This window comes from Pelodiscus sinensis, chromosome 1, assembly GCF_049634645.1.
Source record: "Pelodiscus sinensis isolate JC-2024 chromosome 1, ASM4963464v1, whole genome shotgun sequence".
In the NCBI taxonomy this organism is placed as follows: domain Eukaryota; kingdom Metazoa; phylum Chordata; order Testudines; family Trionychidae; genus Pelodiscus; species Pelodiscus sinensis.
Window position 1 is genome coordinate 141,141,762 of NC_134711.1, and position 143,249 is coordinate 141,285,010.

Genomic DNA, 143,249 nt, shown 5'->3' on the forward strand with positions numbered 1-143,249 from the left:
TGCGGGGGTGGGAGAGCCTGCATGTTGCTCAGCTCGGCTACAGGGAATGAGGGGACTTGGGAGCTGGGTGCAGCTCAGCTGAACTGCAGGGGGAGTCAGGAAGTCCATGGGGGGGGGGGCAGGACAGAGGGGGTAGCTGCTGGAGGACCAGAAATTACCTCCCTTGGCCCAGAAAAATCTCTCGTCTGGGACCAGTCAGGTTCTGAGGGTGCTGGATGAGGGAGGTCCAATCTGTATAACAAGGCTTTAGTGTGACTGAGAAAAAAGTCCAATTGAATGCCAAAGCAGCTAAACTAATTTTGGTCTGTAACATAAAAAAAAATCACTCTTAGATTGTACTCAAATATGGAAAAATTCAGTCTAAAAAGAGAGATTTTTTAGACTTTTATTTTTCCCCAGCCTTTATTAACTTTACACTCACTTATGTATTACTATCGTAAAATAGATCCTAGGGGAGAATCAATTCTATTTCCCAGCAGGATCTCTAGCTGGGTTATTCTGTCTCAAGTGTAAAATCCAATTTTCTGCAAGAAAGATGGATATCACACAGTGAGAAAAGTGAAAAAAGGCTTCTTTGGGCTCCTAAAGCCAATGGCTCTCAAACCAAGTCTGGGTATGAGTACTGAACCTTCAAGTTTTCCAGACTATTTCTCTAGGCTCCCAGTCTTTACTAGAAAGTTAGTTTATGAAATCTGCACACTGAGCTGTATTTACTTATATGAGTGTTCCCACTATAGTCATAAAACGACTCATAGAAGTAAAGGATAGCAAAATCTAACCCTTAGTTATAGGTAAGGCTACGATTTTATCACAGAGGTTCCAGAGACTTCTGTCATTTCAGTCTGCGGTGGCCAGGAGCTGCAAGGTACACCTGCTGCCAGAGCTTCTACAGGTGGTGGAGGCCATGGAGTTCTGAGCCACCACAGGCAGTGGGGGAACGCTGCAGCTCCTGGTCACTGCAGGCAGCAGGGATCCTGGCAGCTCAGAGCTCCAGCAAGCGGTGGGAACTCCTTGCAGCTCCTGGCTCTCAGACCCGCCCTGTGAGCTCTGAATCATGTCAGGCAGCAGGAGTCATGAGGGCCACAATTGCTTCTAGCCACTGGCTGCCATGGGCAGTGGGGATACTGGGAGTTCCCACGAATCACAATGGGACCCTGCAGCTCCAAGCCATGGCTGTGTCTACACTACACTGTTCTTCCGGAAAAAGCTACGCAAACTGCAAACTACAATTTGCATAGCTTTTTCTGCTTCTTTTTTGGGAAGAGGCTTTTCTGACATTTGGCCCATCTACACTGGGCCAAATGTCGTAAAAACTCCCTTTTTCAGAACATCCCTTCTTCCTTGTAAAACGAGGTTTACAGGAATGCCAAAAAAGCAAGTCTGATCTTCCAAAAAAAATGTTGGAAGAGCAGACATGTTCCCTGGATGTGACAGAGTTTTTCCGGGATACCTCCAGTATCCCAGAAAAACTCTGTAGTATAGACATAGCCCCTGTATAGTGGGGAACCCTGGAGCTCTGAACCCCCACAGATGGTGGGGACTCTGAGTGGGCCCCTGCAGCTGCCCAGACACTGTGGATGGTGAGGAGATTCCATAGCTGAGCTCCCCATTTTGTCATGCATATTTTTAGCATGGTAGGTCTTAGGCTTCCATGAATTTTTTCTTTATTGACTGTGACCTGTCCATGAATTTTACTAAAAATATGCATAACAAAATCTTAACCTTAATTATGAGCCATTGGGCTCTGCCCATCTGTGGCACCGATGCTCCTCTTCCCATTCAGTCGTGCACAATAATATACAATGGAACTTGCACTGCTCCAAATCTCACACACTGTATCAGGAGAGATTAATTGACAAGCTCAGCATTGACTAGAAAACATGACCTTTAATCTTATCTAGAGAGGTTCCTAGCTTTCTATAGATGACTCATTTTCCTGATGTTGAGTAGTAATGATGCCAGCATACAGCACTTAAAAATCAAAAATCCTGAAAAATTATGCAACTGGTTTAGAAATGTGAATATTTTAAAAAGTAATAAATACTGAGTTCTTTTTGCTTGTCTTTTGGTTTTTGAGCCTTTAGCTTGTGCTAAGGTCTTGCTTTCAAGATTTTCTCCACCACCCAAAGAGCTACAAAAATACTTTATTGTTAACATTAAAGAAAGCAAAGATTTCTCACATAATCACTTGATTTAAAGAACTGGTGCTTTAAGAAAAACACCACACTTTGTGACATTCGTGATAAAATTGTTGACGCTGGCAAAGTGAAGCTAGAGTACTTCACCTTCTGCCCCCATTGATTTTTTGTTCTAGGTAGAGGTATAGAAACTTTACTGTTTTCTGGTTGTATCCTAAGCAAAAGTATCCTTGGGCAGAAGAGAAAAATACTATCTGTGGAAAATCCCTGTTAGACTCTACACATGTCCTCCACCCCAGATATGGACTGAAGAGAGAAAGAAAGAAATGCCAAGGTCATTTGATAAACCAAAACACCAGACTCCTGTTACTATATCCTGATGAATAGGAATAACAAGGAAGGCAGCTTGAGAGAAGGGCTGTTACACTCTGCTAAATAATACAGCACCCTGCATCCTATAAGAGCACAATGAGTTCTATAAGTGCAGTGGGGGGAGGAATTAACCTTGACAAGGAAGACATGGTAAAACAACAAAGCACTAAAAATAAGAGCTAAGGGAAAGTGAAGAAGTAGTGAAGAGATTTCTCATTTAAAATGGAAATAGACAGGTTTTAGTATAATGAAAAAAGATAATTTGAAATGCATTCACAATCTAACCAGTATTGTTACACAAGTGCTATCAAAGGCAGTGGCAAGGGGAAAATATTTTCTAAAATTGATGGAAAAGTGACTGTCATATGCCTCCTTTCACAAATACATGTTTTTTTCAGAGCCACAGTCCTGCACACAACACAGTTTCTAGGCAAGGCCATGTTGTTCCTTGCTTTTTTGATTGAGTCTTCTGAATTAAGCCTTTTAAAGACATTCAGGCTGGCTGTGTCTACACTGGGCCACTTATTCCGGAAAATCAGCCACTTTTCCGGAATAAGCTGCGAGCTGTCTACACTGGCCCTTGAATTTCTGGAAAAGCAACGATGCTCTACTGTACAAAATCAGCTGCTATTCCGGAAAAACTATTCTGCTCCCGCTCGGGCATAAGTCCTTATTCTGGAACACTGTTCTGGAAAAGGGCCAGTGTAGACAGCCCAGTAGTCTTTTCCGGAAAAAAGCCCTGATTGCGAAAATGGTGATCGGGGCTCTTTTCCGGAAAAGCGCATCTACATTGGCCACAGACGCTTTTCCGGAAAAGGGCTTTTCTGGAAAAGCAGCCTGCCAATGTAGACGCTCGTTTTCCGGAAAAACTGAAAACGGAATAGTATTCCATTTTAAGCAGTTCCGGAAATTCATGCCAGTGTAGACGTAGCCGCTATGTCTACACTGGCAGCTTATTGCGCAGGAATATCTTGTGCAAGTATACTTGCGCAAGATCTCTTGCACAAGAAAATGTCCACACTGGCCAGAACCACATCGTAAGAACGCTGAGCTCTTGCGCAAGAAAGCATCCACGCTGGCGGGAAGCCCTTGCGCAAGAACGTGTCTCCGGGAGAAATTCAGCCATGTCAAGAGGTCACCAGCAGCGTCTGTGGGCATGCGCCTGGCCCCCACTGGGAAATGTACTTAAAGGGACTCCTGGACGGCCATTTCCCTGTGGCTGCTGCTCACGCACCCTTTTGAGGGAGCGAGAGCCACAACAGCACCTGTCACCTCTGTTCCTGGCAAGTGACCCTAGGCACCCTCACCGCCACTGTCACAGCCATGGAGCCGGAGGAGGACCCCAGCCAGCAACGTCCCCTCCTCAAGGCCATGATAGAGGCGGTGGAGCTCCTCCACCAGGGAGCCACATTGCTTCAGCTGGAGACTGGGCAGCAGGTGCAGGTCCTTGCCACGGCTGCAGCTGGGCTCGCGCACCTGCACCCCACCACTGACAGGCGCCTCTGGAGCTACGACACCAGTGGGGACTGGTGGGAGCGCCTGGTGCTGGGACAATGGGGTGACCAGTAATGGGTGCAGAACTTCCGGATGCACAGGGGGACATTCCATGAGCTCTGCACCTGGCTCATCCCTGCACTCCAGAAGCAGGACACCTGCCTGCACCCTGCCATCCCCGTGGAGAAGAGGGTTGCGATTGCCCTCTGGAAACTGGCCACCCCAGACAGCTATTGCTCCGTGGCGAACCAGTTCTGGGTGGGCAGGTCCACTGTCGGCGCGGTCATCCGGCAGGTAAGGCCCTCCGTGGACCACGGGCTCATCCTGGGGGAGGGAAGGGGTCAGACCAGGTGGGGGGAGGCTGTAGGGGCAGGGGGAAGCCCCACACCCAGGGGGTCATGCTGTCCCTCCTGCACACAGCCCCTCTGGTGGGGGGGAAGGGGGAAATCCAGGGGGGCAGAGGGCCCTGGCCTGCGTAGGGAAAGGGACCATCAAAGGGAGGGTGAGTACACCCAGGGCCCATGTACTCACTGTGTCTCATTCCATGCATTCCCTGTGCTCCCATGTGCCCCTCTGCAGGTCGTCAACACCATCAATGACGTGCTGCTCTAGAGGGTGATCCGCCCCCGTGACGTGGACACCACCATTGCCAGCTTCGCCAGCCTTGGGTTCCCAAACTGTGGGGGAGCTGTGGACGGGACCCACATCCCCATTTGGGTGCCAGAGCACCGAGCGGCCTGGTTCATAAACCGGAAGGGCTATTGCTCAGTGGTGCTCCAGGTGCTAGTGGACCACCAGGGCCGGTTCCGGGACATTTATGTGGGGTGGTCCAGCTGGGCCCACGATGCTCGCATCTTCACGCACTCAGGCCTGTACCACAGGCTGGAGACGGGCACCTACTTCCCCCAGCAGGAATTCACCATTGGGGATGTCAGGATGCCAGTCTGCATCTTGGGGGATGCAGCCTACCCCCGATGGCCTGGCTGATGCAGCCATACACCGGCCACCTGGACCACAGCCAGGCCACCTTCAACAGCCACCAGGACCGGGCCCATAATCCCATCGAGTGTGCCTTTGGGCGTCTGAAGGCACGGTTTAGGTGTCTCCTGACCTGCGGAGATGGGGGTGCAGCACATTCCGGAGGTCATCTCGGCATGCTGCATGCTCCATAATATTATTGAGGGGAGGGGAGAGGCCTTTCTCCCAGGGTGGATAGCAGGTGAGGGCCAGGCCTACCAGCAGCCCCAAATGGCCGCCACCCAGCAGACCAACCTCCATGGGGTTTGGGTCTGGGAAGCCCTCTGGTTGATGCTGGACTAGGCCCCACAATAGGCCGCCCCTACACCTCTGACCCCAGGGATGCCCCCGTGCCTCTACTTCCCGCTCCCATCACCACCCCTTCCCGCCACCCTTCCCTCACCTCCCAATAAATAAAATGCACTTGCTGTAGATAAGGCACTTTTTTTATTTACATAGGGAAGGGAGTGCACTGTGGGGAGGGGGGAGGAGGGGGCCCTGAACTGGGAGGGCCTCATGGTTCTGAATGGAGGCCTCTCCCACCCCCATGGGTGCAGAGGCGCCTCTGCCCCTTGTGCCGGGTTGGGGCAGGCTGCACCAGGAGGTGCCGAGGGTGGGGGACCTCGGGAGGGGGCATGGGCAAGGCAGGGGGAGAAGTGGGCGGAGAGCTGGGGGTAACAGAGGTGGGCCTGGCAGCACTGGGATGCTGCACAGGGCCTATCCAGTCGGCTATGGCGCCCAGGAGAGTGCACACAGTCTCAGCACTCCAGGTACTGGCCCCACACCCGCTCCCGCCACTCCACATCTGCACAGATCTTCTGGGTAAGAGCACACTCCATGCGCTCAATCGCGCAGACATGGCGGCGGAGCAGGTGGCGGCGGTCCCGGGAGCGCCGCGACGGGCTCTGGATCCTTGGCGCCGGCGGGATGGGGCTGGAAGGTCCCTCACTGCCAGGGGGTCCCACTGCAGGAGAAGCAGAGGAGAGCAACATGGTCAGTGAGCCCTGCCCCAAATGGTGTTCCAGAGCCCCGTGCCCTCCTCCCAGCACGTCATGATGCCCGGGGACAGCTGTGGCTGGTGAGGGGGAATTCCCCTGAGGCAGCAGGAGGGGGGGGGTCCAAAGGTAGCCCAGGAGCATGTGCTTGTGGGGGCCTGTTGTGTCTTCTCCTGGGGAAGTTACAGTGTCCCAGAGGTGCCATGGATGTGTGCTGTGTGCAGCACCCTTTAGGCTGTGTGTGGTTAGGCCTGCAACCTTGGGGCTGGCCTACTCCTGGCCAAACCTTCCCCCCAACCCTCCCGGTCTGGTCGAGCAGAATCCCTGGGGTCCCAGGCATGTGCTGGGGCTAGCTGCTGCTTCTCTGTGCCACTTGGTCTGGCTGCATGTAGGGGTTGCCGGATGGTTTCAACAAAAATACCGGACACACTTGACATTACATGACAGTCTACATTACATCTTAGTTGAAAAATCCCAGACATGTATATTTTCTCATTTATATCCTCTCAATTTGTTTCCCGAACAGAAAGCTCAAAGACTGGACTGTCCGGTTCAAAACTAGACACCTGGCAAGCCTAGCTGCACGAGGTTGCACATGTGCCTCTCCCCCACCCTGTGGCCCTCCCGCCCGCCCCTTCTCCAGCACACTTGCGAATGGTAGCCACTGCACTCACCAGACAGTCCCTTACCAGCTTCTGACTGGTGCTGGGCCGGGATGGTGAGATCTGGCTGCTGTCCTCTGCCACCTTCTCCTCCTCCTCATCCGAGGACCAGTATCCCTCCTCTTCCTCCTGCAGTGGCCTGGGTCGGACCACTGGGGTGGCCACTGCTGTGTCCACCTGGGCCAGCAGGGGACTGGCCCCTTTGTCCCCCAAGATCTGGTGCAGGCAGTGGCTCTGCCGCCCCCACGCTCGCTAGCCCGCACGTAGGTGAGGCGCAGGTCCTTCACCTTGGCCCGGACCTGTTCCAGGAACCGGGCTGGGTGTCCCTGCACGGCCAGTGCCTGGGCCAACTGGGCGAAGATGTGCGCATTCCTCCTCTGGAACTTGGGGTCCAAGAGGGCCTCCTTTCCCCAGAGGTCCAGGAGGGCAGTCACCTCAGCGGTGCTCCAGCATGGAGCCCGCTGCTTGGTGCCCCCTCGGGCCTGATGGGTGCTCTGGGGTGGCTCCTCTGTGGGATTTGAGGGACCTGGCTGAAGCTGGACAGCTGCCATTCCTTCCTCTGGCTGCTACCCGGGCTGCACGTGGCAAATGGCTGTGCTCCATGCCTGTGCCTTTAAGGGGGGGCCAATTAGGGGGAACCAATGAGTGGTGATTGCCTGTACAGAGTGTCGGAGAGGCCACCTGTGTTTTTCACTGGAGGCCAATTCTTGTGCAAGTACGTTTTTGCCGAATGTCCACACTGCCCTCTTGCGCAAGAGCTCCTGCTCAAGACGGCTTACACCTGTTAAAAAAGAGCGTAGCTCTTGTGCAAGGAGCCCTCTCTTACCACGCCGTACTGTACATTTCCTTGCGCAAGAGCAGGCAGGCAGTGTGGATGCTCTGCGGATTCTTGCGCAAGAACGGCTGTACTTGCGCAAGAAGCCGCGAGTGTAGACATAGCCACACTGTCCTTCCTATGGCCCAAGATTTTATTCTTTTCAATATCTAGCTCTACCCCCATCATACTGTGTGCATTGTTTCATCTTGGAGAAGGGACTCATAATTAATGGAGGGAGGCTGATGAGCACTGTCCATACAATGGAAATTATACTAGGAAGACCTGTGGCTGCAGCTTTGGGTCCATTCACGCTGAAAATAGTCATTTATGTAACAATTGAGAAGCACTGGCTACAAGTAGCACAGTTCCAATTCTGTCTGCACAGCAACTTATAAGTCATCACAACTGGATATGGGGGTCCATGCTCACCATGTTGCCATCAGAGATGGTGTGATGCCATTCTAGGGCCACCAGGGCAGCTCCCCTATAGTGCCTTAGTTACTGTCGCTAATTACTCAGGGATTTGGATGTTCTTCAAGACATTTTCCCCAACCCACCCAAGATTTTGTGATTTCTTATGGAAATCCCATAATCCGTTGCCCACTCATAGAAATGTGGCTGATAATCTATCTTGCTGTGCTCTCTGGCTTTAGGGATTTCTGCTTTGACAGCCTGGATGGGAGAAGGGAATAAATGTTCAGAAAATCCAAGGCCATGTCCAGACTCAGGGGTTTTTTCGGGAAAAGTAGCCTTTTCCCGAAAAAACTTCCCCTGCGTCCAGACTCAAGCCGCGTTCTTTCGAAATTATTTCGAAAGAACGCGGCTTTTCTTTCGATGGCGGTAAACCTCGTTTCACGAGGAAGAACGCCTTCCTTCGAAAGTTCCTCTTTCGAAAGAAGGCGTTCTTCAATGTAAAGAGGCCGTCTTCGAAAGAGAGCATCCAGACTCGCTGGGTGCTCTCTTTCGAAAAAGCGGATTTCTCTTTCGAAAGATCCGCCTGCAGTCTAGACGCGATCTTTTGAAAGAGGCTCTTTCGAAAGATGCTTTCGAAAGAAGCCTGCAGTCTAGACATAGCCCAAGAGCCCTCTAAGGTGAATACTGAAAGGAAAGCTGCAGCATATTAAGGCATTGATCTTTATAACTAACTAAAGTGACCTGCAACAAGGCAGGCAAACTCTGAGCCAGGGCCAACTCACTAGTGAGCTATGACAGTGAATATGTTAGAGCGACAAGGTGGGTGAGGTAACATCTTTTATTGGAGACAGAGACAGAAGTTGGTCCAATAAAAGATATTACCTGACCCAGTTTGTTTCTCTAATGTCCTCGAATTGACACGGCTACAACAACACTGAATACAACAGTGACTGAGGCTATGTCTACACTACAATGATCTATCGGAAAAAGGTATGCAAACTGTGAAGCGCAATTTGTGTACCTTTTTCCAATAGTTTTTTCAGCCAAATTTTGGAAAAGCCTCTTCTTTCAGAAGAGCCCTTCTTCCTTGTGGGAGGAGGAAGACAGGGCTTCCAAAAGAGAGCATCTGCTCTTCCGCAAAAAAAAGTGGAAGAGCAGATGCGTTCCCTGGACATGGAAGAGTTTTTCCAGGTATCCCAGAAAACCTCCGTAGTGCAGACATAACCTAAGATGTCTGTTTCATGTAAAGACTAGAGAGCTTTGTTGGGAACTGCCAACAACTTTACTTGTTAACTTATTTTAAAGGTGAGGCACAATGTATTTGTCAGCATCTGTTCTGGGCTCCCAGAAAAGTTTTTTGCTGCAGATGCCTTTCTAAGAATAAGGGATAATGTGAAAGACATTTCAAAGGAACCCTGAAGTGGTATTTTTAAAATAGGAGTCTTTTCTTGATTTATTTGATTTGTCGCTATGCAGATCTATTTTAACTTGATTCAGTTCCAACCAACCCAATTCTTAGATCCTATGCAGCAAGTGGCTGAATTTCCTTTTCAGAATAAGACAAGCTCAAGCCTGCCCCCTGCTGACACTTTTTGCTATTTGCATACTATTCCCGGGAAAGGAAATACCAAGTATTCTTAATTTTTGAGACCTTCAGAACATAGGCTATGTTTACACTACAGAGACATCGAAGCTGCCACTGTTAATCTTCCAGGGTTCAAATTAGTGGGTCTAGCTAAAACAGCTAATTTGAACTGAGAGAGGCACTCTGGTTGATGCCAATAGACCTGCTTCCACAAGGAGTAAGGGAAGTTGAAGGGAGAACATTCTCCCTACGACTTCCTGCAGTGTGGACAGCACCAAAAGTCGAGTTAAGGTACTTCAACTTCAGCTATGCAATTAATGTACTTGAAGTTGTGTATCTTAATTTGACCTTAATGTCACCTAGTGTAGACATACCCCTAGTTACTGACTTCTGAGCACAGTGGAAGAAGAAACAAAAAAAGGATCTGTTGTTCCTAAAGCCAGTCTCAGGTGATAGAATACCCCATTTCCAGGCTACAGGTGAGGCTGATATAAGAATCCATGTACTGTTGCTTTGAAACAGTAGGAAGCCAGGCAGGAAGGAAATGGGGAAGGTAGGCAGATGCTCTGCATTGAAGAGTAGACAATGAAATATTAGGGACAAAACTGTTTTCCTTATGCAACCCAAAGGTACTGAATGACTCTGGGTTACTCTTACTATAAAACCAAATTCCCTTTTTAGTGCTGCAAGAAAACAACTTTCAGGAATTTGTTGCTATTGACACAAGAGAGCTTCTATCCTGCCCTTGGGACTCACATAGAATATGTAGCTACTGGCAGCTCCAAGAGTGGAAAGAGCCATAATCCTTCAGCTATGTAGAGGGTAGTCATGGCCACCACATGATCCCTCATACAGATCAGGCTGACTCAGTTCTGGATTCTTGAGTCTTTTTCCTGTAGTCTCAGACCTCACAAAGTCCTCCTTTCAAAGCTCTGTCCCTGCTCACCCAGCTCAATCCTACCCCATGCAACTTTATAGCATCACTGTATGTGATACAGTGAAATGTTTCTATGTGGGACACTGATGTAGCTCAGTTGTGGGGTGTGATTTTACTACAAATTTGTGTCTATCATATTGTGTATGTATATTGGGGTGGGAAAAATTCAACTTATGGGCTGAGTTCGGCTTGCCAAATTGCTGGATCAGCTCGCCACCATCCCATAGCTCAGCAGGAGCCTCAGGCAGCTTCCCTGCCTGCCAGACCCCCACACTCCACTCAAAGCGGCCAGCTGAAGGGGGCCATGTGCACCTCTGCATGTCACGCACTCAGGGGGAGAGCTTTGCATGCTTCCCTTGCCCCCAGCACAATCTCTCCTCTCCCACTGACTGGAAAACAACCAATGGGAGCTGCCTGGGCATGGGTAACGGGTATAATAGCTGGGGCAGGCAATGCCTTCCCAAATGGCCAGGCATGGCCCTGCCCACACTGCACCCCCAGAACACCTACTGTTTCTTGTACTGAAGCAGTAGGAATTCTGGGGGAGGAATGTTGATGCCCCCAAGCTTCAGCCTGTGCTCCGAAGCGGGGATTGCTTAAGCCACGCACCACCTGCCCTCCCTGTGATGCTTTGGGGCCAGAGAGGCTTGGGCCCTCCCTCCCTGTGGTGCTCCAACGCCAGGGCAGCTCAGGCTGCACCACCACCTGCTTTCTCCATGCTCCAGGACTAGGGAGGGTCAGGCTGTGCACCGCTTGTCTTCCCCATGGTGCTCGGAAGCTGGGGAGGCTCTCGTGGGACATGGGGGCTGAAGGTTTGCCCCTGTGGTGGGGGGAGCTTGGCTCCCATGTGGGGCCTCACGTGGAGAGGGTGAGGTTGGGAGCTTACCTCCCTCAGCCCTACATTCACCTTCTGCCCATAGCCTGGCCTGTGCTTGCAGTACATAGGGTTACAAGATGGCTTCAAAAAATACCGGACACACTTGTTCTCAGATGCGGGGGACCAGCCGGGAGGGGAGGGGGGCTGGCTGGGGGAAATGGGCGGGGGAGAGAACTGGCCAGCGAGAAGCAGGGATGGCCGGGAGAAGGTCGGGGGGAGCGGGGCTGGCCGGGGAAGATGGGGGGGGGGGGGAGAACCAACCAGATGGAAGCAGGGCTGGCCGGGAGGAGGCCGGGGGGAGTGGGGCTGGCCGGGAAGGAACCGGCCACCGGGAAGCAGGGCTGGCCGGGAGGGGATCGGGGGGAGCAGGGCTGGCCAGTGGGGAGCGGGGCAGGCCTCAGCCCAGCCCGGGCACATGCAGATCCCAGGGTGCTGCACATCCCATCCCGCGCATGGTCCCATAGGAGCATGAGCAAGTCTGGCCCTGGGGATTCCATCCCGCCCCGCCTCTACCCGCCTCCTCTCTACTGTGTAGTTGCGTACTGCCTGGCTGGTGTACACACTCACGCAGTGTGACTCATGCAGTCTACCAGCCAGGTAGTATGCAACTACGTACTGATGCTCATAATAATAAAACTAACCTAATTAGAAAATACCAGACATTTCTGTGTCCGGTATTTTCTCAATTTATTTCCTGGTCAGAAACCTCAAATACCGGACTGTCTGGTTCAAAACCGGACACCTGGCAAACCTAACAGTACAGGTAGTGCATGGAAGGCCATCCCATCAAGGGAGGCATGATGAGTGGCCTGAGCTGCGACAATTGCTGAGTTGCTGGCTGGGAGCCAGCTAAGATAAGCACCTCCTGGTCAGAGCCTGCACCTGGCACTCCACCCCTTCCCACACCCCAACTTTCTGCCCCAGGTGACAACCCCCTCTTACACCCTTGCCCCAGATCACAACTCCTCCCAGGCCCTGCACCCCCTTCTAAATCCCTCTTCCGGGTGAGAATCCTCTCCTGCGCCCATATCCTTTCTCAGACCTTGCACCCACTCCTGGACCCTGCCTCCCCTCCCAGACCCAAATCCCCATACCCGGATCACAATCCACTCCTTCACCCAAGCTCCCTCCTGGACTCATCACCGTGTGCTGCATCCCAATCCCTTCTGCACCCAACCACCACCCCAGACCTCTCATCTCTTCCATTAATGTAATAGAAAAGTGTGGACCTTGATTAATTACCAAATTATTGGAGTGCACCCCCCCAAAAAAATTATTGCCCCCTGTTGATATATATGCAGGTCTCAGTAGTGTATGTGAAAGGTGACCAGGTGTCCCAGTTTTATAGGGAAAGTCCCAATATTGAGGGCTTTACCTTATACAGGTGCCTATTACCATCCATCCCATTCCAATTTTTCACACTTGTTTGGTGGTCACCATATTTACTTGTGTGTTCAGATATGGTGTGTCACAGCTGGGGTGTTTGCGCTTGTGAATATGGTGCGTACATGCACAATTTGGCTGACGGGAGTGTGTTTAAGTGTTTGTGGATGGGGTGGGGGTCAATCACATATGTACAAGTGTGTGTGCGAGCAACACCCAGAGAAGGGAAAAGTGGAAACTGCCTGGGGGAAGAGGTAAGGACATCTCGCCATCAGCAAGGAGCGCCAGCCTGGAAGGTGCATTTTCATCTGTAAAAGTGTGTTGGTCATGCCAGGGGTGTGCAGTGTCAGCCTGAGACACTCTCCCGCCAAAAGCTACTGCCGCTCATGGGGGCGGCTGCTTGTGCCTGCAGGGGAGCAGGTGCAGCGCAGGCCCAGCCAGAGGGGCGAGGGGCGGAGAGGTGACACGTGGCGGAAGGAAGCAGTGGGGGCTGGTGCCAGTGAGCTGAGGGGAACTAGAGCGGAAGCCGCCATCTTGGTGGTGACAATGGGTGGAGCAGGCTGGACGCCGCCATATTGGTAGTGGCGGTAAGGGGGGGGCACAGGCCGGAAGCCGCCATGTTGGCGGGGGGGGGGGGGGAAGGAGGGGGAAGAGAGACAAAGGCCGGAGGCCGCCATGCTGGTGGTGGCGGGGAGGGGACACAGGCCGGAAGCCGCCATGTTGGTGGTGGCGGGGAGGGGACACAGGCCGGAAGCCGCCATGTTGGTGGTGGCAGGAAGAGGACACAGGCAGGAAGCCGCCATGTTGGTGGTGGCAGGAAGAGGACACAGGCAGGAAGCCGCCATGTTGGTGGTGGCAGGAAGAGGACACAGGCCGGAAGCTGCCATGTTGGTGGTGGCGGGGAGGGGACACAGGCCGGAAGCCGCCATGCTGGTGGTGGCGGTGGGGGGGCGGCCGCGCTAGGAGCGTGGCAGCGGGCGCGAGGCCGGATGGTGCCGGTGCTGCCCGGCCTGTTCGTGGGCGGCGCGGCGGCCGGGGTGGGGGCGCTGCGGGCGGCGGGGGTGGGGGCGCTGCTCTCGGTGGACGCGGAGGCGCCGCCCCCGCTGGCGGGGATCCGGGCGCTGCACATCCCCGCGCGGGACGAGCCCGGCGCCGACCTGCTGAGCCACCTGGACTCCTGCGCCGCCTTCCTCAGCGCGGCCCGGGCCGGGGGCGGCGCCGCCTTGGTGCGCTGGTGAGCGCGGGGCGGGGGTGCTGCATTGCGGGGCCTTTCGCTCCTCCATCGGCCGATACGCGCCGCCGCCTCCTCTCCCGCGTAGCGACCGCCCCGCTGCTTCTGCGAGGCGAAGGCGAAGGCGATGCTGGGAGCCGGGGATCAGATGGGGGGGTCCCCTGCTGGTCCCGGCCTCCCCAGACACTGCCGCTTTGAAACGCTGCGGGAGCCTGGAGACACCCCAGCTGGCCCCGGGCTGCATGGAGCCGGGGTCTGGCCCCGGGCTCTGCCGTTTTGAAGTACCTTCTTCTCTCCCTCTCTCCCTCCCCCCCTTCTGGTAGAGCAGTGTTTCCCAATTTTATTTGGCCATAGATCCCTTTTAAACTCGAAAGAATTTTGCGGAACCCCCACTGACTGACTGCGCGAAATCCCTGACTAACTGCGCACACAGCGCTGAGGAGAGACATCATGGTCCCCTATTTCCAGCTAAGCTGGCATTACACAGGGACACTTACCGTGGTGCAAACAAATGAAAATTGTTCTCAATAAAATTAATAAATGCTTAAATATTAAATTTTTTTTTTGGTAAATCATAAAATGTTATTGTAATGGAATTTTCTCGCGAAACCCTTATTTTCACTTTGCGGAGCTCTAGGGTTCCAGGGAACACCATTTGGGAAACCCTGTGTTAGAGGCAGCAATGGGGGGGAGTGACTAGTCAACTAGCCTGTTGACTATCCAATAAGCAAATGTTTATCCGCTAGTTTGACTAGTCCTTCACATCTCAGGCAGCTGAGCCTTGGCATCAGCCTCAAGCACTCCTCTTTTCACCTGCTGGCTTGGCCCACTCCCCTGCCAGTTGGTGCTCATGGCCCAGCTCAGCCATCAGCAGAGCCAGAGCATTAATTTCCCCCCAAGGCAGATGGGTTACAACTTAAGCGAGGCTTGACATGAATTAACTGCCCTGGTGTATTTGCCCTCGTATTGTTCACCAAGTTCTTTGTCTTTCAGCCATGCTGGAGTCAGTCGGAGCATTGCTTTAGTGACGGCCTATTTAATGAAAACCAACAATCTCACCTTCGAAGAGGCTTATGCCAAGATCAAGGCTATCAAACCTGATGCCAAGTGAGTTATTTGTCCTGCTAAGATTCCTGTCTTTTCTCGTGCGGACTAATGTGTACGATCTCCACAGCCTGAGGAACAGGCCTCTGACTTTCCCTGTGGTTCCAGAATGAACGAAGGCTTTGAGTGGCAGCTGAAACTCTATGAAGGAATGGGCTGTAAAGTTGATGTGTCCAGTGCCATTTACAAACAGTATCGCTTACAAAAGGTTACAGAGAAATATTCTGGTGAGTGAAGGTAATGTCTGACAGTGTGTTCAGGGGAGCTAAAGACCTATAGCTAAGAGTGACTGAAGACTAGACTGGCATGATTTTCCGCAAATGCTTTTAACGGAAAAGTTTTCCATTAAAAGCATTTGCGGAAAAGAGTGTCTAGATTGTCACGGACGCTTTTCCACAAAAGCACTTTTTGCAGAAAAGCGTCCGTGCCAAACTAGACATGCTTTTGCGCAAAAAAAGCCCTGATCGCCATTTTCGCGATTGGGGTTTTTTTACACAAAACAAATCTGAGCTGTCTACACTGGCCCTTTTGTGCAAAAGCTTTGTGCAAAAGGACTTTTGCCCGAATGGGAGCAGCATAGTATTTCCACAAGAAGCACTGATTTCAGACAGTAGGAAGTCAGTGTTCTTGCGGAAATTCAAGCGGCCAGTGTAGACAGCTGGCAAGTTTTTCCGCAAAGCAACTGCTTTTGCGGAAAAACTTGCCAGTCTAGACACAGCCAAGGTGTACAAGGATGGTGTATTACCTATCTCCTAGTGCAGGTACCTGATCCATGACTGAATATATTAGCGCTGTCTGAACCAGTCCTTTCGTTACACACTGCTGGTTTTAATCTAGATGAGTTTAGCAATTCTGTTGATTAACATCAGTGTATCTCAGAGCAGCTGCTCAAATACCATGGTGATTTGACCATGTAAAAATCTTGATAGTCAGAGAACTTTGCATGTTTGTATAAAATTTTGTGCACTGGAAGGCATCTGTACACCTGGACAAGATCCAGATGTGCTATTTCTAGATACAAAGTTTCTTGTAATTAGCACAGTGGAATTCCCCTTCTTTGGCATGAAAGGGTGAAGCTCAGCTCTTAGGGCTGGGATGGGCAATTACTGGCCCCTGGGCCAGATCCAGTGTACCAGGATTAGTCTCTGGCATCTCCCCCCCGCCCCATATTTACCTGCCTCTCCGCAGTTTATGCGGGATCATAGTTCCTGTTGGTAGCAGATTGTTGTTCCCAGCCAATAGGAGCTGTAATCACCTGAACCTGTGGAGGTGCAGGTAAATATAGTGGCAGCAACCCACCAGGGGCTAACCCTGGTGAACCACCGCCACTCACCCTGGGGGTCAATTAAGTGTTCAGCATTTCTCCTATCGACCCCATGCAGTAGAGATCTCCCCGCAACTCAACCTATTATTTCAACTGCCGCCACGGTATTCATGTAGCTGGAGTTGTGTAGGTTGATATCACTCCATAGTGTAGAACCACTCTCAGGAACCTCCTAAGAAGGGAGAAGGTGTGGGTAGGAAGTGTGATGGCAAAGCCATAGTGCTTTAATTACAAATCTCTGAATGACTGATTTATATCGCTCCCTCTCTGTAGAGCTGCAAAACTTACCTCAAGAAGTCTTTGCAGTTGACCCAACCAGCGTTTGTCAAACTCTAAACAGTGAGATTCTCTACAGGTGCAGAAAATGCAGGTATGGGGTGTTTCATTTCTCACAAAGTGTTACTTTGAAATGAACTCTTGTAGGGAAAATAGTCTTTTTAGCTTACAAGTTATTGGATTTGTGTCTCAGAACAGAAATACACCCTTAAGACATTTTCAATCAAAAGGATACATGGTACTTTCCTTTGCCTAATCTTTGTTTCATGATCATAAAGTCTTTCAAGCTCTGAAATCCCATAGAACCCATAGGGCTAAGTATATGCTGGCCATGTCCACATTACTGTCTATAAGTAGGCACAACTCCACTTACGTTGTTCCAGTTTACACAAAAATTAAAACTGAATTTACTAAATTGAAACTGCTCAAAATCTCAGCGGGGGATCCATTTAAATCTACATCCACAAAAACAATGAGGAGGCTTGTAGCACGTTTAAAGATCAACAGTTACTTGGGCATAAGCTTTCATGGGCAAAACCCCACTTTGTCAGATGCACCTGACTCTGAGTTTTACCCATGAAAGCTTATGACCAAATAAATCTGTTTATCTTTAAGGTCCTACGGGGTTCCTTGTTGTTTTTGCTCAAAATCTGACACTCCCACCCTCTAAGATTCTTTTAACTCCATAGGTCCATAGCTAATCTTGTTAAATTTGGCCTCTTGATCATAGGAATTTATCCTATTTCCAATTTTCTAGCTGTATATTTCCCAGACATATGTACCTAGATGATCTCGTGTTTCATTAGCTAGGAGTTTGCTAAAAGTAGCTACATAAGCAACAAAATGTAACTATGGGAAAAAGACCCAGGGCTGCATATTAGATATGCTGCGGTTGGGAGGACCCCTTCAAATGAAAAAAGAAAATATAGATTGTATGACTCCAGTCGTTTGCTGGTGCTACTACTGCCTCGTGCTATATTATTGTCCAGGTTCTAGGGATGTAAAATCCTGTTTAATTGATGAACTGCCTGAATGTTATGTTTAACCACCCCACCCATGGGCAGCCCCCCCACCTCAGACAAGGGCTGCTCCAGCCATCTGGACTAGCCTCTGCATCTGGTGGGAAGGCGTTGGGGCTGCCACAGACAGGGGCTGCTCTAGCCAGCTGCCTAGAGCAGTCCCTGCCTGAGGTGGGCCCTGCAGGCCTGGAGCAGCCCCCTGCCTATGGCAGATGATGTAACGGTTCACATCCCTACTGGTTACCTTCAGCTTTTCTCTCTCTTCTCTCATGTTCTGGAGGATAGACGTTCCCTCTTTCGTAACTCGAGCATTTTGGCCCACACTGAAGGAAGTGGACCAGCAGCCTTTGCTCACAAGAGGATTACAGATCCTGCTCAACTTCGTAATGACAGTCAGGTCAAATGTACCTCTTATTTCATTGAGCCGGTACAGTGGATGGAGCCAGTTTTGTTAGGAGTGATGGAAGGACAGGTGAGAGGAACAAGCACTTGACATTGTTACCTATGAAACTCCCTTAAGAGATGTTCTCACTTTTTAAACATTGTTTCTGTGCATCTGACCACACTCCTTAATATTGCCTGGTTTTACTGTTCTTGTGCAAGGTTGCTGTTACAGCTACAGTCCTTTCAGTCTTCACCATCTCTGAAGCTCATTAATAAACTGTAAATGTCATCTTCTCCCACCTAGTACAAGCAGCAGAGCTCCAACTTGGCAACAGTCATCAGGAGCCATTGGCCGATAGAGGGTGATACCCAAAGTAGACTGCTTCAGGTATCCTCCATGACAACAGATGATTAAGTTGTTGGACACCTTTTAATAACTCCACTGAGTAAAATTGTAAAATATGCAGCAGAAGGTGTTTTCAGAGAAACCTTGCAGAATTTCACTCACCATGTGAAAGGTTTCAGATTTTCTTTTGGTAAACTAGGTGGTGGGTTTTTTTTCTTTTTCCCCCCATTATCACCAAAATGAAGGACGGTAAGTAGATTTGATGCCTAGACTGGTGAGCCTTCATGATAGTACTAAGTTAATCCATTTCTTTGCTGCTTTCTCAGCTCTCTTCTGCCCTCTTAAAATCCCAACTTGACATTGAGTGAAATTGTACTGTCCCACATTCTGGACAAAGACGATTACATTATTCTATCTACGAAGTGCTCCTAATCAATTTCACTTAAAACTTTCCCTGTCTTTCAAACTTTCTGTGTACTTTCCCAGGCTGTTTTAATGGATTCGCATTCTTTCCCCATTTGTGTCCTTATGCCAAGTCATTTCAAACAGTTTCACTATTGTAGATGCTAACCCTCCTTTACTGTAGTTTCTGCTGCCTGGAGTAGCTTTCTTTCTCCCCATATCCTTTGACTTTACTTATTTTGTCCCTCTGCTATTTATACAACTGCATTCTACTATGTAGAGTATTTTGGGATAGTCCCACAGCATGAAATGCTATGCACAATAAGGCTTTATTGCAGAAGTTCTCAAAATATGGGTCATAGAGTCTGTGGTCTGGAGGGCCAGATTTTCAAAAAAGCTCTGCTCCCTTTTAGGTAGCTGAAAATCTGGTCACTTCATTGAAGTGCTTGAGACTTGCCATTTATAATTGAAAATAATGGGAAATGCTAAATGTCGAGAACTTCTTGAAATCTGGCTATTGTGTTTAATGCTAATCAGAAGATAAGTTGTCTCCTCCTGGCTACTGAGTGCTCTTGTAAATCTGCCCCAAAATGTCCTGAATACTCAGGAAGACAGGTGGTCTCCTGACGTATTCTGCAAAATGAAATCATTGAAGAATTCTTTCCTTATTGTACTGAAGTGACAAGATTTCAATGATCTTTTTGGACTTGTGATGGATGATCTAGTCCGAGAAGGGACTTGAGTGGATTTATTTACTGTCTATAAGTACCAATAAGGAAACAAATATTTAATAGTGGGTTCTCAGGTCTAGCAGAGAAAGTTTTAACATGATCCGGTGCCTGGAAGTTGGAGCTGGACAAATTCAGACTAGAATTAAGATGTAAATTTTTAACAGTGCGGATAATTATGGGAGCAATTTACCAAGGGTCGTGCTGGATTCTCCATCTCTGATAATTTTTAGTCAAGGTTGAATGTTTTGTTTAACATGCTGTATGAATTATTTGGTGAAGTTTGGCAAGTGTAACACAGGAGATCAAGCTGGATGATAACAATGATCCCTTCTAGCTTTGGAATAGGGCTGTAAAATAATCGCAAGTGGGGGCTACTCCGAAGCACCCGAGTTGTGAAGCTCAGCCATGGACAAAGGCTGCTGCAGCCCTCACTGTTCACATATTTACTTTGGAATCAGTGAAACTCTTGATATGGCTCCAGGCTGCTTCCTAGGAGTTCTAGTGCTGAAGTCTGACAAGTGAAGTGAGTTTGGAGGAGCCTTATATATGGTGCTTTGTGTTCATTGTAGCTTCTGTGCCCCAAATGCACTTCGAAGTTGGGCTCCTTCAGTTGGCGTGGTGAACAGTGTTCGTGTGGCCGCTGGGTGACCCCTGCCTTCCAGATTCACAAGAGTCGGGTGGATGAAATGAAGTCACTGCCAGTTTGTGGACTCCAAGCTGCCAAAACATGAATGCTGGTGCTGGCTTTAATGTCTCCTCTGAGGGTCTTTGAGAATTCTTGCCTGTTACAGTGTATTGCTGTGGTCGCCTCTTTCTGTTAAAATGAAGGTAGCTCAGCTCTGCTAGAACATACTATTGTAGCACAAACTTCTACTGTTTATAAACTGGTGTATTGGTGCAAGAGAGTAGTGCAAGAGGCTAGATGAATCTCCTTGGGGCTTCCAGCACTTCATAAATTTTTAAGAGTCATATGGATTAATGGAAAAAAATCACTAATATCTTTTTGAAAAAACGTTGCTGGTCCATGAGCCTGCAAGTTTGAAGTGCTAATAAACTCCATCTAATCATGACTGTGGTCTTTCAAAATAACTGGTAAGTTGTTAGAACATATTTGACATCTGGAAATACAGAGCAAGAGAGGCAAATTTTGAAACCAGAGTGGTCTTGTGAAGGCTCCTTAGTTTAGGAGGAGGATTCCACGTGGCTTTTGCTCGGGGGCTGTTACTTCATAGTAGCATTTCTGTAAGGCCAATTCCAAAGGTCCTATTTAACAGCGAATGTTTATGAGTATAAGCTTTATACTGCAGAGCCCACAGTGAAGCCTCCCCAGGAGGCTGCTGGGATGGAGCCTTCCTGCTCCTAAACTGCAGAGCCTGCCAGGAGTGTGGGGCGGCAACTCGCCAGGCAGGCAGAGTTTACCTGATAACCTTAACCAGTAGGGATCATCTTATCAGTTAAACTCTATCATCCCTATGTAGGATAAATAGAAAATTAAAGAATTAGGGTTAGCATAAGTGGGGGGAGGGAGAGAGAGCTAGCTAGCTAAACTTCATTGTTTTTAAGGCCAGAAGGAACAAAGGAGGAGGAAATCTGGTTCAAAGAATAATTAATGGAACAATGGAAAGTTTCCTTAAACAAAACCCAGAACTATGATTGACAGGGTGACTGCAGGATAAGCCAAAGAATGTCTTAAAATAAGCCAGCATAGTACTTCCCAAACCACATTAAGTGTTAAAGTCAATGTGAACTCAAGTGCAAAGGAGAAAAAAACCAGTTACTTACCTCATAACTGTTGTTCTTCGAGATGTGTTGCTTATGTCCATTCCAGTAGGTGTGTGTGCGCTGCGTGCATGGCTGTCGGAACTTTTTTACCCTTAGCAGCACCTGTTGGGCAAGCTGGAGAGCCCCCTAGAGTGGTTTCGGCATAGCCACGCATATATACCCCCACTGGCCCCAACCCCGCTCAGTTCCTTCTTGCCAGAAAATCCGACGAAGGGGAGGCGGGCGGGATTGGAATGGACACATCTTGAAGAACAACAGTTATAAGGTAAGTGACCATTTTTTCTTCTTCGAGTGCTTGCTTATGTCCGTTCCAGTAGGTGATTCCCAAGCCGTAACTATGGAGGTGGGGTCGGAAGTCTAGATAGTGATAGATTGTAGCATAGCCATCCTCTCAGCTGCATCCTGCCGAGCCTGCTGTGAGATAGCATAATGCGTGGTGAACGTGGACAACCATGTGGTCGCCCTGCATATATCTAGGATTGGCACCTGGGCCAAGAATACTGTGGACGACGCCCAGGCTCTAGTGGAATGGGCAGTGACTTGGGGCGCTGATTTCCCTTTCTTCTCATAGCATGCTCTGATACAAGCAGTGATCCACAAGCAGAGACATTGTTCTGACACCGGCAAGCCCTTCATTCTCTTTGCCCTGGGGCTGGAGCGTGGACTCCATGAGCAACAATTTCAGTTTCAAGTCCTGTTCCCTCTTAGTTCAGGGCTTGAAAGACTTGCAAATCTTGCAAGAATCAGTAAGATGACCCTCACTTAAGCAGTTTAAACAGTCCTTGTGAGGGTCACTCTGGGGCATCGGTTTAGAGCTAACACTAAGGGCGGTCTCGCAGAGCAAGACCAACGTTCCGGTTCACTGTCACGGGCAGTAAGAAAGAACTGAGCGGGGTTGGGGCCAGTGGGGGTATATATGCGTGGCTATGCTGGTGCCACTCTAGGGGGCTCCCCAGCTGGCCCAACGGGTGCTGCTAAGGGTAAAAAAGTTACGACAGCCGTGCACGTGGCGCGTGCACACCTACTGGAATGGACATAAGCAAGCACTCGAAGAGGAACTGTTGGTCAGCAAAAAAGAGGGAGAATTAGGAGGAAAGGATTTGGAAAGAATTGTGAATTACAAGAAGATTTACCTGAGTTCTTTGGGTCTCTATTTCTATTAATTTTTGTTTTTTAGAAAATAAAATGAAATTGTCCATGCTTCATTTAATTCCTGGCTCTGGGAAGGAGGAGTTCAGTGTGCAGGTTGCCCTGAGGAGAGAGGACTACCCCAGCCCTCTCTCACCACAGCAGCTTGGGGTCAGGAGGGAAGCGCCTCTCCATGGCTGCCGCAGCTCCAGCAGGCACTGCCGAGGGAGGGGTGCAGGTTGTTCTGCCCCCTGCACTCCCCAGCTAGAATGAGGAATGTGGCAAACTGCACTTCCCCTTGCTCCCTGATGAAGGGAAACAGTAATGTTCCCATATGAAGTGGGGGAGAGGGGAGCTTCACACATCCCTGCCCTTCCTATAGGGTGCCTGGGAGGTGGGACACATGGGGTTGGGCAGTCCCAGATGGGGTGGAGATATGGTGCCAACCACCCAGCTCCTTTCACCTGCCTGGTGGATCTGTCTCTTTTCTGTTTGGTTTTATGAGAAGCAATCCCATTCCAGGCACATCCCATTTGCCTGACGCAACCAAAACCTTACCCGGCTTTAAGAAAAAGGAGGAAGCCGTATACCAAATGTGGCAGTCCTAGCTTCTACCCTTTAGGGGAGTTCTTGAACAAATAGATGGACACACAGACAAACTCTCAGATACATAATAGACGACTAAACATTCTTAAATGGGATTTAATTGAAGTCAGTAATTGGCAATGACAATACTTGTTTGATAAATGGTATAAAAAGTAAACTCTGAAGGGTGCATTGTTAATACCTGCCGGAGTAGCTGGAAGCTTCCCCATATGGGCCTAAGCCAGTGAGGGGTAGCCTAGACTAGTGAGTGGGACACAGGCTGGCCCTTAATTAGACAGTCTCCTGGGATAGGGAAGTTTTGCTAACTGCACTTGCATAGCTAGAATTTGCAGGGTGTGTCAACTGAACCGGAACAGCGCTTTGGATGCAGAGAGCACATGACTCTGAGTGTTGCCATCAGCATGCACCTCACTTCGTGGGCCCTTGCTTTACATGCATATCACTTTAATAATCCTGGCAGGAAAACTGTGGACAAAAACCAGCAGAATCTTGCAACCCTGTTCCTGGGCAGTGGCAACAAAATGTCTCATAGGCCACACAGGAAACCCCCAATGGGCTGCATGACCCTTGGACCGCAGGTTGCCCAGCACTGGTCTAAGCACTCTTGGGTTTAGCCTGTTTGTATCTTAATCAAATGCTTATAAATGTTTTGCTAGTGTTTGGATGCATTAAATCATAGAATCCTGGAAGGGACCTTGAGAGTCCAGTCCCCTGCCGTCATGGCAGGAATCGCCCAAATAGTGGCATTTTATACAATTGCTCTGAACATACCATTTGGACTTTGGACTAAAAGGAATTGCTGATTAAATTAGGGTCATGGTTGTACCCTGCATAAATAATTCAACACTCCCTTAACTTTTTGCCCAGTGGTTAATGCACTTAGCTGGGAGACCCAGGTTCACTTCCTTCTTCAACTTCCCCTGGGGGAACTACTGGCTGATGGGCTATTCTGTTGTGGGGCTCCCTCTGTTTCTCCTCTTGAAGCTCTTCCACTGTAGAACAGTTGGCCAAAAGAGTGTGAATGATTCTGGGGCAGTGGCCCTCAACCTTCTTCAGTCACCCCCCTCTCCCTTACCCAGTCTACAGCCTCCCTAGGAGCTGGGGTGAGTGGAACAGGAGAGGGGTGGGGAAGCTGTGCTCTGGGGGTGGAGGGTGAGTGAGACAGGAGGGAGCTGCAGCTACCCCTTATGGGAGGCATCCCTGAGTGTTCAGCCAGCTCCAGCAGTAGCTGTTGCTCTCCCTGCCCTCCAGTGGCATAAGCCTGTTACTGTAGGTAACCAGACAGTATCTGGGCAGCCAGGACTGGAAAAGAACTGGGACCAGAGGAGACAGGAAGGTGCTCTCTTCCTGCCCCCTGGAGGGGTTGTCCCAGGCCTACTGTAGCCCTGACATTCCTCTGTGATCCCCAATTTGGGGACTGCTGCTCCACAGCTTACTGGTTAGGACACCCACATGGGAGACCAGGCTCCCCTCTCTCTGCTTCAATGACTAAAGGTTTAAGATTCTCATTCAGTAACTATTGATACAAGATTGTCAGATATAAATCACCTTCTTTCAATATCCACCATCACCCTGTTTGAGGGGCTTTTCTTCAGGTCTGTGGGAGGGATCCCACCTATCCCTTCATTTTAAGATCATCTCAAAATGGCCATCTAAAGATGGGCTTTGGCAAAGAGGACTACTGCCTCTGCTTGTAATGTGCTGCTAAGCTGCCCTTGGAGAAGATGGTCCCTGTGTTAGGCTGGGGAGAGGAACAGGTGGATCGCAATAGGGCCATCTTTGTGAAGGGTAGCTAGCAGAAATACAAGCTCTTGGAGACAGTGCCTGGCATAATGAAGTCTTGGTTTCAGGCCCTGCACCCATATAAACAAGCTATAGCAGCTATTTTTGAAAGAACAGTTGGGTGGGAGAATGTCATTCTTCAGTGTCTGAAGGATACAGCCCTTTTAATCATTGCTCCAACTGTCCAAGATTCAGCTACCCATTTGTAAGGATGCCACAGCTGAGATTTGTGGGATAAGTCAAATAGTGTTAATTTCTTGAAGGACACTAATTAATGTACTCCCATACTAATTGCTTTATATGTAAATTCCCAATCTGTTCATTTGTAGGTAGGGTATTCTTTAGCCATATTGAATAGCCCTGCTTTAAGTGCAAAGAATAATGTAGAGCAGGGGTTGGCAACCTTTCAGAAGTGTCGGGTCAAGATTTAACTGTCCCCTTAGTGCAAGCCCTGCCCCCTCACAGCCTCCTTCACCTCTCCTACCCCCCCCATATCTGTGCCCCCAGGACACACACTGGCAGGGCAGTAGCACTGGGACTCACAGCCCCCCAGGAGCAGCACTGGGACAAGGCAGGGTTAGGGGACAGTCACTTCCCTGCCCAGCCTTTTGCCCCAGGGCTCACCCCTCACCTAAAGGTGGTGGCTCCAGGGCTGGCTCCAGCCCTTGGATGGGGGCAGCAGGTCACTGGGGAAGGGTCTCCCCACCCATAGCTTAGCCCAGGCCCCAGCTACATGGAGGCAGCAGCAAACCAGCTGCACCACCCCAATCTGTGGAGCAGGCCCTGCCCGGAGCAGGAGAAGGGAGCCTGTAGCAGGAAGGCATTAGCCCCCAGGAGCTGCACATCCCAGAGACAGGGAGCCCAGTGCCATGTCACCCACCCCCTACGCCATGCTGCATATGCCACAAAAATCTTGCATACCACTTATGGCACACATGCCCTATGCTGCCAATACCCAATCTAGAGCCTCCTCCCTCCAGCTGCTCATGCAGAAATAGAGCCCAGTTTATTATGCTTGGACTCAACACATTTTACTATTGGAGAAGGAATGAATTAGCCAAATAAGACGGGGGCACATTGATCAACCTGCATAGACTACATTTCATAGCTATAGAAACAAAGGCAGAAAGGTACCCTGTGTACCTCAAACTGAACCAGGCACTCTGGTTTTCATATGCCAAGATGAACTCTGGTGGCTTTAAAGGTGAATCTCATCTTTAGGAAAAATATGACCACCTTTTGCCTGAGGTGACTGAATTTGCATTGAGCCACATTAAGGGAAAGGGCTACAGGCTTGGGAAAAAATTAAACTAGGTCTGCCAAGGTAGTTTTTGGGGACAGGCTCCTCATCTCTTCCTGTGGGAAATGGATGGAACAGTAGGGAACTAGGCAGTCATTTGCACGAGACACTCTGGAGATCTGCACTGAACAGAAGCAAGACTGACTGAAGGAAAAGAGCTTATTTGTAAGTGTTGAACTTAACTTTCAAGCAATGATCTGCTATGGCAAGTCAAAAACAGAATTCCTGCCTAAGCGTAATTTTTTTCTTTTTATTTAAAAGTTATCTAGCACTTTAAAGACTAATAAGATAGTTTATTAGGCGATGAGCTTTTGTGGGGCATTGTAAAATGATTTTCTGTATTGTATATCCTTTAATCATGGGGTTCTAGGAATCTTAAGTCAGTCTTACTCTATCACATAATAGATGCTACTAGATGAAAATCGTCTGTTCCAGGTTTGTTTAGTATTCCTTTCCACAACAGCATGCTTTTCCTTTCTGAAAGAAGTAATGGGTGTGTGTGGGTGTGTGTGTGTAACAGTTTACAGTCTGTTCAGACTTTGTGGTATGCTCTCAGTTCCTAGAGGGAGTTTTGATTTTGCATGGAGGTAACAGACCATGAAAAGGAAGAGCACAATACTTTTAAATTCACTTTATTCTCATTGACTTGAACAGTTTTGCACAACTTCCAGCAATATCCATTATGACATTAGGAAGCGCAGATGGTGGCTTCGTTTTATCTATCCTTCATTCCTCCCACACATGTGGAGGAAAAATTTGTAGCAACAGTGAAACATCAGAATTTCAACACTGAAAACAGACAAGACAAAACAAAAAATATATATATATGCAACTGTTTGAACTGGTCACACGTTAGGGCCAGGTACAGCACAATAAATATTAGAACTGCATTATCTTTGACATGTTGTAAAGTTTATAACATCCTCTATTAAAGAAATAGAACATCTGTCGTCTAGCATGGAATGCTACACACACAGTACACTTGTGATGGGGCTGAACAAGGAGGATTCTGGCAAAGGGCTGTATAGCAACTACTCATTTATACATGACCATTCTCCATAGGCAGCATATACAGAAATTAAGTGAACTGTAAACTGTCAGCCATTCACCACCAGAGCACTAGGTCACATTTCTTTGTTTATTTTGGGTGATCAAAGGAAGTTAATATTTTAAAAGCCTTTTAAAGTTTCAGCTGGGCTCCATGCCAGACAAGGCAGAACACAGTATAATTTGGTCCATTGCTGTTTAAAGCTGGTAACTTGCTGAAGAGACTGACACTTGCTCACCATACAGGTGCCAGTTGCAGTGGATACGGTTACACAGCAAGACTAGCTCAAAGGCATTAGCTGGACTAAGTCTGGGATGAATGCTGTGTGGCAAAACACAGTGTTGGATTCCTCCTAAAAGACATCAAAAAGGCTGCCAACTCCTTTATTCATTTCTCCCTTTGTGCAGCAATATGGTGAGTTCTGGCTCTAGCAGGTCAATGAGAAAAGGCTGCTCTGTACTTAGTCCTCATCACAGATCAGCTCTGCTATTAAACAAGGTCAAGAAGCAGCAGAACTGACTGCTTTGGGGACACAAAACACCTCCCGAGTGAAGTGCAAAAAAGTATCACCAGGTTCTCTTGGCATCACAATGAACCTGCCAACAAGAAAGTTTAACATTGAACAGTCCCTCTACAAAAGGGCCTTCCATACACAACTGGACAAACAAATCCAATTCAAGTATCTGAACGGACAGTTTTGGAAACATATGGTGACCTTGACATTGCACTAGAAGATCAATGTTATGGCAGGCAGTGTGCCACTGCAGGAGGATGGCATTCTTGATTCCCTCAAGTGGAATCACTATAGCCTGTCCTGTAGTACAAAGCAATACCACACTTCACCCACTGAAAACAGCTGTGTGCGCCATGCCATTTTCTGTTGGGAGTGGGAAGCAAGAGAACAAAATTCTTGCTGCTGATAGTTGAGCAGCTATGGCTTTGAATTAACTAAAAGTGTAGTCCAACTGTTCGATTTTAGGTATTAGGTAGAAAAATAAATGCTACTTCTCAAATGCAGACTGACACACGGCTGTTTTCACATGTTCCTCCTCTCCGTTAACACCTTGCAGAGTTCCACAATTGTGTTAATACACTTGGTGTAATACAGGCTCAGTTGGAAGCTTAGAAGGAGAACTGTACCAAAGAATTTACAATATTATTGGTAGTAGCAGCTCATTCTTGGAAAAATGCAATAAATCTGATTTCAAAGCAGGGGAAATGTTCATTCTTTGCATGATAGTCACCGGCCCACATGCCTTTAACATTACCACCTCAGAATGTACCATATCACTGCACTGAGATCCATGCCTCCTCTACCAATATAACTTACTTGGTTTACTTCCCCCAAAAAGCAAGAGCCTGGACGGTAAGAGATCACATCTATTCAGGAGTGGAAGGGGGGGAAAAACAACAATCCCTTCACCCTACAAGTTTACAATTGCAGTTCCTCACTCACTATCAGACACATTCACACCTAACTCCACCCACCATATCAGACACACAGTGAGGCCAAATACAAACTAAGAGGAATGTTTTATCAAGACCTACTGAGTATGAACTACAACACGTAGGACTGTTATAAACTCAGGTACTCTCCTTTCAGTCTTGCACAGTAGGGAAGCAGAGGGGTTGAGATGAGAAATTTAAATTGAAGGGGATAATTGGAATGGGGGCAAAGCCTAGTCTTCCAGACTACGGAATGCATTCTGCATGTCCTCAAAGAGCTGAGCGTAGTCTGCCTTGATATTTGCCTCGCCGTCCTTCACCGGGTCCTGAAAACACAGCACATGAAAAAGTCAGTCTTGGAAATCCTTGGTTTCCTTACACAGCTTGACAGTCTTTTGCCACTAACTTAACTCCTTCCTGACCTCTGTGTTTACATCCTCTTAAAACAACAGACAGGTTTATGTCTCTCCTTCCTTTTCCACATGCCACACAATCAACAGGATAATGGAGAGTATTCCTAGCCATAATCTAGGAAACAGACCCAGAGTTTTTTTAGAAACGTCTCAGAGGAAAGCTAACAAAAGGATTGAGGTAATGCTTGCACTGGCAGTCAGTGACGCTATGGGACACAAGGATTATACACCATCTCCCCTCTAGCTAGAGCCAACTGCAACAGTTCAACAATCAAGCACACTGCAAGGCTCATCCTCATTATGCAGAGGCCTAATTCCAAACCCAACCCTTTCCATTGGAATTGAGCTAGCCCACGTCCGCAAGACCATGTCCTCTCACCCTCACTTTTTACCAGGAAGCTCTAGGGAGGCCCTATCCATCCTCTGTTTGTAGCGAGAAACTGACACTTGCAGCTACACACCCACTGCAGACAGGCTGGGACAAGCTGAGCTGGTGGATTGTCAGCTCTCCACTCTCTTAACACTGCCGGATGATATTCCAGTGAGTTTCGCCACTGATGTGTCTGCACTTTCCAATCCACTCCTCCCCCAACATGCCTCTTTAAGGAGTATGTCAACCTGTGGGATGCATGCCGGGTTAATGCCAATAGAATGGGTTGTGCCTCACCTGAAGCAGATTCCTCTTCAGAAGGTACTTTTCATGGGTGTTTCTTTTCTATTCCAAATTGGGTGTGTGTTGGATGGACATTGCCCATCACTTACTGCATGTTTGTCACTTAACATTCAAGTGCATCTAATTTTTGGACCTAAGCCACCTAACAGTGTCCAAGGCCACTTGGTGAAGTGACCCTGGTCACAGCTGCTTCCTCTGTGCTCATCCACCAACGCAGTTCTCAGTTCAAAGAGCCGGGGCTACGTTATCAGGTGGCCGCGTAGGTATGGGACAAACAGAGATGCCTTTTACATCAACCAAAGCAAATACAGTAAGCGTCTCCGTTTGTCAACCATTTCTCCGAAGAAAAATGTGTGTAGGCAACAGGTTTGTACAGGCACTGCAGGCTTCCTAGGACTTTTTATCCCCTTAGCACAGCAAAGCAGTGTCAGTCTCCCTGTTCCAATGCAGCAGGTGGCCATACGGAGAGGCCAGGGAGCCAATGCCCTGCTCCCTCTGTCACCCCACAGACATACCTTGAATTTCATGCTAACAAGTTTCTGGAGGATCTCAGACATATTTTCTCGAATGATGGACCACGTGATCTTATTGTCACTCTGAGCTGTTGTCTCTACCGCTCGGCGTGCCATGTCGTAGAATGCGATCATGTTGGAGAGCATCCCCACAGTCTTATAAAATGGGCAGAACCTGACAGAAACAAGACAATCTAGTATGAACAACCAACCACTTTCCCGGGCTGCAGAGAGGCTGGAAATAAAGTGCAAGCTCTGCTGCCTTCATGCCTAACAGAACCCTCTCACAGAGGCTGGAGTCCCTTGATGCCGGGGCAGGGATCTAAGCTTGCTGGCCTATATCACCTCAGAAAGCTACATCACAAAACCCTGGATCTGCTCACTGTATTACAGGCCACACAATTTTCAACAGTGTAAGATACTTCATGGTATGACCCAGGGGCAACGGACCTTCAACTTCAGCCATGAGCAGAGTTGAAGTCTAAAAACAGAGGCCTGGCATGACAGCGTGATCCTTGTATTACAATTCCAAGCTGCAGTGACATCACCACAGCCTCAATTCCCCTCAGCTCCAGTCCTGTGCTTGACTCCATATGGATACAGTGCATTTCAGGATGTTTCCCATCCCACTTTCCAGCTGCTTGGAGGAATGATGGCAGCTCCTATGGCACTAGCACTCCACCCAGCACTAGGAGACCAGGCAAAGCAAGTGGTGCTCTTAAGAACCACCACAGAAATGCAATGTTGATGATGCAATGAACACGGCAAATAGAATCCCTGCCCTAAAGCATGGCTGGAGAGCACAAGCAGCTACAACAGAACACCACAAGAGAGTTGCTATGGGGGGATGCATCACAGCACAGGGAGGTGGGGGAAGGCTGAAGAACTCCATGGACAGCTGCGCCAGACACAAGGGATGGTATGAAAACAGGATACAGACAGACACAGAGGAGCCACTGAGAGAAGATGGAGTAGCACACCAGGCTGGGGAGGGGCTGTAAGAGGAGGTCACGAGTCACAGATGGGCTAAACATGTGCAGTGATAGCAGAGGATAAGTAGCCTGAACCAGATTCTCAGACTGTGTATCCCTGGGACTCTACTGAAACACAGAAAGATTCCTATTGAGGGAGGAAGAAAGTGAACTAAACGGCCCTCTTCTCCCTTTCTAGGGGGATTTCGTTTGTTCAGGCAAAGGGCTTGTTCCTAGTCCGGGTTAATTAGCAGTGCTCATTTCAATAGACAGGATGCTGGGATGGGAGATTCTAGGGGAACTTCTCAACATAGCCAACCCCTACCATGGAACCAGAAGGGCTCTGCATATTGTGCCTCTGACAACATGGAGGCAATTTGGAACAGCACAGGCTATATTTTCCTAGGAGCGGCTCCTGGATTTCCATGGAAACAGGTTGTGGGTCCATCAAACAGGATCCTCTTTCTAAATAGGATTTCCATCCAAACCAAGTACACAGAAGATGAATGGGACACGCACAGCCTCCCGGTGCTCACCTGTCATAAGGGCTATAGCCATTCTGCTGCAGGAAGTCATCTTTGATCAGTTTGGCAACCTCCAGGGTAATTTTATCTGTTTCTGCCAAGGAAGCCTAGAAGGCAAAGTCCAAATTTAGTTTGGTGCCAGGTTCTGTGTATGGGAGGGTTGGGTGTTGGCTCCCTAACTCTGCTAAAGCCCATAATGCCAACCAAACTCGTTTACACCATCCTCTTCATCTACAGGGACGTGGCTTACGTCCCCACCGCCCTTTTCAGGTATAAATACAATGGGGCAAAAAGTTACATTTCCAATTCGCCAAAACAAAGCCAGTTATTCAATCAGCCACCAGATGCCGACAAGCACGTGAAGTACAATAGTTAAGATTCCACCGTGCTGAATTCCTGCGGGTGCTAAGTGACATGCTCATGGCCTGCCTGCAGAGCAGCACACAGTACACAGACACAATGCTGTTGCGGCAATGTAAGCCTGCAGATTGGGGAGCCGGCACATCTGCTCTCCAGCAAGGCATCTGAGGGCATTTCAGTAAAACAGGGTATTTAAGAACATCAACAATAAAAAGCAGACGGCTGCAAAGAGTCTGAAGCTAATCCCCGAAGCCAATAGTTGCTTTTCCCCAGTGCACCATTTGCTAATGATGCAAATAAGTAAGTGACAAGAAAATTATTAATTGCATGTGCAGAACCATCTCTCCTCTTCTCCCTCTTCCCGAGCTATTATCTTGCACCATCCATCACTTCATCTTTGCCTCAGTTTTATCCTCTCAAAAGGGGATGACGAGACTCAGGGAATGTTTGAGGGGCTGCTTTCAGGGAGCCCTGCGAGAGGCACCAGAGAAAGCTACAGTATAAAATATTGTTAAGTGTCCATGTAGCTAGGGCTGGCAGTTCTCATCTGAGAGCTTAAAGTGGAAGACAAACAACCTAAACGACCCCTTGTGCATGTGCGCTGCAGCAGTCTCGTACCACCACCATGGGCTGTTCTCACAGGGCCTCAGCCTTATTCAATATGCCGCTTGGATGGTGCTCCGTGGAGGAAGCAGCGTATGACACTTCTTTCCAAAGAAACCTGTTACGACCACAGCAAAGAATAAGGCTGCACCCGTAACACATTCAACTGCTTCCATTGTAACCAATACAAATGTTAAATATTTATAAATAATGGATCTTATCTGGTTGTGAGTCCTGCCTTGCCTCACGCACCACGTGCCATCTGCACTGTGATCCTGTAACCCAGGGCTAGGCAAGATGTGACCCAGGGCCCACTTAACACCTTGATCCGGCCCATGGACTGCATCTGGCTGCTTTCTATTTATATCCTCCTGCCCGTGCCATTGAATTTCCAGGCAGTGGCTCAGGCAGCAGGATCCTACTTAAATGGCTCACAGCCCCTGGTCACAGTGCTACCCTGGCAGGAGCCAGGCCGTGAGCTCTTTAAATTGCCACAGCAACCCTGTGCAACTGCCAGGCAACGCAGTAGCGGCTGGACCGGGAGTTGCGAGTCCTTTGCTCTATGCATGGGTGTTTTTTTTGTTTTGTTTTTACTTCAAAGTCTCCTGCCCCAGACAACACCGAGGAAGGCTAGTGCCCAGCCCCGCCCCTTCTGTGGGGGTGGAGCCACTTGTGACCAGTCCCAAAATTCATTAAGCGGCCCGCCTGTGAAAATTAAGCCCGAGTCCGCACAGTTTTTTGTACCACTTGACCTAGACTAGTTTCCAGACAAAGTAGAACCACCCCCATAGCATGGCTGCGTTTACCCATATCTGAAGGCACTTGTATCTGTGTGACTTGTACACCTTACAGAAATGCTTGAAACATCAATCATGGCCCCTTCTGTGGCTGCTGGATCCATGATTTCTGCCCATTACTTCCCCCCCTTCTCCCCAACTTCTTCCAATGGGAGTTAGTTAATAGGTGTAGGTTAGCGTGGCTTGTGTACGGAGGAAGTTTAAAAGTTATTTATTAAATCTGAACTGATGCTATAAAAATATACCTCGTGCATGGTACATAAGTCAGTTTTCAATGGGGTTCTCCTGAAACCTCTCCTCAAATGCAGTTTCTCTGTCCATGTTTAGCTTTCTAGCCCAACATGCTGAGATGCGTTGAGAAACTGAAAAATGCCTGTAGACTGGAAACTCAGGAAGTCACTGTTAATAAGTCTCCAACTCCAGGCCTGATGGCTGCACAGTCACTTTGCAGAGAACAGACATCGCTCTTATCTCTACTTCATTTCATCGGCTGCACTCTGGAACAACTTGGTTTCACACTTCTAATGCAACACGCGTTTCAGGCCTATACCTGGAGCACAGAATTTGGCAGGTCAGTGCAGTGCTTTGGAAACAGCCCTTGTCAGGGCGCTGTAAGAGAAGGGACCTCAGGATACAGCTGCATGGCTGTGAACTGGAATTTCCCCAGAGGACAGGGGCATTGAAAGACTGACAGGGAAACTTTTCAGCACATTTATTAAATTAGAGACTGAGCCTGCTGTTCTAGTTCTAGAGGGAGGAAACAAACGTCAGGAAGTCAGATCACTGCATCCAGAGCCTTTTCCTTTACACCCAAGCAGAGTATTGCAGTTGGCTGCAGTCACACATGTTTTCCAGTTGCTTTGCAAGCATACTCCTGGGCTGCGAAAGTGGAGCTTTCACCTACTCCTAAAAATTCTTCTGAGCACTGCTTTTTGGGTCCAGTGATGTAATAGTGTAGCTGAATAACTGATAAGCAAAGCTTATAGGTTAATGCTATAGACTACACACATTTCCCTCCCCCGCACCAGTAAATTTTTTAGCAGCCTGGCCCAGTCCTGGCTTGCCATAGGTCCAGGACCTACCCCTGCTGCAGCCCTGCCTTTAAAGTGTATTAGGAGCCAGGCGGGCACACAGCCCGGCTCAGTTCCAGCTCACGTTGGATCCGGGAGCTCAGAACCCCCTCTGAACAGGGGCTGCTGCCATCCTACACTGCTGCCTCTATCAGAGGCAGTAGTGTGGGGCAACTGGGAGGGAAGCTGGTTTTTAAACTCATAGACCAGCTCCCATCCTGGCACCCCCTGCTGCTACCTCTGATACCGAGGCAGCAGCATGGAGTGGAAGGGGGCTCCTCAGGAACAGGGCTGGAGTGCACTGGCTGCTGGCCCCACCCCTGAGGGCTACAGAATAGTCAAGTAACTGATAAGAATTAATGAGATTAATCGACTATTCAGTTAACCGATATTTAACATTCCTATGATGGAGGGGTCAAAAAAGTCTGAATTAAATACAGCTGGTGGAAGACAAATCTACTTTTCTTCAGAATCTCTTCTTTCTGAAGCATATGACCCAACCCATCAGAAGACAGAACCATGGGCTAGACAGACCATTGGTCTGACCCAGTGTGGCCATTCTTTTGTTCTTAAATTACCACCTTTCCTCCAGGTCTCATTGCCTGCTCGCCAATAACCACACGCACTAGCTAATACTAGCCCCATCTCTGCTAGGAGAGCGCCTATAGTCTCCGCCAAAAGCAGTGAAATGGAGGTAGGCCAGTTCTTTGAAAGGTCTCGTTAAGACACCATACTCCCCCTCAGGGTGCTCGTTGCTCACCTTCCCCACAAGCTGCACAATTTCCGCCAGGTCCTCTTCTTCCTGCAGAATCTCTTTGGCCTTTGTCCTCAGGGGGACAAACTCTGTGAAGTGCTTGTCATAATACTCATCCAGGGCCCGCGTGTACTTGCTGTAGCTGATCAGCCAGTTGACAGATGGGAAGTGCTTGCGCTGAGCCAGCTTCTTATCCAAACCCCAAAACACCTGCCAAATTCAAACCGATTCATGAGTTTCCTTCCCAGCCGAGGACAAGCTAGTCACTGAAGACTGTCATAAGCTCCCACACGTTTCTGCATAAGGAGTCTGCTGCAGAGTCACCTCTAGGCCTGATTCTCTTCTAGAAAACAGTCAAAGTCTCAATGCTCCTTTCATTTAGGAATGCAGCTGTCCTCTCCACCCCATTTCACAGTAGAAGGCTGCCATCCTCTATTTGAGGGGGGCAGGAATACTCCTGGGGAAACAGCCAGCAGGACGGACCTGTGTGGTTCAGGGATGAAGAGTACGTGACCTGGGGATGGGACAGAAGTCCTCGCTAAGCTGTGCTATCATGTGCTGCGTACTTCAGGTGTTCTACCCCTCACTGCCATGCTGTGCCGGCCCTTTGCTGTGGCACAGTGCCCAGAAGCCTCCTGCTTGCAGAGCAGAGTGGGGTGTGTGGGGTGATATCTTGTGCCCCATCCCCACACAGCAGTGGGGGGACACGTCAGGACTCAGGACAGAGGGAGCTTGCCAGCAGCTGCTGCATCTGAACAAGCAGACCTAGAGGCAACGCGCATCTGTCTCTCTCACATACACACACTCTTCCACACTCAACACCCACTTGTATTGTTGTTTCGGATACTTCCTTCAAAGTGTGTTATTTTCGTTTTTGACTGGTCTGTGCATTTCGTACATTTTTATTTCTCTCTCATGCTGAAGATTTAATTGGAGTAGAGAAATCTAAAAATGCCTTAACCTGTCCTGGCTGGAGTAGTTATCCCTGTGGTAACTCTTTTAGAATATCTAGGTTATTGGTTTCCCCTGTTGGCACACATTACCTCAGTACAGCGCACATAATGAAATTCATGCTGCCCATGGATGGAAAAAGTTTGAGGGAACACTGGGTGGCACGTACCTGAACAATGCCCAGCGTGGCAGATGTGACAGGATCGGAGAAGTCACCCCCAGGGGGAGACACACTGAACAGGGAGAGAGACAGCAAAGGCATGATCAGCAGCAGTCACACAGAGCTAGGCTGACACTCCAAAACCCAACACCACAACTTGATACCAGTAGCAACCAAGTTTGCCATCCTCCGCTTCTCCCTTTCAACAAAATGTGAGGATCCTTTGAAACCCACGTCAGAGGATGCACGAAGAGGAGGGAGGACCCAGAATGGCTCTACCCTTGGTGAGCAGTCACATTTTTCTAATCCAGCATTAGACCTTCCCAGTTCTTGACACAAAACAGGATTCAACCACCAAGAGTCCAGGTTTCAAAGCAGGCAGAAAGACCATCAGGATTCTGAACAATGTTCAGAATCAAAAACACGTCGCATGAGCACAAATCCAAATTTGGGACCACTTATCACTTTCTACTGCAAGTGACACTGCCCTGCTATGCATCCATATCCATCCATCCACCCATTTCCAAACCCCAGGAATACAACTAGACTGGATCTAGTTTAGTTGAGATGACCCAAAAGACCTCCCACCTCCACCTCTCAGCTCCAGGCTGTAATCCAGGATTCATTATAAGGCAGATTAAGTTGTGTGAGAGGAAAATAGCGAGGATTCCCTCACTATAGCCTGAGGTCCACAGAATTTAAAGTGTTTGGAGAGGGTGGTTTGTCACAGAAGATGATGTCTATTCTTGTAGTAATCAATATCACTCCACTACACTGTAGCACCAGACCTCCTGGAGCAATGGACAGGCCCTAGAAACTAGTAGAATCCTGCACCACTTTCAGATAAAGTTAAACTTAAAAGGTTTCCAGTTGCTCAGACAGGTATATGGATGCCTGTGTGAATAGGGACAAGGAGTACAGAAGAATCAGAGACATTCCTGCAAGTCTAGGGAAAGCTTTCTAATGCCACACTGAAATCTCAGTCCCTACTCTCTTTCCCTAGTAAGTGGTCCTCCATTGTTGGCTCAGGCTACAGAAACTGCCCTCACAAAGGTCTCTAGCATCTCTTCCCGTCTAAGTCTCAGCGCCTATCCCTTACCCCGCTCAGCCTCGCCACAGCAGACAATCGCTCCACTCCCTCCACCTGATGCCAGTGGACGGGGAGTCAGTGGAGGGATTTTCAAGCAGTGTATTACTACTGTCAAAGCTCTCCATAAATTCCACCCCCCTCCTCCTCCTGCAAGCTTCACTCACATCAAAGAGTTGATGTCTTACCCACACTGGCGCCTGTGCTCTGCCGGCGTTCCAACTCTCAACCACTCGTGTGCCAGCTTCTCACAACCTTCTGCATACCATCTTCCACCCATGCCTCTCCTTGATTATGGTACAATCTCCTCCAGCACACCACAGGCCCCGTATCCTCGCCACATTTCAGTCCCCCTTGAATACTGTTGGCAGGCATGTCATTCCCCCCCACCCAAACACTGCTAACCTGTCAGCCTGTCCTTTGCCTGGCAGTTCCTCAGGGCACGGACTGTGTCTGCTTGCCTGTCTGAGAAGCACTGAGCCGTGGTTCGCATCACCCACCCGAGAAGAACTGCAGTCTAGGGAACACTGACAGGTCTAGGACTTACGCTCCGACAATGCTGACGCTCCCTTCCCGCTCAGGGTTCCCCAGACACTTCACTCTGCCAGCTCGCTCGTAGAACGAGGCCAGACGGGCACCGAGATAGGCTGGATAGCCACTGTCTGCAAACAGCACAGAGAAACGATATCATGCAAAGGCTCAGCTGCCACAGGAAGGCTTCCCACGGCTGGGCACTAAGAACAAAGACTACTTACCCGCTGGCATTTCAGCTAAACGCCCTGAAATTTCCCTAAGGGCCTCAGCCCATCGGGATGTGGAATCAGCCATCATACTGACATTGTAGCCCATGTCCCGGAAATACTCGGACAGAGTGATTCCTAGAACAAAGAAAAGCACGCTGCAGGCTAGAGTTCACACAGGTTCTCTGGCTCACCCGCCCACTCTCCCTGGAAGGGAAGGAAGTATTTTCAAGTAACACTTCATGCTCTAAATGAGCAGATAGAGGCTGAAAGTTATTGCTTTTGGATTTAAGTGTTTCCTCACTACTTTGATCTCTTCTCCCTCTCGGGACACAGACTTACTCCCCCCTTGGTGAGCCACACAGACTGGGTCCCATTCTTGTTCCTCAGATTCAAAAGCTGTGCCATTAGTTAACGCGCATGGCTTTTAAAAAGCTGTCTCTGTGGCAGTGGAACACACACAGGGTATGTCTACGCTACCCCGCTAGTTCGAACTAGCGGGGTAATGTAGGCATAACCGCACTTGCAAATGAAGCCCGGGATTTGAATTTCCCGGGCTTCATTTGCATAAGTGGGGCACCGCCATTTTTAAAACCCCGCTGGTTCGAACCCCGTGCAGCGCGGCTACACGGGGCACGAACTAGGTAGTTCGGACTAGGCTTCCTAGTTCGAACTACTGTTACTCCTCGTGGAGACGCTAGCAACGTGAGATAAAACAATGCCTGGCTGTATTCCACAGTCAAGAACCAATAGCCTCATACTCTCTCCAGAATGAGCTAAGCTTTACAGAGTTGATCCCACACAAACACAGACTTGGACCTGACCAAAAATTGACACTAGTGGTAAGGGCTAAAATGGCAATTGCAATTCCTTGGCAGTGTACGTCTAAGAGAAAGATCAAACTGCTACAAAAAAAATCTATTGCGAAATAAGAGTTAGAAAGGCCAGTCTGTGAAACGAAGCAGACTCAGTGAGTGGAGAATTCATCTGTATCTGGAGATACCATAGTGCAAGAGGACACCTGTCCTGAGTAGCATTTACTTCTGCTGTGACTCTTACCGGTATAAATAGAGGCCTCTCTGGCAGCGACGGGCATGTTGGAGGTATTTGCTACTAGGGCTGTTCTCTTCATAATACTTTCTATCTTGCCATCAACTTCCATCGTGAGCTACAAAGGCAAGAGAAGCAGCACATAAACCTGTTTAATCCTACAGTGACCATCCCCCACTCCTGTGCCTGACAAAGCCCCAGTACAAGAGCATTTGTCCTCACAAGTGGTCCAACAACTACAGCAGAGGACTGGACTCGGGGCTTGTGATTTCTAGAGGCTATTCGGCTACCAAGGCCCCAGGTGACTTTGGGCAAAACCTTTAATTCACATACCTTGGTCTTCCCATTCATAAAAGTGTGAAGACAGATTTATTAAAAATAAAAAAGTGTTTGTAGTACTCGTTCAGGTAACTGGATCAATGCTACTTAGAGCCAATACAAATAATTTCTCCTTCAAAATGGTGAACAAATAATTATATTTTGAAACCAGGACTATGCAGGCAATAAGTAGATAGGGAAACTGAGGCAGAAAAGGGTAAATGACCTTCTAGAGCATGAGATGGGATTAAAACTCAGCCACAGACCTCACTCCTGTGCTCAAACCATGTCCTAGAACATGCTAGAGGAGCAGTATTGCTGTATTACTGTCCTCTGGTTCTTATGTTTGCCATGTTGCTGGTTTATCTTAGCATTAGCAGTGTCACGGTCCAGTAGAGACCTGCCAGGCAAATGGGGAGTGTATTTCATTACATGTCTTCCTCAGTCTCCCCTTCTGAAAGTTGCACCTTCATGGACGCAATTAAAATCTCAATGTTTAAGTAATTTCACCTATTTTGGGCTCATTTTAAAACTTAGAGAAGATATTCCAATGTTAGTTCAGATACTGCTCTGCAAGCTCCTAAACGGACTTTCCCTGGGCCAGGGACAGCTCTTACTACAGCACAACATGGACGACCGTTGCCACATGGTGTCTGGACACAGTGCAGTGGCGCTGTGTGTGGCGCCCAGGAGACATTTTTTGTTTACCGTTGCTCACACACAGGGTAGCCAGAGTCCACTGGTTTTTCTCAGTGTCATTTTTTGCTACTAGTATTAATAAAGTGATGGGCACATAAAGCAAGGGTGTGTGAAGTGAGGTGTGTGCTGATGGTATGCAACATTCACTGAGAGCCATGCGTTCCCTTTGCACCCAGTCAAAGTGCTGCTACAGTTCAATTGGCACCCACCACAAATTCTAGGTACGCAAGTGCAGTTAGCAAAACTACCCTATCCCAGGAGATTGGGGTGGGGAAGCTTTTTTGGGTTGGGGGCCACAGACCCACAGAAAAATCAGTGTGTGTGGGGGGGGGAGGGGAGCGGGGTGCTGCACAACAAATGAGAAGCAACACAAGAAAAACAAACCCTCACTAACGTGGCTCCCGAACGAGAAAGACACTCCCCATATTCCCCTTGCACACCAGAGATTGGGGGGCGGAGGGAGGTGCCCAGGCAAGTAGGTTTTGTGAGCTCCAGCCCTGCGATGGGGTAGGGGTGGGAAGGGAGGGGAATTGAGCACCAGTACAGGCTTCCCAATGTTGGAGGTGGAGGAGCCCCGAGGCTCGGGGGCCAGATCCAGGAAAGTTGGGGGATGCATCCAGCCCCTGGGCCTTCGATACCCCACCCCTGCAAGAGACTATGTTGGTTACAACTGTCTTGCAGCCGGTTGAGATAGAGGGCCAGTCATGTTTCTCACTCACTAGTCTCGATTGCCATGAAATGAGGCCCAGAACAGTAAGAGTCTGACTGTATCTAATGCAGCGGTTCTCAACGTGCAGCCTGTGAGCTGCTTGCGGCCCAACCACCACAAAGCTGGGCTCCCCCTCGCCCCCAACACCCTCAAGGGGATACAGGTTAAATTGGGTGCAGCCCATTTAACACACGTGGCCTACAACGGTAAAGAGGTTGGGAACCCCTGCTCTAGAGTTTCAAAGCCAATGTATGAACTAGACACATGCAATAGCTCTATTCCCAGGGATGTTTGCAAACAATCCTGCATCCCAGGCATACTGACCTCTGGGAAATCTCTGAGTACTTCAGACATCTCGTTTCCTCGTTCTCCACAGCCTACATAGATGATAACATCACTGTTGGAGTACTTGGAGAGAGACTGCGAGATCACAGTCTTTCCACAGCCAAAGGCCCCTGGGATAGCAGTAGTACCCCCTTGCACACACCTACGTAAAGAAGAGCCAGATGGTTTATACTAAGCCCAGGCAGAGGAAAGCGCTGTCCTGTTTGCAGATCGGATTGCCTTTTCCTCTCAGCACTACTCTGAGGCCATCTCGCTTCACTTGCCTAAGAAGTGCCAAGTTGCATAAAGAGCCAGGTTCAGCGTTCCAGGTCATGCGGGCATGAGGTATTTTAACAAGCCAGCACAGAGGGAACAGGCTGTTCCTCCCCTGTACCAACAGCACCTACCACTGTTCCCAGAGTAACTAGCTAGTGCTGGGACAACAGCTGGGCTGTTATAGGTCCATATCCCCCAAAGTGGGTTTTGCCAATGGAGATGTCTGAGAAGCAACTTAGAAGCATCTTGTAGAGAAGTGACTTGAGCAATTAGGAAAAAATAGGGATGTAAAGCCTGTTTAATTGGTTAACTGATTGAGGGGGATGGGTGCAGGGGTCCGCAGGCCTGCTCCTGTCCATGGTGGACCCCAAGGGGCTCGACTAGCCCTGTGCCCGAGGCAGGCAGGGGGCTGCTCCCGCTCCTGCCCCCACCCATTAACTGAAGTGGTGAGGCTTAACAATTAATCTTTCACATCCCTAAGCCAAAGCTGTCAAGCTTAGATGCCAAAGTTAGATACTTGAATCCATAGGAAGGCAATAAGGGGTCTGTTTTCACAGATGCCAAACCTATGAAGTCCCTGAAAACTGCAGAGACTAACTTTGAGCCTCCAATTTGGAAAATGTGTATAACAGTTGCTCTCTCACTGATAAGACCTTTGACTGACTTTTTATCCTGGGAGACTCCCCAGCAGTAATATTTAGTAGATCTTTTATTATGACATTTTTCTTCACCTTTTGGTGTAATGGAGGGTAGTTTGTTTTTTGTTTTGGAGGGGGCTGGGGGGTTGGTCAAGGATTCCTCTGAAGTTCTTCCATCACCATTTTTGGGATGTTGCTTTGGGACATGGAAGTTTTATATAGAATATTCTGCTCCTCTTAAAAGAATTCATGTCCAAAGATGAGAACCCCAGCTGGTACTTACGGAAAGAGCGCATCAAGGACCCGTTGGCCAGTTAGCAATGGATGGTTGGCTGGTAGCTTTTCAGTGACAGGACGGATTTGACGTACAGGCCAGATTTGGACCATAGTGAACTTCTCCTTCACACCTTCAAATTCTAGCTCCAAGACAACGTCCTACCAAGCAGAAAAAAGGAGTGAGCAGACAGCTGGAAGAATGTGCAAATTCTCATTCCCATGGCTCTAATACAGGATTCCACCGGCAATGCACACCATAATGACTAGATAGTTTTAGAACCACAGGCCTTCCCGGCACCTCAGTGTACTACCACAGCCTGTGGGGAGCCCACTTCCCATATTTCAGAGAAATCAAGTGGCGGTATAAAGTCTCAGCTTCAAGTAATCACAACCCATAGCAACTAATGAAAATGCCATTGCTGATTTTGCATATTCTTGGGACGCTCCAGGACCACCCTCAATGTGGTGGCAAATATGGAGTATGACATGCATGAGCAAGGATGAGTTTTCACCATACAGAGCAGCTTGATTTCACAAGATATTAGAGTGATCACTGTTGGCAAGTTGGCAGCAGGAGGTTTCAATATCCAGCTGCATAAAAAGCCCTTGGGCTAGTGCTGTGGGGATGCTGAAGGGGGTGTACACACCTTTTGGCCAAGCCAGCACTACTGCGGGAGGGGGAACTTACCGACGTGTCGTAGTTCCCTGGAGGAGCTATATACGTTACTGTACCCCTATTCCGTGGGGGCAACATGATTTTGTGTTTGATAAGGGAGTTTTCAATCACCACTCCATAAATATCTCCCCCAGTGATGTGACTGCCAACCTAGGACCAGGAGGAGAAAATGTTTCTTTAGTCATACAAATTAAAGCTTCAGTTTAAGAGAAGCACAAGGCTGAATACAGCCCTTAAATCTAGCACCCTGGTTGTCTCCTGTGTAATGCGCTGTAATAGCACAGTAGCCTGTTGCACCTTTTAGTAGCACTGTGACCACCCTGCTAGAAACATGCTGTCAACCTGCATAGGAAGAGCAGCCATTATATGCAGTGAGGCTTACAAGGCTCAGGCAGCCATGTGATTACTGGCTAGTACTGGTGATTCCCTGGCCTCCCTTCTCCTCAGGGAGACTACTGTGTTGAGTACAGTGGCAGTGGAATGAGCCAATTTGTAGGCAATGGAAAACGAGGTACTAAGACCAGAAGAAGGCAATCAGGCCAGTGGTCTCATGGTTCAGCAGCAATGCTGTCCTTCAGGGTCGACAAAATATCTTGGCTAGAAGTACACCACCCTCTCCCAGAAAACGGGTGCTACTTGCTATGCTCAATGTGCTCCCATAAACTCTCTTTACTGCACTGTAAAAGCATTCCATTAATAGGTACCACTGTATTTACAAACAGTGGCACCTAGCATCACATCATTGGTACAAACATTCCCCACCTGCTCTTTCATTGTCCCTGTGCTTTAATCCATCACTACACCCCGCTCAAGCGCCTGCTGTTCACAGACTCACGGTATCGGAAAACGCAACTCACAATTCCACCCCTCCGCACATTCTCCCCCACCCTGCAATGCAGCTGGGGGATTTTCGGCAGCTTTGTCGGAGCCTACCCGCAGGTTTTTGAAAGGCGTAAAGTCCCATTTGAGGTCTTTGCTCAGAGCTGACACGTTGACACCTCTGGGGATGTAGATACTTTGGGTCTGAGCGCTGATGTCTGTCAGAGGCCTCTGGATACCATCAAAAATGGCCCCCATAATGCCAGGGCCAAGTTCCACTGAGAGAGGTTTGCCAGTGCGGAGTACAGGATCTCCTACCGAGACACCAGCTAAAGAGGCCTGTTCAGGAAAAGCTCATCCACACATTTACCAAAAAACATTTTGTCTCACCAATTCAGTTGCCCCCCTTATGCAATGCACTCTGTCGCAAAGGAGATAAACATTCAGTCTGGATTAAGTAAGACTGTGATATTTTTACTCGCCAGGGAGCAGAGACTAACTATTTTCCCTTGTGATCACTAGTCCCCAGCTACGAAATGGAAAAGTTTACTGGAAACTCACGGCCATATTTAGAGTTGGAGAGAACAGATAAAAAGCTAGCTCATCTCTAAAGAGCCTCATGCGACTGGCACCTCCTGGGGAGAGGAAAAGAGAATGAGTCACAGGTTACAGTTGCCATTTAATGTGCTATAGTAGAGCAGGCATGGTCAAACTGTAGCCCATGAGTCACGTAGGGCTCTTTTTACATTTAAAATGGGCTCCCAGAGCAGGGATGTAAACAACCAGTGGAGTAACTACGACTAGTCGCTTCTCCTATGCCTGCCCCCCCATGCTGCCTCTATCAGTGTGTGTGGGGGGGGAGGGGGAGGGAGTCGGTGTTAGGGGGAGCTGGCTTAAAAGCCAGTTCCTCCCAGCACCATCTCCACAGGAGGGCAGGGAAGGCAGAGGCACAGCATCTGGGACTGGGCAAGAGCTGGGACAGCTGAGTCCCAGCTCACATCCGGCCTCCCTCTGTGTCTCTTCCTCTTAACTGTAGTAAAGAGCCGGGTGACTCTTACTACATTTAAAAGGCAGAGCTGCAATTGGGTTAGCTCCCGGGGCCAGGAACTAATCCTGCTGTGGCTCTGCAGTTTTCCCCCTTATCAACCAGCCGATGGAAATGCCATTGACTACTCGATTAACTGATTCAACGCAATTTAACATCCTTATCCCGGAGCCCCCCCAAGCACCCATCCATCACCTATTAGACTGGTCTGAAGGAGCCCCAGGAGGGAGGGCAGGGGACAGGACAAAACCCTCACACTTCAGCAGGGGCCATCCCACAGGGCAAGTTGTGCGTGTCTTGTGGCTCACAAACTTCTGGATATTATTGTATGCAGCTCAGAGGGTCAGGTCAGTAAGTTTGGCCACTCCTGTGCTTACATTCTGTGGTGAGGAGGGCTGTATAAGGGCTCTTCCAGTGTGAAATTAACCCGCTGAGTCCGCCAGCAAGAGATCTATTTTCTATTTAACTTGTACTTTTGCACAGGGATGGAGACATTGAGGCTAACTCCAAGCTTACAGACTCCCTCCTGGATAGTCTCCCTCATTCTCCAACATCATGTATCTATTACCAGTACTAGACAGTTCATTTTTGTAGCAAGCATGTTTGGATCAACAATATGGGTTTCCAAAAGATACATGTGCAATATGCTTGTGTTTAGCAGAGAAATCTGAATCCAGTCAAAGGATGAATCCTTCCCAGTTTTAAAGCGGTATTAGGATGTTTTATAGTACACACTTTTTTTTAAAAAAAGGGGAAGAAACCCATACAAAAACTGGATTTGCTCAGTAACTCTGGTGTGTGTCATTTGTATTAGTCAATGAATAAATAGTCCCTCGCACCATGCGGTTACCAAGTTCAAGTGTATCTGAAGTTTGACACTAAATCAGGATTGAGCTTTAAGAAGATCCGAGAAAATGGTAATTTCCTTCAATATCCTCGAAAAACCTTATTGGGCTTGTATGAAAACTCTCGGGATGAGAGGATGTGAGGCGTGGGAGTTTAAAGGACTGCACTGAGCAAGGCAGGAATGAACTTTTGGGACAGTTAAGTAGATTTCTGGGGAAATAGCTACAGGAAAAACACAAAAAACAAAAAACCTTAAACAGAGATACCCCTCTGAATCGACAGAAAAGTTAATCCACATTCCCCACCTCCAGTCAGGCGAAATCCCAGCCTTTTGAAGCTACATCTGAGGAGAGGTGGCATTCTGCTGTTACTGCAGGCTGGCGATCAAAGGCCTGAGCAGTAAAGGAAACAGGCTGATCTGTCCCGATTGAGTTCTGGGTCTCAGTCTCACATAGTTATGGACTTGTAAGGATGGGAAAAGTCCAGCTGTGGGTTTTGAAAGACTGACTTGCTTGTTTACAAAGAGCCGCATGGTAACTTGTTAACTACTGGCAGTTATTCTGTTCATAGCCTCTGAAAAAGAAGCAAAACCCAGACACTGGGCCTATTCAGGCAGCTTGGCTTACTGGGGAGCGTGCAATGTAGACAAGGAACTATGCAGCCTGGAAAGACTCCCTCCTGTCCAGAGAGGGACACAGGTTTCTGTCCAAGAGAACTGATGGCCGAGGAGCTGGGAGCCGAGAGAGAGTTCCCTTCATGGATGCAAGTCTTACAAAAGCAGCTGCATGCTTTGAAGACTGCACAATCCTGGTAATATGACAATTACATTGCCACCGTGTACTTTTTATACAAACTCCATCAAAACCTGTATAAGAAATCAAGAACAGATTTGGTTTCTGCCCATGACCACTGATAGGGGCCCACTAAGATTTATTCGCTCTACTGTACTGGTCATCCTACCTTTTAGGATGACTTAGTTTGGCAGGCCTCAAAGACACCAATGAGAAGGATACAGGTTTCTTCATACACCTGGATAGTGGCCATATCACCCTCCAGTCGGATAATTTCTCCTACCAGCTCACAGTGGCCAACTCGTACCAATTCATACATAGCTGCACCTGCCATGTTGCAGGCAGTGACCACTGAAAGACAAACACACTTGAGTTAGGCTATTTTTCTGCTGCATTACCAGATTTCTTCAGACAAGAAGTGAATGTAGAGCACTGGAACCCACAGGCCTGGTACACAATCTATGATAGTAAGTAGGTCCTGTCAAAGAGACAGTGGCAAAGCTTCTGAGCCAAAATGAAACTGCCGTATGCTTATTCCCCTGTCTCTCTGGGGCCTAGGGCGCACCACCATCAGATTTTAGTAATCTACAGAAAGCTGTAATTCTTATCCAGGATATGCCCTGTACTAAGCATGAAACTAAGAAGGTTTAAGAGCCTAAATGACTATCCTCCCAAATCCCTGCTAAAAAGATACTGCTTCTGCAAAGTTCATCGGAAGCACATTCACCTCTTGCTGGGGGGAGAGGGGAAGAGAAGACACCCCCAACATCCTGACACTGGACCATCTGCTGTATTATTTCACTTATGGAGCATGCTGGGGCAGGAACGGTGCCATTTTAATGTTAATGTTACTATTAATATTTGATAGATTAGATTTTGCAGGAAAAGCAATGGATCATTTAAACAGATCTTTACAACTGGTAGAGCCTTCGCCACCCGATTAGAACTATATTGAAGCAGATTACATTTTGGCCCTAAGCTACCTCACTAACTGAAATGACAGACTAACTAAAATAGTTATACGCTGGCTTATATAAGAAACATGACTTATGTTTAAGAGATTCCTAAAGCTGTCCTGCTCTCTGCAATACAATGCCCACTCTACACAAGGGTGAAGAGGCATTCACCATGGCTGATTATAATATATAAGACTAATACATAAGAACATCTTGCTGACACTGACCATAAGTGTGAGCTCATACTAAATTGAGAGCTCTGTGCAAAGCAGAGTGTATGTGTGGGAACAATTAATGACTTTTGAAAAGCTTCACTGAGCTTTCACCCAGAGGATGTAAAGATCCATGAAACTGTTTTCGTAATACAATGTTGAACCCATGAACCAAAGAGCACCTACCAGGTCCTGAGACTCCATGGACATAGCCAAACACACTCTCCCGGTCTTCATCTCGGATTTTGGGTAGCTTGGAAAAGTTCATCATGCCCGTTTACCTGTCCAGAAGACAATCAATAGTTCATTTATACAGAGCGGGAAGAGACCTAACCCAGTGAGTCACGAACTCCTAGTTTCAGTTCCTTTCTCCCATTGCTTCCAATGAACAGAAAGCCCCATGCAGAAGTCTCAAAATTCACGTGGTCTGATGCCCCTCAAATTCCTCCTTTCACCACTATGAATTCAGGGCCAACTGTAGTTAATAGCTGTTTGGTTGGGTTTTAATGCAGCAAGACATACCAGTATGAACAAACTTGTGCCCATGAAAGCGCATGATACCACCTATATGTTTTGTTGGTCTTTAAGGTGCTACTAGACTATTTGTTTTTTAAGTTTTTCTATTGCTATTGACATTGAACACTGGCAATACAGGGCCCAAAGAGCTTATTGTAGAACTATTTCCTCTCCCCCCCCCCCCCGATTTGATTTGCAAGGAAGTACAATAGACACCACCACCAGGTACAGCAAACTGTGCTTTGAATGTATTATTTTGACCCCAAAGTTCATCTCCCACTCCACTCCCCCTTGCTGCAAGACTCACTTGCAATCTGCAACATTTATTAGAATGAGGAATGATTTCACATCTTTCAAACAAACATTTCAGAGCTGCACAAGTACTGTAATTCAGTTGGAAGTACCACTATGCCTGGAATCCCCCCAGTGCATTTTTATAGTGTGTGTTAGGTTTCTGGGACCGACAGATCAAACATACTCCCTCTACAAGTTGTCTTCCTTCTTCACATGGCTGATGTAAAGCAGCAATTACAATTTCCTCTCAAGTTAATCAAGCCAAATGGCTCCATCAGGAATAGCAAAATGTATTGCAATAATGCTTCCTTTATATTTATAAATTGGGCAGTACCTAGTGACATATTCGACGATCTGAAGTGGGGACTCGCATACTGCGGAGTCCTTGATTTTCCATCTGTGCATTAGATATCCTCATTTACACAGGCCTGGTTCGATTTCGGTTCAGTTGACCAAGGAACCGTCTGCGTGGGAACTGGCAAAAGGCGTTTATTTTTTAAGTCATTTAGTCCAATCTGCTTTTCAAGACTCCTGCTGATCATAGCCAGATTTCATGAGGCCAAACAGAAAGGCTTGTGGGACTCTTAATGTCGTGAGGATGGAGGGAAGCGGTCACGATCTTGGTGACTAGGTAGACATCTGTTTTCCTGGATTCACTGAGTTTCACAGCAAGTTGCAGAAGTTCAAAGCACTGGCAGAGAAGCAAAGTTAGGACAGGTAGCCATGGCATGGATGTCAACCTCATGGGAGTCAATATCATTATATTCAGCTGGGTTTCTACAAGTCGTGTGGCTGCATCTCCTTCATATCCATGCACAGTATTAGGCTAGTGAATATGCAAATGCTATTGCCGATGGTTTTCACCACAGATGTTGACACACCCCAGGCTGTACCTGCTAGTTAATAGATTATGTTGGCTCTTGTTTTTATCTGTGCAGCTGCCTTCTCAAGGTGAGAGATGCAGGAGTTACTCTTCCAATCCAATCCAATCAGGAGCTCTCACACTGCAAAAGCCCTGTGATACTCCCTTGACACAGCAAGATGCCAGCACAGGTGTGACCACGTGCAAAACCTTGATTTTGCACATTCAAGCCCAGACGCTGCTATCCCACAGAGTACTCGCCACCAAAACTCCAGTCACACTCAACAGCCTCTAAACTGGGGGAGAGCACAGAGCCCAGTTGATAAGCAAGAAGAGAGGTGCATCAACAACTCTACCCAACACTTGCATCGATCCTCTGAGGAGACCCTTCCACTGTGAGCACTGACCAAGCAAAAGGACTTACGATGGTGGGAGAAGGGAAGGTTGCAGGCCCTAATGGTTTTCCATCAGAATACCTCCACCATCTGGGCCCCAAAGGACTCCGATGGATCACAACACTGTATTCTGCTAATCTAAGGCAGTAGCGCAGAAACACTGGAGATGCTGAGCCCCTCTGCCCCTGTCCATCCCACCCCCAGCTAAGGCAGAGAGCAAGACCCCAGCACTTGGAGCCAGCAGCCAAGAACCTGGCATGTGGGGACAGCAGCTGGGAGCTCAGGTGCTAGACTGGGAGCACAGGGGTGCTGCAGCACCCCCCCCCCCACTCCTCATTCCTGTGCCTATGCCTTAAGAATAATACGGTGTGAGGCAATGGTAATTGTCTTTCCAAAGCCTGGCAGGCCCCTTGATGAAATGGGAAGCTACAGGCCAGTCTCTCTGCTATGCATGACCTATACACTTCTTGAACGTATCATCCTCACAAAAATAGGCCCTTTTATTGAGCCAATTATCCCAGTGAAACAGGCAGGCTTCCAGACAAAACACAGCATTTGTGACCAAGTTCTAGCACTCACTGCTCACGTTGAGGCTGGCTAGCAAAAGACCTTAAAGACCGGCACAGTATTTGTTAACGTGTCATCTGTGTAGGATACTGTATGGAGTAAGGGCCTAATAACTTCAGCAGTTTTCAGCATATCTTGCTTCCAAACACGTTGCCTGTGGTGGAGCAGGCTAAGTAACAGACTCCTGTGGGTTACCTGGGTAATAAGACTAGACATCAAACAATAAGCTATCACAAGGCTCTGTGCTTGTGCCAACCCTTTTCAGTATTTATGTAAGTGACATGCCTCCAACTAAATCATGAACATTTGGCTATGCAGACAGCCTTGCTTGACAATCCAAGCATCGAACCTCCATGATACTGAGAAAGCAATAATGGAGGATCTTCAGAACTTGGAACACTATTTCTGGAAATGGAGGCACAAGCCAAACCCTGGGGGAAAACAGTGAGCGCATTTCAGCTTGAGAATAAGAGGGTCAAAAAACACACAAAGTAGCTTTCTGCACATTTTTACCACAACACAATTACACTCCAATGTATCTCAGAGTGGAACTCGACTGCGTCCTCGCCTTCTACAAGTCACATAATGCCAACACCACAGCATCCAGCTGCTCTATGCTCCGTCGCCCTGCAAAGTCCATACAGCTATCTAACAGGAGGTCTTTTCCAGTCAGTAAGTGTAAGGTCTTAAACATGGATTTAGAGTTTCAAAACAAAGATTTGCAAAACGGCTCCTCATTGACTGGCCAGAAACAGACAGCAGATCCCTGTTCTTCTGGTAATAACTGGCAGTTGGGCCTCACTGAACTTTAACTGATAACGGCCTTTAACAACTCTTTGCTTTTACCCATCATCTCGCTCTCGTGTGTTACCTTGGAAACACACCACAACATTAGTGATGTAAGTGGGCACTGCTTACTAGCAGGTTGATTCTTTCCTGGAACAAATACATGTGAAGTGTTGGGAGAAGTCCTGAAGACCATATCCACAGGGCAGACTGGATATAGCCAATAACAGTTCATCCTACCACCAAACCAACCCTGGAGAGCTGAGTTCAATCTCACTGCCTGCCCTACGCCCAATGTCTCTGCTGAGACTGCTAACAAGGAGGTTCATCAGGCCTTGAAAACCTGCCCCAATTCCTATCAGCCCTGGCAAAATATTCATGTGCTGCTACTCCCTAAACTCATGCATGCCACCTATCCCACCCTCCTGCAGAGCCCATCTTCCCAGCCTGCTCTCTAGGGATGGTAGGAAGAAGGCTGCTGCTCTCCAGGGCACATAAGGCTTGTTTTCCAATTCTTCCATTGTACACAGGCCCTCGAATCCTCTCCTTCCTGTCCTACCGAAAGGTTCTGTTCCAGTTGCTCAAGCCAGGCTCCACTCTGTGGGAGGAGTCTACCCCCCTAGCCCCACTCAGCCAGAATTCCTACTCACCATCTGCAAGGAGGTTTTTCCAAGCCCAAGCGCTCACTCACCGTAGTGGTTAGCATGACGTGTATACCCATTTATTCATTGCCCAGGCCACCGAAGAGACAGATGACCATGACTCAGTCCCTATCATCTTGAATGAGAACTAGTAACCTGGGTATTCCCCTTCTAATCGCTAGAGCCACTGAGTCTTTCTGGGCATGAAGTGTCCTGTGACCGGGCAGTAAATCAGGAACAGAGCAGAGCCCTGAGCATGGGTGGAGCAGTGCAGACTAGCTTAGCATTAGAAGCCAATTTTAAAGTTTGCTGGGAATTTTGTCAGCTATTTGACACCTTCCAAAGGGCATCATTACCAAACAGCCACCTGAAGCTCAAGGCTTGCAGGCAAGGGGATCGGTGCAGCAGTGGCTCCGGCAGCGTTATCCCACACGTCTGAGGTTGCAAAAACACCACACTTACTGCAGATCTCACATGCAACTGCTTCTCAAACTGAAAAAGCAGCAGGACTTCGAATATCCCTCCCCGCCCCCAAACATTTACTCCAACAGATCATTCACAGCTCCAGGACCTAGAAACTCCAGGACCATTAACACCACGGAAGGCTTAATTCCTCCCTACACAGGCCTTCAAAGGCGTGCTGAGGCAAAGACCTATCTATACTCCAATGTGATGGATACAGGAGGTTAAGAAATTGCTGCTCCTTATCCACACTCCCACCTAGATTAACCGACTTGGATCAGGTCACACAATTTTAGGTCAGCACCTTCTGGATTCAAACCCAAACTGATCAGATCAGGAAGGTCAGTTGTGAGCCACAGCCAATGAAGTTATTTGAAAGGGATTAACTCATCTTCTGTCAGAGCGTTTGAAGAGCCCACAGCAAGCAGCAAAAGGAAATCATCCCATGGGAAAACAAGCACACGGATTTAGACCTGCAGCAAAAAGGGTCACCCAAGTCTCGTCCCTTTCTCCAACATCCCTACTGCCCCCTTGCTAGCTTCATGGGCAGAATACAAAGTCATCTTCTCTGCCCGCCACTCTCTCCACATCAAATAGTTTGCAGTCATTCATTGGGATTGCCCTGGGCCCAATCATTTCAAGCGCCTCATCCTGAGTTCAGGGTACATCTGAGGGAAGCACAATTCCCAGCCCTGCTAGACAGACTTGCACTAGCTCACCTCAAGCTAGCAGGCGAAAAATAGCACTGCAGGTGTTGTGACACAGGCTAGCGCGAGTCATTGCCAACGGGGTTGGGTGGGCTTGAACTTCAGGCGGGGAGGCTAGTCCAAACTTCCGTCCAGGCAGCACCTACTATATTGCTATTTTCAGCATGCAGAGCTAGTGAGGGGGTCCGTGTGGGGAATCATCGCTCCCAGCTGCAGTGTCAGCATGCTCAATTTCTGCACAGCTCTGCTCTGGTCTACCTCTCCAAAACCAACCTCCACTGCCAATGCTTCCACTGCCCTGACAACGAAATTTGCTTCAGTACTCTCTTTGGAGCCTTCTCCCACATCTTTGGAACAGCCCACACATCATGATACAGCTAGCCCCATGCCATGCGGCCCAGCTGCACTGCCAGCTCTCTCAGAAGGCTAGGATTCCTGAAATACTCAACACTATTTAGGAGTAGCTGTTCAGCCTCTCCACCACTGAGCTGCCTGGCAGCTGCTACTTGAGTTGGTTCTGTAGGTTTTCATCTTAGATTATACTGTCAACTATTTACAGACAATGGCTGTGTCACTATATTCTGCACTGTGACCCACTGACGAGGGGGAGGGGCTCAGATATCAGCGTGCTTTGGGAGGCTGTTACCTGCCAGCCAGCATTGCACTATGAACATAGATACTGACTGTGTTTAGCATTTAAGCACCACACTACTGCCCTTCATCAGCCAAGACCCACTTAATACAGTAATAGAGCTAAACACCAGGAGCCGGCTGCTGCCCCACGCTGCTGCCTCTGATACAGAGGGAGCAACACTGGGCAACAGGCGGTTGACTCCCCAGGAGCCAGTGGCACCGGGAGCCAGCTTTTAAGCTGGCTCCCCGGGTGTACCGGCTCCTGCCTGCTGCCCCACGCTGCTGCCTCTGATAAAGAGGCAGCAGCGCAGGGTGGCAGACAGCTCCCCAGGAGCCAGACCAGAAGCGGCATGTAGCGGTTTGGGTAACCAATAAGTATGAGCTTATCAATTACCCATTTAAACAGCTACATGCTCACATCCCTAATACAAATCACTCTTAGTCACCCCTCCGCCCCCATGTGAGCAGAGAAGATACACAGAATGTAGCAGACTAACAAGCAATACTGACCAGTTTTGTTCCTTTTATTAAAAGTTTAAAGTCAGCATGGTTTCAAGATCCTTTCAGAGCAGCCTTTAGCTATAACATGACCATACTCTGTGTTCTGAGAACAGCAGGAGTTAGGACAATCAGATTCAGACATAGATGGTTGAAACCTCTGCAAGCTGCATCAGTACACCATGAATCTAACTAGCCGTTTTAATATGCAATCAATCAGTAACATAGGCAGGAAAGCCCAAAATCCAGCCATTTCAACCTAGATTTCCCCAATAAAGTCCTTTGGCTACAGAGCTGTCCCCAAGAAATGAATGCTTTGCTGCTGCCAGTGTTAAAAAAAAAAAAAAAAAAAAGCCAATATTCTCAGTCACAAGTTACTATCATTTGGCTTTTAAATGTGATGTGATCACTGATGGAGAGACATTCAAAGCTGTTCAAAATTTGAGCTCCATGTTCGGAGACAACAATCCATCTCAGAAATTAAGACCCTGCCGAGATGATCACACAGTGCCTTTTTTTAAGTAGGATACAACCAACTCTAGAGAGTATCATACCATAAATATCAAAGGATTTCTTACCTGGTTTTCAGGGGAAAGGGGAAGGCAAAACAATCCACAGGCCAGATGAAGCAAGCAAATGCAGAATTTAGCACTAAAGCAGCAGCACTCAGTAGCAAATGACTGTCCTTCCCAAAAGTCCCCCCACAAATGACTGTCCTTCCCAAAAGTCTCCCCACCCGTATACAGAAGGATGCAAAAAGCCTGCTGCAGTGGGGAAAGAAATTCCAGATACACAGTAAAGGCACAGTCAGCTGACTTGATGACTCATCAGTCTCTCCCCAGCAGCACTGAAAAATGCTGCAATAGCAAATCAAGCTGCCCAATGCTCATCTAAGCTCTTGTTGTGTCCACTTCTTAAATTTCAACTACACTTTACTGTATATTCAGTACTACACTTTAGAGTCAGGCGGTAAAAGGAACATCACCATGTGTAGCAAGTTCCTCCTGCAAAGGTTTCACATTCAGCTTCGCAAATTAACATCGCCTTAAACGAGGCAGAATTTTACTACACCTCTTACTAGCTGTTTAAGTCAGCCTATATAATCAGCTAGTTCATTCTCAGTGCACAGTTCTATCTATCTATTGCTTTGTAGTTTTATGTAGCTATGCCTGCACGACAAGTGGCACAGTAGTAGGTAGCTGAACACACAAAGTCCTAATTTTAAAGCAGTTTTAAAGACTGACTTACTTAACGCTTACCAATCAGCAGCCTATGAATGGAACACAGCTGCTACACTGAAGAAACTGGGAAGAGAAACTGCAATATTACTTATTGCCAATTTGAAGCACTTAAGCAATGAACTCATGGTAAGGTAACAAATTAGTCCTGTGAAGTGCTGTTAAAATTAAAAAGATTTCTCTAGCTCAGCAAACAGAAGAAGGGTATTGGCTATGAAGACCAACATTCTTCCTGGAAAAACTTAAACAACAAATAATCTAGCAGCACCTTAAAGACTAACAAAACATGTAGATTAGTGATAGAGATGTAGCCGTCAGTCTGGTGTAGCTGGTATCATGTAGATGGTATCATGAACTTTGGTGGGCACAGCCCACTTCTTCAGATGAGTGACAACTACTTTCATTTGCTGTGGGAAACAGTTACACTACAACAGCATGCGCTGCTGGACAAAAGGACAGGGGTCTTTGGAGAGGTCTCCTCCACCTTAAAATAATCTCCACAAGAACAAAATAAGCACACAGTTACTAACCCTTCTCAATAGGACAACAGAAAAGACGCTGCTACCCTACAGCACACCATGTGCATAGCCTGGGACTGACAGGATGAATCCTGCCTGCCCAGTAGTTTTGCCTCAGTAACTTACATGCTGGAATTCAACCTACCATGGGGTCATTTCACCAAACAGAGGTGGCAGAGAGTAGTTTGACTGCATTTGAAACAGACTGCCAGAAGACAAGGTTACAGGATCACTATCCAGAAACGCTTATGGAATGGGCACCACGTACACGTTTACTGAACTAAGAACAAAAAACGAGTAACCCCGTGGCACCTTAGAGACTAACAAAGGTTAGTTACCTTTGTTAGTCTCCAAGGCTACATCTACACTGCAATGCTATTTCGGGATACAGGAGTATAGCTATCCCGTGTTTTTACAGCAAGCACGTTATTTGGGGCTCACTATTCTGACATCCCTACAAACCTCATTCTACAAGGAGTAAGGGACGTTCTGTAACAGCAGGTTATTTCGAAATCTGGCGCTGTGTAGACAGTGCCAAATGATGAAATAAGCTATTTCAAAATAGCTCAAATTGCGTATCTTATTTCGAGTTACAGTGCTGTGTAGCCATACCCTAAGGTGCCACAGGACTACTCGTTTTTTAAGTTACAGACTAACAGGGCTACCCCTCTGAAACTACTTATGAACAAAAGTTTTCCACAGGATTCTTTTCAGGCTTTCTTAGTCAGTATCCCAGGCTGAAGAGATTCTTGCCTCATAATGAGTCAGTTTAATATTTTGTTCAGAGTCCTATGGATCCTGCTTTACATGGAGTGCTCCTATAAAATGCATCTCTCTACGCTGATTTAGACCATTAGGAGAGCAGAGCCTAGCATGCTGTGCAAATCCAACTGTTCAGCAACCTCAGAGCGTGTGGTCAGGGTCTTGTAATTAGTAACAAAAACTATACAGTCATCATTGCAGTTAGTTTCCCGTCACTTGGCCAGTTAATACTTCCCTTTCCAATAACGAAAAATAGTGAAGGAGGGTGGGATGAGGGGACTATAATGGCAGCAAGAGGCTGCTCCTGGAAAACCAGTTAACCGTTACCCGGTAAACATCACCCAGCAAGGGTGATGCTTTCCAGGTAACCAGTTACCCAGTCACATCACTAATTCAAAGGACCCAGAGTACCGACTGCCACAGTAGCAGCAGTGGCCAGGGAGCTCTTAAGTCCCTTTGAAATACCGTGACCCGGTGGAATTGGACCGGACAATGACAGGTCTGAGTTGAGGGTTCTGAATAGCAGCTGGGGGGGATGAATGGCTTTACGATCATGTGCCTTGTGCAACAGCCAGTCTCTGTTCCTCAAAAAAGGTTTTCATCAACCTTACTCATTTCAACATTTCAAGCTAAACTCTGCCCTTTCTTACAATCCAATTAAATTGGGTGTGAATTTACGTTAATCTTGTTGCTGAGATACCCGTGCCAATCCATCAAAAATAAGATGAAGCCATAATCCTATGCTAGAAGCACACAATTTTGTCCTATATTACTTTTGTAAGAGATAAAGATTGTAAAAGACCATTGGAGAAGAGACTTTACCAATAGCACTTTAGCAAGGATCAAGATTTCATATGTATAAATGTACTTACAACCAGAACAAGCCTCTCTACTACAAAATGTATTTCCTGTGCTAACAGATGGAGCAATGAAAGGACAGACTAACTTGCTAATAATGACACTTGTACTCAAGTTCTCAAACAATTTAATGAGCTGCAATTAGATCTAAGAGAAAGAAAATTCCTTATTTAAAGTTACATGCAAGAATATTTAAGAAACTGTGATACTAAAGATTCCTTTGTAAGGCATGCTTGCCTTTAATGAAGGTTACCAAATCCTCAGTTTAAGAAAAAGGAGGTTTGAAAGCCAACTGGTTTTGAAAGCTGCAACTGGATTAATTTTTTTTTATGTAGTCTTTATGAGAAGCTGGTCTAATACTATAGGTTAGTATGATAGGACAATTTAGGAGTTCCTCTAGGACAGGTTATGATGAATTATGTATTTGATTGAATTTGTGAGTGTGCATACATAAGAAGTGGCAAATAATGCTGTATAATAAAGCAGAACAGGGCTATTAAGTTAGTGCTGAATTTTCAATTAAGGAAAAAAACCCAGATAACTTAACAGATTTAAAAATAAGACCAAACAGATTTAAAATGTTTTGAGGCCTGAAGTAGCTACAGTAGTTAAAAAAAAAATATGGTGATGAAGTATGATTCATGTTAAGGACCTAGAAGACACTCTTAGGCCCTGCATCTGACAATATTAAGTGGTTCCCTGTCTTCTCCAAAATCATTTGCAGTTGGCTACTTTTTGCGTTTCATCCAAAAATGTTTTACTTTTGCTCTCATTCACTGACAAGGAGTTGTGTTCAGGCTCTAAACACTGGACTGAGGGGGAAATATTCTTAAATTTCACAGAAACTTGCCTTCCTAAGTGCTATTTAGAGCATAAGTGTTGACAAGCCTCATATTTAATGCCTCTCAGTAGATGTTATGGCTTTAAGGAAGTTGTCATATGAGCATGCTTTATAGCAGTGTAACATTTGAAAGCAGAAGCCCTATCTCAATGCAACAATCCTGGCCCTACTGCACCCCCAAAAAGTGGAATTTTGCACTGAAAGATGATTTATTAGGAGCAAGTTCCAGCTCAGCACTCTGGTGCTTTGTGAGTTTCATATGCACAATGAGATTCTGGAAGTCACTTAATTGCCAGTTACTTCATTTCAAAGCTAGAAAGATTTCATACTGCAGAGGTTTTGAGAACCAGTCACTAGAAGCAGCCCTGCAGAGTAAAAATATAATATTTTTAATCTAAAGAATTTTCCCTTCCTGCTTGTATTTTCTTAAAAAAAAAAAAAATACCAAGACTGTGAAGTCTTGTTTTTCTTTTGCCTGAAAACTTCTTGGATGACTCTGAAATGTTGCCTAGGAACAATCTTGGTCCTTAATTAAGGGTGTACTGATGTTGGATCATAGAGATCTTTCCTGCCAACTGTTTGCCAGGAATTTGCATTTAATAATTGTATAATACTTTTTTTTTTAAAATAGCTTCCTCTGTCAGATTTCACTTCCTTACTACTTGAGATTTCATAACTCCAGGAGATCTAAAGACATCCATAGAGTTTCAGGGTGGCGAAGACAATGCAAAGTACAAATAAATGGCCGGGGGGGGGGGGGAGGAAGTTCTGAACTAGGACCACTGTTAAAGATGCTAATCTAAAAATATGCAGCTTCACTGCTTGCCCCATGACAAAACTATTTTAATTAGTTGAACCCAAAGAAAAATTAGCAACTTTAGAAAGACGGGGGGGGGGGGGGGGGGAATAGCTCTGTGGTTTGAGCATTGGCCTGCTAAGCCAGGGCTGTGAGTACAATCCTTGAGGGGGCCATTCAGGGATCTGGGGCAAATCTGTCAGGGACAGTACTTGGTCCTGCCGTGAGGACAGGGGACTGGACTCAATGACCTCTCAAGGTCCCTTCCAGTTCTATGAGGTGGGTATATCTCCATATATTATAAACTGGGTAGGTCAATAGGCAACATGATAGCATATGAAATTGTTTACAAAAATGCAAAGTAATGCATATTAGCAGGATAATCTGAACTACTCTACTTATTATGGGTTTTTAATTAATTACACTTGCTCAGGAAAAAGACCAGGACATTACTGTACACAGCTCAGTGTGCAACAGCAGTCAAAAGAGCAAATAAAATATTTGGTTTCATAGCAGACAGGGTGGAGACTACAGACATTGTGCCACTATATAAACCAACAGTATACCCTCACCTGTAACAGTACCAGTTCTGGTCATCCGCACAACAAAATTACAGGGGTTTCAGAGGTAAGCAACCAGAGCAGTTAGCAGTCTGCAAACACTTTTCATGAAAAGAGATTTAAAAGATTGAGGCTACCTACCCTAAGAGAAGATAAGAAAGGATGTGGTACAATAAATGGTATAAGTAAGGTAAACTGGGAACTTCTACTAACTATCTCTCATAATACAAGAGCAAAGGGACACTCAAGGAAAATGAAAGTGGCAAACTCGAATTGTAGCACTCATTGCCACAAGGTATTAATAAGGCTGAGAGTTTAAAACTCAAGCAAGAATTCAATATTTAAACATTCAAAGTTACAACTTTTTTTTTTTTAATAGGAAGGACATTGTAATTGAAGACACCAATATCCTGGACTATCCTTACTAAGTTTCATACCTTTGGGGTTTATTGAACATAAGAACGGCCATATTGGGTTAGACCAATGGTCCATGTAGCCCAGTCTCCTGTCTGCCAACAGTGGTCAATGCTGGGTGCTACAGAAGGAATGAACAACAGATAATCAAATGATCCATCCCTTGGCACCAATTCCCAATTTCTGGCAAACATAGGTTAGTGCTTCTGTACTTGTATCAACATGCAAAAGTTTGATTATATTGCAAGATTGCCTTGAACTTCTTTAGGAGAAAGGCAGGATTAGTGCACCCTCTGGGAGATATCAGAAGGACCTTTGGGGAATATTACAAAGAAGAATGAGAATGCAAATGACCCGCCTGGAATTAGGGATATGAACATGTACCTGTTTACATGTTACCCAGGCTCATTGGTTAATTGTGTAAATGGTTACACCCCTCCCCTTCCCTATTGTCATTGTATTACAGGTGGGGGGCAGGCAGGAGCAGTGTACATGAGGAGTCTCCTTATCAGAGGCAGTGGGTGATAGAGCAGATGGGAGCCAGCTCCTATGGAGCCACCTCCTCCCTCTCTGCGCTGCTGCCTCCCACAGAGCCTCTCCCATGCTGCTGCCTCCCTATGAGCACCAGCTCCCACCACATGTAAATGCATAACTGCAGTACATTTCAGCAGTTACATGTTTACAAAAATAAACACATTAACATCCCTACTCTAAAATCCATCACGTTGAAGCTTTGAGCAGAGTCCCATTGTCTGGATAATTACTTATTCAGGGCTCTTCAAAGAGCCAAACTGGATAGATGAGTGACACTAAGAATAAACCTGAGTAGAGCCAAAAACTACTCCCACCAGAGTCCATCACTGCTAAGCTTTTTGGCATCTGTGTGAGGGTTCCTTAATTGTTTTTACCTGTTGGAGAACACTTTAACCTGACCGGGCACTCATTAATGAATCTCAAAGTCACCCTGTTGCTTCAGGCCAATTCCACAAACCAAATACACAGGGAAGAGTTGGAACTTAACTTCATTCACAAGTGTAATGCCTATCAGAGAGGAATGAATAAAGACATTGGCTGGCTAACACACTACCTTCCACTCCTAATGACTTAACCAAACAAACAATGGGTCCTTAAAGATGTGCAAATTGTTCTTATCAACTTCTTGCAACTTGAACAATCTAATTCAGTATATTTTATTCTCACCTCCTACCCTTATTTATTCTCAGATCTGGACTTTTAATACCCCAGTCATCTGAAGAAGTGGATTGTGCCCACGAAAGCTCATGATACCACCTACATGTTTTGTTAGTCTTTAAAGTGCTGCTAGACTATTTGTTGTTTTTAAGTTTTTCCTGTTTTTAAAATGTTTTCTTTGTATTACTTTTAACTTAAGACTAAAGCATGCTTGCTGAGAAAGAACAGCATGGCAACTTGTACTGTGGCAATTACACTGAAGAGAAGGCAAGAGAAGCTTGCTTAAGCAGTTTGTCTTTTGCTGGGGATTTTATGGTATTGTCAAGGGACTGTGTGACTTGGAAATATCTTAGGCAGGAGAAAGAAAGATGCTTGACTTCATCCAAGAAAGAAAATGACTGGTGAGCCAGAAATCTAGAGGAGGTGCTCTTACTGGACCATAGAGGGGGAACTCCAATGTGATTACCCTGAAGAAATCAAAGAAGGATTAGACTGGGGTGGGGAACCTAAGGGCCAGATGCGGCCCCCGGCTTGCCTGGATCTGGACTCTGAGGCTCAGGACTCTCCCCACCCTAGCATTGGGGAGCCTGCACTCCAGCCTTCCCTCCACCCCTCTGTGGGGCTGGAGCACACAAAATCTACTAGCTGGGGCCCCCTAGGCTCTCACACGCAAAGGAAATGTGAGAAGCATCTTTCTGTTTTGCAGTCGGGGGCCACGTCAGTGAGGGTTTGTTTTTTCTGTGGGTCAGCAGCCCCCAACCCAAAAAAGGTCTAATCCAGAGGTCTTTTCCCTATCTCTGGATAAGACCTTTAAAAAGATAATACAAAGATGCAATTAAAAAGAGTTTTAGGAAGAACAAACATTTAAACTGCAGAACATTAACCAGGAGTTAAGACTCCTGAGGACAGGATATCCCTTTTTTGTCTATATTGCAGGGTGGTTCGTCTGATGCAGTTGGTACGAGCCACTGTCAGACATGATATTAAACTAAAAGACCATTGCTCTGATACAATGTGTCAGTTCCATATGTTCTACTTAATGAAAAAAAAGCAGAAAAAAGTTTCAGGACAACTGTGTATACTATGAAAAAAATAATGCAGACATAGGCCAATTTCCTTTCCTGAGCAGGTCACTTTTAACTCCAATGCGCACACAGTGACTGATCACCTCTAAGAAAAGAGGATCAAGAAATTTTGGACCCACTGTTCCTCTAAAATACAGTAGGTGTTGACAGCTGCACCACCAGGGCAGACATCTATTCTTATTTCCTCTATCTACTCTACCCCTCAGAAGCAGTCACACTTCTCAAAACACATAGTGAGTAAGGGTGAAACATACAGGCATGACATTCCATCTCAATCCATTCTCTGTTTTTCTTGACACTGTTCCCCTCCAATGGGTCATGTGGACTTGACTATGCAGGAAGAAAAGTCAGTAATATTTTCAAGTCAAAAGAAAATTTAAGTTGTGTCGAAGGGGAAAAAATATTTTTTTGTTCTTCCTCTCTAGCAGGAGCTCATACCCACCATAGTCAAACTTGTTTTAACCGAGGGAAGACAATAGGTGGGATGCTGTATAATCTCTGTGCTACTTTAAAGATGGGACCTTTACCTTTCACTCAGAGATAATTTCTTCGGAGACTTCTGGACTTCACCTGACTTCTTGTATAACAGAGTTTATGTGGTTTTCCTTGTATTATTTCCTGCTTCAAGCCCAGTAGCTGTATTTGAACTACAGCATCTGTTAGAAACACATTTACTTTTGATAAAGAAGTCCAGTGATGGAGAATCCACCATAACCCTTGGTGAATGGTTCCATGGTTAATTACCATGTTAAAAACTGATACCTTGTTTCCCATCTGAATTAGTCTAGCTGCAACTTGGATTTTGTTATATTTCTGTCTGCTATATTCCTGTCTGTATTATCAAAATTCTGTTCCCTTTGTAGGTACATATAAATGTAATCACATTATCTTTGAACGTTCTCTTTGATAAGATAAAAAGATTGAGCTCCTTACATCATCTCACTATACAGAACATTTTCTACTATTTTGAATGTTTCTTGTGGTCTTTTTCTGAACACTCTAAAATTTATCAGCGTCTTTCTTGAATGGTTGACACCAGAACCGGACACTATTCCATCAGCAATTGTACCGGTGCCAAACAAGTAATATACTGTATTTTCCAATTTAGACAGCCAAGGATCAAGTTAGCCCAGACTAGTGTTACCTACCAGTATGACATTCAGCTAATTATGCATCATGATTGATAAAGTTTTTCCCACATAGTCAGATTCCCAAGATAGTCACTGATCCTGTAAGAATGGTCTATTCTCTTTGTTCCTACATTTATTAACTTACATTTGGCTAAATTGAAACACATTATCTTTCCCCAGCTTACTGAGTGATCTCAGTGGCATGTTCTCCATTTACTACTCCCACAATCTTTTGTCAACTGCAAATTTTAATCACTATTCATTTTTTTCCTCCAAAAGAAGTTGTCTAGCGAAGAGCTAAGAACTGATACCTTTGGATACACTTGATGGCTGTGTTTAGACTGGCAAGTTTTTCCCGCAAAAGCAGCTGTTTTTGCGGAAAAACTTGCCAGCTGTCTACACTGGCCACTTGAATTTCTGCAAGAACACTGACTTCCTACTGTCTGAAATCAGTGCTTCTTGCGGAAATACTATGCTGCTCCCATTCAGGCAAAAATCCTTTTGCAGAAAAGGGCCAGTGTAGACAGCTCAGATTTGTTTGGGGCTTTTTTGCACAAATCGCGAAAATGGCGATCGGGGCTTTTTTGCACAAAAGTGCGTCTCAATTGGCACGGATGCTTTTCCACAAAAAGTGCTTTGGCAGAAAAGCGTCCGTGCCAATCTAGACGCTCTTTTCCGCAAATGCTTTTAAACAGAAAACTTTTCCGTTAAAAGCATTTATGGAAAATCATGCCAGTCTAGACGTAGCCGATGAGTCTCAATTTACAGTTACATGCTGAGACCTATCAGGTTTTAATCCATTTCACATGTTGATTTTGTATTATCATTCACTAATCAAGATATCTTGCAGGAACAAGTCAAATGTCTTACGTAAACCTGTTATATCAACACTATGACCTTTATCAATTGTATTGTATTTTCATTATACTTTTTTCAATCAAAAATAATATCAAGTTAGCAAAGGAGCCAGATCTATTTTTGATAAATTCATGCCAACTGCCATTAGTCACCTGCCTTGAATTCTTTGTTAAAGGAGTTCTCTATCAGCCGTTCCATTATTTCATCTAGGATTGCTCTCAGGCCTATCTATGTCTGTGCAGGCAGAGGAACAGGAGGGGAATATTCAATAAAAAATAGAAAGCCTTAGACATGGGCTGTGTCTACATTAGCATCCCTTTTCCAGAAAAGGAGTGCCAATGAGACAAATCGGAATTGCAAATGCCGCGGGGGATTAAAATATCCCCCGCGGCATTTGCATGAACATGGCTGCCGCTTTTTTCCGGTTCGGGGCTTTGCCGGAGAAAAGCGCCAGTCTCGATGGGATCTTTTGGAAAATAAAGCCTTTTCCGGAAGATCCCTTATTCCTGATCCCTTCAGGATGGGATCAGGAAGGGATCAGGAATAAGGGATCTTCCGGAAAAGGCTTTATTTTCCAAAAGATCCCATCGAGACTGGCGCTTTTCTCCGGCAAAGCCCCGAACCGGAAAAAAGCGGCAGCCATGTTCATGCAAATGCCGCGGGGGATATTTTAATCCCCCGCGGCATTTGCAATTCCGACTTGTCTCATTGGCACTCCTTTTTCTGGAAAAGGGTGCCAATGTAGACAAAGCCATGGTGTAAGAGTTCTGGAAGAAGGAAGGGCTTGGCCTACACATAGAGCTCTTCAGGAACAGCTCTGCATGTGGAGATGCTTATTACAGAATGAGATGGTCTAAAGCTTATAAGGCTAAGAAAATTAGAGAGCCACTACTATGGTCATGCCAAGACAGAGTGTAGGAGGGACACTGGATAGGGAGCCATACAGTGACTCCCCCGAAGGAACTGAGTCACCCTGGTAGGGCTGTGAAAGGTTAACCGGTAAGCATCACTTTAAACGGTTATTGCTTACTGGTTCCTGTTAACTGGCAGGGATCTGCTCCAGCCCAGTGGGGTCCACCGCAGGCAGGGGCTACTCCTACCACTGGGCTGGAGTAACCCCCTGTCCATGGCAGGCTCACCCCGCCCCCCTACCACAAGTTACACACTGGCTCCTCAGAGGCAGGGCCAGTTCCCTGGGAGGAGGCTCAAAAGTTGAAGCAGAGCCAGCAAAGGCTGGGGGAGGGAGAAGAGGCTTCACTGCAGGCACTGCAATATAAAGCTTATTTAAACTTTATACTGCACAGTCCAACCACATGTAACTTGAGATTTTCAGCAATTACGTAGTTATCTATTTAACCAACTTTTTACATCCCTAGTTATCAGCTGACCTTCAATGCCAACAGCAACATCTGAACCCTTCAGTTAAGAATGGGGCTCGGACGAGCTAAGCACAAAGCGCTAGAAAGGGAAACGACAACGAGATGCGGATACTTGAGCGCGCCCCTGTCACAGGAGCAGGAGACACACAGGCCATGTGGCGCTAGACTGAAGAGACTCGAGAGGCCTTTCACGTTCGCTCTTCCCCATTCCGGAAATGAAAGGCCGAAACTGCGGGGCCGGGTCCTTCCCGAGGGACCCTCAGTCGTAGAAACCGCGCGGGGTCAGCCTGCGCCGCGGGCCTGTCGCGCTCATTGGCGCTACTTGCGCCCCCCCCCCCCCATGGATCCGCTGCCGCCTCCAGCCCCACGTTCTGCCTGGCGGCGCTTCGGCTTCCCAGGCTCGGCCCCCCCCGCAGCCGTCGCTGCGCGGCCCCTTCGCCCCACAACCCCGCTACCGGCCCGGCAGCCCCCGCGCCACCCGCCCGGCTCGAGGCTTCCCGCCTCTGCTGGGGGGTGGGGAGGGGGGGGGGCCTCACCTGGGCGGGCGGGGGCAGCTGAACCACTTCGCTCCGCCGCTTCTCTTCAATAGCAGGCGACAGCGATCAGCTGATCAGTCGCTCCCAGGGCGCATGCGCCGCGTCACGAGTGTTATCCCTCCTCCCCCGGAAATGAGGGGCTCGGGAGCCCGGCTAGCTTTGAATGCTTTTTTTTTTTTTTTGGAATGACGGGTCATAGATGCGGAGGCAGGCGATTGGCCTCCCTCGGCCCACGTGACAGGCTAAGGCTCTTCCCGCGGAGCGACTCGGGAAGAGGTCACGTGGGCGGTGCCGCGCAGCGCTGGTCCAGTCACGCCGCCGCCAGGCGCCGAGGGGGGGGGGAGGAGGACGTGAGGTGAGGGGGGGTCACGTCGGCGGGCGGGGCGGAGCGCGGCGCGCGGGCGGCCCGAGGCCCATGTGCAGGGGGAGCTGCCGCAGCACGAACCGCCAGCGCCGAGGAGGAGGAGGCCGGAGCCGCATCGCCGGCCCCGCACGCACCGAGCGCGGATCCCGGCCCCGCCAGGCCGCACCATGAAGGGGTGAGTGCGGCTCCCGCCCGGCCTCGCTGTGACAGCGGCCTCCCCGGCCGGCGCGCCTCGGCCCGCTGTGCCCTGCCGCGGAGCCCGGCCCGGGCCCGGAGTGTGCGCGAGCGAGCGAGCGGCCCGGGCAGTGGTGGCGCGATTCTCCCGCGCAGCTGCGCAAACGCCGAGACGTTAATCCCAGTGCAACCGCCCTCACGCGCCGGGACCTGCCACTCTCCGCCCAGCGCCCGCGTGGGGCGCCCCACGCAGCCGCCTCCCCTTCTCCCGCCGCTCCGAGCCCGGCCCGCGGGCTGCTGAATTGTGGCTTGTCCTGGGGAGAGCGCGTGTGTGCAGCCGGCCGGAGGAGATGAAGCTGTTGGTTTTCAGCTGGGGTGTAGCGTTACACTGTGTGTGTCTGCGAAACGCTGACCCTGAACTGCAGGAAGCTCGGCACCTTGCTCTTGGAAGGAACCTCCTCTTCTCCCCTCCCCCCCCCCATGCCAAAAACAACTCTTCTGGTCCTTGTCTCACTTTATCTGCTTTATTGCAGAAATAGTAGGTGGAAAGAGCTGGTTCATTCCACTCTGCTTTTGAGAAATGTAGCTTATCGTCTTGTGTAGAGGTCTTTTCTGTGAAACTATCTTGAAAAAATCGTATGCAAGTGAATTAACTTTAGCATTCAATTTCTTTAGCCCCTATTCATAATAATAATAATGATGATGAAGATAGAAGCAGGGTCATCAAATTGGTATCTGGGAAGTCACTCAGAGAAGTCCCCAATGGAACAACAATGGAAATAATATTTTGTCTTAAAATGCTGCCTGGCCTTGACCAGCTTTGTGTGACTGCTTTGTAGGGAAGATTGAAAAGATGGTGTAATTTCCACGAGTATTTGCTTTTGATGTAGCCTTTAAAATTTATTTAGAACTTGTTGTGATTGCAGGATGTGGATGGAACAAAAAGCTAGTCTTCGCACCTAACAATGATTTTGCAGTGTTATCTGTTTAGGACCTCCCTTTCTGGTTCTCTTATGAAAATGTGGCATAGAGGTTTTAAATGTAGTAAATGAAATACTGGTTCTACTGCTATACAGAGGTAACATGGTCTAGCTTTCTGAACACAGGGCTGGAAGTCATGAGACCTGGATTTGGTTCCCAGCTCTGTTGACCTCTTATGTGACTTTGTGCAAGTCATCTCACCTCTGTGTGTTAGTTTCTCCCCCATGAAATAAGAGGGCTCCAGAAGTGGTGTTGCAAATCATTACTGTTTGGAAAGTGTTATGTAAGTGACAGATATTACTATTCCAGTTTGGCTGCTTAAGGCAGGGTAAAATGGTAGTTGAAGTACTTAGAGTTTTTAGCCCTTTACCATTTGTTATTAACTTTTTGGGGTAAGGTCACATACACCAAGTTTTTATCAAGCAACCTAGGTATCTTATTTCTCATGTCTAGTTTCAGACACCTTAAATGGTTTTTGGGACTGAGAGAGTAAAGCTGAGAGATTGAAAAAACAGGTCCCGAAACTTAACACACTTCAGGTACAAATGTGCAATTATTTTATGGAAATATGTATGAATAAAATATTGCCCAATAGAAATGATGGATTCCTGGCCCTATAGAAATGACAGATTCCTATTTCTTTTCCCATGTTCTTGGGAGCTAGTCAAAGTTGCTTTATTTGGCATAGGCAAGTATGTGGGAAGGGCGATAAGCTTGATCAGCAAAGGTGAGCCCACAGTTGGCAAAATCATTGTCAGCTACTTTGTTGGTGGAACTAGAATTTTGTCTCTTCTCTCTCTCTCACAGATTTGTATAGCTTGGCTTTTCTCTGATTCTTTTCTTTTCTCTGTTGATTGTGAATCAGGCAGAGCTGTTGTTTGGGCTTGGATATTTTATATGTATGTCTGTGTGCATCCGGGCAGAGCACACTGGGATCTCTTGGCAGGATATAGTTATAAGCAGTACTCCATGAGTGTGCCATGCTGCACCATCTCTCTACTGGAGCTTTGCCATTTTCTCTGTACTCTTGCTTTTTCAGTGGTTTCTGAGTTTGGGGATTCTGTTACAAGTAGAACATCCCACTACTGCTCCCTCATAGAGATTTAATAGTGAATTTTATGTCAATCCTACTCCCGTTTAGAGTACAGGCAGTCCCCGGGTTACATACAAGATAGGGACTGTAGGTTTGTTCTTAAGTTGAATCTGTATGTAAGTCGGAACTGGCATCCAGATTCAGCCGCTGCTGAAACTGATCAGTTTCAACAGCGGCTGAATCTGGACGCCAGTTCCAACTTACATACAGATTCAACTTAAGAACCCCAGGCGTCCCCAAGTCAGCTGCTGCTGAAACTGATCAGCAGCTGATTCCAGGAAGCCCGGGGCAGAGCAACTCTGCCTCGGGCTTCCTGTAGTCAGCCGCTGGTCAGTTTCAGCAGCGGCTAACTTGGGGATGCCTGGGGCAGAGCAGCACCCCATCTGCTCTGCCCCAGGCGTCCTGATTCAGCCGCTGCTGAAGCTGATCAGCAGCGGCTGAATCAGGACTCCTGGGGCAGAGCAGCTGGGGTGCTGCCGGGTTGGTCCAGTAGCGCCAAGGAGCGGTGCTGCGGGACCAACCGGCAGCGCCCCACCTGCTCTACCACAGGCACCGGGCTTTGCTCCACGTCTCCCTGGTCTGCTGGGGGGGGGGGGCACTAGCTGTGTCCCCCCCCAGCAGACCAGGGAGACGCGGAGCAAAGCGGCGGAGGACCCAGGCCGGACTGTGGCGCTTCCAGATCTGCAGACCAGGGAGACGCTGAGCAAAGCGGCGGAAGACCTGGGCCGGACCTGCGGCGCTTGCAGATCAGCGCCGCGGGTCCGGCCCGGGTCCTCCACTGCTTTGCTCCCCGTCTCCCTGGTCTGCTGGCTCCCCCAGCAGACCAGGGAGACGGGGAGCAGCTTTTCTCGCTCTGGAGGAGGTGGGCAGCGGGACCAGGCGTCCCGCCGCTCCAGTCCTCCGGGGCGAGAAAATCCCCGTTCGTAACTGCGGATCCGACATAAGTCAGATCCGCGTAACTCGGGGACTGACTGTACTGTGAATGACTTCTTCCTAGTGTTCGGTGATCCTTTAAATCTAAGGAGGAGGCAGCAGCAGCACAATGTATGTTTCTTGTGGTTCTCCGTCCCAATTGCTCTGAAATTAAAAGAACATGCAGCAGTGAAGTGGCCTATGCAGCTGCTTTTTTGTTCTATATGGAGACTACTGTATCATTCAGTGTAACTATAGGGTCTGCATATGCAGAGAACTTCCTCTGCTGAGAGCAAGGAGAAATCAATGAGAAATTAGGGGGCTCTTCTAGCATCTGCGGTAGCTCCCTGGATTCCATGAAGTGAGCCCATCCGTCAGCTTCTGAATAAGTTTTCCACAACTGGTGCTCACAGAAGTTCCCATGATTCTTTTCTAAGGAAACCAATGCTACTGGGGGAGGTCTCTTCTCATTTTAAAACTCCGGTCAATTGGGCTTTCCAGTGCTATAAGTTGTAACTGTTGCTGAGGGATATTGCATTAGGATGACCTCCTCTTGAAAAGAGCTATGGTTTCTTTCAAAGAGGATGTGAAAAGCTGTCATCTCCAACTTGTTCTGTTTTACGCAGGGTTAAACAGAGTTTTGGAATGGTAATTATCAGGATCATGTTTTATTTTCTCTCATCTTTTACACCCTCCCCATTTTTTTCATGACTCAAGTGATGTCTACACTCAGAATTATGTTGACCTAATTTACTCTGTCACACAGTAACTACATATAATAAATTGCTTGTGTGTGCACACATTTCGCTCTTTAGCACTGCACATCCACATGAGAAGTGCTTTTATTGTTGTTGTGTGGTGGTCCCTGAAAGCCAGTACCAGTTGATATAAGAGAGCAGCTGTTTAAATGGATAACCGTATTGGTTACCCATGTGGTTACAGCCAGCTCCCAATCTGGCTCCCAGAGAGCTGGGTGGCAGGTGGGAGCCAGTATGTGCGGGGAGTCAGCTTGAAAGCCAGTTTACGGCGCACCAGCTCCCAGGGAGCTGCTTGCCGCCCTGTGCTGTTGCCTCTGCATCAGAGGCAGCAGTGCACGGGGAGTAGCCAGCTTAAAAGCCAGCTCCTGGTATACACTAGCTCCCAGGAAGCTGGCTGCTGCTCCAAGTGCAATCATGTAACTGCTGACATTTTCAGCGGTTACACTCTTACCAGTTCACATGCATTTTAATATTCCTGGTAAGCAATGTAGTCTCTGCTCTGACACAGTCAATCTAATTATAGCAAATGTGTGTCTACACTGTTTTGATAGGTGATGTTACTAAATTGGCATAGAAAGGCACTAGGGATGTTAACGAGTGGCTGGTTAAATGGTTACCCGGTAAGCATAATCCATTAAGGGTGATGTTTACTGGTAACAGTTAACTGGTACCTGCAAACAGCCCCTCACCTGTGGCCCAGCCCTGAGTGGAGCGCTGTTCCGGGCCCCCTGCATGAGGCTGCTGGCTCCCAGTCTCCACATGGGGCTGGCAAGGGCAACTGTAGCAGCCCCCATGCAGGGACCAGGAGCAGTCAGGCTGGAGCAGCTCCTGCCTGCAGCAAGGGGGGGCCACTCAAGCCCCTTCTACCCAGCTCCTTTAATTGGTTAAATGGTTAAAAACATTGTCAGCACTACATTTAATTGCATTCCTAGGGCAATGTCTATACTGCATCTGTTCTGCGCAAGAAATATGCAAATGAGGCTGAGCGTGGAATATTGTCGAACCTCACTTGCATAATTATGTGCGCCTGCCTCTTGTGCAAGAGCTGTTTTTCTGGAAAAAAAAATGTGGAAGAACAGCTCTTGTGCAAGAGGGAGTCTTTGTGCAAAAACAAGCCGTGTAGAGAGCTCCTTTTTGCGCAAAAGCCTCTTGCGCAAAAAGCAGGCGCTCATTAATTATGCAAATGAGGCTCCCGATATTCCACACTTAGCCTCATTAGCATAAGCAAATATGGGTGCAGTATAGACATAGTGTAAGAGGCACTTCTCTCAGCAACAACCAAATTTAAGTGAAGACACTTCCACAGTTAAGTTGACACCAGGAAAGTTAGATGTCAGCAAGTCACCAGGTCCTGATGAAATGCATCCCAGGATACTCAAGGAGCTGATAGAGGAGGTATCTGAGCCTTTAGCTATGATTTTTGAAAAATCATGGCAGACAGGGGAGATTCCAGAAACTGGAAAAGGGCAAATATTGTGCCCATCTATAAAAAGGGGAATAAGAACAACCCAGGGAACTACAGACCGGTCAGTTTAACGTCTGTCCCAGGGAAGATAATGGAGCAGGTAATTAAGGAAATCATATGCAAACACTTGGAAGGTAATAAAGTGATAGGGAATAGCCAGCATGGGTTTGTGAAGAACAAGACATGCCAAACTAATCTGATAGCTTTCTTTGATAGGATAACGAGCCTTGTGGATAAGGGAGAAGCGGTGGATGTCATATACCTAGACTTTAGTAAGGCATTTGATACGGTCTCGCATGATATTCTTATTGATAAACTAGGCAAATATAACTTAGATAGGGCCACGATAAGGTGGGTGCATAATTGGCTGGATAACCATAGTCAGAGAGTTGTTGTTAACGGTGCTAAATCCTGCTGGAAAGGGATAACAAGTGGAGTTCCGCAAGGGTCTGTTTTGGGACCCGTACTGTTCAATATCTTCATCAATGATGTAGATATTGGGATAGAGAGTACGCTTATTAAGTTTGCAGATGATACCAAACTGGGTGGGGTTGCAACTTCTTTGGAGGATAGGGACATAATTCAAAATGACCTTGGCAAGTTAGAGAAATGGTCAGAGGTAAACAGGATGAGGTTTAATAAAGAGAAATGCAAAGTGCTCCACTTAGGAAGGAACAATCAGTTCCATACATACAAGATGGGAAGCAACTGTCTAGGAAGGAGCATGGTGGAAAGGGATCTAGGGGTCATAGTGGACCACAAGTTGAATATGAGTCAACAGTGTGATGCTGTTGCAAAAAAAGCAAATATGATTCTAGGTTGTATCAACAGGTGTGTTGTAAGCAAAACTCGTGAAGTCATTCTGCCGCTCTACTCTGTACTAGTTAGGCCTCAGCTGGAGTACTGTGTCCAGTTCTGGGCGCCACATTTCAAGAAAGATGTGGAAAAATTGGAAAGGGTACAGAGAAGAGAGACAAGAATCATTAAAGGTTTAGAGAACATGACCTATGAAGCCAGGCTTCATGAACTGGGCTTGTTTAGTTTGGAAAAAAGAAGATTAAGGGGGGACATGATAGCGGTTTTCAAATATCTAAAAGGGTGTCACAAGGAGGAAGGAGAAAATTTGTTCCTCTTGGTTTCTGAGGACAGGACAAGGAGTAATGGGCTTAAAGTGCAGCAGGGGAGGTTTAGATTGGACATTAGGAAAAAATTCCTAACTGTCAGGGTGGTCAAATATTGGAATAAATTGCCAAGGGAGGTGGTGGAATCTCCCTCTCTGGAGATATTTAAGAACAGGTTAGATAGACATCTGTCAGGGATGGTGTAGACGGAGCTTGGTCCTGCCTTGAGGGCGGGGGCTGGACTCGATGACCTCTCAAGGTCCCTTCCAGTCCTATGATTCTATGACCTAACACTATAGTGTAGACCAAACCTTAATCACTAAGCTTAGCCAATGTAATGGTTATTGGCAAAACTTGTTCCAGTTTGTTCACTTTGCAGTTTGTGAAATTAATGGTCTATGGAGATCCATATTTGCTTCTTTTTTTTTTTGTCCGTAAGATCATTTTTTTTTTAAATTTAAAAACATTTTTTCTGATTAGTGGGGGTAGGTGAGATTTTAATGAGGAAGTCGGGCTCCACCCTCTCTTGACCTCACTGCATGCAAAGCAGATGCGACTAGCATCCTTTCTTTATATCTGCTCCCATTAAAAGCTGTTTTGTTAAAGTTACATTGCTACTTCCAAGCATGGACTGTAGAAGGGGAAGTTCTCACTGACTTGCAAGTGCTCAAATTACAGTGTGCAGATTAACATTTCTATGGGATTGGTAATGTCAGAAAATAAAGTTATACCACCTGCTGAGGCAGGAGTGTAGCCAGATAGCAAGCTTCAAAGAGGAATATTGGAATAACAGAAGAGTGGTTTCTTATAGTTTTTATCTGTGGCCCTAAAGCTGAGACTTCTACAGGTTGATTCAGAGGTTAAGGTATTGTCCGGGGCAGTGTTTTCTCAATGACTGGTTCTTTGAGGACTCTAGTATGCTAGGTTCTATGCATAAAGTAAGCACCCTTCTCTCCTGCCCTCTCCCTCCACCCCCCCCCCCCAAAACCATGAAGTTTTGAAACCGGGAAGTCTTGTGGGTGAGTACTTCCACGGACAGCTTGCTCTGTATGGGCTTATGGAGGTGAGACTGTAGTTGGGGATATTGAATATGGGCCAGAGAAGTGGTAGTAATAGTCATGAAACCTCTGAAGAACACATGATAAATAGCTATGGCAGGGTTCTGATATCTAACTTTACTGGTTTTGCATAGAACAGCTTAAAAAAAAAAACCCTCTCAAAATTTGAGATTTTTCACATCAGTTTTTAATAAATCAGTTTGCACAAAGTCATATTTTAAAATATTTGAATCTATTTGCAGTTGGGATATTTTTCCCAATAGAACAGGGATTCTTTCCCTAGTCAATAAGTTTTCTATTGTGTAGTTTGTACAGAACTGTTTGTTTCCTTGTGGAAAAATATCTGCCATTTTGCACTGTCTCAAAATATACAATACTGGACTTGCTGTGTATGGAGAAAGGGTCCGAGTTCATTCACCACATGCTGAATTGTTACATGGCTTCTCATTGTCCGAAACAATTGTGCTTCAAAACAAAGTTTTTAGATTCAGGATATTTTGAATCTTGGAGGCTTCAAAAGGTAAATTAATCTTCTGCATTGAATTTCATAGATTACTAATTGAAACCTCATGCATGCGCACACAGAGTTTTGTTGGTTTAAATATAATCTGTTTTGGAATTAATTTAGTGAAACTCATTCAGATCCCTTTGTGTGGACATAACAATTTTACATTTAATCCAGCCTAAATCAGTAACTGAATTAAAATGTTGGACCAGCCCTTAAAGATTCCACTTTAGAACAGTGATACTTAATAGATAGTCTGTGGGCCAGATCTGATCTGCTAAGGCATCCTATGTGACCTACCAGCTCACCTTAAAAATATGCTTATAATTTAATTCTCAAATGATGTCTGCCTATAATTTTCGTATACATAATTTGTCAGTGCTTAATTTGTAATAAAACAAATACTGGGGCTCAGCCCCAGCAAGTTCTAGCAAAAATTAAGCACTGGCTGGGTGGCCATGCAGCTCTGAAGGAAGTGTCTCTGCCAGCAGCAGTGCAGAAGTAAAAGTGTCATGGTATTGCCACTCATTTGTGTGCTGCTGACAGTGGTCCTGGATACTGACTTTCAGCTTTCCCCCGGGGTGCTCCCCCTCTTGGCCCCATACCCACTTTACTCTTTTCTCCTATGCCCCACCTTTACTCCACCTCTTCCTGTCCCTCCCCAGAGCACATTCTGCCTCTTCCTGACACAGCTCCTCCCACCAACCAGCTGATCTGCAGCAGACAGGAGATGCTTTGGGGAAGAGAGAGTAACTGATTAGCAGGTGGCTAGTGGGTGCTGAGAGTGTTTCATGGATCTAATTGAGCATGGCTATTAATGACTACTCCAATTATTGAAACATCCCAGAGCCAGACCTCTTTCACTGAGCGACGATTGTCCATTCCTTTTTTGTTACATATTATGAGAGCTTGAATGGTTGGGACAGTTTGATTGTTCTTATTGGGCAAATCTAATATCTTCTGTTTTGTCTAATTGGTCTATAATTGACTGGTAAGGTATTGTCAAAGAATGTAAAAAATGGTCAAATTCAAAAGCAATCATTTTCGTAGAAGAGTAACAAAAAAGAGTAAGACTTTAGGTTTGGCTTTAGATACTTAGGCCTAATTACGAAACCAAGTTACTTAAGAGTTATTTTAACTCAGAAAAAAATGCAAAAACACAGTGAAATGGCATTCTAAAAAATGAAAGAGTGGCATCATGATGCAGTCAGAAAGGTAGGAAGCATAGCAGCTGCATGACCACTTCCCCTTTTTCACGATGGAATAGGGGTGGCAAGGAACAGAGTGCAGGATCATCTCCTTTTTGGGAGAACATGGAGGAAGAAGAGCAGGGAGAAAGCGTTGCTAGTTTATTTAAGGAGAGGGCAGAGCAGAGAAGCTGGAGCCTTTTTTTGGTAGTGAGGGTGGGAGAAAACAAATAGTAGAGTAACCCATATATAGAGAACATGCTGGGAAGAGAGGTCAAGGTCCTCTTGCCTGTTCCAGAGCTCTGCATCCCCAGAGGAACTTTGAAAATAGGTCTTAGAGGGGTAGCCGAGTTAGTCTGTAACTTTAAAAACAACAAATAGTCTGTGGCATCTTAGAGACTAACAAAAATACATTTGAAAATAGGTGTGATGAGTAGGGGAGGGGAGATCTCACAATTCAGTAATTTGGGGTGAGAAAGTTGAGGATTTTCTCATTAGGAAAGCAGTGAGAGCTCAGCACTCATTCATTGGAACATACTCAGCTGATTACATTAGGAAAAGAATACATGTTGGTGAAGGACTGAGGATGAGGCAACATGTATTAAATAGATGGAGCCTTATGGACATGGCAGTACAGAGATACTTTTCACTTGAATTAATAGGCTTAGTCCTTAGATGAGTAGTCATGGAGAGCTAGTAAAGCCCTAATGACTGAGGATAGCAAACTGTAAATGAAGTTTGAGACACTTGTGCTCATGTTGGGCACCTTGCTGCATTAGGACAGGCAGACTGCCACAATTACAGGAATGTTCTCATTCTTCAGTTGGCTAGGAAAGTGAGCTGTAAACTGAGGGCCTGCATCTAGCAATCCTATGCTTTCATTCTGCATGGGTAGAATGTGACCATCACACAGAGGCTTCATATGACACAGCACACTGCAGGATGCAGCAGAAGCAATATGAGAAACAGTTACTCAGCTGTGGTAACCTGGGGGATGGATTTTAAGCCCTGGATGGAGAGGTGGTTAGAGAGACAGTAGGGGCATGTCAGCCGACGGTCAGGGCAGTGAGTCCCTTATGACCGGCTGAAGTTCTTTTAAAATGTGCTTGGTTCTCTTACAGCAACTGAAGGAGTCAGGTTAAAGCTTAAACAGTTACCATTTTATTGTTACAGGGTAAACTTAGTTGTTAAATGCTACTACTGTGTTACAGATAACATAGCCACTACAAAGGACAGGACAGAAATTACACTAATAAGTCACTTACAGGTACCATGCAACCCTTTTGGTTCTCTGAGCTCTTATTAAATGCATGCAAAATAGACACACAGCAGGAATATATTCTCACCCCTGCATTCCAGACTTGGCGTGGCCAGCGTCTTTCTCTCAATCCCTCGGGAAGAAGTAGGGCGAGGTTGGGCGTCCCACAGACCTCGGGAGACAATCAATACCTGCCAGCAGGTATAGATGATTGGAGCGCAAATGGGGTGGGCTGCTGAACCTCTTTTATACCCCTTGGGTCATGTAGGCTTCTTCCTGGTCTCAAGTGGCCAATTAGGAAAAATGGCTTTGAACACCAAGTTTCCCACGAAGGGTGCAAAGCATAATTTACACCTGGGAAAAATGCAGACAATGGGCACCTCTGGTATGTGATGGGTGAAGATTCCTCTCCTGGGACAGTGCAGGCGTGTCAATTACTGGTACTAGCCATCAGGGCGACGGGAGGCCCCGGGTCGTCAGCTAGCCCATTTACTGTCTGGTTTCTGTTTATGGTAGAGTCAGGGACAGGCAGCACACCCGCGTTCCCAGGGCATCAAAGGCTGACTGCCTTTCTCTTGCTCTCTGGGGGGGGGGGGGGGGGAGGGGAACGACAAGATGGGGTTCGTGGAAAAACAAGATGGGGTTTGTGTCTGGCTACAGGGCAATGGAGGATGAATGGGAGGCAGCAGAGGTGTTGGGGAGGAGGGCAGGGATGGCACCTGCAGCCATGTGGCTGGGACCCCACAATTGAAGGATGCAGAATGGGTCATGGTGGGGAGCCTGGTATCAGCCCCCAGAACCCTATGCCCCACAAATAGAGCCCCGCCACCCTGGACTGAAGCCTGAGCCCCACCACCCACAGGAAGATGGGGAACTCACAGTGTCTGCTTGGTACTCCAGCACTTTTGGTTTCAGAAGGGGACATAGCCCAACTCCTGGGACCTGGAGGAGGAGCCACTGCTCTACAACCTCAATTACTCTCCAGTCAGGTTGTGACCACAAGAAAAACTCATAATTGTCTACATCAGAAAAATGCTGTGGGGAAGCAGAGTAAGTGTGCAACCCACAGATCTTCAATGGCTAATTGAAAACAAACTGATATACTCCTGAGACCTAGAGTAACTTGTGTGCCTAGCAAGAAAGCTACTCCGAGAAAACTGGAAAGGCTCTTTTGGCTTTGATGAAGATTGAGTAAAGCTACACGCTGCAGATCATTCATAGTTCATTTTATGGAGTGGATTATCTTGTCTGCTTCTGTTTTGGTGTCCAAGTTAAAACAGACGTTGAATCAAGTCAGCTTGCTTCATACTGGGCAACAAACCCTCTCTGAAATCCTCTAATTTGTTGGTTTAAATTAATTTTTCTCTCTGAATCCACTTTGACTATTCATTGATACCTTTAGTAAAATTTGTGAGGTGAGGAGTCTGTTTTGCTAAATATAGAGCAACAGCTGCTTTAGATAAATCTGAGCTCTGCTATCGTTACACAGGGATCTGTTTCAGTCAAGCACATCCCTTTAGAAAGAGACTTGCACTACTTATGTGTCTGAGATTCTTTTAACATTAAGAAACTAGGAATTGCCACTTCTGTCTCTATAGTGGGTTCTGATTGATGTTCAAAGCTCTGAATGTTGACTGTCACTCAAACTTCTTTTGAACTGTAGACTTGTATAGTACAGTATTGCTTTCTTTGAATACACCATCAAGGAGACACATTTGGCCCTGGTGTATGTAAATGCAACTCCTAGTGAAGTGAGTGGAACGGTTCCACCAGGTTCAAATGTAAACCATAATAGGTTATTTACCTAGCAACTTAAAATCTATAGTTTGCACAGTAATACCAACTCTGCACTCCGGTGTCTGTGGTATGAGTTGCAGACCAATGAGTTGTAATTGGATCTCAGGGAAAAGCAAGCTTGGCAAGTACTTGAAAGAGGGTAAGGAACTGATCCTAAGAATGGAAGTGTTAATGCCAGTGTTTTGGGCAGGCTTCCAGTTTCAGTAACTATATAGCACCTCACTAAATTCCCACTTCCATTTCAATTTGATAGAAGGTACTTTGTTGGCTTTCTTTCATAAATTTGTGTAGTGTTTCTATGCATTGTTGGCTGCTGGATTATGCCCGAAAGTGTCCTTGAATAGTGAAGTGATTTTTTTTTTCATCCCACAAACCGTATGTAAAGTGCCAGAGCATAGAAAGAGCAACATTATTCTTGAGTTTAACTTGCTACTAGACATCTAATCTTAAGATTAGGTTTCTCTGACGTACTTGTAACTAGTTCTAACTCTGGACATTAAGCTTGATTTAAAAAAAAAAACACACACACACAAAAACAGTGTCAACTTTTTCTGGGAATTACGGTAAATTGAAAAAGTAGCTTTGCAGTTTGAGATGTTTTTTAAAAGATCATTTTGTGAAATTTTGATAAAGGGTGTAGTATTTTTGCTCAGTGGACCCAAATTCCATGAGACACTATAGTGAGGCCCCTTTGAATTTCATCACATTGTGATGTTACAAGATGGAAATTCTGTATCGGCTTGATCAGTGGAGAATCTCTGTCTAATTCAGTATAGTAACCTTTGCTTTAATTTGATATTAAATTATATTTTATGTTGTCTACATACAAGTTAAATGGGCTACAGAATTTTGTATAAAAACACAATTGTGTGGTAGAAATTAGGGGTGTGTGATTAGGGATGTGAAAGGTTAACTGGTGGGGCCTGGAGCAGCTCCCCGCCTGCTGCGGGCAGGGAGCTGATCCAACCCTTCAGAGGTCTGCTGTGGACAGGGGCAGCTCTTGTCCAGAGCAGCCTCTGTCCACAGAGGAACCAGCCCACTGCAGACGGGGCTGCTCTGCTGGGGGTTGGGGACTGCTTCAGCTAGGCTGGAGTGATCCCCTGCCCAGATCCCATTTAACCTAATTTTTAACCAGTTAACCTAACATTTAATTGGTTAACTGATTAACTAGGATTTTATATCCCTAGGTGTGATGTCAGAGCAAGAAATTTTGGAATCTGGAGATGGGATTGTTGGCAACAGAATAGTTTGAGATTATGGAATGAGGACATTAAGGCTATGTCTACACTGCAGTGTTATTTCAAACATCTACACAGCAAAACTGTTATTTTGAAATAAATGCGAAATAACGGGCTTCGTACTATAACGCTCACTGTATGAGGAGTAAGGGAAGTTGAGGGAACAGTGCTCTATTTTGAAATAAGCTATTTCAATTTAAGCTTTGCAATTAGCGTAGCTCAGGTTGCGTAGTTTATTTTGAGTTTAGCCCTGCTGTGTAGACCTGCCCTAAGTGGATGTTTCTGCTAAAATTGTTAATGAAACGGTATTATAGGTTTTAGTGTTGACAGTCCATTAAGATGGGGACATTTCATATCGCTGATTTTTTTTTTTCTGGGTATCAGCATCTGTTACATTAAACCTGTCTACACCTCAAACTTGGGTCAGCCTATCTGTATTATTCAGAACTGTGAAAAATTTCTTGCCTTGTGCTTAATAATTAGGTCGACATAACCCCCACTGTAGATGCACAGAGATTGACAGAAGAATTAGTCTGACCTAGTTACTGCCTCATAAAGGGTTGGATTTACTCCAGTGACACAAAAATCCCTTCTGTCACAGTAGTCCCTATTTATGCTACAGTGTAGTATTTGTGGTGTGGACTTACCCTGAATCTGTCTTTAAAGTTTCCTTCAGTACCATAACAAACATAAATTCTTCAACAAATTATATGAAGGGTGGAATGCAGCGCTAACCTCCTTACGATATATTAAATAGAAATAGTAAATAGTTTTAATATTTTGGAATAGAATAGCTTTTAGCAAACAACAAAAGAATACACATTTGTTACTAACCCTCTTCAACACTGTACTCATGTTGTCAGTGATCCAGAGAAAAGCATGTCCAAATAATATTACCATTGTCACAGAAGATGTATATACTTTATCTGAGATCCCTTTGGACTAAGAAAACTTTACAAGGCCTTAGATGTGAATAGGGAAAACTATGTAGAGTCTAGACTGACTCCTGCAGATCGTGAGTTTCAGCAAACAACCACTATGCACTGAATGATCCCTCTTGTCCACTCACTTATGCTGTCCTATCTTTTCTCAGATAAAAATAATCTTTTTCTTTGTCCACAATTCTTTGCAGCTAATGCAGTCCAGGTGATTCTGAGGTATCCAAAGTCTGCTGTGGAAGTTAAATACTATCCACGTTTTTCTGTGGCATTGTACCTTGTCATCTTGTGGCACTGACTGTTTTAGATGAAATCTAGTTACAACTGCTATCAAGATTTGGGCTTGATGAATTTTAAAGGACCATCTGCAAGCTTGTGGATTTTAGAAGCATCGTGCACACTGGGTTTAGAGTACTGACTGACTGTTTAGATGAGATCCTGCACTGCTGGCTTGTCTGTTAGAGATTTTTTGCAACAGCGAAAAGAGGGGCCTGTACCATAACTACTTGCTTCATGCTTAAATTCGACACTTTACATGCAAATTTGAATAAAGACGCTAATTATCTTAGCCATTACAAAGACATCTTCCCCAATTATCACCTCTAATATCATTAGCTCACAGACATTTACCTCCCTCCCTTCCCCCCCATCCCCCTTCTGTTCTGAAATCTGATTTGTCCTTTTCATATGTGTTCACTTTTTTTTAATTGTATCCTTTGGTATATATGGTTGTGACAATTTTCTTCCACTGTTTGATCTGAGGAAGTGGGTCTGGCCCACGAAAGCTCATCACCTATTAAACCATCTTGTTAGTCTTTAAAGTGCTACATAGTCCTGTTTTTTGTTTTTACTTGCTCCATGGTAAGTTACGTAGGTTCAAGTCTTGTTGCTTTACATTGATACAGTGGGATTACTGCATCAATGGGGTGGAGGAGGAAGAGAAGTTGCATAGGTGTTGACATATAGGGTAGGTCTACACTGTATTCCTCTTTTGAGAGAGGAATACAAATGCAGATGAATGAAATTGCAAATGAAGCATGGATTTGAGTTTCCCATGCTTCATTTGCATAATTGTGTCTGGATGTTATTTCGAAAAAAGAAACGCAGTCTAGATGCGGTTATTTCGAAAGAAGGGTTGTCGTTAGAAATAACTGCGTCTAGCCTGCATTTCTTTTTTTGAAATAGGGTATTTCAAAATAGTGCCCGGATGAAATTATGCAAATGAAGCACAGGAAATTTTGCGCTTCATTTGCAATTTTGTTCGTCTGCATTTGCATTCCTTTCTCGAAAGAGGAATGCAATGTAGACATACCTATAGATATGCTCAGAGTAGCCTAATGCAAAATAGGAAGTGGTGAAGCAGAGGGAATGTCAAGAATTTTGAAAGAGACAGGGAGTGGGAGGGTCTTCCTAACTCAGCGGGGCCACTTGGTTCTCAACCATTCCTGATTTTAATGTGCTCAGAGATCTTAGAATGAGATCTAGAACAGAAGTAAGTTAATATTAGGTCTGTGTTTGGCATTGTGTGGTCATTTCTGGAATACTGCATGCTGATGTCCTACTCTAAAAGGGAAGCTGGAAAAACTGGATAGGGTTCAGAAACAAGCTACAGAAATGATTAATAGTCTGGAAAGCACACCTTCCAATGAGACTAACCACGGTTCATTTATTTAGTTTACTAGAGGCAAGGTTAAGAGGGGGCTGGATCAGTTTATAATTATTTACTTATGCAGGGCGGAGTTACCTGATACTTGAGAGCACTTTAATCTAGGAGGCACAGATGTGACAAGATCCAGTGAAAGCTGAAAGTTGAAGTCAGCAAGTTCCAACTGGAAGTAAGATGGAATGCCTCTTAACAGTGAGGGTATTAACCATTGGAACATATTGCCCAGGGATCCAGTTAATACTATGTCACTTGAGTCTTTAAATCAAGGCTGCATGGCTTTTAAAAAGATAAGGCATGTTCTAGTTTAGCGACAAGCTTTTTGGGCTTAATGCAGAAATAACTAGGAGCAAACTATGGCTTTGTTCAAACTCATTGTTAGTCTTAGAATCTAAGAATGAAATAACAGCCTTGCAGACCATGTGAATACTACAGTATAGCTGTACAGAAATAATGCATACTTTATAAAGTGTGTTTGTGCTGTGCATGTGTGACGGCGCATTGGGGGGTCCCCCGTCTCCTGCCCCCCCGAAATGGCACAAACAGACTCCGCCAGCCAGTAGAATAGAGGTGGTTTATTGCTTCTCCAGTATACAGCACAGATGTCATCAGGTTACAGGGCAGGCCTAGGATGCCTCAGCCCCCCTTGATATGGGGCAGGGGTCTCGGCTTCTAAACCCCCCAGCCTGTTGCTGAGGCTGCTTCCTCCATGCCCAGACAGACACTAACTCACTCTCCTCCAGCCCTTCCCCCCAGCCAGGGCAGCATTCACCTGCCTTTATTCCTCTCCATGGGGGTTAGCTGGTCAGACCTGTTGAGAGATCCCTTTGCATAATGACCCATCCCTGTCCTTCTGGGCTGTGGTACCGGCGGCAGCCAGTGGGGTTACCACAGACCCATAGAAACCAGCAAGTTCCCCCCCACTACGTCACAGCATGAAAATACATATTGGGGGTTCTATTCTTGTGGCCCTCAGGTCTGCAGTAGCTCTCTCAGATTATAATACTATGATTAGGTTTTTATTTTCTAACTTCATTGCTGGTGAAAAGTAATAGAAATGTAGCCATGTTAGTCTGGTGTAGCTGAAGCAAAATGCAGGACTATGTAGCACTTTAAAGACTAACATATAAACCATCTTGTTAGTCTTTAAAGTGCTACATAGTCCTGCATTTTGCTTCATTGCTGGTGGTAGTTGACTTGATAATTAAGATGAATATTGTACCTAAACTGTTTAAATACAGCTAAATGAGATTACAAAATTTTGTGCTTAAAGAAGTTGATCTTCTAAAACAGAATTAAACTGTCTCCCACGTATTGGGGTTTGTCATTGAAGACAGCTTAGTGTCTTCTTTAAGAGAAATTGGTACAATTGGTTTTACTCGATTGTACATATATCACATACCTTTTTTTTTCCCTTCCAAACCCTCATGAACACCTCTAGCTGTTTCGAAAGATAAAGCACAGAAAAACAAAGTAATTCTAGAGGTGTGTACTTACCTTGAACCTTGCCAGTCATGTGTCTATTTATTTGTAAAATAGTGATAGAAATATAGCCGTGTTAGTCTCCTGTAGCTGAAACAAAATACAGGACTATGTAGCACTTTAAAGATTAACAAGATGGTTTATTAGGTGATGAGCTTTCGTGGGCCAGACCCACTTCCTCAGATCAAATAGTGGAAGAAAATAGTCACAACCATATATACCAAAGGATACAATTTTAAAAAAATGAACACACATGAAAAGGACAAATCACATTTCAGAACAGGAGGGATGCGGGGGGGGTGGGTAAATGCCTGTGAGTTAATATTAGAGGTGGGGAAGGGGAGATGTCTGTGAGTTAATGGTATTAGAGGTGATAATTGGGGAAGCTATCTTTGCAATGGGTAAGGTAGTTGGGGTCTTTGTTCAGCCCCCTGCGGAGAGTGTCGAATTTTAGCATGAATGCCAGCTCAGAGGATTCCCTTTCAAGTGCAGATCAACCTATCTATGGTAGGGATGTTAAAATGTATTTATTTAGGTAAATGTGTAACTGCTGGAAAAATTCAGCGGGTACACGTAGAGGGAGGGGGAGAAGGCAACTTAAAAGCTGGCTCCCTGATGTTTTCAGGCCAGGATTTACTGCTGTGCTGTCCAGACAGGTCTATGGTTCCCTTGATGGTGCTAACCAGAAGGCTGCTTGAGTGTGTGCTCAATGATGTGTGCCTTGCTTACTTGCGCAATTAGTTAACACCATAGACTTCAAGAGAGCCCCCAAAGAACACAAACCAGACAAGGATAGAAGGCACCCAGCCAGGTTTATTGTTAAGCGAAGTACAGTAATAGTTGTCAGTAGACTCTACTGATTCACTGTGCATATGTACCCTGTAACAATGGACTGACTCAGTGGGAGATCCCCACTGCTCCCCGATCAAAGACTGTTGCCCTCCCCCCCCCCCCCAACACTTTATATACAGGTGCAAACAAGTTTCACATCAGATTGCCACCCTCAGATTTTGTCAAGTTACCATCCTCTGATGCTATTTAGATACCACACATCCGCCCTATACCTCGTGGTTTGATTAGATCATCGTTATCTATCATGCTATCATTTTAGATCCTTTCCTGAACCTGGGGGGAGTGTGGGTACCAAGGTCTTGCTTAATGAGCTGGTGGTACCATCCTTTTGGAATGTGATTTCAACTTATGCCCAGTACCAATTCCTGTTCTACACCTGGGCATATTACCAATTAGTGTTTTACACTCTCATCCCTGATCATGCCAAGTTATGTGAGCAGAGCCTGCCTCTTGCTCACAGCTTAGCTTTGTGTAGTATTAGCCAAGTTTTGTCCTTTGTTAGCTAGGCCTCAGGCCTCAAACCAGGCCTTTGCTACATGGGCTTTTGCTTCAGGCCCTCATCTTACTACACCTGTGAGCATTGGCCCCAATTTGCCTCCCTGTGCTGCTGCCTCTGATGCAGGGAGGTGGCTGCATGTAACCATGAGCCCAGGCTCACTAGTTAACCGTGTACACCAGGGGTAAGCAACCTTTCAGAAGTGGTGTGCCAAGATTTAACTTACTCACTTCTATTTACGTGTCTGTGTGCTGGTGATACTTTTTCAAGTCAATACTAGTCCTACTTACAGTAGCTTCATTAATAAATCAATTAAGATGCGCATCTTACCGTTTAGTGTGTGATCTTTGGCCTTGGTTTGCCTTGCTGAGTTCTCTGATCTCGGGCTCATAGTTTGATACTTTAAGCAGCACACAAGCCTCTGTGTCAGGATTCGGCAACCTACAGCATGCCAGAGCAGCCACCTCCCAATGTAGTTGCGGGCCTGTCTCCAACCCGCCTGCCTGCGGCCCCTAGTCTACACATTTACACTTTCACACCACTACTATATAGTGAAGTCCCCTTGTAACAGTTGTTTTTTATGTCATGATAGTCCTTGCTAAAGCTGTTGTAGCATTATTTTAAACCCCCTCCATAGCTTGGAGAGAAATTGGCAGGAATGGAATGTACAGTTTATGTTCCCATTTATTGCTGCCCTGGATGCCTCATGTTCCTACCCAGAATCTGTACTCGGTTTATGAAAGGGCATGTTCTTTCTCCTTTGTATTGTTCATCAGGATGCTTTTTCAAAAGCTGTAGATTACAGTCCCAGGCGGTCGGTTTCTAGCGGAGTGCCCTAACAATCGGTTCTAGGGCTAGTTTTGTTCAGTATCTTTATTAATGACCTGAATGAGGGGATGGATTGCACCCTCAGCAAGTTTGCAGATTACACTAAACTAGGGGAAGAGGTAGATATGCTGGAGAGCAGGGAGCTAGACAGATAAGAGGATTGGGCCACAAGAAATCTGATGAGGTTCAACAAGGACAAGTGTAGAGTCCTGCACTTGGGATGGAAGAATTCCAAGCATTATTACTGGCTGGGGACCGACTGGCTAAATAGCAGTTCTGCAGAAAAGGACCCGGGGATTACAGTGGATGAGAAGCTGGATATGAGTCAACAGGGTGCCTTTGTAGCCAAGAAGGCTAATGGCGTATCAGGTTGCATTAGGAAGAACATTGCCAGCAGCTCCAGAGAAGTGATTATTCCCCTTTATTCGGCTCTAGTGAGGCCACATCTGGTGTATTGTGTGCAGTTCTGGGCCCCCCACTATAGAAAGGATGCGTACGCATTGGAGAGAGTCCAGGGGAGGGCAACCAAAATGATTAGGGGACTAGAGCACATGACCTATGAGGAGAGACTGAGGGATTTGGGTTTGTTTAGTCTTCAGACGAGAACAGTGAGGGGGTATTTGATAGCAGCCTTCACCTTCCTGAAGGGGGGTTCTAAAGAGGATGGAGAGAGGCTGTGCACAGTAGTGATGGCTGGCAGAACAAGGAGCATTAGTCTCAAGTTACAGTGGGGGAGGTCTAGGTTGGATATTAGGAAAAACTATTTCACTAGGGGGGTGGTGAAGCACTGGAATGGGTTCCCTAGGGAGGTGGTGGAATCTCCATCCCTACAGGTTTTAAGTCTCGGCTTGACAAAGCCCTGGCTGGGTTGATTTAGTTGGGATTGGTTCTGCCTTGAATAGGGGGCTAGATTTGATGACCTCGTGAGGTCTCTTCCAGCTCTATGACTCTGACTGCTCCTGTCATATTTAACACAAGAGTGACTTTGACCATAATCTCTGACCTTTCCCTCCCGGCAGTAGCTCACCACCATATTAGAAGAGATCTTACTCAAGTACTAGTAGCAATATTTTATGCAGCCTCCAAGACACTCTAGGAAAGAGTCTAGGGAGGACTTGCCTTTCATATGGTAATTTGCCTTCTCTTAGTTTACCCCCTAAGAACTTTTGTTGAAAATAATCCCAAACTCAGGGCTACCTTGTTTGTGGTTGGACTTGACAAAGGCGCTTATTCTTTAAATTGGACAGATGATGAAGAGAGGGACAAGCATGAAGCTGGCACAGAGACAATCTTAATGAATCTGTGGTGAAAGTAAGGGAAAAGTTTTGGAAGCTAGTGCCACTTGTCTCTTAAGGATATTCTAAGGTTCTCTTGTCATATTCTCCTTTTGCTCTCTCTTCTCCAATGCTGTCGTAACCCCCCACACACAATGTTTTGCGGAGTGCCAGCTTTGAGTATAAACATTTCAAGACCGTTAGCATCTTCTGAATTTATGGTACTGATTGGGACTTTTTCTTGGTATTAAAGCAGCCACCCGCAAAAGAGGGAGTAGGAGCTGTGTGTGCGTGTTGACCTCACACCAATGATTCAGGTAGCTATTGAATTAGTTGTTCAGCTAATTAGCCCTCTACATATAAATAAAATACCTGATTTTTAAATATTTGATGAACTTACAAATTTTGAGTTTGTAGAGGTGTTAAGCATGTTTTGATTTGTTCCAGTAGCCGGATCGAGCTGGGAGATGTGACACCACACAACATTAAGCAGCTGAAGAGGTTAAATCAGGTCATTTTTCCTGTCAGCTACAATGACAAGTTCTACAAGGATGTGCTGGAAGTTGGCGAACTTGCCAAATTAGGTACCATTTTTGTCAGTAGTTTGGGGTGGGTGGGTGGAAGTGTTACCCTCCTCTGTTCTTGATATTTGTAACAGTAGGTTCTCCCGTTCGGTTAAGCAGTGAAAAGATGCTTAGTTGTATGAGACTCACAAGAAACCATAGTCTCTACCCTCAAGAACCGATAAGCTAAAGAGGACCTTCTTTGGGTGTAGGAGTGCTGCCCATTACCAGGGGAAGCTCAGGAAGATGTATATGGAAACTCATGCACCCTTCCTCCCCAAGTGTTCACTGGCTGGACTATGGATGTTAAATTTAGATTATTTTAGTAATCGAGTAGGCGATAGAATTTTTATGGACTACTCGATCAGGGAAGGCAGCCCTGTTCACGGGACTAAACCCCGCTACATCTCTGCAATTTAAAAGGTAGTAGGAGTCGGGCAGCTGCCCCCAGCTCCTACTGCATTTTAAATTGCAAGGCCGCAGCTGGGTTTGGTCCCTGACCCTGCATGAGCATGGGATGAGCCAGGCTGCCTGCCTGACCGGCTCCCACTAAGTTCAGGAGCCAAGTGGGCAGGCAGCCTGGCTCAGTGCCTGCTTGTGCTGGGTTGGGGATCAAACCCTGCTGGAGCTCTGCAATTTAAAATGCAGTATGAGGTATGGGGGGAGCAGCCTGGCTCCTACTTGCCTTTTAAATTGCTGAGCCAGAGTGGGGTTTGGTCTCAGCACAAGATGGGACTAAGTGGGGCTGACTGCCCAGCCGGTAGCAGCTCCTCTCTGATGGGGGCGGGGTTCCCGACTTCCTGCTGGGACCCCCGCAGACAGAGGCTGCTGCTGGAGCAACCTCCCTTGCCCTGCTGCGCCTCTGAGGGGGGTGGGGGAGTGGGGAACTGGCTTAAGCTTCTCTGGTAGTCGACTAATCTCTCACATCCGTAGGCTGGACTTCTGATTAGTCAAATATTTTGACATGAGCACCACAGTTCAGACATCACCCAGAAAATGTCAGCTAAAACATAATATTTACCTGAATATTTTTGGAGCAGTGTGGGGAAAATTAATTGCTCCTATGTCCAAATGACTTATTGGATTTAAAGTTTTATTGTATTTTTAGGTAGCAATATAATATAGAAAAAGTGGTGATGGGGGAGGAGGTGAAGAAGTGAAGGAAGACAGAAATGGAGTCTAGGATAGTCATAAGACTTGATATTTCTAAATGACCAAAAACGTGACTGTTTCACTCCCTGGCAGCATATTTCAATGATATTGCAGTGGGTGCAGTGTGCTGCAGAGTGGATCACTCTCAGAACCAGAAGAGACTTTATATCATGACACTTGGATGCCTGGCACCATACCGAAGGCTAGGAATAGGTAAGACTGTCTGCATTTTGATCTGTGTCATCAGAGAAACATGAGTCCTAGGCAGCCTTCTGAACACCATTCCAAAATTTCATTTCCTTTGATACGCCAGGACTTAATGGTTTATTAGATTTCTCCCTTAATTTAATATATTAAAAAATACTAAAGCAAAGAGTGGTGAAAAGACTTGCCTTAGTGTCACGTGCTATGTCAGTGGTACGTGTAGAAATATAACCCAGGTTTCCTGACTCTTAAGTCCCTGCTCTTCCTACTGGGCAATAATCCTTTCATTCACCATGTAGCTTAGTTTTCCATCATAATAAGTTTAACTCTCCATTTTTGAGGAGAGCTGCTATTTTCCTGTCTATGTCATGGTGTATAAAAGGATTTACTACCTGCTTCTCAGGTAATGTAAATGATAATACTGTCAATGCTATTACTTAAACATAATCACATTCTTTGTTCACTTTAAGGCCCTTGTAGCTTGCTTCTCATCTGTGTCAGTGATACCACACAATTACTTATAAGGATTGCTAGACTGTAAGTTTTTCTGATGGTTTGAAAAACATTAAGGCATTTTCTTAAAAGAAATTATAAAGAATCAGACTTTGCGAACAAAGAAGGGAAGACAGGTTTAAAATTTGCCTTATTTACCTTAATTTCATTTGCTTAAACTTGCTGCATCAGTTCCCCTGTGGGGAAAATCCATCAACAGATGTTGGGACTTAATTCATAAATATGTAAGATGGTTTGAAATCTTTCATGAAGGGGTTTACAGAAGTGGAGACTATTATATTTGACAGTCTTTTCTGTTCCAGGTATCTTTGCTGATCTTCTAACATGAGCTCTCTCTTCTTTTTAATGTCATCTTTTGCACAGAGTCCTCCTTGTGACTCAAATATATAAGGTTCCCTGAGGCCTTTGGATTTGGGCAATGTAATTTTAAGTTACATTTATATACACTGTATAAACTTTAATGTTCACAGCAGCCCCAAATAACGTTTAAAAATGAACTACAATTTCAAAGTACAATAGCAATGCTTTTAGCACTTGCCTTAGTAATATGTCCTATGAACTCACTAAAAGGAACACTTCCTTGCTCAGGGAATTGAAGAGTTACAGAGCTGACTGCAAAAATTAAACTTATTTGGTTGCACATATGTGGAGTGATTAAGTGTCTCTTTATTCCTTGGCAGGAACTAAAATGTTGAATCACGTCTTAAACATCTGTGAGAAAGATGGCACTTTTGACAACATCTATCTGTAAGTAAACGACACTCTTCCAAACCTAGGACAGCAAAAGGCTCCACAGGGAAGTAAGCAGGATGTACCGTATTCCCTACTCTAAGTAGAGGAGAGAGTTCAGTATAGGATTTGTAGTATCACAAGTGGTAAATGTCTTTAATGATACCCAGTCCACATATGTACATTACACCAGATCACTAGAAAATGTGCTTTCAATCCTCTTCTTCAGAGCAGTTGACATTATCTTTAGCCTTCAGGACTGTTGAAGACCCTAGAGTGTGGCATATTTAACAAGCTAATATCTCATAGTGGGTTGGTCTGTCTCCAGGTGCTATAACACAAAGTGCCAACCACAGCTAAAGGTCTGGCCTTGTCTGTGTGGATTGGGTCAAGGCACATGTAAATACCATCAGAAACACTTGTGGAGTGATGATTATCATTTATAAGGCTTATTTTGCTGTAGTGTTCAGAGTGTGTTACTGAAGGAAGCTACAGAATAAAACTGCAGTAGCGTTTCCAGTAAAACTAGGTTGTATTGTTACATTTCATAAAATATCTGCTGCTTCCATTCTAAGGCAGGTTGATAATGTTAAACTTAGCATGTAAAGTGCTGAGCACTGTGGCAGCAGAGCTCCACACGGCACTGGGCCACAGCTGGGCTCCACACAGTGCTTGGCCCTGGCCAAGTGCTGCAGCTGCGCTTAACTGGGTCCCGGTGCCACGGCGCTCAGCTGGAGCCAAATGCCATTTGGAGCCTGGCTGCCATGGCACTCAAACAGAGCCTGGCATGCTGTGGACTCTGCACAGCCCTCCCACTGCACAGGGAAGTAGGGCTAGGTGAGGGGAGCAGGGCAGGTATGGGAGCTCTGGGAGTGGGGCTGGCACTGGGGACAGGGCTAATATTGGGGACTGGGGGTTGGCATGGGGGAACCGGACTGGGGAACTTTATTGCACAGACTGGCAAACCCATTTGTAAACTTTTGGCAGACCAGTGACAGTTTGTTTGCATATTTGAATATTCATTGGCATAGTGAATATACAAATAAAATGTTGACAGTGTGCCAGAATTTTGTGAATGGGTTTGCCAGTCCCCAGTATAAAAAAACGTTGATCCACACAACAATGCTCTCAAGAGGTACTAGATTTATTTTATAGATGAGGAAATAGACAGAGAGCTGAGGTGATTAACCAAAACTCACAAAGAAAATCAGTGTTAGCACAGGATTAGATGTCAGCAGTTCCTAATTCTCAATTCTGTGCTCTCTTACGGCATGATACCTAGCTCTATCAAGAGCATTACCTCCCATACCTCAATCGTATTCTGTGTCCCTTGGTATACAATTTCCTGGGTGTGTAAACTACATTATATACTACAGAAAATGTTGATGTCTTTTTTCCTGTATCTTTCTATGTGCCCCAGACATGTCCAGATCAGCAACGAGTCAGCAATTGATTTCTACAGAAAGTTTGGTTTTGAGATCATTGAGACGAAGAAAAACTATTACAAGAGGATAGAGCCAGCAGATGCTCATGTCCTGCAGAAAAACCTCAAAGCCCTTTGTCTTGGCCAGAACGCAGATGTGCAAAAGACCGACAACTGAACAAAACCCCTATGAACACTTTCTTGCACTTGCTTGTCGCCAAATAAGGAAAGAGAGGCCCATTGATTTCCCTCCCCCCATTCTTTTCATCATTTTTTTTTTCCTTGCCTTCTCTTCAACAAAATGTAATGCTTTTTTCCAAGGATTGTCCAATCATGTTTGGGTTTTTTCGCTCTCCTTTCTGTTCAACAACATGGGAAGTGGTGTAAAGATCTCCTTATTTTGTGGTGTGGAGGGTTTGGGTAGGATTTCCTGAGGTCAGGATTCCTTCAGAGAGTGATTTCTCTCATGCTTTCACACTGATAGGTATGGCCTAAAAAGATCTATGTAATGAAAGGAAAAGCAATATCTTATCCTTTTTGAGTTCTGTAATACCAGTTTGGTTTTTATAGCCCCTGAAATATGTGTGAACTTTGTTTTGGCAATTCTATTGTCCCTTGTCTCTCTTCTTCATCAAATCTCCCCCATGTTTAATCTTTTCAAATATTTTTGTTTGACTTTTTATCCATCTCTTGCTAACAGAGCAGGCTGGTTTATCAGCACATTTATTGTGCCTGGGCTGAAAGTTATCCCTCCAGCTGGTGCTACATTCCTTGATTGACCTATGAAAGGATTCAGAATGGGTTTTAGTTTCTTCCTTTTCAGCTACCATCACCATTCATCCTACCCCATCCCCACCAGACTCTTGCCAAGCTAAGAGCAAAATCTAATGTTAGCAAGACGAGCCTTGCAAAAACATGTATCCTGAGGTGAGGTCCTTGTTTTAAGAGCAAGTGAAACTCTCCAGGACTCAGCTGTCCATAAGGGACAGTTGATTTCATCCAGACTACTGGAATGGGAGAAGGGACTTGGAAGCATCATGTCCACTTCGGTTCTAAGGCAAGTGCCTGTGCCCACATGTTTGTTTGGTGCTAGGGCCGTCAAACCTGTGGTAACAAAGAAACATGGGATTGGAGCAAGGGGGGAAGAACCAGGCAGTGAGACTGAGAGTCCTAACTCTAATCAAATAGTATTGCTAGGGATCTCTCAAATGGCTTGGGCTCCACTTGACTTGCTGATTTTTATATGCTCTGTGGGTAGGAAGGTATTAAGAACTGTTCTTTAAACTCTGAAGATTTTTCTCCAACTTGCCAGTGATGCAGTTCTCTGTGAAGTGCTTCATGGAGCACCAGAGAAAGCGGTTCATACTGGAATATTTTGTGGGATTTGGAAAATAGGCTGGCTGCTGGCTTCTTCCTAATACTGTAACACAAAAATTACAGTAAACTTTTTACTGATCTCTGCTTTGCATCCTTTCATGCTTCATTTGCGTGAGTTTCAGTGCTACCTTGGACACACTGTTGCCAGCAGTTACATACCAACCTGTCCTAAGAGATTCCTCCAAGGCTCTGGGAAATGCACTGACTTGAAACTGACCCTCCTTACCCCATCACCCAGTCTGAGATTAAACTGCTTTCCTTTGCCATTAGTTTTCATTAAAATTCAGCTGCCTGTTGAACCCATTGGCTTCAAAAGCCTCCAACCCATGGTGCATATAGCAGTATATTTCTTGTGATGAGCAGGTGCTCTTGCTCTGAGGCTGACTTGGGAACAAAGGATTTTGATGGTGGAGGTGTGGGAAAAATTGAGAATAAGGCAGGAAAAGATCTCTCACCTCCATCTTATGCAGACTAGTTGCCTGATATCAGAAATAGGCAACCCCAGAACCATCACTGAGGTGCACAGAGGTTACTGAAGTGTAGCTTTTTGAATACATTGATGAGCCTGAACTGTGTAGTTGCTCATCAGTTTCTGGGTTTATATTAGGTGGTAGAACTCCGTTTGGCTTGTAAAAGCCTGTCTGTACTGGCCAGGGGAACAGTGTTCATCTCACCCTCCAGTGGATTCTAGCTAGAAAAGTGCTGACAGTATTTCCTTGGCCACATATTATCCCGTTTTGTAAAAACTTTATAGCCTAGGTAGGCCCTGTCTGCAGTGACTTTGGGAGGCAGTTTCAGCACCTTTCTAGCAAGAATAATGTTGAAGCACAATTAGCTCCTCAGATGCCAACATGGTTATCTTGGACACGTGTAGACAGAACTAAAAGGTATCCGTGGAGGGAGAGAATATTGCATTGGAGAATGTTCATGCAGCACAGCTATAGTTCAGACCATAGCTGTTTTTTGTGCCAAGCCAAGTGCTCTTGATTCTTCTAGAATTAAGTGATAAGTGTTTGGGTTGGGGAAATGAGTATGGGGTAAACATTTTAAGATTTGCTGTTGTTGTAGGCTTCCATAAATCAATTTTGCAGGCAGTTTTCCTGCAGATTTCAAAAGTATAAATGAGTCTGGTGTCTGGACTTGCTTGGTTTGTCCCTGTCCCTTTTTGCTTTGGGCTGCCATCATTCTATGAATGTACCTCTCAAAATAATTCTTAGAACTCCCATTCCACAGCATACTGGCCTCACTAGCTTCTAACTACATATTTTATAGGAAGTGGAAGGGAGAGAAACCAGAAATCAAGGCTTCTTTTCTCAAACTATTACTCATGGAAAACGGTTTTTTTGTATTCTTAAGCACACACAAGTGTTAATCTAAAACCTCTTCAAAAGCTGCACCCCATAAATGTAAAAATGAAGGGCAATAGTTTTTACTACCAAATGGTTGTATTAATCTTGGTGTACTCAGACTGCTGGGTATGGAGAGGAGAATTTAGTGCTGGCAGTAGGACATACTGGGATAGTATTGAGTATGAGTTTGCAGTACATTTCTGTTGCATCAAATGTTACTGCAGCAGGGCCTGCCATTAGCTTGAAAATAATAGCATATGCACAACTGTTAAAGTTAGGAGTGTCTATGAAATGATCACCTGCACTATTCTTCTGGATGGAAGAGCTTGCAGGAAAAACTTGTGATTAACAAATTGATCCTGGTGGAGGCTGTGTACATCTGAGTTGCTCTTTATCTACTGTATAAAAATTTATCATCCATCAGTTGAACCTTGAAGATAATGTCTGTCATAGAGACATTCACTACCAGGAAACTATAATATATGGGCAAGGGAAAAGAAATACCCAGAAGGATGTCCCTCATGGGGGAGGGAAAGCTTGGGGAGGGGGTGTTGTATACACAAATGGGCTGGGTTTACATGGTGCAGTTAATAGTTAAGTCTGCCAACTGAACATGACATGCTGTTACAGCTAAAACAAGTGATATTTTGTTGATTCTTGATGGTGCCCTGTGATGTCTAGTAAATTTGAACCAAAAAAACCCATTGTTATAGTCTCCTCCCCTGTGCTGTGATCCAGGGTCAGCAACTATGCTAACTTGGATGTTTCTTTGGAATCTGCAACTGCCTCATACTGAACATGGCTAAGAATGCCCCTGTCTCTTAGTTAGGACTTTGCCTGAATGTGCAGATGCACTGTGCAGCTTTACAGATGCATCGTTAATATTACAACTTTCAAATTGCGGGGGTAATCAAATTCTTTCCAAATAAGACAGTCCATTTTTTAATCTAGATCATTGCCCTTGTACATCAGGAGCATGTTTTGTTTTTCTCAAACTATTGAAAGTAAAACTTTTAAATACTGTTCAGAATAAACGTGCACTATTGGAGTTATGTCATATATGAGTTGTGTTGTGCATTTCTTGCAACTTAGCTTTGTTTTCCCTCACTCCTTGGTCTGTCTAAAATCAGGTGGGGGGGGGGGGATTAATGAGGTACTTCACAGGCCCTGCAGTTTTCTTGTCCTGTTGATCTTCAACAGGCTGAGCAGCATGAACTGGTATGGATCAGGTATTGTGGTGGTTGCTGTGTGTAAGTGACTATTGGGGAAGTGATATGCCCAAAATCAAGGGCCACTCTGAAGTCACCTGCCTTTTGTGGGGAAAGAGCAATTGTGGACACTTCAGCTGATCATCTTCTGCAGTATTGCACAAGAAGAGGGGCATAAACCCAAAATATGTTAAGCTTTGTAGATTAAAAACCACTGAGCTGTTTCTGGAAAATGATTGCCAGCCATTGCAGACCATGTGAGAAATGCTATATGAGCTGGCAACTGTATTCTATACTTGTAGAAGTAAGTTGCCTTGGGATACAGAGAGCACTATGAATCTGTCTTGAAGGTGATTTAGTAGGGCAACATATCAAAGAAGAGGTCACAGTCCTCATGCCTCATCTAGTTGCTAGAACTGGTCGGCAGTGTTTTGATAAAACACTGTTTTGCTGAAAAATGCCAAACCAAAACTGTTAGTATGAACCTAAATTTCCAAGCTTGAAAAGTGTTCAGAAGGTTTTACTATTATCAAAAGATCTTTTTACCACTTTCTAAATGAAAAAATTCAATACTTGATTTATACCATGGGACTTCTGTTCACAGTCACTGTTATCTCACAAAATACCTGCTCCCCAATTACTGGTCTTTGTTTCTGGTTCTCTAGTGTGGTATGCCAGGCTGCTGTAAGCAATTCGAGTGTGGTAGCTGAGCTACTCGAGCACAGTTTGTATTAAAGCTGTATCAGATTTGGAGCTTAGAGCTCTGGTCACACTAGCGGCTGTAGAAGTTGGCAAATATATGCTGCAAACTGCTGATGTCACCTCCAGCTCCTTAGCTGTGCTAACCCAGGTCCAGAAAGAAGGCAGGGAGCTAGGGGTGGCTGCTCACTGTCATTCAAAACATAGCACAGTTGAGGGGGTATATATCTTAGGCCTCAACTTCATAAAATAAATGAAAAGAAAGGAACTGGCATCTGAAGCTACATTATTTTGCTGTAAACTACAGCCCATCCACCTAGACTGTAACCTATGAGATGGTCAGCCATAGGAATTAGGAGAGCACAGGAGAATGTGAATTATGGTCTTGTCTGTTGACTGCCTCTATCTCTGTGCTGTCACACCCTTTATTGCTGACTGGGTCCTTTTACCTAGAGCCCTGCCTGGATAGAAAGATGTGGTGCTGTATCATCAAGAACCAACTTGTACAGATCAGATACTGTCTTTTCTGTATTAGCATGCTACTGTGAATGGGGGGCAATCACGTGATGCCTCTCAGGAGGCACATGTGTGTACTGTACACAGGGGTGACCAAACCTTGGTTTTTTGAGCTCTGTTACCTCTCCCCCTACTCCATCTGGAAGGCAGAGAACTGTGGCGGGTCCTCAGCTCTGGTGGGAGGGACCTGCCATGACTCAAGGCTGCAGCAGGAGCAGGGTTGAAGCCCAGCCAGAGTACTTCTCCCTTTGCAGGGCAGAAGCCCCACATCCCACTGCCTTGCCACAGATCATAGGGCCAGAGATCCAGGTGGTGTGATTATTGTATGTCTCAGAGGGTCCGTAAACTTGACCACACCTAGTATACAGGATCTCAAAGGTGGGGAAAGAACAGTCTGTAGCTCATAGCCTGAGAATCTAAAAGGTGGGGAAGCAACCTTATAGTCTGAGCTACAGCCAGCTGCTTTTTGATCTATGCCACCACCTTTCTCTGCATATCAGAGGTGGAACCTCTGCATGGTGCCAGGTCCTGTAGGGGATGTCTCTTTCCACAGTAAGCCATGGGGCTTTGCTGCCTTACACAGGACAGCACACCTGCTTCACACGGTTAATTCTGTTCACTGAATCTGGGACAGACCCCTGATGGAGATATGCATGCTTTTAGGTAACAGTGCATTTGCTGTGCCACTTCTACAGCATTGTCCAAACAGCAGGCTGTATTAGTCAGCTGGAACACAGCATAGGAAGTAGGTAAGCATAGAGGAATGAAGAATAAAGCCTAGTCCAGTCTGGTTAGCTCAGAGCCTAGCCAAGCTGTAGTGAACCCTCTATTGCTCAAGCTCTATTCATTCCATGTGACCTGTCATATTCCCAGGGTTTTTCTACAGTGGCAATTAAGTGACCTTTGTTGTGAATGGCTTACCCACTCCCTACTGAGCATCTTTGCTGTGGTAAGTGCTAGTGCAAACAGTGCTTTGTCCTCTGGACTGCTCTTCTGTTGACAAAGCAAACCCTGCTTGTGAGGGCTGGGAGTTTGTCTGCAAAAGTGGCAATAAACTGTTTACAGCACCTGACACTTTAGCAACACAACCCTGTCACTAAAAGCTGTCTAGTGTGGACAAAGACTAGGTAAACCCTAAATGCTTCCTCTAGCCCACACCAGCACTTGCTGCCCTACACCTCTGTCTTTTGGTCTCCAACTTGAGCTTGGGAAAGCTCAGCTGCCTGCAGAAAGGAGGGACCATGGTCACTGTTTGCTACTCATTAGTGACTGTACAGTTGGATCTGCCATTGGATTCCCAAAAGCTTTACTGAAATGGGAGCTATGACTAGAGCCTTATGCCATACAAAATTCATATTCACATCTGATGTGATCCTCAAACATGGTCTGTCAATATAAAATGGACATCCACAGATTTGCAGTGCTCGACACGTGCCCTTGCCAGCTAGATACTATTCACATCTGTATCTTAGCTTGCCTAGATGGCAAATAGTCCTTTTCCACACACCATGTAGTAATAGGATGAATTGAGACCTACATGGGCAGGGAGATTCCCTTACAGGCTGCAATTCCTGGGAAGGGATGAGTGTAGGGAACTAGTGCAGGCCTAAAAGAAACAAGTAGAAGTAGGAAGTGGGACAAACAGTTTGATGTAGTGCCCTAAAGCTCTTGAAAAACAATCCAGCCTGAGGCCTCCACTAAGGTTATGTCTACACTACAGGGTTTTTCCGGGATACCTCCTGGAAAAACTCTGCTGCATCCAGGGAGTGCATCTGCTCTTCTGCGCTGCTTTTTGTTTGTTTGTTTTTTGGTTTTGTTGCAGAAGAGCAGACATGCTCTTTCAGAAGCTCTGTCTTCCTCCTTCCATGTGGAAGAAGGGCTGTTCTGAAAGAGGAGGTTTTTCTGAAATTTGGTCCAGTGTAGATAGTTTTTTTTTCCAGAAGAGGCCCATTGAAAAAAGGTACGCAAATTGTGGAGCACAATTTGCGTACCTTTTTCTGATAGATCAGTGTAGTTTAGTCATGGACTCAGATGACCAAGTCAAATATGAGGATCGCTGAACATTTAGCATACAAGAAAGTTCTACCAATCCCAAATGATCAGACATATTACCTTCCAATTCTTAACTAAAGTTTATTAGAAAAGAGCATTAGTTAAAAGATCAGTATATATACACACAGACATGAGTACAATTCTTAGATCAAATTCACATAGATGGTGAGCTTTATAGTTGCAAGGAGTTTTCAGAATTAGTCTATAGGTTATAGCCCACTGTCCATATTCACGGTAAAGTCATTTTAGGACTGGAGATATCAAACTTCTGATGAAGCTCAAGCAGATAAGAGATTTTTTTTAAAAAGGACCAAGCCTTCTCTTGACAGATCAAAGTCCTTAGGTGAACAACAGATAATCATGGAGACTTCCAAACGAGCTATTTTCCAAGCATCACCAGTAATTAGCTATAGGGAGTAACATGAGGCAATTGCTCATTTTCCATTCTTAAAGGTGGAATTTGGGTCATTTATCCTGCAGGATGCTTAACCCTTTCACACCAAAGAGGGGGGGAAAAAACTCACTTCAGGAAATCTCCACAGGTAGTCTTAGAGACTGAATATCCCTATAATCAAAAGGGAAGGAGTGTTTTGTTATTTTGAACCTTTCATATGCTCTACAGGCCTAGAAGAAAATGTGATTTGGCTGGATGTCCAAAGTTAGCCATACAACCTGGAGAAAATTGTCTCTCATAGTTAAGCTACAGCACAGCTGTGTGTTTCCTGAGAAAACAGATATCAGATCACTGACAAGCAGCCTGAGGGTTGGAAATGATCCCCCAGTGAGCCTAACAGGAGTGGGTTTCCCATCCTGCTGCTCTCATGAAGCCCACTGGAAGGAAGGAAAGATGAGTGGTGTCTTCTTTCTCTCCTCCCACTCTAATCCTCTGCTACTTCGCTATCTAGAAAGTACCTGATCTCGAACAAGCCAAACAGGATTAGCTATTTACAGTGATCCAAAATGGAGTCACAGGCAGGTGGCATTTACAATGTTACAGGAACATAGTTATTTAGCTTATGTCCAGAGGATGAATGGACCTAAGGATTTTCAGTAGGGGGAATCCATTTAGGCTCCTGAGAGCAAGCCCAGTTGGGGATTCTCACAGCTGGGAGACCTTGTTAAATCCTCAGGAATAGATGGGAAAGCCCCTGGTCCCCCCTACAAAACACCTTGCTCTCCACAACTTAATGATCACAAAGATAATGCCTTCTTTGCAGAATGTCAACCAATAAAGTTTTGTTTGAATGTGTCAGTGTGATGCATAGAGTCTTTCCATGGAAGAGCCAAATCCAAAGAACGCAAGCTGGAGCAGGGGATTGAGCCAAAGGATCACAGAAATTCACCCCCACCAAGGAACTAGCTTCCTATGGCCATAGCCAGCTTTGGGAAACAAACTTCTAGCCCTCTAGAGCAGTAGCTCTGAACCTCCCCACACTAGGGTGACCCTTTTTAAGAGACGAGTTTCTCTTGTGTACCTTCAAATGTCATCTCACTTAAAAACTACTTACATCAGCCATACTTTTGTACTGAAAAACTGCTTGTCTTCTCATTTACCGTACAGTTCTAAGTCAATTGGAATATAAATACGGTACTTACATTCCAGTGTATAGTATATAGAGCAGTCAGTTTGTCCCGACTTTAGCATCTTCCTTAGTTCGTTGTAAAACTAGGCACATCTCTAGAGGAGATGAAGGAACCCGAGGAAGCAGGGATATACAATCCCCCTGTAAAATGTTAACCAGTTAATATGTTTAAACTGACTGACTAGCCCACCGGGCTGCAGGGGGGGGCAGCAGCCAGGCCCATCAGACGGGGAAGGATGGGCAGCATGGGGGGCCCAGGCGGGCTGCAGCAGCCTCTCGGAGCCAGGCGCGGGTTAGCCCGGTGCGGGGGGCCCTTTGCACGCCTAGGGGGCAGGGCTGAGCACGGGCGTGCGGGAGGGACGCTCTGGCTGTCCCCGCCCCCGGGAAGGGCAGCCAATCAGCGCTGGGGTGGGGAGCCCTCGGCAGCGCCCAGCCGCGCTCGCAGGTGAGCCGGGTTCTGCCCCCCCCCGCAGGGCGGGGGGAAGGGCTCTGCGGCGGCACCGCACGACCTCGGCTGGGCCGGGCTCCTACGCGCGGCCCCGCGCTCTCTTCTGATTCTGCGCCGGGCCCGCAACCCCCAGCGACTCGCAGCCCCTGCAGTCCTTCTCCCCGCAGCGTCTCCTTTAAGGAATGTCCCCGCCCTCCTGTCCCAACTCCCGCTCCTCACTGGCTCCGCGGGATGCCGATCACTATCAGTTCCTGTTTCGTGCAACCAACAATTTTGGCCGCCTTTACGGCTCTCCGGCTTCTCTGTGTCTGATTGGCCAGGCCTGGCTAGCAGGGCGTGCGGCGCAGGGCTGCCTCGCGGCTGGGGCACGGATTGGACCAGGCCACGCAGTGTGCGGCACTTGATTGGTCGCCGTGGGTCGCGTGGGCGCGCAGTAGGCTAGGGTGTGAGTGGGGGGGGGGCTGAGGGGATCAGAGTGGAGTCTGTGGAAGGGGGGGACGCGGGGCATCCGTCCGGAGGATGGTCCCCGCGGTGGGGCTGCCGAGGCCGCTCTGCCCGCCGGTGAGTCCCGCTCGGCGCCTCTGGGCGGAGCCGAAACGTTGGGGGAGGGGTTGAAGTGCGGAGGCCGGTGCGGCCGTTAACGGCGCTGGGGGCATCGGGCAGGGGCCGGTGACGGGGCTGCGAGTGGCTGCCGGGCCCCGCGCTGAGCCGGCCGCCGAGGGCGCTGCGGGGAGGTGGCCGCTGCTTCGCCGAAGCCCGGGGCTGACGGTGGGACCCGCGCGGCTCCCCGGGCGTCAAACGAGCGGCCAGGAGCCCGGTCGGGAAACCGCGTTGCCTGGGGCGCCGGCCCCATCCGCGAGCCCCTCGAGCCTCGCTGTGAAACCCCCGCGCGCTGCTCCGCCTGAGCAGCTGGGTACGCGCGGCGGCGGGGGGCCCGCTGCAGCCCTAGCGCGGGGCAGCCCTGCTTACAGGCTCCTTCCCGTGCTGCGACCACGGGTCTTAGTCTAGAGTTGGGACCGGCGCTGCCGAGCCGTGGCTGTGTGTACAGGCAGAACCGTACAGGCTGTGGGGAAGGGGAGGCAAGAGGCGGGGGCTGTCTGTGGGGTCAGGCTACGCTGACAGGCGCTTTCTCTGAAGTCTGAGTCTTGATTATACTTTGGCCAATAAATTTGGAGCTTGACAAAACATTGACTATTCTTGCTGTGGGGTTTTTAATCAAAATAGGGATAGGCCTATCTTCTCTTCTAGTTTCTGAGGCCTCCACAGGCGAGTACAAATGACTATCTTTAAAGAGAGATAGCGCACAGCCATGTAACTTGTGTCTTTATCTCCCTTGTAATGCATTTTCCCTCCACTCAAGCTCTCAGGATCCTAGCCCATGGAGTGATGAAAGATATTGCTCACAATTGGCCTTTAATGGATAGCACAAAGTCTTAAAACTTCTTATGAAAAAGTTAGTCACTGGCCATATTGCACAGACCAACCCCAGGCCCTGCTGTGCCCAGATGACCAGAGCCAACCCAGCCCCAATCAGTTAATTGTTTAAACAGTATACCTTGAATCATTTAAATTGGTAACTTTTAAAATAATAGTAATAAAAGGGATATGCATCTACTCTTCTCAGGATCACCATATTTATCAGGAACCAACAGCTGACCTTTTAGAAACCTTCAGGACCATGGCTTTAAACAAACAAGTGGGAAGGGACAATTAGAGTCCTCACAATCCCTCAGCATGTACATTATTGTTAAAGATAATCTTTTTAGTTCAGAAGAGAGAGATAAAAGATTAGCACACCTTATCTAAAATGAGATATCTGACTTAGCTTCTGGGTTAATTTGTCTCTTGTATGTGGACCATGCACAATTCCTGCTTTGCTTCCAGCCAATCACCATATAAAGATCTTGGTTCAGATTTTCTGTAATATTAAACAGTGTCTTGATTTAGAGGTGGAGGACCTTTTTTGAGTTGGGGTACACTCACCCGCAGAGAAATCAGTCTGAGGCCCACACACAAGTGAGAATCAAAAGAACTTCACTGACCTCGCCCCCAAATGAGGAGGGGGGAAAAAACCCAAACCACAACCATCACTGATGTGCCCTCTAATTGAAAAGCAGGCAGGGGGAGGGAGAAATACTCACTTCACTCATGCAACTCTGGGCACCAGGATTCCCTCATGCTCCAGTCCTGTGGTGGGCAGGAGAGGCACTGAGGCTCGTGGTTTGCCCCAAGGTCCAGGGTAACTCTTCTGGGGGGTTGGGGTTAGTAGATTTGTGGGGTCCTCCTGGGGCAGGGCCAAAAATGAGTGGTTCAGTGTGCAGGGCTGCCGGGCAGGGGCTTTAGTGCCATTTCCTCACTGCTTCCCCCCACAGCAGAGAGCCAGTGCTTGCTCTCTAACCATGCAAGGACTGATGAAACCTCCAGAAATGCATCCAACCAAACTGGCAACTCTATTGATTCTTGTAAGCCTTTAAAAACTCTTACCTTAAATAGATAATCGTACACTAACCCTCAGAACAAATTCAGTCATGAATATAGTCGGGGTTGTGGATGAGTACAGGAAGATTTACATTGGAGAATAAGGAATGTAAATATACATTTTTAATCATTGGCCAAGCTTGCAAGGCCCTGTGTTCAGCTTAATGCCATTTTTCTGTTTGGATGCAACAGAATGCTTGAACACCACATCCAACCAATCTCCAACATTTTGGATTGTTCTGTGTGTCAGTTGGTAGAACTTTTATTTATTTTGGTGAAAATCTAAACACTGGAAAAGGAAAATGGGGGACACATGGAGCTCCTGGCATTTGGTTAGTAGGGATGTTAAAAATTGTGTAATATGTGTATTAAGCATGTAATGGTGAAATATCCTGTCAGTTACACAATTAACCATTACTTTTACAAAGGGAATTTACTGCAGCCTACATAAGAACGGCCGTACTGGGTCAGACCAAAGGTCCATCTAGCCCAGTATCCTGTCTACCGACAGTGGCCAGCACCAGGTGCCCCAGAGAGGGTGGACTGAAGACCATGATCAAGCGATTTGTCTCCTGCCATCTCTCTCCAGCCTCTGACAAACAGAGGCCCAGGACACCATTTTATCCCCTGGCTAATAGCCTTTTATGGACCTAACCTCCATGAATTTATCCAGCTTCTCTTTAAACTCTGTTATAGTCCTAGCCTTCACAGCCTCCTCTGGCAAGGAGTTCCACAGGTTGACTACACGCTGTGTGAAGAAGAACTTCCTTTTATTAGTTTAAAACCTGCTACCCATTAATTTCATTTGGTGTCCTCTAATTCTTCTATTATGGGAACTAATAAATAACTTTTCTTTATCAGCCCTCTCCACACCACTCATGATTTTATAGACCTCTATCATATCCCCCCTCAGTCTCCTCTTTTCTAAACTGAAAAGTCCCAGTCTCTTTAGCCTCTCCTCATATGGGACCCGTTCCAAACCCCTAATCATTTTAGTTGCCCTTTTCTGAACCCTTTCCAAGGCCAAAATATCTTTTTTGAGGTGAGGAGACCACATCTGTACACAGTATTCAAGATGTGGGCGTACCATAGTTTTATACAGGGGCAGTAAGATATTCTGGGTCTTATTTTCTATCCCTTTCCTAATAATTCCTAGCATCCTATTTGCCTTTTTGACCGCCGCTGCACTCTGTGTGGAAGTTTTCAGAGAATTGTCCACGATAACTCCAAGATCTCTTTCCTGATTTGTCGTAGCCAAATTAGCCCCCATCATACTGTACGCATAGTTGGGGTTATTTTTCCCAATGTGCATTACTTTACACTTATCCACATTACATTTCATTTGCCATTTTGTTGCCCAATCACTCAGTTTGGTGAGATCTTCTTGGAGTCCCTCACAGTCTGCTTCTGTCTTGACTATCCTAAACAGTTTGGTATCATCTGCAAACTTTACTACCTCACTGCTTACCCCTTTCTCCAGATCATTTATGAATATGTTGAAAAGGATTGGTCCCAGGACTGACCCTTGGGGTACACCACTAGTTACCCCTCTCCAATCAGAAAACTCACCATTTATTCCTACCCTTTGTTTCCTGTCTTTTAACCAGTTCTCAATCCAAGAAAGGACCTTCCCTCTTATCCCATGGCCATGTAATTTACACAAGAGCCTTTGGTGAGGGACCTTGTCAAAGGCTTTCTGAAAATCCAAGTATACTATATCTACTGGATCCCCCTTGTCCACATGTTTGTTAACCCCTTCAAAGAACTCTAATAGATTAGTAAGACAGGATTTCCCTTTACAGCCTGCTGTGGGTTCTGCAGTCAGAGCCGGTAGGCTCAGTCCTGGCATGGACTGGATCCCGGCAGCTGTCCCCCGCTCCCAGCCTGCCCCCTCTGCCACTCTGTATTTTAAAAAACTTGCAGCTGGCAGGCTGGCTCAGTCCTAGTCCCAACAGCTGCCCTTGCTCCCAGGCTGCCCCCACTGCGGCTCTGCATTAGGAACCAGCAAACTCCCTGCATGCACCAGCTCCCTGCTGCCAACTAAGTTTTTTAAAATGGAGAATGACAGCAGAGGTAGCCTGAGAGTGGCTGGATCCTGGCAGCCACCCCCGATGCCAGGACTGAGCCAGCTTGCTTGCCTGCTGGCTCCAAATTTACTTGCAGAGTTGCGGGGATGGGTGGGAGAGGGAGCAGTGGGCTGCAGTTAAACAGTAACATCAGCCAGTTAACTGATAAGCAAATGCTTACCGGTTAATCGGCTATACTCTAACATGCTACTGGTTACCAGACAAAGCAACTTCAGTCAGGTAATCCTCTCAAGATGAAAGAAATGATTAATAGCATCCACTAACACAATCTTGTACAACGGTATCCCATCTTCCCAGTAGAATTTAAGATGTTGATAGCTAAGGTTACGATTTAGTCATGGGTACTTTTAGTACAAGTTATGGACAGGTCATAGGCAATAAGCAAAAATTCATGGCCCGTAACCTGGCCGTGACTTATATTAAAAATAACTATGATTAAATCTTAAGTGTGTGCAGGTGCCTAAGAAGAGGTGTTATTGCTGGGAGGAGTTACTGGAGAACAGAGCCGGCCCGAGCCATTCTTGGGTCCTGGGCACGCAGCATATGCACAGCCCCGCCCCCACCCAGCCCAGCAGCACCATGTGGTACCCCTTACAATCGGGCGCCCCAGGCTATCATCCTGTCAGCCCATAGCTTGGGCCCGCTGTGCTGGAGCAGCTGCTGCCATTTGGGCATTGCGGCCCAGGACTGTTGGAGCAGCGGTGGCTCTAGTTGTCCTGGCGGCCACCTAAGCAGCTGACTTTGGAGCCAGCTACTAGGTCAGCCCTGGTGTCTGCTACACTGGTCCCCATAGAAGTCACACAGTCATCAAATCTGTGACAGACATGAAGCCCTATTTATGCCCTGAAAAACTTATCTCCCAGAAAAAATGAAAAGAAATAATGATGGGAGTGGGACATTTCACTCTCTACCTCTCTCATTTCTGTCTCATCAAACTCCTTGTCTCAATCTATTCCTTTCCTACATGGCTGTGCAGGTCCTTATTAAGCCTTGTGCATTGGTTATTAAGCCCCACACAGGAGCTCAGGGTTGCAGTGGGGGGAAATGCCTCTCCCCAAACCCCAAAGCTGCCATGGCCAAAGGAAAGGCACCTCTCCCCAGTACAGAGATGACAGGGCATGGGGGTATTGAAGCTGTTTAAGAAATTCTTGAGACTTTTGTTGTCTTAAAAAAAAAATATATATATATATATATATTTTCACTACCCTTGTTCTCTAACATGGCTCAACCGTTTTGGCTGAAAACTTTCCAGAAAATGCAAGCATAAGGCAGACACTTACAATGGAAAATTTTAGTCCAAACAGTTTAGGTTTCGCAAAGTTGTAAGAAGGGTCTTGTATTTGGAAGTGTTGGGTAACCTTAATAACAGGCTTTGATACCATCCCTTTAATATATATAAATGTTTCAACGTGTACTTGTGCAGCGAAAGATTGTTCTCTGAAGAAATAGTCTTAGAAGTACAATAAAACTCCAATTGTCTGGCATCCAGTGGTCCAGCACTCCCGATAGTCCAGCACCAACTGGAACCCGGAAGTGCTCCAGCAACTGCTTCAAGAAGTTGTTAGTCAATTACACTACCGCTGGGTGGATCCTCAGGTGACAGGCTCGCAATTTATCTTTCCTCTACTGCCTCTGGCGGGGGCAGGGGCGGGGGTTGCTGGGGAACAACCGTTTTGCAGGGAGGGTGCGAGAGGCAGGCAGTTGCTTCAAGAAGTTGTTAGTCAATTATAAGCTTGTAATTTATCCTTCCTCCACTGCCTGGAGAAACGGGGGTCAGTGGGTACGGGTGGATCCTCAGGTGACTGGCTGCTGCTGAAACTGACGAGATCTTCTCCCCTCCCTGTCCCTGCTGCTTTTACCAGTAGATTCCAGGTGGTAGTGTAATTGACTAACAACTTCTTGAAGCAGCTGCCTGCCTCTCGTCCCCTCGCTGCCGCTGCCGCTTGCAGGCTTTGCCTCCCTGCAAAATGGCGGAGGGTTCGGCCCTCGCCACGCTGTTCCCCACCGAGCTCCCGCCCCCGTCGGAGGCAGTGCGGGTCCCGGCAGACCCGTTACAGCCCCCCCCGCCGGAGTACCTCCCAATAGTCCGGCATATCCAATAATCCGGCATCACTTGGGTCCCAAAGGTGCCGGATTATCGGAAGTCTACTGTAGATGGTACCAAAGTAGTAAATAAAAAACGTAGAGAAAGCATTGATATTATGGAAATGCCCTCAGATTTCCAAACTCTTACTCTTATATATCCGTATAGTGAAATAAAGCACCTGCAACTAACCCAAGTCAACTGACTTGGGCTCAGAAGACTAGGACTGCAGGGCTATAAAATTGCTGTGTAGACATTCAGGCTTGGGCTGGAGCCCAGGCTATAGGGTCCCGTGAAAGGCAGTGTCCTGGAGCCTTGGTTCATGTCTGAGCCCAACCGTCTACACCTAGTTTTATAGCCCTGCACTCCAAGCCCCGTAAACCAGTGTAATCTGACATGGGCCTGCCTCAGGTGTTTTTATATAAAATAAAACTCTTCAACATCTGTGGAAGAATTTTAAAGATGGGTGGACTCTTCTCAAATTATGGGCAGAATAGTCTCAGGCTTTGTGGAAGGAGCAATGGAAAATAATCTGAAACTGGCTGATTTTAATTGAATATTTAAAAAATAAATGGTAAGTGTGAGCAGAGAAGAGCAGTGAATTCTTCAACTGTATTGTACATTATGAAACAAACATACTAATTATGTGAAGTATGAGGGAATATGGCCTATTTAGTGTCTTGGTATCTGCTTACTTCAGATATTTTTTTAAATTATTTTCACTGCCATTGTACTAGGATTTTATGATGAAAGAGAAGTTACAAGCCTAGTATGAATGCACAAGTTGTGTCTTGGAATGTGTACACTAAATATAAAATTCTACTGAAATCATATCTACAGCTCTCATAAATTAAAGAGGAAAGGCATGGAGATAGTTATGGGATGAGAGAGTGAATGGGACACCAAAGTGGCATTTTTCACATGGAGGGAAGACACACAATGAGAAGTTAGGTTGGATTATGAAGTATTTGGTGCAAATTTGCTGGAGTTGGGTAATATAAGATACCAATTAGAACATGATGCCACTGTAGAAACTTGATTTATAGGTGATAAAGAGTGCAACATTATGAAGATCAGAGCACCACCAAGTCTGACTGAGTAGTTGAAGGCTTATGGAATTGTGCAGAATTGGATCTTAAGTATCTGCAATCAGATGTGATCTCAGTTTGTTTTTTTGTTTTGTTTTTGTTTTACTCACAACATGGTGGTATTTTCCCTGTAGTCCATCTCTAACATCCTTTCCTTGAGCATGAGATGGAAACTTTCAGAGGTAGAATCTATTTTTCTTAGTTGTCTTAATAAGCATAGATTTCTTGTTCAATCAACAATTTAGGGCATGCAAGGTTGAGTCCAAATTTCATTTCTGTGTGCAGCAGTACAGGGCCTCTGTATGCCTCCCCACAGTGCTCTTAAACACACAGTTCTAAACTTTGGTGCTCTTTAGATTTCAGACTATCTAAAAGTAAGCCATCTTCTTACTTGTACAGTCAGTATCATCAAGGTAAAGTTATAGAAACTTAAATGTTGCCTGGTGTCCAGATTTAATATCACTTTTTTTTCTCTTGTACAGTAACAGAAAAGTTTAACATAAGGAGTGTCTGCCAGTGGACCCTGATGTGTCTGGATCAGAAAATAATGTGAGGTGAATCTAGAAGGAGTCTGAGAATTCATGTGAAGAATTCCAGCTACAGGTTGGTGGGTGAAAGAATGTTAGCAGCAATCCAAAGTATTGGATACTCAGTTGATAATATGGGATACTGTGTTCTAGGCTTCATACATTACTTTCTAAATCTGACGCACCCTTTTGTAAAATACTCCTTTTTCCTTTGAGACCAATTTTTGACTAATATAAAAAAGGGGATGAAGCCCAACAAAGAGGGTCTAAAGTAATCAAATATAGGAACAGAGGTTCTGATTCAGCAAAGTATTTAAGCAAGTGTCAAATTCTGGAGCCGAGTGACCATTCATCATTTTACTTAAATATCTTACTCATTTGGGACCATAGTGCAGCAAGTAAGGGATTTTTTATCAACTATCAGGAAAATAACAAAATAAAAAGATGTAAGAAAAACAACCTTTTAACTGTTTTAAGTGAAACAATTTTTTTAAAAAATGTAATAGACTTTTTAGTATTTTTTTCAGTTGATATTTTTGTGTGTCCCTGCATTTGGTCAGTGCATACCTGTTTGTTTGCTTTTTCACTTTGATGTCTAGTTTGTTTTGCTTTATGGGTTTCCATGCTCTAGTCCAATGTTTCTCAACTAGTGGCTTGAGTACCTCTAGGGGTACTTTAAAAGAAATCTGGGGGGTACGTCAATACAGCTGAAATTTGGAGAAAACTGAATTTTTGTTTTAAGTTTTACTCATAGACTTTAAGGACAGAAGGGACCATTATGATCATCTAGTCTGACCCCCTGCACAGTACAGGCCACAGAATCTCACCCACCCCTCCTAGAATAATCCTCTCACTTATATCTCAGATATTGAAGCCTACAAATACTTTGAAAACCCCAAGATGCAGAGATCCTCCAGCAGTGATCTGTACCCCATGCTACAGAGGAAGGCAAAAAACCTCCAGGGTCTCTGCCAATCTACCGTGGAGGAAAATTCCTTCCCGACCCCAAATATGGTGATCAGCTAAACCCTGAGCATGTGGGCAAGACTCACCAGCCAGACACCCAGAAAGTTCTCTATAATAACTCCTATCATCCCTCCATTGACCTATTTCCCACTGATAATGAATGGTCAATTAGTTACCAAGATCATGTTACCTCATCAAACCATCTCCTTCATAAACCCATCTAGTTTAATCTTGAAACCAGATAGATCTTTTGCCCCCACTACTTCCCTTGGATGGCTGTTCCAGAACTTTACTCCTCTGATGGTTAGAAACCTTCGTCTAATCTCAAGTCTAAACTTCCTACTAGCCAGCTTATATCCATTTGTTCTTGTGTCCACATTGGTATTAAGCTTAAATAATTCCTCTCCCTCCCTGGTATTTATCCCTCTAATATATTTAAAGAGTGCAATCATGTCCCCCCCCAGCCTTCTTTTGGTTAAGGTAAACAAGCCAAGCTCCTTGAGTCTCCTTTCATAAGACAGGTTTTCCATTCCTCGGATCATCCTAGTGGCCCTTCTTTGTACCTGTTCCAGTTTAAATTCATCCTTCTTAAACATGGGAGACCAGAACTGCACACAGTGTTCCAAATGGGGTCTCACCAATGCCTTGTATAATGGCACTAACACCTCCTTATCTCTACTGGAAATACCTCGCCTAATACATCCCAAGACCGTATTGGCCTTTTTCACGGCCATGTCACAATGGCGGCTCATAGTCATCCTATAATCAACCAGGACTCCAAGGTCCTTCTCCTCCTCCGTTACTTCCAACTGATGTGTCCCCAGCTTATAACTAAAATTCTTGTTATTAATCCCTAAATGCATAACCTTACACTTCTCACTATTAAATTTCATCCTATTGCTATTACTCCAATTTACAAGATCATCCAGATCTTCCTGTATGATATCCCGATCCTTTTCTGAATTGGCAATAGCTTCCAACTTTGTGTCATCCGCAAATTTTATCAGGACACTTCCACTTTTGGTGCCAAGGTCAGCGATAAAAAGATGAAATAAAATTGGCCCCAAAACTGATCCCTGAGGAACTCCGCTAGTAACCTTCCTCCAACCTGACAGTTCACCTTTCAATATAACCCGCTGTAGTCTCCCCTTTAGCCAGTTGCTTATCCACCTCTCAACTTTCATATTAATCCCTATCTTTTCCATTTTAACCACTAATTCCTTATGTGGTACTGTATCAAATGCCTTACTAAAGTCGAGGTAGATTAGATCCACTGCATTTCCTTTATCTAAAAAATCTGTTACTTTCTCAAAAAAGGAGATCAGGTTGGTTTGGCATGATCTACCTTTTGTAAAACCATGTTGTAATTTGTCCCAATTGCCATTAGCCTCAATGTCTCTAACTACTTTCTCCTTCAAAATTTTTTCCAAGATCTTGCATACTATAGATGTCAAACTAACAGGCCTATAGTTACCCGGGTCGCTTTTTTTCCCTTTCTTAAAAATAGGAACTATATTAGCAATTCTCCAGTCAAATGGTACAACCCCTGAGTTTAGAGATTTATTAAAAATTTTTGCTAATGGACTTGCAAGTTCATGTGCCAGTTCCTTTAATATTCTTGGATGAAGATTATCTGGGCCCCCCGATTTACTCCCATTAAGCTGTTCAAGTTTGGCTTTTACCTCGGATATGGTAATATCTACCTCCACATCCTTAGTCCCATTTGTTATGTTACCATTATCCCTAAGCTCTTCATTAGCCTCATTAAAGACTGAAGCAAAGTATTAGCTAATCAAAAACCCTAGTCTCAGATTTATTTTTGTTTATCCTTCCATTTAATTTGAACTGAATTAGCTAATTTTTTCCCTTTTCTTGGGATACAAGCTTCTGACAGCTTCTGCAACTTTAACTTAAAATAATTCCAGGCCTCCTCCACCTCAAGATCCATAATTTCTTTAGTCCAATCAACTTCCCTAACTAATTTCCTTAATTTATTAAAGCTAGCCCTTTTGAAATCAAAAACCCTAGTCTCAGATTTATTTTTGTTTATCATTCCATTTAATTGAACTGAATTAGCTCATGATCACTCGAGCCAAGGTTGTCCCCTACAACCATTTCATCTATGAGGTCCTCGCTACTCACCAAAACCAAATCTAAAATAGCATTCCCCCTTGTTGGTTCAGCAACTACTTGATGAAGGAATTCATCAGCTATCACATCTAGGAAAATCTGAGCCCTATTATTATTACTAGCACTTGTTCTCCAGTCTATATCTTGAAAGTTGAAATCTCCCATGATTACGCAGTTTCCATGAGTATTTACTTCATTAAAAACATTAAAGATGTCTCTATCCATATCCAAATTGGATCCTGGTGGTCTATAACACACCCCAAGCACTATCCCAGGGGAGGATCTGATATACAATGCGACTCCACCACCTTTACCCTTATTTCTGTCTTTCCTAAACAGCACATACCCTTCAATACCTGTACTCCAGTCATGCCTAGTATTCCATCATGTTTCTGTTATTCCTATAATATCTGGTTTCACTTCCTGGACCCAATAGCTCTAGTTCCTCCTTTTTGTTACCTAGACTCCTCGCATTGGTGTACAAACATCTTAATTTTTGCTGTTTGGCCTCATTCACATTCTTTACCCAATTTGGCCCGGACATTGTACCTCCAATATGACCTATTAGACTAGTATCCACCCTATCCTTCCTTATGTACATTACTGCGCTTTATTATTTTTCTACTTTTTACACCCAAAAATGTCATTGCCCACCCGGCTACGATTAAGTTGTTTAAACAAAATGTGTTACAATGGCAGAAAATTTTTTTTGTGCGTCTCAAAACTAGGTACTGGGGGGTACTTATAATTTTTTTAAAGGGATACTTTCTCAAACAAAGGTTGAGCGACACTGCTCTAGTCAATCAGGAATGTTGAATGGTTTAGTGGCTAACCAATAAGCATCACCCTTAACAGGCGAGGCTTACCAGTTCCAGTTAGCAGTTGGGGGCTGGAGCAGCTCCTCTTCCACTGGGCAGTGGGCTGCTCTAGCCCTGCAGGACGTGTTGCAGACAGGAATGCTCCAGACGGGCTGAAGCAGCCCCTGTCTGTAACTGGTGCACCGCAGGGTGGGCTGGAGCAGTCCTCAGCCATGGGGGAGGAGTGGGGAGACTGTTCCAGCCCAGCTGCAGCAGCCCCCTCCCACCTGCTCCCCCTTTAATTGGTTAACCAGTTAAACATCACATTGAACTGATTAACTAATTAAATGGGATTTTACATCCCTATAACTGAGTGTTCATGAGACACAGAAATTTCAAGAGAGTGTTTAAATTTAAAAACTGTTAAAAATAAAAATGTGTTTGTACATGACAGCCTGTTCATTCCTCCTGCCAGGGCATTCTGCCCATCCTCAAGAGCGGGCTCCTGAACTGTATAGAGAGGTATTCATCTGGTTCAGGGGGAACAATGCTATGAAGATGGTTGACCTTAACATCAACCATATATCTATATCAAAGAGAAACACTGTGTACTGCAGGGACCACGCTTACTTTTTGGATGTCCTCTTGACTAAAGATTTGCTAAATCAAGGCACTGGACTTCTTGGTTCATTCCTATAGATCTTGCACTTCTAGTTGAAAACAACTTTTTCTGTGCTAATAGAGTTCTACAGAGGTCTATATTTGCTAATTATTTTGCCCATTTCTCTTCAGGTCCTTCTTTCTGAAACCATGCCAGAGATGACAGAGAATGAGACTCCTATGAAGAAGCAGCACCGGTAAATATCTGTGACTAAATGACTGGCACCTGATGGCTATCTGAAAACTCTATAGAGCCTCTGTCTCTATCTGTTAAATTGCCATGGTATGTTTGCCTTGGCCAGATAGGCTCAGTGAAGGCCTCCGGTTATCTACAGGGCAGCAGATAGACAAGCTCTTCTTTGAATGATGTTCCTATGGCTGCTCACTGTAAGTACAGCAGCACTGCCTCCTGTACCTGGGTTCAGGGATCTTTGGTAGTATTGTCTGTTGAACCACACACATGATCCTCCCTGTCTTGTGAGCAGGATTTATATGCAGCTCTGTGTGATCCAGTCACCCTCCATTCTTTCTCAATTGCTTTTGGTCCAGGATGGAATTTGGAGGAGAGCTTTTCTATCCTCTGAATCTTTAGATAGTACCCTTCCCTGTTTAGCTTAGTAGTAGTAGTAGAGTTCTTCTCTCTCTTTTAGTTTTTAGCTTAGACTACATTTTTCCTGCTTTCTGCCCTTGCCACCCAGGAAGCGTTTTCCTTCATACTTGTACCTGGATCACCTGGGTTTAAGAGGTGCTTTTCGTGCCGTGAGACCATCCCTCTCAACAATAATTATGCCAAAGAGCAAGGTCTCCAAGAGACCTGATCTGTTTGGGTGTAAGATTTATTCATCCTCTAGTTCTCCATTGTGGGTGGCCAACCACCAAGCTCTCCTTGGCCTCTGTGAGTTCATGGTGGACCATGGCTAAGTTAAAGGAGCTATTCCATGAAGAATTCAATAAGGAATTCAGGGTGATCCTCCAGGAGGGCACAGTGGCTGCTATAGCAACTCTCCAAGCAGCTTCCGATGCAGTGCACTCTGCAGCTCACACTATAGCCACAGCCACGTCCATGTGACAGGCACCCTGGCTGCTCCTCTCTGGCTTGTTGGCAGAAGCTCAACAGGCAATGCAGGACCTCCTCCTTGACAGTTGGGCTCCGTTTGTGGAGCAAAAGGACACTAAATTGCATGGGCTTAAGGACTTTTACAATACACTAAAGACACTAGAGCTGTATGTCCCTGGCCCAGCCCATAAGTAGTTCAAACCACAATAAGCTCAGGGTCAAGGGAATCAACCATGAGAAGAGCTGTGTCACCAGGAACATAGGAGTTACAAGCATCGTCCAGGCTACCTACCTTTAGCTGTCCCATCAGGCTTGACCCATAATAAGCAGGGAGCCAAAAAATCATTCTGAGGGTGCAGCAGAGGGCAACCTATCAGACTATTCCCCAGATCCGTGGAGCCTGATGTTTTTTTCCAGACACTTCTCTTTTTTTACTCTGAGTGCACTGCTATAACCTTGAACCTTTGGGTCCTGAACACAGTGTTTCAAGGCCAACGCCAGCTGCCCTAGGGATGGATCTGGCTCCTGCATTAGGAAGGCAAGATAAGGGACTTGCTGAAGTGAGGGAGGTGGGGTGGAATCTCTAGTGGCCTTGGGGATAGGGTATCAGCCTCCAGAGCACAGGGTGATGGGTTCAGTTGCTTCACCCCCTCCCAGTCTCCCTTGAAAGAACCTTTCTCACAAGAGTCTTCTAGTTTAGGAGGTTCAGGGGCTGCTGTAGCTGGGTACAGTAGGGGAAGTTCCTCTCATGGAAAGGCAGGGGTTCTATTCCTGATATTTTTTTTAAATTCCGAAGGCCAAGGGCGATTTCCATCCCATCCTGGATCTGCAAGACCTTATTGGAAACTTAAAAAACCTGAAGTTCCACATGCTCTCCCTGGCTTCTATTATTCCTTCTCAGGATCTGGGAGACTGGTATGCTGCCCTTGACCTGAAGGACACATGCTTTCATGTAGCTATCTTCCTGGTCACAGATGCTTGCTCTGCTTTATGGCGAGTTCTGCCTACTGCCAGTTTTTGGTCCTCCTATTTGGCCTGGCTACAGCATTATGGTGTTTACCAAGTGTGCGGCAGTGGTGGCTGCTTATCACAGTATCCAAATCTGCCCTTACCTTGATGACTTGTTGGTCAGTGGCAGCTCCAAGGCTTGAGTCCAATGAGACCTCTCTGTTTTGCAAGCCATGTGCCACGTGCTGGGACTATTGATCATTGACAAAAAGTGCACATTAGTTCCAGGTCAATGGATAGAATTCATCAGTGGGGGATGCAAGCAGAGCTCCCCGAGGCTCTTGTACATTTCAAAGACTGAAACAGCCGCAGTGGGAACTGGCATGAGCGGGGGACTGCTCGAGTCCCCCACTCGTGCTGTGCTTCCGGTGGTGCTTCTGCAGCACCTGCAGTAGAAACATGGGAGAGTGGGCACTTTCTTTACAATATTTTTACCCCGCCTCTCTATTTAAAATATTTGAGGCAGCTTACAATTTTTTTAAAACACAGTATAAATATATATATAAAAAAATTAACACTTTTTTTGAGTCCCCACTGGCCCCATGCTCCCTGCGGCGCGCCCCCCTTCTGTCTCTGAGAGGCAAGGGGGGGGGAAACAGGAACCAGCTTAAAAGCTGGTCTTCCCCCCCAGCACCCTCTTCAGGTGCCACCTACTGCCCCCTGCTGCCTCTATCAGAGGCAGATGGGGGGGCCTAGGGGAGGCTTCTGGGAAGTAGCCCCTGTCCACAGGGGTCCCAGGGGGCAGCTCCCCCCCGCCCCCCGTGGAGAGGAGCTACTCCCACTAAGTAGCCTCTGTTCACAGCAGACAACCTTGTCCTCCGAACAGAGGCTGCTCTGTCACTAGCCCGTTTGTGGCAGACTGGGCTATCTGCCACGAATGGGCTGCTGGACTCGGTGCGAACTGGGACCCAGCAGTCTTAGCTCATGTTGGTCGCTGCACCTCTGCATTTTAAATGTAGTAAGAGCCCAGTGGCTCTTTATTACATTTAAAATCCAGAGCTGCAGCACAGGTGGCTTCCGGAGCTGGCCCAAGCCGGGACTGCTCAGTCCAAGCTCGAGCCAGAACCTGGAGCTACCCCCGCTGCAGCTCTGCAGAGTGGTCCTATCAACTAATCGTGTAGCCAATACAAATTGTATTGGCTGTATGATTAGCCTGATAACCACATTTTAACATCCTTACTTCGCAATGGGTATGTAATCCATCATTATCCCAGCACTGGCACAGGATGCCTGTTTTTCTGCATGTTGACAGATGGTTCCTCAGATTCATCATGGGAACAAGTCATGACCAGTACAGGAAACTTCTCTTTGGACTTTCTGCAGCCCCTTGAGTCTTCTCCAAAGTTCTTGCGCTAGTAGCAGCCTACTTATACAAACAAGGCATTGTCATAATCCCATACTTAGATGATTGTCTTCTCCATCTGAATCTGACTCAGTTCATGCTGTATTGCAATTAACCTTTTCTCAAGTTTTACCTGCACAACATCTGAAGGTTATTGGGGTACACTTGGATGTGATACAGACCAGAACCTGTCCCAGCTGACAGATTTTCAGTACTAGTTGATCTCCCCTAGATCTCTGCAAAGACATGTCTCCAATTGCTCAGCTGCATGGTAGCAGTATATGTGGTGTCTCCATATGTGGCTACACCAAGGTGGGCAAGAGGCGGCCAGTGGTCTAGATCTGGCCTGCCAATGCTTGGATCTAGTCTGCAGCTGCCTCATTGGTATCCTTAGGCAGAGAGCAGCTCATGCTTTAAACATCTGGGTGCTCTGGATGCTGGGGAGGAAGGGAGGCTTTGCACACTGCCCCTTCTTCCTTCCGCCCCCCCTCCCCCCCCGCAAAATTGCTGAGCTCTCATTGGCCAGTTTCCAGACAGTAGGAGCTGAGAAATTTTGCTGGGGGCAGGGGCACTGTGTGAAACCTGCCTCCCAGCCACACAATGCCTAGAACGTAGCCACATGGTGCAGCTAGCAGATTAGCCTTAGACTGCAGCTCTGCTTCCTGCTGGACTGGTGGCTGGGAGCTGCCTCAATAAGTGTATCTCAGAGCCTACTTCTAGCACCCCACCTCTTCTGTCCCCCAACTTCCTGTCCCAGGCCACCAAACCCTCTGTACCCATTTCCCTCCTTCTCCAAGATTACAACTCCCTCCCAGACTCTGAACCCTCTCCTACATCCCTCCCTCAGGCCAAAATCCTCTCTTGCACCCATACCCCCCTCTCTAACCCTGTACCTCATTTCCCTGCCCCATTTCATCACCCAAACCCTCTGAACCCCCTTCTTCTAAGTCACAGCTCCCTCCCAGACTCTGCAAACTCTCCTAGAGTCCACACCTTCTCCTGGATCCTACACCTCAAGCTCCTGGCCCAGATCACAACATCCTTATTCACCCAAATTCCCTCTTAGACCTTACACCCCCTCCTGCACCCCAATCCCCTACCAAAAACTCCTTTCTGCACCCAGCCTCTGTCACAGACCCCACACCCTCTCCATAGACGTGCAGCCCTTGACCACTTGCCAAAATCTTGGCGTGGCGCCGCCCCCCCCCCATTACAAATTATTGCCCACCCTTGGGCTATGCATTGACCAGGTACCTCACAGGCAAGTCTTTGCAAATTCCTATTAAGTTCAAGGGCTAGCCACTCTGATGGACACAATCCAAAAACATCTGTGTCAGGGTCTCTTTCCTTCAGCCAGCATCATCTCCAGTACTAACAACTGATGCCTCCCCACTCTGTGAGAGTGTGCTCCAAAACGCCCATATGGTGAAGTCAGGTGGTTCCTAGTGGAATCCACACTGCTTCTCAACCTGTGGGCGGTCTATAAAGCCTGCTGGCATTTGATATATGCGATATAATGGACACTAACACCTGCATGTTCGACAATAACAGATAAGGGGGAACGAAGTCACATTCCCTATTGAACACGTCAGTCTTTCATCTGCATACTTCCCTGAAAACTGGAATATCTTTTGCAGACTCACTGAGCAGGAGACTCTCCCAAGACAACAAGTGAAAGCTAGATACAAAATGCCTAAACCACATGTTCAGCCGCTGCGGATTCCCAGCCAGAGATCTCTTTGCCATATTGGAGCATGTCAAATGCCCTCAATTCTTCTCAAGAGTGGGCCTGTACTCTCAGGCCCTTGGAAGTTGAGTTCCTCATTATGTGGGATGTCCCACTACTCTACCCTATCCTAACCATTCCTCTTTTATTCAGAGAGCATCAGAAAATATAGTGGGATTGAGCCTGATTCATTTTTATAGCTCCAACATGGCTATGAAAGATTTGACATACTTACCATCACACGAAGGAGGTAAGTCCTCTGATCCCTCTGAGGTCGATTCCATGCCTCCTCTCACAAGGTGCAGGTTAAATACCCCAGTCCACAGTCCCTGTAACTGAAGGCATGAGTCCACCATGTTTTTGAGATTTGGTGGTGATCTGTTCAGAGGCAGTAAAAGAGTCCCCCTACCCCTCTGCCCTTAAATAGCAGACTTAATGCACTTACCTCCAAAAATAGAAAAGGTTCTGATTCTGGTGCACCATCAATCCCATCACTGCAATGAGCGTTCTTTTATTGCTCATTCAAGACTGTATTTTGAATCTTTAAAAAATGGGTGTTATGCTCAAGTTCCATTTGTGTACACTTAGCCTCCATCACAATCTGCCATGCCAATATAGACAGTCACTCTGTCTTCAACCATCCACTCACAAAGAGATTCTTGAAAGGGCTAAAGTACCTTTGCCTACACGTACAAGGTCCCACTCCAGTTTGGGACCCTGGACTAATTTAGATAGATTCATGGAGGTTAGATCCATCAATGGCTATTAACCAGGATGGGTAGGAATGTTGTCCCTAGCCTCGGTTTGTCTGGAAATGGGTGACATGGTGATCACGTGAGGATTTCCTGTTATGTTCCCTTCCTCTGGGGCATCTTGTATTGGCCCCTGTTGGCAGACAGGGTACTGGGCTAGATGGACTATTGGTCTGACCCAGTATGGCCCTTCTTATGTTCTTATTTAGTGCTGCCTCACCAGACCACTGTTCAATCTCTGTTCAATTGTCTAGCCATGAAAATAGCATTGGCTTGATGGGTAGGAGAAACTAGAACTATCATAGTATGTCCTTTACACAGCTTTTCTATAAAGACAAAATTACATTACATCCACATCCAAAATTCTTACCCAAGATACCTTCATCCTTCTATTTAAATTAACTTGTCTCCCTTTCCTGATTCTTCTCAAACCCCAAAGCAGTCAGCTGGAAGTGATGTTACACACCTAAGATGTCAGGTGAACATTAGTTTTTTACGTGGATAGAGCTAAATCTTTTGGACAGTAATCACATTTCTTCCTCTCAGTGACTGAAAGATCAAAAGGCACGGCCATTTTCAAACAGTGCCTTTCCAAGCCCATCTCCCAGTGTGCACACTTTTCCAACCAACTATGCAATCAACAGTCTCTTCCAAGAACTTGAACACATTCTACCCACTGTCTCACCAACTTGATTGCCTTTCTCAACAACGTCCCAGTTATTGACATTTGCCAAGCAGTCATCTGGGCCTCCACGGACACTTTTCGATGTAATTGCATAATTACCTATGATTCAACATCAGCTCCTTACTAGGACATGTTCTCCTATCATCCACACTAACTGTCACTCCAAAGCACCAGCTTTCCAACTAGGGGCATTGCTTTGCAGTCACCTACAGTGGCACCCATAGGGACATCACTCAAAGAAGAAGAGAAGGCTACTCACCCAATGGAGTAACTGTTGTTCTTTGCGATGTGTATCCCTGTGGGTGCTCTGCTGTCCCCCTCATCCTCTCTGCTTTGTATTTGAAACATAAGCTCTGCAGTACAGAAAGAACTGAGGTTAGTTGGACTGCAAAGCCCTATATGTGTTCCAGTGGGCACTGCTAGGAGATGTAAGGAGCACTGCTGCACTTACATTGGCGCACCTATAGGGGATGCATCTCAAAGAGCCTCATTTACTGCACAGGGTAAATAATTTTCTCTTTCCCACATACATTACCCTGCTATGCATGCCTCAACTCTGATCTGGTGGTAGCTTCCTCAGGAGAAGACAGGAGTAATTCAGTCTGTGTCCCTCCCCATACAATTCTAGTCTCTGTGAACCAATTAGTGCAATAGATGATAGTGGGTTTTGGTGTGGAGTTAAGACCTATCCAACTGACGTAGGGGGCCACTAAATACCTGTTCATGGGAACAACTTTTAATTTCTGCTGAGCTGGGCTGGTTTCAAACTAGTGAAAAGTTTTGTACAAGGTTCTCTCTAAGCTGTGGGGTATCACTACCCCGCAGCTGCTTAATCAGCCCCATTCAGCTAGGGGCTCAGGGCTCTACACATGGGAGCTGCCTGGCTGGACGGGGCTGATTAAGCAGCTTTGGGGCTGTGCTCTTGTGCCGCTTAGAGGGAATCTTGGTTTTATAGTAACTTTAGCAATGTATCTCAGTCTGCCAGTGAGTATTAATCTTCAAGAATGAGATTTATTTTTTGGAAAGAGGGGTTTATTAAACCAAATTCTGATCTCTTTGGCATTTACACAGGCATAGTCTCCCACTTTCTGGAGACACTGGCAGAATCCCCCTTTTACATCTTTGTCTACATCAAACACACTTTAAAACTGCTCTAGTATGTTCTTGAAGGGATAGCTTCCATTAACAAAAAATGATACAATAAGAAAATGACTATTAATGCATTATCCACATTCACCTCTAAGTACACTATTTTACAATATAATAGCATTTCAACAATTATGATAATTCCAGGTTCATCACACTAGCTTGAGAGAGGTTATATACAGGGCTTGACAAATCTGTGTATACTCACCTGTGGTGAGTAGATTTCAGCCGGTCGCCCTGTTCACCGGCAGCGGTGCATGCGAGTGCGGGTCTGGCGCATGCGAGACTGGCGAGTGGATTTTACTGCAGTTTGTTGAGCCCTGGTTATATAGATATACATCTGTAAGACTAGGGCTTTAACAAAGTTAAAAAAGAGCTAGATAAATTCATGGAGGCTGGGTCCATCAATGGCTATTCAACGGTAGCTAATGGTGTCCTTTGCCAACTGCAGAGGAATAGGGGGGAAGCATTTGAAGGAAGAATTAAGTGGACATTCTGTAGAATACAAGGTTTTGGGAAGGGGGGGTGCAAGAAGGGTGTGTGTGTTTCTCAAATGCATGACATTCTGTCAGCTGTGGGAGAAGATATGACAGATCTGCTAAATGTGTCACACAAAATACAACATTTGGCAGGACTGAGAATATAATTCCCCAAGATGGAATTTCACCAGCAGCTCAGTTTTGTGTGTCATCTGAAAGACAGCATTCACAGCAACACATGGCCTGATCCTTCTCCTCCTGATTTCAGTGGGATTAATTGATGGGATTATCTCAATAATGAGATTTGAACAAGATCTGCAATTCTGCATCCATTTTCACTCTCCCAAGAGAAAACTGATTTATTTGGTGGCAAAAGATATACAAAAAATTATTCTGGTTAGGTTTTTGATTCCGGAAGGGCATTTAAACGAGCTTACGTTCCTTCCTCAATTGAGACTTTGGTCTGCTTTATGATAGGCCACAACCTGCTGCTGAATAAAAGTGGGTGTTGAGATCTGTTGCATTTCTTCCCCCTGGCCTCACAAGCAGCTGTGCTTCATGTGTTTGTCCTCATAGCTCCCACTTGAAGCACATGTGCTCCTGTGCACACAAGATTGGAATCTTTTGGCCGGCAAGTGTCTGGGTTTGTGCAGACTCCCTGCATGACCTCATGCCTCTAACCAAGGGCATACAAGCCAGCGTGAGCCTCAGTTGTGACTTTGTTCCTTCTTACTGCCCATGACAGTGAGACAGGACCTCCACCGTGTGGCAACTGTGACTCCATAGCTCTTTGTTATCTTTAGTGTTAGTTCAGTGGTAATTTTTCTAGCAGGGGGACAAGTCTATCTGGCTTATGAGGCAGCTATGCTCTTAAACAGGCCTGGCCAAAATACGGCCCGCGGGCCGCATCTGGCCTGCGGAGGCAGCAGGGAGCCCCAGGCAGGCTCCCCAACAAGGGCAGAAATGCAGCTGCAGGCCTCCATTTCTGTGTTAACTGGAGGGAAGGGGGGAATTTTTAGGAGCCATCCCGCCCCCAGCACATTCCCATTGGCCGGTTTCTGGCAGAAACTGGCCAATGGAAGCTGCTTGTTAGATTAACAGGCAGCTAAGAATAATCATGCCCCCTCTCCTGGGCTCAGTTATTCATGAAGCACATGGCCAGGCAGGCTTGCTGGAACATTTTAAGCTCTGCAGGCAGGCAGGCTAGTTTGGTAGCTGTCAAGTCTCTTGGCCACAGCCTGCTTCTGGCCCTCCTGCCCTTTCCTGCCCCAACTCTCTCCCCTCCCCCAACATACCCAAACCTTCTGTCCCCGTCTTAGATGGATTCCCCCTCCCAGATCTGGCATCCCAATCTCCTGCCCCAGATCACAATCCCCTCCTACCCTAGGTCACATCCCAAACTCCTGCACTACAGTCCCCTGCCCTAGGTCACAATTGCCTGCTTCATCCCAATTCCCTCCCAGACTCCACTCTCCCTTGTACACCTCAATCCCGCACCCCAAGCTCCTTTCTGCACTCAACCTCCATCCCATACCCCGCATCTCCTCCATTAATATCATGAAAGACTGCGGCCCTCGAACATTTTCCAAAATCTTGGAGTGCCCCCTCCTCAAAATTATTGCCCACCCTTGCTCTTAAATTATAGGAATATTATGTTTTATTGGCCTTCAAGTGTTCAACATGCAGACCTTGTTCAAAACACCCTCAGAAAGTTTAAGATGTCTGTTTGAGAGCTCCAATACAGATAATTTCAATGAAGGGTGTGTCTGACTCTGAAACCATCCATCAAAAAGAAGCATCTACTACAGGGGTGGGCAAGAGACTGCCAGAGGGCTGGATGCGGCCCAGCAAACCACCAGATCCAGCCTGCAGCTGCCTCACTGTGACCCTTAAGCACAGTGTAGTGGCAGCTGCTTTAAATGTGATAGTTCTATTCTGGGAGGGAGGAGAGAGGCTTTATGCTCTGCCCCGCCCCTCAGCAAAATCTCTCAGTTCCCATTGGCCAGTTTCCAACCAATAGCAGCAGAGATATTTTGCTGGGGACAGGGGCAGCCAATGAAACCTGCCCCCCATTCCTTCACCCTGTACTGAGCAGAGCCATGTGGAGCAACTTGCGACTGCAGCCTTCATGTTCATGCAGGGCTGCTGACTAGGAGCTGCCTACATAAGCACCTCTCAGCTAAAGCCTGCCTCTGGCACCTACACCCCCTCCCCCCAACTACCTGCCCCAGGCCACCACCCAAACTCTCTGTACCCCTTTCCCTCAGGTCACAGGTCCGTCCCAGACCCTGCACTCTCTCTTACACCCTTCCCCTAAGCCAGAATCCTCTCTGGAACCCATACCTCCTCCCTGATCCTGCACTCCATTCCCCTGCCCCTAGTCATCACCCAAACCCTCTGCATCCCCTTTACTGAGGTCACAACTCCCTTCCAGACCCTGCACCCCCTCTTAGAACCCCTCCCTCAGGCCAGAATCTTCTCCTGCACCCATACTCCCTCCTGGACTCTGCACCCCAAGCCTCTGCTCCAGATCATAACCCTCTTCTTCACCCAAACTCCCTTTCAGACTCCACACCCCCTCCTGCACCCCAGTCTCCTACCCCAAGCTCTCTTCTGCACCCAACCTCTGTCCCAGACCCCAAGTCCCCTCAGTAGAAATGTGGCCCTTGATCACTTGCCAAAATCTTGGAGTGGCCCCCCATTACAAATTATTGCCCACCCCGATCTACTACCTCCAAGCTATTCTCAGCAAGTGCTCAGGCATGCTATTTTATGACCCTCTTTTCCTGTGAATGAGAAGTTCTTTACATTTGGTGAACAAACTGAGTGATGGTTGGGCCCACTATGCCCTTGGATAGCAGGGCAAGAGGATGTGCACGGTACAGTCATGGCCTCTATGGGCATTTCTGGCCAAAATAATCCAATCTTGCACTCTCTAGGGCACATGTGTACCTAGAATGGGAATCATGTGGACAAATATCATAAAGGACCGCACTTACTGTAAATTAAGTAACTAGTTCCTTTTCCATTAAGCTTTGGGACCAATAAGATACTTGTTCATGTAGCATGGCTGTATGTACAAAAAATTAAATGTGCTGTGTTCAGTGCATCTTTTTCATGAGATTAGCTTTCCCACTGGTCAGAAAGCTGTTTAATTGTTTGCATAGTTTTTATTTGTATTATGATAGTGCTCAAAAACTCCAGTGAGCATTGGGACCCCATTATGATAGGTGCAGTGGAAACATGGAGGAAGAACCCGTTCCTGCTCCTATGAATGTATAAATTGTATTGATTACACACAGAATACACACATATTATTGTATCATCATAGATTATCTTTTCTCTAATCATTAATATAATGCACTCCTATACCAGTACTACTTTAGTGGGTTCTTATTTCTCTTCCCTATGTTCTTTCTTGCCAAGAAAGCAGAATTTTATATTAAACGTATTTTTAACACTAACAATGAAACTGCCTTAAAACAAAATAAATAATTCTGTGGAGTGTTTTCCCTCTTATTTCCATAATTTCTTTTGCTCTCTTGTATTACAGAAAGAAAAACCGGGAGACACACAATGCAGGTAAGAACAGCAATGTTTTATTGTTCAGATTTGAACTGCACAGTTCTTTCAGTTGCTTACTCCAGTCTGCTTGAAAACATACAAGGACTAGTACATTTGTAGTGGGAAGTATCCACTTATTGGAGTGTATTACATGATAGGACTCCAGAGCCTCACATGGAACACCTGTTGCAGAGCTTCTCCATGGGCAGCCGAAACCATCCTTTAGTTTGCTTAAACCAACGGTAGGAAACCTAAGGCCTGGAGGCTGGGTGGGAAACCTAAGGCCTGGAGGCTGGATGTAACTCCTGGGTTGCCTGTATCCAACCCCCAGGGTTCCCTCTCAGCATTGGGGAGCTTGTGTTGGTGCTCCTGTTCTCTCGCCCTCCCCCCACACACACAGCTGGAGTGCACAGAATCTTGTTGCCTGAGCCGCACTAGGCTCTGCTCTGAGAGGAGAATGTGGGGAGTGTCTCCTTCTCAGTCAGGGGTCACATCAGTGAAGGTTTGCTTGTTTGGTTTTTTTTTATTTTGCTTCTTGTGTGCAGCCTCCGACTGATTTTTCGGTGGGTCAGCAGCCCCTGACCCAAAAAAAGGTTCCCCACCCCTGGCTTAAACTATGGAAAACGTATAGTGTGATAATATCTTTGGATAAACAAGAGAGGCCCTCTGCATATGACCCTTCACTCACATCTCTTGTTCCTACCAAAAATCTCTGTGAACACCTTGGCTTCTTATTGAATTGTTAATAAACTCAGTGGATCAATACTTTCTATTCAGCTATGAAGGAAGATATAAGCAAAAGCAAATACTGGTTTTGTGAATATATTGTGGGAATAAGCATATAAAGTACATGGAAATCTTGGGAGGCATCTGATACACAGAATGCATTTTAACTTTTAGATGTCTTGGGTTGAATATTCTGACATGGAATTTAAGGATGTTAAAATGGTTAACCAGTTAAATGAAAGTGCTTAACCAGTTAACCGAGATCCTGCTGCCAAGCTGGCCCCTCCACTGCCATGGGGTCCTGCCATGGCCGAGGTTCTGCTGCCCAGCCCCATCACAGCCAGGGCTGCTTTGTCCTAGCACCATTGGCTGCCTCCAGAATTCAATGGCAAGGGCCAGTTAACTGGTAAGCATGCTGGTAAGCCTCATGCTTTACCAATTAACTGGTTAACATCACTAATGAGAGTACTCCTAGCAGTGGTTCCCAAACTTTTTGGCATCACGCCCCCTTTTTGATTTTTGAAAAATCCTCACGACCCCCACCCCCCAACAACAAAACTTGTTGAGGAAAAAAAAGGGGGGGGGACTGACTGGGGAAGCAAAACCTGATGGTGGAGGAGGGGGCTGGGTTGCCTCACGCCTTCCCCCCCGTGGAATTTCTTCATGCCCCCCAGTTTGGGAACCCATGTTCTGTAGTATAAATTTGCATTGCATTTCAATGAACACCACCAGCCCAGAAGTTTTCCATAGAACCAATCTGTACTTTGTGGAGATTTTCCCTCTCCCCTAACACATGCCCTTTCCTCTCTGTTGGTTCCCAGCTTAAGCAGTGTTTGGGAGCTCTCAGCTGCAGGACAGGTAGAGGGGCAGTTTAGGTTCAGAAAGGCAGATTTCAGGCAACTCAGAGAAATAATGGTCATGGTCCCGTGAAAAGACCAGTTGGGGGGAAAAAAGAAATCAAAGGAGGCTGGCAGTTCCTAAAACATGTAATGGAGACTCAATAGCAAGCTTTTCCAATGCAGAGGAAAGATAAGATGAGCTACAAGAGGCCAATGTGACTTCATGAGGAACTTTTTGAGTATCTAAAAACCAAAAGGGATACATACATTGAAGATAATGTGATATGTAACCGTGTGGATTTGTCAAGAAAAAATCGTGTCAAACCAACATAATAGCATTCTTTGACAAGGCAACAAGCCTTGTGGGGAGAAGTGGTAGGTGTAGTATATTTTGACTTTAGTAATGCTTTTCATATCGTCTTACATGACCTCATAAACAAAATAGGGAAATACAAGCTAGATGGAGTTCCTATAAGGTGGGTGTATAACTGGTTGGAAAACCATTCTCAAAGATTTGTTATCAGTGGTTTACAATCAAACTGGAAGGGCATATTGAGTGGGGTCCTGCAGGGATCAGTTCTGGGTCTCATCAGTGATTTAGATAATGGCACAGAGAGTACACTTATAAAGTTTGGTAGACGATACCAAGGTAGCAGGGATTGTAAGTGCTTTTGAAGATAGGATTAAGATAGTATTGTGTCCAGTTCTGGGTCCCACATTTCAGGAGAAAGGTGAACACATTTGAGAGAGTCTAGTAAAAAGCAACAAAAATGATTAAAGATCTAGGAAATGACCTATGACAGAAGAGTGAAAAACTGAGGGTTTTTTAGTCTGGAAAAGAGACAACTGACGGTTTTCAAGTGCATAAAAGGTGGTTGCAAGGAGGAGGGAGAAAAATTGTTCTCTTTTAACCTCTGAAGAAAGGACAAGAAGTAATGGACTTAAATTGCAGTGGGTGATTTAAGATGGACACTATGAAGAACTTCCTAACTGTCAGGGTTGTTAAGCACTGAAATAAATTGCTTAGGGAGGTTGTGGAATCTCTATCATTGGAAATTTTTAAGAGCAGGTTAGACAAAACATTTGTCAGGGATGGTCTAGGTCCGTTGTGTCCAACTCGCTAGCCACTAGCTACGTGTGGCTATTTGGTCGGTTGTTGGCTTGAACAATGTGGACAGTTAACCGGCTGAGCAAGGCTAGTTCGCTATAGCAGGAGCCACTATAGTGGCTACTGCTTCAGAACTGGTTGGATACCATGGGTCTAGATAATATTTAATCCTACCCTGAATGCAAGGAACTGAACTAGAAGACCTCTCCAGTCTAATGAGTCTATACAGAAAATGGAGAGAGGAGCATATCACCAAGGAAATATACATTGGAATAGCACAAGCATGTTGGGATAAAATCAAGAATGCTGAGGCAAAGAAAGACTTACAGCTTTCAAGGAATGTTAGAGATAAGAAGAGCTTCTTCAGAGATGTCAAACAAAAACGGACAAAGATGGTGTGGGGTCTGCTGCCCAATGGAGAGTATGAGCCAGTACTGAAAGAAGAGAGAAAGGGAAAGCTGCTTATTACCTACTTTGCTTCAGTCTTCTCTCAAAAAATAACATTTGGTTGGATGCCAAGGGAAGTTACTATAGATGATAAAAGGGAAGTGATGCAGGTTGATAAGTAAGAACACGTCAGAGATTTTCTGACTAATTTGAATGAATTCACATCAGTTGAACTGGATGTGGTACACCTCCGGGTACTGAAGGAATTAACTGAAGAAATCTTGCAGCCACCGGCAATAATATTTGCAAACTCACGGGTGACAGGCGAGGTCCCAAAAGACTGGGAGGGCTAACTTAGTGCTCATCTTTAAAAAGGGAGGAAAAGGAGGAGCCAGGGAAGTACAGACCAATAAACCTGATTTTGATACCTGAAAAGCTACTAAAGCAATGTATAGAACATTCACTTTGCGAATACCTGGAGAACAAAGGAGTGATTGGTGGCAGCCAGCATCGATTTACTAAGAACAAATCATGCCAAACCAGCTTGATTTCCTTCTTTGACAGAGTAACTGGTTTGGTGGATAGGGGGAATGCAGTGGACATAATATACCTGGACTTCAGCAAGGCTTTTGACACAGTCCCGCATGACACTCTGATAGGTAAGATGGAGAAATGCGAGCTTGGTGGAACTACCATTAAGTGGATACAAATTTGGTTAAACAGCCACAAGCAAAAGAACAATTATTAAAGGAATGTCAGATCGGAGGGAGGTCTCAAGTGGGGTTTCACAGGGTACTGTTCTGGGTTCTGTGCTGTTAAATATTTGGATGTACGAATAGAAGAGCATAATGATCAAATTTACATACAACAAAGTGGGGAGAGGTGGGGTTGCCAATACTTTGGAGGATAGAGCTATATTTCTGAGGAATATTGATAAAGTGGAGAACCGGGCTATAGGCAATAAAATGAAATTCAATAAAGACAAATGTAAGATGCTACACTTCGGGAAGAAAAACAAATGCACAAATACAAAATGGGGGATAACTGGGTTAGCAGCAGCTCCACTGAGAAGAATCTGGGAGTTGTGGTGAAACACAACCTCAACAAGAATCAACAGTGTAATACTGTTGCAAAAAAAGCAAATGTAATTTTAGATTTCATTAACAGAGGCAAGTTACAGGAAGTGATAGTACTGTTCTACTTGGCACTCAATAGGCCTCAGCTTGAGTACTGTAGAAAACACGTAGAAAAACTGGAAAAGAACTAAAGGCAAGATGATCAAAGGGATGGAATGCAAGCCATATGCACAAAGAGTGAAAGAACTGGGTATGTTTAGTTTGGAAAAGAGGATATTAAGAGGGGACATGATAGTGGTCTTCAAATACTTGAAAGACTCGTTTTAAAAAAAAAGAGAGAAGTTTTTCTCTCTTGCCACAAAGGATAGGACAACAGGCAATGGATTCAAACTACAGCAAAGTAGATTTACATTAAATCTCAGGGAAAACTTCCTTACTGCAAGAGCAGTAGGACAGTGGGACAGGCTGCTTAGGGAGCGTGTGGAAGTTCTTTCACTGGAAGTTTTCACAGGATGCTGGATAGCTATCAGTCTTAGATGGCTTAAATACAACAAATCCTGCATCTTGACAGGGGATTAAACTAGATGACCTTTGCAATCCCTTCTAATTCTGTAATTCTAGATTTGAACTAATTTATCTCAAGAGTTCTGATCCAATTTTGCTTCCTAACAGCCAGTGTATTCCTCCCTGGAACAGTGGTAACTAGTGATATTCCTGCCTTGAGAAAGTTGTTCAGTGCTTAGAGTAGGATTGCAAGAATAAGGGATCTTGGTTTCTGTTCCCAGCTCTGGCATTAACCTACTGTGTGGCTTTTCCTATATTACACAAAGATGGTGAAATTTAATGTTTGCATGAAGTTCCTGAGATGAAAGGTACTAAAGGTAGTACTAATGACAGTACTAAAGGTAGTAATTTAGTGTATTAAGATGTAAAATCCTAGATTAGCCATTTTCATAAGGGTTAAGAAGTGTTAACAAATATACTTTGTACAATCTAGCATTATAATTAACGACATCTATACTTAGAATGGCAACACTTTGATAATCCTAAAATCATGATTTTACTTGCTCATATTTTTTCAAAGCTTTCATCGATTGGGCTGAAGTTTTCTAGTAATGAGGCCTGAATTCTTTGTGACCTGCACAGTGTATAGTCATTTGCACCTGGGCAAATCCACTTTGGAAGTCTGGAAGGAATCAGACCACTTGGGCCAGATGTTACGGGTATTTGGAGGCCTAAAGATACACATAGGCTTCTACTGAGGTTTTCGGAAATGCCTAGGTGCCTAATTCCCATTGATTTCAAGACACCTAATCTTTTTTCCAGTGCCTTGAAGAGAGAGTTTACTCATTTACAAAAAAAAGTATAATAGTGAATCCTTAGAGTAGTTTATAGTAAATATTTTTGTAATCAGATCAGACTGAAATTGAGAGTGCCACCTACCTTTACCTTCCAGTGCCCCTAGTGGTCACCTTTATCTTCTTCAGTTTATGAAGTATAGAATTGACTAGAAAAGTACTTTGTTCAAGTCTTTAGTTTCCATAGCTACTTCTGAGTTTAGGTTTGCAAATATTTTTCTTAGGCTCCAAGGTTTAGATTCCATTTTTGATTATTTTGCATTTCCTATTAGATTTATTGAAAAAAATACTTTGATGTCCTGTATCCCAAATAAGGACTATCTTGCAATTTTTTCAGCAAAATCTTTTACACTTATGGCCATCTTTACTGTAACCTGTTTATTGAGAGAGGTTAATATGCCAGATCTGGAGGGAGAAACTATGTTTTTTTTCCAAAACAAATTTTGAGATGTATCAAAAAATACACTGGCTTGGAGAAAGAAGTTACTGCTTCTAAGAGCCAAGAGTTTGTCTTTGCGTTTAACCTGATTGTATTTCTATCTAAACTTTGTCTTAACCGTTTTTATTATTTTTGTTGTTTTTATTATTACTATAGTATGTATATTATAGTGATACCCAAAAGCTCTGGACAAAAGTATGGCTCTCCTATGGGAAGTGGACAGACAGAAGGGGATGCAACCCCTGCTTCCAGAGAACTTTATTCAAAGGTTTTAATGATACTAAGGCTCTTCTAGCTAGACAGGTGAATAGTAAGGATACTGTGAGCTTGATATTGAAGATGAGTTATCAAGCCCATTGGTATTGTAATGTAATGAACCTTTAATTCATTGATTGACACTCTTTTTAGTTGTGAAATTGTTACAGATGATGTGTGACACTGTTTCTCAAAATAACGTCCTAGAACTCCCTTATTCACCTCTGTGATGTGATTCTGATATGTTTTGTACAAAGTATGCCTTTGTGAGGTATCATTTGAGAAGTCATGATCTGTAGAACATTGCTGTCTTGTTGAATTATATGTATCATCACTGTATATGGAGTTATGAGATTTTGCTATATGATTATTACTGAAATATGTTGTGAGTCTTGGAGACACCCCCAGTGTCTCAGTCTGGGAGACACCCAGACAGGTGTTAAGTGACCGTCATCAGCTATTGATCAGCAGGAGCATTGTAAACAAGAGATTTACAGTTCAGTAAGAGACAGTTACTCAAGCTCTACACACAATGGGGATTGCTTAACTCCGTGACTCAGCAGGGTATCAGGACACATGATGCTAGATTTCATGTTTGAGGGAGTATTTTTCCAGGCACAGGAGCTGTGAGTATGAAGTAAGGAACTGTGGCATCATGAAACCACCTTTTCTCCTCCCCCATGTCAACACCTGGAAATAAGATACTTTGGAAGACAAAGAGAAGCCTTCATGAACTAGGGGGAAGGAATGGTCCCAGCTGGAATGCTTTCTAGCAAGTATGAACTGTGAACTGAATTCTGCCTTCAGTACCCAGTAGGATGAGAGAAACTGCTTGATTGAAATCTTGCTTGGTCTAATAAAGTTAAGAATTTATTGTGATTTTTACCTTTTTATTTCTTATGTAACCAACTCTGACTACTATGCATAACACTTACAATCACTTAAAATCTGTCTGTAGTTAATAAACTTATTTTAATGTTTTATCTTTATCAAAGAGTTTGTCTAAAGTGCTTGGGGAATCTGTTCAGATTACATAGGCTGTTGCATGTCCACTATTTTTTGATGGAACGACGAACTAATTAATGAGTTTGCACTGATCAAGAGAAGGTTTTGAGCAGATTAAGATAGTATATTTCTGGGCTACAAGGCTAAGAGCTGTGGGGATTTGCCAGTGTCTCCCCATGTATATGCCATAAGTGGCTAGTGCATTCTTGCAACTGCATGTTGCTGCATGTTGTTGATTGAGTGAATGCAGCATCTGGAGGGGTTTGTTAGTGACAAGCAGCAAAGCATCATGGGACAGCCCAGGCTAAAGAGTTAAGAGGGACACAATGGTCCCACAGTTTCATGTGGTATCTTAGGAAGTGTCACAATAAGCTATGTAAAACTATAATTAAATAGCTTCTAGGTTATATGCCTGAAATATCTGCTTTGTGAATAAGAAAATGTACTATGGAAAATCACTCAGTTTATTTAGATATATAGTAATCTGTTGTTCTTTCAGTCTTTTATCTCTTTGAGAATCTATTTTTTTGCATTTGCTGTTTATAAAGAAGGATAGTCTTTTGTTGTCAAGGTATTGGACTGAGACTCAGGAGGTCAAGGCTCAACTTTGCCTCAAATGTGGTATGTGACCTTGGGGCAAGTTACTTAACCCCTAGTTCAGCAAGGTACCTTATGAAAATACCCATGTATTTAAAGTTAGGCACGTGCTCAAGTACCTTACTGAATTAGTGCCAATGACTCTTTGTGCCTCAGTTCCCCACCTGTAAAATAAGGGTAATAAAACATTTTCTCCCATGCTGATAAGATCATAAGCTGTAAAGCTGCCTCTTATTTTATATTTGTACAGATTTTTTTTTTAGCATAATTGGGTTCCAGACTGGAGCCCTTTAGCCACTATTGTATTATAAATTGTAAAAATACTCTATGGGCTTATGTCAGTAGTTACTGATATGCTGAAATGATAAATACAATTTAAAAAAAATATGAATGCACTCATCTTAAATGGATGTGGTAGAACTCATGTATTGTCCACTTGTAGTAATTCTGCCTAGTTGTAGCTAATTCCAGCCATAAAGGAGGCCTGCCATTTGGGTATATGAGTGGGTTCTGGTTGGTGATTTGCCAGTTGGAAGAACCTTGGGACATGTCATGTCAGCAACTCACTCTGTTTGGAAAGAAGCTATATGTCAATTTTTAACTTGTATCTGAGTAACAGATCAAAACATCTCAGAAATCAGCTGCAAAAGCGGCTGCTTAACCATGCTTCCCTGTGGAGGAATAACATTTGAAGGCAACTGATTGCACGTGGAAGAAGGGGAGAGGCTAACAAGCTTTAAAAAATAAGTAGTCCCGTGGCACACTAGCAACTATCAGAAATATATAGCTTTTGTGGGCAAGATCCACTTCATCAGATGAATTGGAGTGGAAATAACAGAATCTAAGATATGTATAACAGCAAAGAAGTGTGTGTCGTTTGTAGGACTCGTGTCAGTGAAGCTAATTAAGGTGATTGGATGTGTCCCATTCATAGCTTTTGATGCTAAAATGCAAGCTAATGTCAAAGGCAGGGGAAATTGGCTTTGTAGTGCATTAACCAGTCACGCCCAGGGTAACAGTGTCAAATTTGTAGATGAATTCCAAATTCATGTTCTCTGTGTTCTGATGCACCCAACTACATATAGAATTGGTGCTTCATCTTCAGAAAATCAGAGCCATTTCTTGTTTGGGGACTGAGAATTGGAATGGGAGACCAGTGTTTCATTCTTTGTGTTTTTGTGCTAATTAGTTTGTCCATCTCTGAAATGGGTAGTAATAATTATTTCCAACTTTGAGGTGCTTATTCAGTCTTTGAAATCCTCAGCTGAAAAGCACTATAAAAATATGAAGTATTGTTGTATGATGTACCATTGTTTTCACTGATTGTTTTTGATGATGCTCATCTTTTAATACATCCCCTTGTCTGTAACAGCCCTCAAACTCCATTGAGTGAGAACTCAACAATTGAGGGTTGATTTTTTCTGAACTGGTTCTTGGCACTAAACTGTGATAAACATAAAGTAATACATTTGAGTATACACACTGGTGGCAGGTACACAATTGCTTGTGTCGTTTTAAGTACCCCGATGACAATGCGTTGTATTTTTTTACCTAGTGGAGAGACATCGAAAGAAGAAGATCAATGCTGGGATAAACCGAATTGGAGAGCTCATTCCATGTTCTCCAGCACTTAAGCAGGTAATTGGACATTTAAGTGTGCACATCTGTTTCCCACATGGTGATCGTTTGGTTCTGGTTCTTAGTAGTTGTGAATACACAAGGAAACATCCTGCTTCAGTCTTTATGCAGGAGGCACAATGGGGTTTGATTACACTCTCAGAAATCTGGATGAAAATCTTATTTACAAAGTTATCTGTGATGGAAATGCCCTTGGAAATTACAGGGCAGTATGAATGCAGTACTGTACTGCATAGTCCTGTCTTTTGTTTCAGCAAGACCAGACTAACACGGCTACATCTCTATTACTTTGAAACATGAGTCTCCCAGCCGACTGAAATTCAGTCTCACTCTGGAGAGAGTGGAAATGGTCTGGTTTTGACACATGAAAAGCATTTTCCTCCATCACATGGCCTACTTCAAATATTCAGCTCTTTGGAGCATTTACCCAGCTAGCAGTAGTGACCCTACACTGACAATGTCAATTCAAGGGGTGTGAAAATGGTAGAAGTAGGCTGTGTAGACTCATCTGCAGAAAGGTTGTTTTATTTTTTCCTCATTTACACATGCAACTTTGGAAGCTAGTATGCTTGTCCGTCCTGTTCTAATAAGTCTGGTTGTACTTACTTAGGAGTTTATTCGTGGTTCCCCCAAGGTCTAGTTAGTAGTTTATACTGTTTTTCTATTTAGACTACTACTAAGTTTATTCTATCATGCATAAGTAAAGAAAGTTATAGACTGTGAGGGTGCGTCCACACAGCAGGGCTTAACTCAAAATAAGCTACGCAAATTGAGCTACGTCAATTGCATAACTTATTTCAAAATTGGGAGCAGACTCCTCTCAGGGTACATACATAGCACGTATTTTGAAATAGAGCTCTTTCTCTTAATTCCTTTACTCGTTGTACAATGAGGGTTACAGGAGTCGGAATAAGAAGTCCTCTAGCTTGACAATATTTTGACATTATTTCAAAATAACTGCCTACTGTGTTAATGTGGACTAAGTTATTTCAAAATACCTCTAGTTATTTCGAAATAATGTTGCTGTGTAGATTACCCTGAGAGGAGTTTTCTGTTGACTCTTCTTCCCCATGCCTGCTCCTTTCATGTCTTCACTAAATGTCCTATATGATACAAATATAATTCTGTATGGGCACGTCTACATAGCAGGGCTAAACTCAAAATAAGCTATGCAACTTGAGCTACTCTAATTGCATAGCTTAAGTCGAAATAGCTTATTTTGATTTTTGGTGCTGTCTACACAACAGTTATTTTGAGTTAGAGCACTCTTCCCCCAACTTCGCTTTCTCCTCATAAAATGAGGGTTATAGGAGTCGGCATAAGAAGTCTTCCGGCTGAACATTATTTCAACATTATGTCGAAATAACTGCTTGTTGTATAGATGTGGGCTGTGTTATTTTGGAACATTTCGTTATTCCAAAATAACGCAGCTGTGTAGACCTAGCCTGTATGTTTATTTTGTAGTCTTTTTATCTAAATGATCATGAAGCTGTTTACTGCATTAATAATGCTGAATAGAAATCAAGAAGTCTTGTAAAGGGAAAAAGTGTGAGAGATATGGAATTATATAATTAGTTGATGATCTTGAAATATAATAGGCTTTTCACGGTGGCATAAGCTACAGAGACAGTTTTTCTTGTATATGTCCCTATGGTACAACGATACATGCTTCACTGTTCAATGTGTACATGCCCATGCACTCTGGATCATTGACTGCAAGATAATGTCAACAGTCCTGTGACTGTGCAGAACAGCACCTCCATGCTTCAAACAAGGGCATATAGAGAGGTGCAAGTCTACCACTACTCAATTCTTTTTCAGCTGTTTGCCACTCAAGATGGAGAGTTCTTCTGTCTGCTGTATTCAGCTTCCTGCCTTTTTGAATGCTTTACTTTATTTGTTTTAGTCATTTCTTTTCATTATTTTCATATGGTACCAGCACTGTTATGTTGGTAGAGGAGGCAGGGACTCCTTACCCTCATTTTCTTGGATCTTTTATTTGTGTCGTTGCACAATTTGTTATGCACAGAGCCCCTCTCCAGGGTTTCAAAGGCAGATCCAAGAAAGACACGGAGACTAGATATAACCTACTAATGGAATGTGCCCAAGCTCTGGAGGACTCTACTTTGCCCCATTGTACTTTGACCTCTACATTGCAGACCATCTTGGTTCTGTTTGCTGCCTTGTCTGCAGCCCTAGACAATAAAACTCTAAAAAGGGGGAAACATACCTCTCCAGGCAGAGAAATGAAGAAAAGGGGGAGAAGGCCACATAAGACCAACTCTTCTTTGGCTCTCAAATCCTGTAATGCAGTCTCTTTCCTCTCATTAGGTGTACTCACCAACCCTAAACTGGATCCAAGATAAATGCCAAAGGTTTGCCAAAGAACCGCACTTATGGTGAAGAAAGCAACCAATTTTTTTGGATGGAAAATACAAGGGAAATAATCAAATGTCAGACAAGTTTAGGACATCCTTAAAATGAACATTGAAGTTGAAATCCCAGACATGAAAAGTGATGTGTTCCTACTTGTCATTAGCAGATCTACTTTTGATTTAGAAAGCTAATTGATAGATCTTTTCCCTAATTATACACACACTTTTTTGCAGAGCAAGAACATGATCCTGGATCAGGCCTTTAAATATATAACAGAAATGAAAAGGCAGAATGATGAACTCCTGTTGAATGGAGGGAACAACGAACAAGGTAAGTCTGAAAAGTTATAGAATCATAGAATCCTATGGCTGGAAGAGACCTCAAGAGATCATCAAGTCCAGCCCCCTGCCCAAAGCAGGATCAACTCCAACTAAATCAGTTGGCTGCTGTTATGAAGGCTTTGAATTTCCCTTTATCTTTCACCGGTGTAATGTGGCACTGTGTGCTACATGAGATTAGTGCTGTTTTTTCCCCCACAACAATGTATTAACACTCTCCTTTTCTTACTAATCCAGGGAGGATGTGGCATAATGACATGGCATCACCATTGGTCCCATCCCTGCTCTAATTCCCTACTCTAATAAGAATATAACAGTAGAGGTCTATTATCGACCACCTGACCAAGACAGTAATAGTGACTATACAATGCTAAGGGAGATTCGAGAGGCTATCAAAATAAAGAACTCAATAATCGTGGGGGATTTCAACTATTCCCATATTAACTGGGTACATGTCACCTCAGACGAGATGCAGAGACAAAATTTCTTGATTCCTTAAACGTCTGCTTCTTGAAGCAGCTGGTACAGGAACCCACAAGGGGAGAGGCAATTTTAGATTTATTACTGAGTGACGTGCAGGATCTTGTCTAAGAGGTAACTATAACAGAGCTGCTTGGAAATAGTGACCATAATATAATAATATTTAACATTCCTATGGTGGGAAGAACATCTCAGCAGCCCAACACTGTGGCATTTAATTTTGAAAAGGGGAACTATGCAAAAATGAGGAGGTTAGTTGAACAGAAATTAAAAGGTACAGTGACTAAAATAAAATCCCTGCAAGCTGAATGGACACTTTTCAAAGACACCATAATAGAGACCCAACTTAAATGTATGCCCCAAATTAAAAAACATAGTAGAAGAACTAAAAAAGAGCCACCATGGCTTAACAACATGTAAAGAAAGCAGTGACAGATAAAGACATATTTTAAAAAGTGGAAGTCAAATCCTAGTGAGGTAAATAGAAAGGAGCATAAACACTGCCAAATTAAGTGTAAAAATGTAGTAAGAAAAGCCAAAAAGGAGTTTGAAGAACAGCTAACCAAAAACTCAAAAAGTAATAACAAAATGTTTAAGTACATCAGAAGCAGGAAGCCTGCTAAACAACAAGTGGGGCCCCTGAACAATCGAGATACAAAAGGAGCACTTAAAGACGATAAAGTCATTGTGGAGAAACAAAATGAATTATTTGCTTCAGTTTTCACGGCTGAGGATGTTAGGAAGATTCCCAAACCTGACCCATCCTTTGTAGGTGACAAATCTGAGGACTTGTCACAGACTGAAGTGTCATTAGAGGAGGTTTTGAAATAATTGATAAACTTAACAGTAACAAGTCACCGGACCAGATGGCATTCACCCAAGAGTTCTGAAAGAACTCAAGCGTGAAATTGCAGAACTAATCAGCTGCTGTACCCAATGACTGGAAGATAGCTAATGTAACACCAATATTTAAAAAGGGCTCTAGAGGCGATCCCGGCAATTACAGACCAGTAAGTCTAACATCAGTACCGGGCAAATTAGTTGAAACAATCGTAAAGAGTAAAATTGTCAGACACATAGAAGAACATAATTTGTTGGGCAAAAGTCAACATGGTTTCTGTAAAGGGAAATCACGTCTTACTAATCTATTAGAATTCTTTGACGGGGTCAGCAAACGTGGACAAGGGGATCCAGTAGGTATAGTGTACTTAAATTTCCAGCAAGCCTTTGACAAGGTCCCTCACCAAAGGCTCTTACGTAAATTAAGTTGTCATGGGATAAGAGGGAAGATTGAGAACTGGTTAAAAGACAGGAAACAAAGGGTAGGAATAAATAGTAAATTTTCAGAAAGGAGAGGTGTAACTAGTCGTGTTCCCCAAGGGTCAGTCCTAGGACCAATCCTCTTCAACTTATTCATAAATGATCTGGAGAAAGGGATAAACAGTGAGGTGGCAAAGTTTGCAGACGATACTAAACTGCTCAAGGTAGTTAAGACCAAAGGAAACTGTTAAGAACTTCAAAAAGATCTCACCAAACTAAGTGACTGCAACAAAATGGCAAATGAAATGTAATGTGGCTAAATGTAAAGTAATGCACACTGGAAAAAATAACCCCAACTATACATACAATATGATGGGGACTAATTTAGCTACAGCTAATCAGGAAAGAGATCTTGGAGTCGTCGTGGATAGTTCTCTGAAGACGTCCACTCAGTGTGCAGCGGCAGTCAAAAAAAGCAAACAGGATGTTAGGAATCATTAAAAAAGGGATAGAGAATAAGATGGAGAATATCTTATTGCCCTTATATAAAACCATGGTACGCCCACATCTGGAATACTGCGTACAGATGTGGTCTCATCTCAAAAAAGATATACTGGCATTAGAAAAGGTTCAGAGAAGGGCAACTAAAATGATTAGGGGTTTGGAATGGGTCCCATACGAGGAGAGATTAAAGAGACTTGGACTTTTCAGCTTGGAAAAGAGGAGACTAAGGGGGGATATGATAGAGGTCTATAAAATAATGAGTGGCATGGAGAAAGTGAATAAGGAAAAGTTATTTACTTGTTCCCACAATATAAGAACTAGGGGCCACCAAATGAAACTAATGGGCAGCAGGTTTTAAACAAATAAAAGGAAGTTCTTTTTCACACAGCGCATAGTCAATCTGTGGAACTCCTTGCTGAGAAGGTTGTAAAGGCTAGGACTATAACAGGGTTTAAAAGTGAACTAGATAAATTCATAGAGGTTAAGTCCATAAATGGCTATTAGCTAGTATGGGTAAGGAATGGTGTCCCTAGCCTCTGTTTGTCAGAGGGTGGAGATGGATGGCAGGAGAGAGTTCGCTTGATCATTACCTGTTTGAGTCACTCCCTCTGGGACACCGGGCATTGGCCACTGTCAGCAGACAGGGTACTGGGCTGAATGGACCTTTGGTCTGACCCAGTATGGCCGTTCTTATCCCATGTTCTTTCTCACTGCCACAAGGCAGCAGCTTCTTTTCAGGAATATTAATGATCCTTCTTCAAGAGATGTCCTCTTGGGTGCTCTACATCAGATGTCAATGCACCCCTGCGCCATGGATTGGAGTCTTCAGAGCAGTGTCCCTGAAGCCACGTATGTGCAGAGCTCTCAATGTGCTAGCATTGCACATGTGTGAGCCCTCCCCCCCTTAGTTCCTTCTCTACCATCCCCAGCCAGAGATGGAGTGCTGCAGTGTTCCTGTCCTCGTTCTGCATAGTTAGATAAGTAAATCTGTTTCGCTTGTTTTCTTAGTTCAGTCACTTAGTTAAATGTTTTCTTCACTCTCCACCCAACTCCCCCCCCCCCCCCCCCAAAAGGCAAGTTTTTTTTTTTTTTTACCTAGCTTCAGGGGATAGCCGAGTTAGTTTGTTACAGAAAAAAAACAACAAATGGTCTGGTAAGTGGGCTGTGCCCACGAAAGCTCATGATACCAGCTATATGTCTTGTTAGTCTATAAAGTGCTCCCAGACCATTTGTTGTTTTTTTCCCCTAGTTAGCACAATGTCTGGCTCTCCAGGATTTAAACATTGCTCCTTATTTCAGTTTCAGGCGGACGCTCACAACGTGTCTGCTGCCTCAGGGAAGCACGAGTGTCTCAAAAGTGCCTCCATTGCACAAAACTGAAATCAATAGCTTGTTGGGACAGACACCTAAGGATCAAACTCATGTTACTTGAAAATAATTACGCCCTGCCTCCAATCCAGGGCAAGGTTCTGAGGTTCCCAGTCAGAGACACAAAAAGCCCATGAAAAAGTGTGCTTCCTCGGTTCCACAGAACCCTACAGCACCAAAAAAGTGCTCAGTCAGCCTCGGTGCTGAAAACATCTGCAACTCCACGCCTTAGCACTTATGACCTGCCGGGCGTCTCTGGCACCAACGGCACTGTAACAAAACCAGGTGCTCAGAAACCCTGGGCCAAGGCAACAGGCTTTAAGTTGCCTACCTCACATCAAACAGTGCCACCAGGCACCAAGGATGCCACAATGGCACCACAGGCACCTCCCCTGACACCTACCGCACCTGCAATGCTCACCAGTACCACACTGGCACTGCCAGCATCACCAGCACATTGGTGCAGAGGCTACATTGAGCACTGCAAGTGGCCTCGGTGAAGCCAACCACAGCACCATCAACGCCGACATCATGATACATGCAGCACAGAGACCTATTCATCTCCTCTCCATTTAACTCGCCATTTCTTGGCACTGACCGTTCCTCGGGCACCCCAGCACTGTACCAACCACTCTCACCAGAGCAGTTTTCAAGCAAGGAGGACAACAACAGCGTGGAGCTAGTTTTCTCCCCACAGAACTCTCCTCCTACTGACCACTCCACCTATTCTGCCAAAACTCATCTGGTGTACCCAAGACATAGAGATGTACTCTCTTGGTATGGAAACCCCTGGATGCCACCTTCAGTGCCCTGCTGGAATCCACGGCAGTGGTACTATTGGAACCCTCCGCAGTCGTGTCAGACACCAGTCCATCAGGAAACACGCCACATTATGACAACATTCTCTTCTACCCCAATAGCCATCTTTACAGCATCCACAAGACACAGAAGATGCCCATAACACAGACCCAACTCCGGATACTTCTCCTGGTATAAATTCCTCTTCCTTGCCCAATAAAGCCATCATGCCACCTCCTCCTACCACCACGGATAACTTCAAATTTCCAGAACCCTTTTAACCAGGTCTCTGCAGAACTCAACAGCCTGCTACAAGAGGTTACGAAGAACCAACGTGCGCTTACAGACATTCTCCAGTCAGACACATCCTCAAAAATAGCCTTGCCTATTGGCAATTATGAAGCCAGTTAAAACCACCTGGCAAACACCTTCCACTGGCACGCCTACATGGAAATGGGTGGATAAGAAATACTGTGTCCCACCCA

The 143,249-nt window shown here is 45.6% G+C and overlaps 4 protein-coding genes across 8 annotated transcripts in view; 3 read left to right on the forward strand and 1 right to left on the reverse strand.

Moving 5' to 3' along the window:
* The first annotated feature begins 13,624 nt into the window (after window positions 1-13,624).
* DUSP12 (dual specificity phosphatase 12) lies at window positions 13,625-26,350 on the forward strand. Of its 2 annotated transcripts, none has more exons than XM_075904957.1 (6): window positions 13,625-13,925; window positions 14,916-15,029; window positions 15,135-15,253; window positions 16,624-16,720; window positions 17,926-18,117; window positions 20,078-20,216. In XM_075904957.1, exons 1-5 carry the CDS (start codon window positions 13,681-13,683, stop codon window positions 18,098-18,100), a joined length of 750 nt encoding a protein of 249 aa, XP_075761072.1. In that variant the 5' UTR covers window positions 13,625-13,680; the 3' UTR covers window positions 18,101-18,117; window positions 20,078-20,216. The 2 variants fall into 2 exon arrangements, with proteins under 2 accessions (XP_075761072.1, XP_075761066.1); XM_075904951.1 differs by having other exon boundaries at window positions 13,632-13,925; window positions 17,931-18,117; window positions 20,078-26,350.
* A 372-nt stretch (window positions 26,351-26,722) lies between these two features.
* On the reverse strand, window positions 26,723-66,524 carry ATP6V1A (ATPase H+ transporting V1 subunit A). Of its 2 annotated transcripts, none has more exons than XM_075904967.1 (15): window positions 66,378-66,524; window positions 48,037-48,131; window positions 46,905-47,033; window positions 44,115-44,329; window positions 43,194-43,331; window positions 42,513-42,664; window positions 41,316-41,478; window positions 39,275-39,383; window positions 38,231-38,353; window positions 38,023-38,137; window positions 36,398-36,461; window positions 35,284-35,487; window positions 31,706-31,800; window positions 30,202-30,373; window positions 26,723-28,926 (listed from the first exon to the last, which is right to left on the reverse strand). In XM_075904967.1, exons 2-15 carry the CDS (start codon window positions 48,119-48,121, stop codon window positions 28,834-28,836), a joined length of 1,857 nt encoding a protein of 618 aa, XP_075761082.1. In that variant the 5' UTR covers window positions 48,122-48,131; window positions 66,378-66,524; the 3' UTR covers window positions 26,723-28,833. The 2 variants fall into 2 exon arrangements, with proteins under 2 accessions (XP_075761082.1, XP_006132992.1); XM_006132930.4 differs by lacking the exon at window positions 66,378-66,524 and adding an exon at window positions 54,790-55,285.
* Window positions 66,525-66,738: 214 nt separating this feature from the next.
* Window positions 66,739-96,190, forward strand: NAA50 (N-alpha-acetyltransferase 50, NatE catalytic subunit). 2 transcript variants are annotated; one of them, XM_075904980.1, is made up of 5 exons: window positions 66,739-66,916; window positions 88,272-88,405; window positions 89,630-89,749; window positions 90,934-91,000; window positions 92,403-96,190. In XM_075904980.1, the coding sequence occupies exons 1-5, from the start codon at window positions 66,909-66,911 to the stop codon at window positions 92,581-92,583; spliced, it is 510 nt and encodes a 169-aa protein (XP_075761095.1). In that variant the 5' UTR covers window positions 66,739-66,908; the 3' UTR covers window positions 92,584-96,190. The 2 variants fall into 2 exon arrangements, with proteins under 2 accessions (XP_075761095.1, XP_075761105.1); XM_075904990.1 differs by having other exon boundaries at window positions 66,746-66,916; window positions 88,269-88,405.
* A 5,902-nt stretch (window positions 96,191-102,092) lies between these two features.
* USF3 (upstream transcription factor family member 3) overlaps window positions 102,093-143,249 on the forward strand; it is a 62,890-nt gene continuing 21,733 nt past the window's right edge. Inside the window, exons 1-7 of one of the 2 annotated variants that reach the window (XM_075905005.1) lie at window positions 102,093-102,198; window positions 109,856-109,976; window positions 114,586-114,650; window positions 126,202-126,230; window positions 129,837-129,931; window positions 135,558-135,640; window positions 138,250-138,346. In XM_075905005.1, coding sequence (XP_075761120.1) covers window positions 138,259-138,346 — 88 coding nt within the window. In that variant the 5' untranslated portion in view covers window positions 102,093-102,198; window positions 109,856-109,976; window positions 114,586-114,650; ... (2 more) ...; window positions 135,558-135,640; window positions 138,250-138,258. The remainder of the gene's footprint in view (window positions 102,199-109,855; window positions 109,977-114,585; window positions 114,651-126,201; window positions 126,231-129,836; window positions 129,932-135,557; window positions 135,641-138,249; window positions 138,347-143,249) is intronic. The other variant, XM_075904999.1, reaches the window with a different exon arrangement.

What these genes read in the sequence shown, in the direction of transcription:
- DUSP12 (XM_075904951.1), top strand. Translation starts at nt 13,681, where the DNA reads ATGGTGCCGGTGCTGCCCGGCCTGTTCGTGGGCGGCGCGGCGGCCGGG. An exon ending in GGCGCCGCCTTGGTGCGCTG is followed by an intron (nt 13,926 to 14,915) that starts GTGAGCGCGGGG and finishes TTTGTCTTTCAG; the next exon opens with CCATGCTGGAGTCAGTCGGA. An exon ending in GCTATCAAACCTGATGCCAA is followed by an intron (nt 15,030 to 15,134) that starts GTGAGTTATTTG and finishes CTGTGGTTCCAG; the next exon opens with AATGAACGAAGGCTTTGAGT.
- ATP6V1A (XM_075904967.1), bottom strand. Translation starts at nt 48,121, where the DNA reads ATGATGAACTTTTCCAAGCTACCCAAAATCCGAGATGAAGACCGGGAG. An exon ending in TACTCAGAGATTTCCCAGAG is followed by an intron (nt 39,384 to 41,315) that starts GTCAGTATGCCT and finishes TTGCCTTTGTAG; the next exon opens with CTCACGATGGAAGTTGATGG. An exon ending in AGAGGCCTCTATTTATACCG is followed by an intron (nt 38,354 to 39,274) that starts GTAAGAGTCACA and finishes TCTTTGTTCTAG; the next exon opens with GAATCACTCTGTCCGAGTAT.
- NAA50 (XM_075904990.1), top strand. An exon ending in TGGCGAACTTGCCAAATTAG is followed by an intron (nt 88,406 to 89,629) that starts GTACCATTTTTG and finishes ACTCCCTGGCAG; the next exon opens with CATATTTCAATGATATTGCA. An exon ending in ATACCGAAGGCTAGGAATAG is followed by an intron (nt 89,750 to 90,933) that starts GTAAGACTGTCT and finishes ATTCCTTGGCAG; the next exon opens with GAACTAAAATGTTGAATCAC.